A 144,179-nucleotide genomic window follows, 5' to 3' on the forward strand; every position below is an offset into this window, starting at 1 on the left:
CCAGTCCCTGGGCAGAGAAAATCACCAACCCGGCCGGGAATCGAACACGGGACTCCGACTGAAAGCTGTTTTCAGTGGCAAAGGTTTTCCTACACGGTATTATGCATGGTAATGGGTTGTGTTTTTGATGTTTCCATATTTTTTAGCACCTCTCGCGCAGTCTAACTGCAAATACAATTCCTCTGGGGTCCAGAGTGAATCATTCCCTTCCTAGAACTGACTTGTCGGTTGCCCGGCTGGAGGCGTTGAAAGCAGCCATTGGCTGGCAGTGTACTCTCAGCCTTCTCCCTTTACTCGGCTTGCATGCAATACAGCAAACATCTCCGTGTTACCACCTTGGTCGTTGTGGCGCAAGTAGCGTGCAATAGACCCGCATTCGACGACCGTTAGAATCAACAATATAAACAAAGTAAACATTGTGTTTTGTTGTCGTTTCTCTGTCTACAGGGTGGCCACAAAGTCTGGGTACTTAGGGAATTATAACAAACTGTAATAAATATTCTGTGTTCTATGAATATTAATAAATGTTAATAAATAGATACATAATAATAATAAAATAAATTCTAATAATTCTAATAAATTTTGTGTTTTCCAGATTGAATGATGGCTCTGTTTAAGGAAGAACGAGTGGAATGGTCGTAACACAGAATTGAGGAAATTCGACACCATCATCGTCCACCTACTTGTTTTACTGGCGCTGGGAGATCAATCACCAAGTTTAAATAAACAGGCAGTGTGTTGGACAAACCCCATTCTGGACGACCAAACACTTCAAACGAAACGAAAGAGGCTGTCTTGGCCAAGGTTTATGCTAGCCCAAAGAAATAGCTTCGCCGGACGTCCACGGAGTTGGGTGTTCCGAGTTCAACCATCAACAAACTCCTGGCAGACTATTTTAATAGTATTAACCCCACACGGCTTTTGAAAAGAAATGTAACACATCAAATGGTTAACTGCTATTTTCTCACAGAAACGCATGTTTTTCCTTCTAGAATCACAGCTTTCTCACTTTCCAGGTGGAGGGCCCTTCGAATCAACCTTTCACAATCACAGCTTTGCAAGGAATTTCGATTTACCGCCTGGACAGTCTACGCTCGATTTGTCATAAGTATTTATCCCTCATCTCTTATGTTTCCTATTGACATGAATTGTGGCTCATCTAAGGTTTCTTTTAGAAGCAATTTAATTTCATTATGATGCATCCTGTGCAATAGTTCTGTGAGTTACCATGAGGTTTCTCTTTCTGGACCTCCCTTAATACTATGTCATTACACAATTAGTATTATTTGAATGTAGCGACTATTAGAAACTGAGCACTAGCTCTGTTAGATTAGAGAAGAGATTCCGCGACCTTTTGAAAGAACTATCCCGGCATTATTCACCCAAACTGACTAACAGGATGAAAAGAAAGCCCAAAGCTGTGGTGAGGCAGGGGATTTAATGATGCTGTAGAGTATACGTGCAGTAACTTGACTACTGCGCCATTTTGCTTGCTCTTTGGATAGGATTCCACGGTTGTAACTGCCACTACCCCAAAAAAAGAATATCGTGAATCTGAAAATATTATAACGTGTATATGAAATTTTATATTCCGGCGCAAAAGTTGCTGGTAGACTTCAGGCAGGGAACTGAAAATATCGACTTAGAAGCAAAGTGAACTATAACTCACTGGCAATGTATGTAACTTATAAGAATACTGTGTGTCAAAAAATCCAAAACAGTAAAAATATTATCTGTAACTTGCCAGATTTGAGGTACAGTATTTGCTTCATGAAATCGTCCTTCAGGACAGCGTTAATAGTTCACGTGTCTTGGGTATGACTTCAGTCATTGCTTGTTTCGCAGCTTCTATTCTCAGGAATATTAACATCACCTTCAGCAACTAATGTGGAGAAATTACTCTCCTCATACAAGTTTTTTTCTGTATTATACTACGAGTTACGAGAGTCAAAAAATAATTATACATTTCTAAATCTATCTTAAAATAATTACACCAGTCATCGAGTTCGCCCTGCAACTCTACATCTACATCCATACTCCGCAAGCCACCTGACGGTGTGTGGCGGAGGGTACTTTGAGACCTCTATCGGTTCTCCCTTCTATTCCAGTCTCGTATTGTTCGTGGAAAGAAAGATTGTCGGCATGCCTCTGTGTGGGCTCTAATCTCTCTGATTTTATCCTCATGGACTCTTCGCGAGATATACGTAGGAGGGAGCAATATACTGCTTGACTCCTCGGTGAACGTATGTTCTCGAAACTTCAACAGAAGCCCGTACCGAGCTACTCAGCGTCTCTCCTGCAGAGTCTTCCACTGGAGTTTCTCTGTCATCTCCGTAACGCTTTCGCGATTACTAAATGATCTTGTAACGAAGCGCGCTGCTCTCCGTTGGATCTTGTCTATCTCTTCTATCAAACCTATCTGGTACGGATCCCACATTGGTGAGCAATATTCAAGCAGTGGGCGAACGAGTGTACTGTAACCTACTTCCTTTGTTTTCGGATTGCATTTCCTTAGGTTTCTTTCAATGAATCTCAGTCTGTCATCTGCTTTACCGACGATCAACATTATATGATCATTCCATTTTAAATCACTTCTAATGCCTACTCCCAGATAATTTATGGAATTAACTGCTTCCAGTTGCTGACCTGCTATATTGTAGCTAAATAATAAAGGATCTTTCTTTCTTTGTATTCGCAGCTCATTACACTTGTCTACATTGAGATTCAATTGCCATTCCCTACACCATGCGTCAATTCTTTGCAGATCCTCCTGCATTTCAGTACAATTTTCCATTGTTACAACCTCTCGATATACCACAGCATCGTCCGCAAAAAGCCTCAGTGCACTTCCGATGTTATCCACAAGGTCATTTACGTATATTGTGAATAGCAACGGTCCTGCGACACTCCACTGCGGCACACCTGAAATCACTCTTACTTCGGAAGACTTCTCTCCATTGAGAATGACATGCTGCGTTCTGTTATCTAGGAACTCTTCAATCCAATCACACAAGTGGTCTGATAGTCCGCATGCGCTTACTTTGTTCATTAAAAGACTGTGGGGAACTGTATCGAACGCCTTGCAAAAGTCAAGAAACACGGCATCTACCTGGGAACCCGTGTCTATGGCCCTCTGAGTCTCGTGGACGAATAACGCGAGCTGGGTTTCACACAGTCGTCTTTTTCGAAACCCATGCTGATTCCTACATAGTAGATTTCTAGTCTCCAGAAAAGTCATTATACGTGTTCCAGAATTCTACAACTGATCGACGTTAGAGATATAGGTCTATAGTTCTGCACATCTGCTCGATGTCCCTTCTTGGAAACGGGGATGACCTGTGCCCTTTTCCAATCCTCTGGAACGCTACGCTCTTCTAGAGACCTACGGTGCACCGCTGCAAGAAGGGGGCCAAGTTCCTTCGCGTACTCTGTGTAAAATCGAACTGGTATCCCATCAGGTCCAGCGGCCTTTCCTCTTGTGAGCGATTTTAATTGTTTTTCTATCCCTCTGTCGTCTATTTCGATATCTACCATTTTTTCATCTGTGCGACAATCTAGAGAAGGAACTACAGTGCAGTCTTCCTCTGTGAAACAGCTTTGGAAAAAGACATTTAGTATTTCGGCCTTTAGTCTGTCATCCTCTGTTTCAGTATTATTTTGGTCACAGAGTGTCTGGACATTTTGTTTTGATCCACCTACCGCTTTGACATAAGACCAAAATTTCTTAGGATTTTCTGCCAAGTCAGCACATAGAACTTTACTTTCGAATTCACTGAACGCCTCCCGCGTAGCCCTCCTCACACTACATTTCTCTACGCGTAATTTTTGTTTGTCTACAAGGCTTTGGCTATGTTTATGTTTGCTGTGAAGTTCCCTTTGCTGCTTCCGCAGCAGCTTCCTAACTCGGTTTTGTTGTACCACTGTGGCTCTTTTCCATCTCTTACGATCTTGATTGGCACACACTAATCTAATGCATGTTGTACGATGGTTTTGAAATTAGTCCACTGATCCTCAACACTATCTGTACTTGAGACAAAACTTTTGTGTTGAGCCGTGAAGTACGCTGAAATCTGCTTTTTGTCACTTTTGCTAAACAGAAAAATCTTCCTACCTTTTTTAATATTTATATTTACGGCTGAAATCATCGATGCAGTAACCGCTTTATGATCGCTGATTCCCTGTTCTGCGTTAACTGTTTAAAATAGTTCGGGTCTGTTAGTCACCAGAATGTCTAATATGTTATCGCCACGAGTCGGTTCTCTGTTTAACTGCTCAATGTAGTTTTCAGATAATGCACTTTAAAAATTTTAGCTGGTTTCTTTGTGATGTAAACTGATGTGCGAAAGCTGCCTTTGCTTTAAGCAGCGACTGTGTAGACTATTTTGATCTCTTATTCTGTGTCTGGTATTTTGCTCGCCATTTCTCTTTTGCAACACAAGTTGTGAACAAAGGCCGTAATAGAACTTCCTCCATTTCTGCATAAATTAAACAAACTTCGAGGTTGCTCTACGACAGTTAGTCTCTTGCCACTGAAGTTTCTTTTCCTTACCAACAGATGGCGGGTGAGCAGTCGGTTGTAACTTCGTGATGGGTGAACATATCACATCTGCAACGATCTTTAGCAGGCATAGATATTTGTGCAGATATTTGCACAGACAGATCGTTGCGTATGGACGGGCCTTAAGGCTGGTTCCCACTAGAGAGCGACATGAGATGCATGGCAGCAGTGTAAGTCGTTCCCACAGTGACGCGGCTATCAGCGAAATTGGCATTCCTACCTGGAAGCGGCAGACACTAGCAATAGCCAATGCCAGGTCGCCATTGAGGTGTGGATGGGGACCTACTGAAATGCGCCGTGCATTTGATTAACTATACTACGAATCTATATGAAAAAAATATGACGTTGGTTGAAGACATACCAATTTTTTTTGTTTTTTTGATATTTATTTTTTGACTTATTTCATCATTCATGTATTCTTATTTCACCCTCAACATATTTGGTGAATTACCATTCACAATTGTTCCCTATCTCATTATGTAGTTGACGACATTTAGAAAACCAGCTGCTTCAGAACAAATATTTCCGATGACTCTCATAACAGTTTTTTGTGTTGCAATTTGCAGTAACTTTACGCAATTTACTGTAATAATAGTACATTGCCTCTTATGAGATAGGCATTTACATATAATAGAAAATGCCTGACAGTTGATCCTCAGTATTTGCTATATTAGTATCATGTATTTTAACCACTCTGCAAGTGTTAGTTACTAAAACAATCAATGAAGTAGTATCACGACACTCAACTACATCACTAAACAGCCATTAAAATTATCATAGTCAAGATAGACATAAGCACCTACCACAGTAGTATACGGTTACATGTGTACCAACACCACAGATGATGAACAGATCGGAAGAATGTGCGATGAGATGAAGAAAATTACAATGACGGAAAAAAATCGTAACACCAAAAATTATTAATGTAGAGCAATGAAATTTCGGGAATACATTCGTCTAGATAACACATTTAAGTGATTAACATTGCAAGATCACAGGTTAATGTAAGCATGAGATAGTCGTAAGCAGCTTCAAATGTGAAACGCTGGTACATTAATAACAACTGCAACCACCAGAATGTTAAATGCGAGCATGCAAACGTGCGTGCATCGTGTTGTACAGGTGCCGGATGTCAGTTTGTGGGATGGAATTTCATACCTGTTGCACTTGGTCAGTCAATAGAAGAACGGTTAATGCTGTTTGTGCATGACGCTGGAGTTGTCGTCCGATGATGTCCCATATACTCTGTTCATGAATGGCAGCACAACAGGTCGAACCACCAGACTAACGTACAAATCTGCAGTCATGGTGTGTGGGATAATCACGAGAGTGCTCGTGCTGTCATACGAAATTGAACCCCAGACCTTAATTCAGGTGTAGGTCCAGTGTGCCTAGCACACACACAGGTTGCTTGCAAGCCCTCAACTGTCCTCCTCCTAACCAGCACATGGCCATCACTGGCACCAAAGCAGAACCAGCTTTCATCAGAAAAAACAACAGACATCCAACCTACCCTCCACTGAGCTTTCGCTTGACCCCACTGACGTCGCAAATGGCGATGGTTTGGGGTCAGTGGAATACACTCTACAGAGCGTTTGGCTCGGAGCTCTCCTCGAGGTAACTGATTTGTAACAGTTCGTTTGATCACTGTGGTGTCAACTAATGCTCAAATTGCTGCTGCGGATGTAGTATGATGCACCTGAGCCATACGCCAAACTCGATAGTCTTCCCTTTCGGGAGTGCCATGTGGTCGTGCAGAGCCCGGTCTTCTTGTGACCATTCATTCCAGTGACCACCGCTGCCAGAAATAATGTACAGTGGCTGCATTCATGCCAAGTCTTTCTTCAGTATCGCCGAAGGAACATCCACCTGCTCATGGACCTATTACACGACCTGGTTCAAACTCCGTGAGGAGTTGATAATGGCGTCTTTGTCGTCTTAAAAGCATTCTCGACTAACGCTCACCATTTTGGCAACCGAATGTCGAATCGTCCTCTGTATCATAACAGCTAAATGGTGCCTCTGCAGCTAATTATTATGACTGGCCGTACGTAACTACTTGAAAGACTGAGCTCAGTGAGAATGTTGATCTACTATGATGTATTGTCCTCCAGAGTTTATGGCTATTGAAACCGATGCACAGAATATTATACTTGGTACTTTATTCCAAGGTGTCTCGCAGAAAGATGCGACAAGGGATGTACAGTCTTTCGGTAAAAGAAACTGACTTATCTGAAACTGTTTGTCCTGCTTGTAACGACTATTTTAGCGATGTTTGAACGGATAATTGACAAGCCAGTGTTATTATGTGTATTTATACAGCATTCTAAAGATTGGAGATAAGCAAAATGTTTTATAGCAAAATGAAATAATTAATATTTGTAGATACTTAGCAATTGCATCTAATGACATACCAATATATTGGTTTTGATTTAAGCTCTGTAGGTCTATATAGAATATCGTACATGTTAACATGTTCCATGTCACTGTACTTCTCATTTCACAAGGTACTGAATGCCATTTAAAAGTACATCAATACACTGAAAAACTGTAATTACTTCCATACCTCGCTGGATAAAAAAGCTGGTGTATTTATCACGTGACAAAATACATGACGCCGTACAAGGTATCATTAACATTAAAACACGTTTCGATATTTTGAACCGTCTAAGAAATATGCCGATAGTTACGACCACATGATTCCGACGAGCAACGATGGAATTAGTCCTACCGCATACTACGTTCGCACGGCCTCTCTGCAACATATAACTCAATACTCAAGAATAGTGACATATCTTGTTCTCCTCTCAACATTAAATTCATTGTCATTATGTTAGTTACATTTCACATGCAATAATGTATTACCTAAAATGAACCACATGCAAAGTTTACGCAACGCACTTTTACTTCGTCAGTTTCTTAAAATTTCGCGTAATGGTTTACTTACAAGGAACCCCTTGAGTGCGAGGTCGACAGGAAAAATATTAGCTGCTAATGACTCAGCAGGTGCATCAGGAGGGCGACAGAAAATAAGTGTCCGGGAGGTGCAGAGATCAACTTCATATTATTACACTTCACAAAATGGATATCGTCGACATTTAAGAAATGTTTAAAACAGCATTGTACCATTGTTTTGAGTTACTCATCAATTATGCAGTTCAAAATGGTTCAAATGGCTCTGAGCACTATGGGACTAAACTTCTGAGGTCATCAGTCCCTATAACGTAGAACTACTTAAACCTAACTAATCCAAGGACATCACACACATCCATGCCCGAGGCAGGATTCGAACCTGCGACCGTAGCGGTCGGGCGGTTCCAGTCTGTAGCGCCTAGAACCGCTCGGCCATCCCGGCCGGCACTAAGCAGTTCAGCTATGCTCCACAGCCTCACGCTATGATCACCATTGGATACTACCAGTCCCGCCCCCTGTTGCCATTAGCAGCCAACATTGTGGTTGCATGATAGACAATATGAGGGGCGCCGAATGGCATAAACATTATTGGCCTTTTGCAACCTCGCACTCAAGGTTTTCCTTGTTAATATCTATACAGCAAGTAACAAATAACAAAAGAACATTCAGTCCTTTATCGACCAAAGATACCAGGCCGTAAGATATGGTAGAATCAACTTTTTTACCAATTTTTTTTTTTTTTTTGATAAGTATTTAATAGTGGCCAGCACGTTCGTGCAATCATTTCGGTGACAGTTTGTGAAGCTAGAGGGTCTCCATCTGACGTCAGGCTTGGCACGTTCTGTGACTAACGGCACGGACTTTAGGCACAGCTCCCGCCAAAACAGTAGTTTGAAATGTTCAAACTGTGATGTGGAGCCTGCCACGATGCAATGCTGATGGCGTTTCTATGGTAACCCTACCACGGCCACGGACTTTCTGGCTGTCAGGAACCAGTCTTAAGAAGATGGTCAATACTTCGCATTCTGCACATCGCTCGAGGACTCAAATCGACGGTTTTCACAGTCTGGCGGCTGAGCATGATTCCGCACAGTCGAGAGAGTGCGAAATTCTGTGCTCTGTGCTCCATGTTCTGGCACATCATGCTGTTTGTTCCCAAGTACAGAGGTGAGCTCCCTGCCTTTAAAAAATCATTTCAGCCTCTCTGATATACGAAAAGTGAAAGTCCACACAAGAGAAAAGATTTTTGCTGCATCCTATGATGGAACAAAGAAGTACTAAAGGATGGTTTGTCACACTGTATTCCATATTGCGTAGTGACGAAGGCAAATTTTATAATTATTTTTCTTTGTCTATTCGTTCTTTTGATGGATACAAATTTGAAGATACCCTGCATGTTCCCAGTTTCAAAGATGTGGAAGGAACTGCACCTGTCAGTAATTTAGGTAATACTGTATGACATAAGTTTGTGGAATATGTTCTAGGTACAGGACCGCTGCCCTGGCAGGACTCAAAAATTCGTTCAACGAAAGCCAACTGTCTCAAAAACAGAAATTTTCAGTTGTGTAAAAGTATTTTATATAATTACCCATTTTTCTGTGCAGAAATTAAACTTTTGAAGTTCACTAATTCCTTAATTGTAATTCCGAATTTCTTACACAAAACAAATAAATAATTAAAAAACAAAGAAAATATGAGTTTACTTACTACACTTCTTCTGATCTGCCTCATTCAAACATTTTTGGCGACTGGTTCGTGAGCATATGGGGCAATCTTGAAAAATTTACCAGTTTTCTAAATAGTATAGCCCAAAAAATAAAAGTTGAAAGCCCATGTAATGCTTATCATCTTTTAACAAAACTTTTGGGGACAATTCAATGAATTAAACACAGATTTTGGTCTCACGCCTTTTTCTGATTTGTATTTTCTGTTAAAAGTGAAGTGAAACATGTTAATTACTTCGTTACAGCATAAGTACACATACCTCGAAATAAAAACAAAGTAGAAACTTGATGTTACTTCTTTACAGTATTTTGTTTAAAGCAGACTTCTAAAAAGATGTTGCTGTCATGAATTACGGTTCCAAAAATGTTAGTAATGATTATCAAAAATTTCAATAAATAACTCGTAGTTTTTCTTTAAGGAAGTCTTTAACTTTCATATTTAAGTCATTAGACTAGCTAAGTATGTTTTCAGAGAGAATAAAAATTCTCAGCCAACTATCTTTAATCGTTTTTAACGAGTGAGTACGAGAACATAAAAAATAGTGAGTTACCGGGAAATTCAAGTTAAAGTTGTTTCCCTACCAACCCTCCATAACAGTAATGCATCCCAGGTCCATATTCATCTTGTTTCTGTTGTTGTTCCCACTCCATTTTCTTTTTCAGCCTACTTCTTATTCTTACTTCTTTTATGGCTTCCAGCACCGATTTTCCTGCTTCAAAGAGTCTCTTGCAGTCAACAGCAACCAAAGTTCTTCGCATATTTGGTCCATCAGTTCCATAATCTTAAATGCTGACACTGCATCATTACTGAAACATAGCAGAGCATCCAACACACCTATTTTCGAAGTATTTATCCTACCAGAAAAGTTTTTGATATCCATTCCCCTATATAACTTATAAAAATCTCATTTTTGTTTTGAGTCTTACCGTTTGATTACTTCTCTAATAATCTTATGTAACTAAGACATTAGATACTAAAAAGTCATATAAAACAAACAAGTGGGAACAAAATTCTGTTTTAAGAGTGCTGTCTGCATGATATGAGGGTGTTGTCATATGTGGAGACACTTTTAAATTCCTCTAATTTTGGGACTTCCTTTGGTACATTTTCCTCAAAGTAATTTTTTCTTGTTCAGAAAACTAAAGAGAATTTTTTCAGAAAAAATTAAAAAATCAATTTTTTGGCTCTTATTTATATACTAATCCCCTTAAAGCCAAGTACTTTACAGAGTGAACATTAATCAAAGTGACAAGCTGCAGGGACAAATGCCTAACTAGAAATGGAGGAAGAAAGGTCCTATGAGCATGTGTCTGGAAATGGACAGTGTGCGTGCAATTACAACAAATCATCCCAAAACACAATACAGAGCTGCATCAGTCTGTAGCTCGTGGTCTAATGGCTAGCGTTGCTGCCTCTGGATCTCAGGGTGCCAGGTTCGATTCTTGACTGGGTCGGGTATTTTCTCCGCCTGGCGACTGGGTGTTTGTGTTGCCCTCATCATAGTTCAGGGAGTGGTGAGACTGAAAATGTAGATACTGGAACTTGTACAGGCACTGATGATCACGATGTTGAGCACTCCACAAACCAACATCATCATCATCATCATCATAACTGCATCACATCCTCACCATAACAGATGTTCAAAGTGGCCTCCATGGGATTGCAGGTGATAGGTATAGTAGTGGTTGTCATGGAGGATACATATAAGTGTACTTTGGCTAATACCATGTTGACTGAGTGAGGTGGAGCAGTGGTTAGCACACTGGACACACATTCAGAAGGACGATGGTTCAATCCAGCGTCTGGCCATCCTGATTTAAGTTTTCCGTGATTTCCCTAAATTAATTCAGGCAAATACTGGGATGGTTCCTTTGACAGGGCACGGCCGACTTCCTTTCCAATCCTTCCCTAATCCGATGAGAATGATGCCCTCACTGTTTGGTCTCTTCCCCCACATCAACCCCAGCACCATGTTGACGGGTCACTTGCCTGGAGCTTGTACTAGGTTTCCTCTCAATATCATGTAGAACCAGGTCCTCCAAATCTGGTGTATGCGTGGTTTACCACCACTCCACATGTTCATCTGTCTGAAAGGACACACGATCACCCAAATGCTCAAAAGGGCTTGAAATGTTATGTGATGGGGTTGGTGTCTGTGAGGGCACTTATTTTGGTATCACCGTGCTGCCTCTCAACTGTTTCCATCTGCTTGGCTGTACACAAACACCATCTCAGCTTGTTCCTGACATGAATACTGGACCATTCTGCTGCTTATAGTATGATGCATCAAACACAGAGCTTACAACACACAAGGAACATACGGCACATGGTCAGTGTATCTGTAACTCATCAGTGCCATCTACCATGGCAGCAGTATTACCAGACATATTTATAGGACCTTTTTTCTTCATTTCCAGTCAGGAATCTGACCCTGCACTTTGTTGGTTTTATTAATGTTCACCCTGTATTTGTACTGATCTCTTGTTGTGCCTTCTAACGTATTTCTTCTTCCTTATGGTCTTCATATGATGCAGCCCATACGAGCATTCTTCTCTCAACTTCACTAGTTAAAATGTTAATATTGAGCTTACTAGACATTGTAGAAAATTTTCAAAGTGCTCTGCTGAAGAGTCTTATTACCACCCTACTGAAATGCTCTTGTTGAAATTAAGTTTTTCTGCTTTGTGTACATGCAGTATTAACTGGATTGTTTGTGTAGTCAGTTATTTCTGTGTATTTAACTGACCCAAATAGTCTGTGGCATGGAAGGGCTATGTGGAAGGCTCCATCACATGCAGAGCATATGTGCAATTCTGAAATGCCCCATAAGAATACATGACTGCCAACCACACATAGAGTGCAGACCATCTGCTTAAGTGTTTAACATGCCTACAACGTCTTTTTGTCAAGCTGTGCCACAATTTTCTTTTCTCTATGATTCAGTTCAGAACCATGGGAACTGACAAAGGCGCGTGTGTGTGTGTGTGTGGGGTGGGGGGGGGGGGGGAGGGTGAAACCATGCAGAGTGGCCCACAGTTAGAGGTGCCATGTTATGGATTGCGCATCCCCTCCCACCGGGGGTTCGAGTCCTCCCTTGGGCACGGGTGTGTGTATTGTTCTTTGCATAAGTTAGTTTAATTTGGATTGAGTAGTATGTAAGTCTAGGGACCAATGACCTCAGCAGTTTGGTCCCTTAGTATTTCACACACATTTGAACATTTTTTGGGAGGGTGAATGGACAACCATAAAATCTCTGGGATATAATAAGTTTCTTGAGTCATCAATAAAATTTGGTTCTTGTAGCACAACACAACACAAAACTGACAAACTCATTTGTATCAAAAACAAAAATTTTAGAGTTTTGTTGATGTTCATCTTATAAACCATTTCAAGACACTATCAATCCAATTCACCTGTTTTTGCCAGTCTTTTGCACCACTGACAGTTTGCAGTATTATTCATGGAACTCAAAGTTTCCATAGACCAGGCATGTTGACTAAGGCAAACACAATAAACATCTTGTACAACAAATTCTTTTATTGTATCTACAATCCATGGATCACATAAGTTTGCATGAATTCAATAAAAAAAACTGCTTGAACCTTGCATTCTTGTTACTGAGCATTACTTCATTTTTGAGATTTCTCTTTGGTTTCCTTCACTGCTTGTTCCATGCACAAACTGAATAATATGTGGATACATTAGGGTCATGTCTCACGCCATTCTCTATTACTGCCTCCCATCATGTCCTTAGACTCTTGTAAATGTGGTCTGTTTTTTGTTCAACTTATGGATAGCTTTCACTCCTTGAATTTTATCCTGTCAAATTCTTAATTCCAGTCAACATTATCCAAAGCATTATCTAAGTCTATCAATGTGGATTTCAGCAACTGATGATGTGCTAATATTCACACTTTGACGGAATGGAAATAAACTTGTCTTGGTCAGTAATATCATTTTTATTAACATCTCACCATTATGTGCTTCAGGAGATTGGCATAGTCAGATCTCTAGTATAAACATATGACATAACACAATAAACGAAATTTGAAGAGACATATTTCAACAATGCAGAAAAGCTGACAACTGCACCCATTAGAAACCATATACGGTCCTATGTCACCTACTACTACATACAGGCAGACCATCAGTGCCAAAACTGACACAAGCAGTACAACATGACACAAAGTAAATAGCTTTGTCAAAAAGTGCATTTTTAACAGTATGCTTATGGCACAAAGCTAAAATGTTGTATAACAATGCTTATTGAGTTTCAAAATGAATAATGGAAAATCTCATATAGAGATGTGAAACAAATACTAACAAAGAGATAGAGGGGCTGGCCAGTACTTACCTCAGCTCAGTACAGCCGATAGATACACACAAAACAAAACCGAAAATTTATGTTCCTAGCTTTCGGAACAAATGTTCCTTCATCAGGGAGGAGAGAGGGGAAAGAAAGGGAAGAAGGGAAATGAGATTCAGTTACTCACAACCCAGGTTATGAAGCAACAGGGAAAGGAAAATAGGGAGGGTAGCAAGGATGGAGGCATGGTTGTCAGAGGGAAGCCAAAGATATTCTACTGTAAGTACTGTGCCAGCTTCAAACCAAAGAGGATGCATACAGAAGTAAAGAGGTATATAGTATAAAGATAAACACAACTATGCAGGATGAAAAGATGCGTGAATGGCTAAGAGGAAAGGGAAAGAGGAGAAGACTGAAGAGTAAATGGGAGTGAGGTTGTTTAATGTAGGTTCAGTCCAGGGGGATGGCGGGATGAAAGGATGTGTTGGAGCGCAAGTTCCCATCTCCGCAGTTCAGAGGGTCTGGTGTTGGGTGGGAGAAGCCAAATGGCACATACGGTGTAGTAGGTTCCTAGGTCCCTAGAATTATGCTGCAGGGCATGCTCCGCTACTGGGTATTGGGCATCTCCTAGGCGGACAGTTCGTCTGTGTCCGTTCATGCGCTCAGCCAGTTTAGTTGTTGTCATGCCGATGTAAAAGGCTGTGCAGTGCAGGCATGTCAGTTGATAAATGACATGTGTAGTTTCACATGTGGCCCTGCCTTGAATTGTGTACGTTTTACCAGTAGCGGGGCTGGAGTAAGTGGTTGTGGGGGGATGCATGGGGCAGGTTTTGCAGCGGGGTCGGTTACAGGGGTAGGAACCGCTGGGTAGAGAGTTTCAGTTATTCAACTGTACAGTGTGAGTCACCTAAAACTTGCACCACAAATAGTGCACAGTTTTCACAGGGTGGCTTTGTAGACAGGGGCTTGTATTGTTAGGCAATCAACAGATTGTAATAATACCTGGAAAGTGTGCTTTTGTGCAAACATACACTTGTTAAGTGGAACAAAGCTTGTTGACATCAACAAACTATAAGTAGGGTAAATTAGAATTTCTGTGGTGTTTGTTGCAGGATTCTAGTGTGAGCCATTTATGGGATATCATATTTTGAAATGTTTCCAAACTGACATTTGTTTCAGCCATTCAACCTGTGTAGTTTACTGGGTATAATGTTGTTATGTTTGCCTACAGTGTCCTTCTGTGTTCCTTGAGTGCATTGCAACTTGCTAGTCAGTTAGTTTGTGGGTGGCCTAGCAGTAGGTTGTGAGTGGATGATGGCATTTACCAATGCAGAAAAAGCCGACATGCTCATAGTGCATAGAGAGTGTAGGGAGAATGCAGTTCATTCTTGCTTGATGTATACAGCAAGCTATCCCAATCGACATCAACCATCTTGGCAATTATTTACCAACCTCTTCACCCAGTTGTGTGAAACTGGTAGCATAGCACCTAGACAACATAACAGAAGGAAACAAGTGATGAAAGAAGAGGGGGAACTTAATGTTCTTGCTGTTGCTGTAGTTGGTCCACACATTAGCTCTCATGCAATTGCACAATATAGTGGCATTTGTTCAGGCAAGTGTCCTATGTATTGTCCATCAACATAGGTTCCATCCCTATCACATCTCTTTTCATCAAGAGTTACATGTAAACAATTATGAGAATGAATTTTGTTAACTTCTGTACATGGGCATTAGGGGCGGATATTTTATATGTATCATGTATGTTGTTTAGTGATGAAGCCAAATTTACCAATTATGGTTAGATAACCACCAAAACATGCACAATTGATCTCCTAAAAATCCCGTTTGGCTTTGTCAGGTGGAATGTCAACATCCATGGAGCATAAACCTGTGGTGTGGGATAGTGAACCATAATCTCATTGGCCCATTTTTCATAGCAGAACACTGAATGTGCACAAATAACACAGCCTCCTAACAGATCATCTTCCATGGATGCTAGAAGACATTTCACTGCAGACTAAGAGAACCTGTGGTACCAACATGATTGCTGCGCAGCCCACGGTGCATGAAGTAGTACAGCATGTCTTCACAAATTGTTTCCAAATCATTGAACTGGATGCAAAGGACTTGCACCTTGGCTAGCTAATTCTCTGTATTTGATGCCTGTAGACTTTGTTTTGTGAGGAAAGCTGAATGGTGCTGTCTACAAGGACATATCAGCTACACACGATGATGTGCAATGACATATTACTGCAGCCTACTCAGGCATCTCCACTGAAATGCTACCACATGTGCAGCATTTGTTCCATACCAGACTGGAAGCATGTATTGCCACTGCTGGTGGTCATTTTGAACACAACTTGTGATGGTCAGTTGCCTCGTTACTGGTCAGAATCCACATAACTAGAGTAGGCTCTTGTGTGTGCTACTATGGATATTGTGCAAATGTCAATGTGGGAACATTTCAGAATATGATATCTCATAAATGAGTCACACTAGAACCCTACAACAAACACCACTGACATTCTAATTTACACTACTTTTGGTTTTCTATTGTGAATAGGCATTGTTCCATTTAAAAAAGTGTATGTTTGCACAAAATATACACTTTATAAGTATTATTACAACATGTTTATTGGTTAACAATATGAGCCTCTGACTAGCAATCCACTCTGTGAAAACCACACATCAATAGCACTTTCCAATTCTTCAATATTTGTGGTGCAAGTTCTAGGTGATGCACAGTTTATGTTAATAACACTATTTAAAAACTGTTACGATAAAAGAAATACAGGGTAATAAAGCCTCAGCTGTTACATTCCAATCTACTACTTTTTAAACATATGAAGTAACACAGCATTAGAATCAGTGTTACATGGCACAACAAAATTACAAATAGTTTTGTATATGAAAATTGTAAAAGGACATCAGTATATAACAGTCAAAAATAATAAAAGAGTAGAATATAAAGTTTTAAAAATATTGGAAGGAAGGTATGAAGTACATTTTATTACTATATAAAGAACCATAAAAATTTATGGTTGGTAACACCATATATCACAATGTCAAATGCATCATTCACTATATTAATGACAAAAAATATCAACCATCATTCACTTCAAATTCATTAAATAATAGAATGTGACCTCTGTATTATAAATAGTACATAATAACAATCAACAGCCGGCTGGTGTGGCCGTGCGGTTCTAGACGCTTCAGTCTGGAACCGTGTGACCGCTACGGTCACAGGTTCGAATCCTGCCTCAGGCATGGATGTGTGTGATGTCCCTAGGTTAGTTAGGTTTAGGTAGTTCTAAGTTCTAGGGGACTGATGACCACAGATGTTAAGTCTCATAGTGCTCAGAGCCATTTGAACCACTTTTTGAACAATCAACAACAAAAACTTTTTGTTTAGAACAAATATAATAATACACAAAAGTCAAATTTTATATATTATTGTCTTTATATAATCTCTGTATAAGGAACTACTTGTAATTTTGTTGTGTCGTGTAACACTGCTTTGAAGTTGTGTCACATCCTAAGTTTAAAATCTAGCAGCTTGGAATGTGGCAGCTGTAGCTTTCTTACAATGTGCTTCTTTCAGTACAAAAAAATTTATTATTTAATTAAGAAAAATTTTATATACTGTATATGACAGTTAAATAATTCAAGTTTCAATAAGCTTTACCATATAACGGCTTAGCCTGTCATCACAAGCGCATTGTCACAAATGCTATCAACTGGCAAAATTGTTTACTTTGTGCTTTCTGTACTGCTTGTATCAGCTTGGGTGCTGAAGGTCTGATGGTAGGTAGCAGGATGCAACATAAGACTATACACGGCTTTTGACAATGTATAACGATGGGATGTTCATAAAAATTATGTTGCTGACCGTGATTAACATATTTCTATTCAGTGTTACAGATGGTTCATGTCAAAAGTGATAAAATATCACACATTGATAGCACTTGTTCTCCATGATATTAGGGTTACTACATTTAGAGGAGAAATGACAACCTGTAGAAGCATCCATTACCATTATTACCACACCTATGTCACTCACCAATAATGACCAGATAGACTGTGTCAGTGTTCCAGGGTTAAAATTATATATTATTATAATACAACAATACATTTGTGTACGTATGTATAAGAATAAAATAAAAAATCAGCATAAGTATAGCATAAAACTTAATGATATGTAGAGTGAGAATTTTTTAACAAGTATATGTTCACTTGATTTCATACATTGTTTATGCAGTCCAGTTTACTGTTTCACTGTCAAAGACTCATTTAAACTTTACAGTGGTTTTGGTATACATTGTGCACCACCTTTGCTTGAAATTTCATCGATTCTAAGGACTGCATTTCAGCTTTTATGTGGTTGATCATTTTAATAAGCACTGTCGGAAAACTGTCCTGTGTCGGAGAGTCGACAGCTTTGCATGTCTATGGTTTCCTTATTGAACGCTTCCCACTCAGTCTGGCCAAATGGTACAGCAACCATAAAAAGATTTTTCTTGAATAAAGCTCTCTTGGTTGTGGAAATACTATGTTAATGATGCATTTTGACTTACAAAGGCAAAACACACCAGTGAAGCAATATTTTCACAACAAAGACTTGTTTTGTTCAAAGATTTTCCTTATTGCGCATGTTATAATTCTGGATAGCACTACTGTTGCTGAATGCTTCATGATTTTCCTTCACATATATGAGACAGGTGAAGGCATATTGACTGGAAATTGCCATAACTCCTACACATGTGAAGATGGGTTTGCAATGGTACATGTTTTGTGTTTGATGTTATGACCCTTATTGCATTTTTTGGGTGTAACAGTACCTTCTTGCAGGCTGTAGAGTGACCTCATCATAACAGGCCATAGCTGATATGGCTGTGAAACAGTGAATAATGTACCATTAGCTGATACCGATCAGTTATCACATGCTCCAGTTTTCTCACTAGGTATATGATTCATGATAGTTTGTCACATTCATGTGCAGTGTGTTCTTTCCAAGTGAGTTTGCTGCCAACATGAATCCCAGGAGTTTCTCAGCCCCTTCACAGTTTAGGTGTCCTTTGCCAAAGAGGCTACAAACTAATCACTGTTTTTTTCAGTGACTCTTATTTTGTTTATAACAAATCTTTCCTTGAAACTTCCTGGCAGATTAAAATTGTGTGCCAGACCAAGGCCCAAACTCAGGACCTTGCCTTCCACAGGCAAGTGCTCTACCATCTGAACTACCCAAGCATGACTCACAACCTGTCCTCACGGCTTTACTTCTGCCAGTATCTTGCCTTCCAAACTTCACAGAAGCTCTCCTGCGAACCTTGCAGAACTAGAACTCCTGGAAGAAAGGATATTGCAAAGACATGGCTTAGACACAGCGTGGGGGATATTTTAAGAATGAGATTTTCACTATGCAGCAGAGTGTGTGCTGATATGAAACTTCCTAGCACATGAAAACTGTGTGCCATACCAAGACTTGAGCTCAGGACCTTTGCCTTTGGCGGGTAAGAGTTCTGACATCTGAGCTAACCAAGCACAACTCATGCCCCACGCTCACAGCCTCATATCAGTGCACACTCTGCTGCAGTATGAAAATCTCATTCTGGAAATCTTTCCTTTGTCACATCAAACAAAGCATCTGCGTCTTCTTGAGCCTTACTGGCATTTACGCCTTTTGAATACAGAGTTGTGCCACCTAAAAACTACAAGATCTGTACATGGGAGATTACATTGTTTCCAAAAACTAGGAACAGGAGGGTTCCCACTACCAATCCTTGTGACCCACCATATTCCAACTTCCATTCACATGATAGTGCTCCCTGGACCGATACAATCTGCCTTCTGTTGTCCAAATAAGAACTAAGGATTGCCAGATCAGTGTCTACAACTCCATATTGAGTGAACTTGTTTAGGAGGACTCATCACGAATGCAGTCAGACGCCCTCCTAAGACCACAGGTGTAAGTGATAAACATTCTTTTTCCTCATAACTATGCTTTATCCTGGTAACTAGATCTAGTACAACTGTTGTAGATTTGCTTTTTGGAAACTACGCTGTGTATTGTGCAGAGTTCATTAATTTCAAAGTAAGTTGAGATTTGGCCTTTAATTGTGGTCTCAATTACTTTAGCAAAGATTGGGGTTATTGAGATTAGTGCAAAGCTTGCTACCATGCCTGGGTCACCCTTTTCACAGAGTGTCTGTGCAGGTTTCAGATGTCTTGGAATACGCCAGCAGAGAAAGTTATTAATTACCTTAGTTAATGGTTCAGCAACTTCATAGATAATTTTCTTGAGGACATTAATGGGCATCCCACATATATCCTGACTATTAGAAGGCTTATACAGTTTTGCAATCTTTATTATTTCATTTCTTTTGTAATTACCTCCAGTTCATATGGTGCACCTTTTGTCACACCTTACAGTAGCTGCAGTGTCTATATTCAGATCTGGGATTAAACTTACAGTGTCTCTCACAATGTCAATAAAATAACTGTTAAAGTTACTTGGACTAAAGAAGCTTAAGTGAGAGCTGGGTTTCTTCCTGTGTTCATCGATCAGGTCTATTACTGCCTTGCATGGGTGTTCAGCTTATTCACCAAAGCTGTCACTGCTTTTCTTTTTGACTTCTTTTACATCCTCTCTAAAAAATCTTTTTGCCTGAAAATATTTACTGTTTAACATTTCCTTTATACTGAGATCTGCTGCAGTTTTGAAGTGATCTTGTACTAGAAGTATAATGCATTTTAATTTTTTCAGTTCACTAGTATACCATGTTTTTCCTTTCACTGCATTTTGGCTGTGTTGTGACATGCTTGCAGCACATTTTTTTGTTTTCTGTGGATGGATATAGTCAAATTTGGCTTTGATTGCCTGGAAGAATTCTCTAAAAGCATCAGTTGCTGCCATTTCCTGTAGTCTATGCTGATACTCTATTGCAGGTACTCCTATCTGGAAAACATGTAAGTTCTCTTATTTATGACCCTTTTTGTGAATAAAAATTGGAAAGCCAGAGACACTCATTGATTATTAGCTCTTTTATTATAAAGTTCCATAACTATGCTCTGTGGTCAGAAATCATTGGATCAACTACACACATCTCATAGTCCCAAGGATCTAGATTTGTGATCACAATGCCAAGGTAGGCATTACCTCTTTTAGATGGTTTGCTACAGATAGTCCATAACTGTCTGCTAAGTTCATAAATTCTCTCTCCATAGTGCTCACTTTACTGAGATGTACATTGAAATTACCACAGAATGCATTCTGTTTATTTCAAGTGCATTAAGTAGCACAGAAAAGATTCCATTTGCTTGAGCAAATTTTCGAAGTTGCCATTTGTTGCATCGTTTACTAATACAACAATCGTATTAAGATCTAATAACTACACCCCACACTAAATCCGAGTTCATAGAGAAGCTTCTGAAGACCATTTCTTTAACACTCAGTCTTCTGTAGTTACATACAGATATACTGCCAAGGAATCAGTTGTTATGTACCATGTACTCATCAAATTTAGGTATTCAATACATTTGTGGTACTCAACTTCTTGTGCTGATAACCAGTATTCACAAAGACCCAGCACATCTGGCTTCAATTCTTCTATGACCAGAAGAAAGAGAGATATGACATGTATGAAAATTAAAGAGTAAAGAGGTAAATGAATATGAAATGGGAGATATGATACTATGAGAATCATTTGTGAGAGCACTGAACAAAACAAAACAAAACAAATGGAGAATCTGACTTTTCACAGAACTACTGAGATCCTTGAGAGAGCGAGACATCACAAAACTATTCCACCTGGTATGCAAGGTAGAACAGAAAGGGGAAATATCTGCGGACCTCCCAAAAATGGAATAATTCTAGTTCCAGAAAAGGCATGTGATGATAGGTGTCAATATCACTGAACAATCAGTTTAACAAGTAATGGCTGCAAAATACTGACACATGTTATTTACAGAAGAATGGAAAAACTTGTAGAAGTTGACCTTGGGAAAGATCAGTTTGGGTTCTCGAAAAATCTAGAAACACACTATGTCTTACCTTAGGAAAACAAACACAGTTACATTTATAGCATAGGAACACATAATGCCTTATCTTTAAAAAAAGAGAAGCTTACATCTATAGCATTTGTAGATTTCAAGAAAGCTTTTAACAGTGTTGACTGTAACTCAGTCTTTGAAGTTAAAAGAGTTGAAGTATATGAAAGACAAGCAATAGTTGATAAGGGAGTGAGGCAGAGTTGTATCCTACCCTTGATGTTATTTTGTCTGTACATCAAGCAAGATGTGAAAAGCTTTGAAGACTGCCGATGACACTCTAATTGTGTCAGAGTTGGCTAAGGACTTCGAAGAGCAGGTGAAAGGAACAGATAGCATCCTGAAGAGAGGTTACAAGATGAATAACAAGTCTAACAAGGACAATGGAATGTAGTCTAAGAAAATCAAGTGTTGCTTATACAGTCATAGTAGGAACATAGGCACTAAAATCAATCAGTGAGTTTTGCTAATTGACAGCAAAGTAATTGCCAATGGTCATAGTAGGAAGGATATAAAATGTAGACTGGCAGCAGCATGAAAAGCATTTCTGAAAAAGTGCAATTTGTTAATATAAATTTAAGTGCAAGGAAATCTTTTCCAGATGAATTTTTAGGGAGCAGAGCCCTATACAGAAGTGAAACATGGACAATGAACAGTTCAGCCAAGAAGAGAATAGAAGCTCTTGAAATGTGGTGCTACAGAAGAATGCTGGGGATTAGATGGATCAGTCAAATAATTCATGAAGATATACTGCATTGAAACTGGGAAAAAAGAAATTTGTGGCATAACTTGAGTAAAACAAAGGATCAGTTTATAGGACACACTCTGAAGTATCAAGGTATCATCAGTTTGGTAATGGAAGGAAGTGTGGAGATTACACACCGTAGAGGCAGACCAGGGCTTGACTACAGTAAGAGGGTTCCAAAGGATGTAGGTTGCAGTAGTTATGCAGAGATAAGAAGATTCCACAGACAGATAAACATGGAGATCTGCATCAAACCATCCTTCAAATTGAAACCCACAACAAGAACAACAACAACAACACTTTCTTGCAGTCATAAGGTATTTTTCCTGTACTATACTTCTTGCATAACAGGTGGAGGAGTTGTCTACTATTGATTGTAATAATTCTGAAGGTGTGTCACCTTCTCCATGTGCCTTGTTTCACAGTAAGCTTTTCAGCAATCTGTCAAATTCTTCTCTCAGTACTGTATTATCCATCTCATCTTCATCCACTTCATCTTCCGTGATATTTATTTCAAAATCCTTCACTTTATATATTCTCTCTACCTTGTAGCTCATCCTTTTCTGCTTCATTCTAGCTTGTAATATGAGGTCTTGATGTTCATACAGCTGCTTCTATTATCTCCAAAGGTTTATTTAATCTGCATATGTGGCACATCTAGCTTTTCCATGGCCATGCAGGCTTCAACATTTTTGTCTCTCTCTTCTGGCCATTTCTGCTTCACCATATTGCTTCTTCTGTGACTTTCACTTCTAATATCAGACATTGCTACCCACTTTGATGAGTAAGAGCTGTTCATAGGTAATACATGATTCTTTGGAGGTCAAATTGTTGTGATGATAATTCCTTAACTCATAATGTTCAAATCTAGGTGCAACAAGACTGTTACATTCTAACAATGTCAATGTGGAGTAAGTCTTCTACAGTATAATTTTTAAATATACACAATGGCACACACAGCTGCTCTCTGGTAATTTCTTCAGATCCCATAACACCAAACTGCTATTCCTCAAATATGATATGGGTAGGTTTGGAATTTTCTCCACTGAATTCAGAGCTCCTATTTCAATTAATTGTTGGTTTCCAAGTGGACAATTTCATCTCTACACAAATGACAAAGTACATTATTTACTATATATGGCTGATAGTTCACATTTAATGTCATATGACTACTGTGTAGCACACTAAAATAATTATTTCACAAAAATCTATCAGGTAATTCACCTGCAATTATTTAATTAGTTCCATTTTCCACATAATCATATTCACAATGAAATTTGTGCTATGGAGTACATCAGTTGAACAAATCTACTTGTGAGTATCTCTCATGACATTCCAACAATAGTCTGCAAGCACAGATGAGTTCCATTTGCCCTGGTATCTTCTTTCTATTGCTCATATGTCTTGATGGAAACTCACTCTGTGCTCATCACTCACAGTGGTACAACTGCTTGGTAAGAAGTTAATGGGTTAGTCCAAAAGGTGGATCTTGAGCTACATACGACAACCTATCTTTTGCTATGTCCTCTGGAGTTCATTAACAGCTACATTGTTATTTTCAACTCTTAGATTTCCCAACAAATTCTGAACAACATTTTTGAAGGCTTCCCAAGCTGTTTTCTCTTTTCCTTCAATGACCCTTCTAAATGTTCCATCCTTAAACAGTTCTCAAATTTGCAGTCCAACAAAGATTCCCTCTTTGATCTTTGCATCACTGATGTTACATATGCAGAAGTGGGGCAGTAACTGAGTCCAGAAAGTGCAGAGAGGTCTTTTAAAACATTTATTATTTACCTACACAATTTCAAAAATTGAAAACGTAATAAAATTTAAGCATTCCTTTGAACCACCAATCAAATCTTTATCACCACTGTTAAGAATTTACATATACAATACATAACTTGCATTAATCTCATAATCTTTTCGAGTCAGCTGAATCCACTGTCACACTACAATCAACACAAGTGGGTGCCTTAATTATATACAATGTAATGGTCCACATACACTGCTGTAATCAGGACCACACAAGTAATACTCTTGATATCACAAGAGCCTGACCACAGAAACATTCAGTAACAACTCCTTTTGCTCATAGTGCTGGCACTTTCCCCATCTTAAAACAACAAAATTAAAAATTTTTCAATTAAGAATTATTGTCTAACAGTATAAAGGTAAATTCTAGCTACTAAGCCATGTACCAGTGAATTAACCTATAATCTAAAACCTAAGCTATAGTGGCAGTTACAACGTTCACCAAATAACACAATCTCAAGGAGAAGTGGTAGTGGCTTGATTTTAGCTTCCAGACATTGCTCTCAATAGTCACTTGCAGCTCAGTAACAAGCAGTTGGATAAAAAATCCAGTAAAAGATCAGGTGAACTCACTCAGCTTCAGTACAAACAATTACAGGCTGGTGTGATCTTATTATATCCAAATGCTTGCATGCACATACATTGAACACCAGCAACACAGCCACAGTAATACCATGTGCTAGCCCCAACAAATTAGCATAATACAAGAATGTACAGAGATTAAGCCTGTTGCCTGAAAGCACTTACAATATTGACACACCTCGTTAATGACATCCTGATGCACAGCACAAATTAAGTGTAGTGGCTCTGCATCAATTAGAATATACAAATCATCTACAAAGGCCAGGGAAGGTATGATAAACAGTAATAAGGTTCACCAACAACTTCATACATATCATTACTACTGCATGACCAGCTACACACCTCAATTATGCAGTATCAGCATATTACATCATTAGCATCAGTACATCCATCGACCAAACCATTATCAGATTTCAACTATATAAAATGTCCCCAACACACAGTGCACACCATCCATCAGGCAACTCCTTACAGTGCCCTTTTAACAGTCCATCATTATGTCATACCAATAGCTGCTGTTAGCCACACATGTCTTCCTGACAGCTCAGTCCAACTGACTTCATACCTGCCTGTCTCTCATCTCGCCACTGCTTCCCAATGGCGCTCATATAGGGCCAACTTGTACACTGTGAAGATGTGCCAATCCCCTGACACAAGCAAAGGTGTGCCTACTTATGGCAACCCCTCTTCCCCCTCCACAAAACTGGAAGTCAGGGTCTGCACCTCTGAAGAGGAACTGCCCCTGTATTGACTATTTATGGCTTTAGACACCAGCTTTTCCTAGGAGAGATGACCTCTAAACATTTTCTTTCTCTTTGACTCATCAAACAATAACAGGATGATAGGTGTTAAAATTCCTATGATTTCCCTAGATCTGGTGTACTTCATAAATGATTTCTTCCCTGCTATGGTAAATATAAGGGTCATTCAATAATTAAAGAGACAAATTAGTCTGGGGAAAAATGTGTTTATTTCTACAAAACAATACATTTTCTACTTTTCAACATAGTCCCCTTGAACATTTATGTGCTTGTTCCAACGGGCTACAAGCTTTTTTATTCCAGCTGCAAAGAACTCTTTATCTTGATGTTTGAACCAATTTCCCACAAACTTTTTCATGTCCCCATTGTCCTGGAACCTCTTCACACGTAATACCTCCTTCAGTGCACCAAACAAATGGAAATCACTAGGTGCTAAATCAGGACAGTAAGGGGGATAAGGCAGTACTTCCTAGCCCATTTTGTTGATAATTTCACAGGGTAGTTGAGCAATAAGAGGACGTGCGTTGTCTTGCTGGAGAATCGTAACTCTCCTCTGAGATCAATGATGTCTCTCTCTCATGGCTGGCTCCACCTTGTTTAAAAGAAAATCTGAATAGTATTGGCTGTTCATTGTACGCTGCTCTTTGAGGTAATCACAAAAAACTGGACCTTCAGCATCCTGAAACACCATCAACATGACTTTTGCTGCTGATGCTTGGGTTTTGAATTTTTTATTGATAGGTGAGTTGGTGTGCTTCCATTCCATGCTTTGTGTCTTTTTAGTTCTGGCTCATAATAGCGAACACAAGTTTCATCACATGTTAAAATTTTGTTGAGGGAGTGCTCACCTTCTCTTTCATAATGTTCCTTTAGCTCTGTGCACACTCTCAACCTTGTATTCTTGTGTAGACCCATCTCACACATGTTTTGCAGTACTTCAACTTGTTACAGATAATGTTATGAACTGTACCAGTACTAACTTGAACCTTATCAACTATCATTTGCACAGTCACATGCAGTTGGCATGAATAATGTCATCAATTTGACTTTCAAGTGAGGGAGTTGAAACTGTAACTGGTTGGCCAGAACAGTGTTCGTCAGTCACTGAGTAGTGACCATTTCTGAATTGCTCTATCCACTTGTAAAAATTTCCATAATTCATGCAGCCTTCACCATAAACTTTAGATATTCTACAGTATATATTCACTGGTTTCTCACCTTCAGGAAGTAAAACAGAACTTTGTTCAACTACTGTGGACGTTTCAAGTGGACTTGACATCTTGATATGTATTTTTGAGATTATAAATAAAAGAATGTTGATACATTATCTTGTCAGAGCTCGTCCCAGTGATGCCAACTTAAAGCCATAAAAGTACCAAACTTGCCCTACTAATACCTTTCTCCCCAGACCAATTTGTCTCTTTAATTATCGAATAACCCTCATAATAAAGCAGAGTGCAAATTCCTATTCACTCTATCAACATAAGATAACTTGGTACAATACAGGGTGGTAATACTATAATGGATACCAAGGTCAGTACAAAATTTCTTGAACCCCTTTGATGTGAAACTTGTGGCATTGTCCATTACTAATGTTTTGGTCAGTCCACTCACTACTACTAAGCTTTTAAGAGCATACATGGCAGAGCTAGTCATGGCAGTCCTTGCAGGGCACAGCTATATGAAATGGGAAAATGTGTCTACACACACATTCTCCTCCACAAATTTGGGCAAAGGTCCCTGCCGAATACCCTTTCAGCTGCTTTAGATGCTAAATGCTAATAGATCAACCGTGGTATTCTGAATTGGCTTGCTTTCAGCACGTCTTACACCCACCAATTCTATCCCAAATGTTGACATCCCTATCATGCCATATAAACTTCTCACATATTTTATTCCTAGTTTTAAATAACCCCAGGTGTCCACCTACCAGACAATCATGGTAATATTAATATATCCTTATTATTATTCTGATACTCCTTGACACCTTTCAATAATTCAGAAGTGTCAGAAAACTTAGTTTAATACTTCAAGTATGTAGTTTTTCTGTTGCCCCCTGACTGCTTAAAACTGTCTACTGAATGTAACACTGATAATGTTGTCACTCCCCATAATGTTAACCATTTCAAAATTAAATGCCAGTATCTGCACCACCCATCTGGCTATGTGCCCTATCTTCTTTGGTTTTCCCAATCCCCCAACTCAAAAACCTGTTGTTTGTTTCTAACCAAAAATGTGTGTGTTCCATATATGTTCCTTTCCCAGACAAGAATGACATCTAACACTTCAACTTCATAAGCTGCATATTTACTTTCTGGGTCACTATGTGCACTCAAAGTGTAACGTATAGGTTGTCTTCCTCCCCCTACCTCCTGTAAAAACACTTCTCCAAAAACCTGCATTGAGGCATTTGTCTGTAGTATTAATTGGGTAATTCTATTATGAGCCCAGTAGTGAGCTCTTGTTTTAGGGCAGTAAAGGCCTCTTTTTGTAGCTCTCTTCATTCAAACTTTCAGCTCATTTTATGTAGTTCAATGATGAGGACTGCTTTTTGAGAAAATCTAAAAATGAACCTACAAAAAGTTTGCTGTTTCATCGAATCAAGCTACTGCTTTCACACTAGTCTGTAGAGGTAGCTAAACAATAGATTGTACTCTGCGAGGCATAATAGTCACTTCTTATGGTGTTGCCACTGACTCTGTGCCTGCCCTTTCCTCCTCTTGGCACTGCCTCTCGATAGCACTTCTATCAGGTAAGCCAGCACACCACTAAGATGTGTCAATCCCCAGACACAAGGAAAGATATGCCAATTTATAGCACATTGGTATGTGGGAATTTTGTCTTTAAATTTTATTATTTTTTTAGTTATCATATGGATATACATACACAATTCACAGACATATTCACACAATAAAGTACATAAAGAGTATACAAGAATTCTGGTCTCAACTGACCAACAGTAATGTTGAGAGACTCTATACACTCCAGTGTTGTTGGCAGGCATTCATTATATCCATCCAGTCTCCACCAAAACATCTCTTGGGATATTCCTTTACAATGTGGTCAGTGATCTGATCTGTAGCCTCACATTCACACAATGGGGAGTCTGAGAGTCCACATCTGTGTGTGAAGGACTTAGTTCTTCCTTGTCCGCATCAGATTCTGTTCAGTGGACACAAGGTTCTTCTAGGTAGCTGCAAGCCTGTTACACATGTGTGGTCTTCGAGGCCATGACAAAATATGCTGGTGCTTTCATTTCTTTCTTTTTCCACCATATCTCCTTCCACACAAGTCCGCCCCATTAGCTGAACGGTCAGCGCTTTGAATTGCCACACACGGGGGGCCCAGGGTCGATACCCAGCTGAGGTGAGAGATTTTCTCCCCTCAGGGACTGGGTGTTGTGCTGTACTCATCTTCATTTCATACCCATTGTCGACGCGCAAGTTGCCCAATGTGGCGTCACACTCAATAAGACTTGCACTTGGCGGCTGAACTTCCCGCCTGGGAACTCCTGGTCACTGATGCTGTATGCTCATTTCCATTTCCTTCCACACCTCTTCAGTCTTGAGTGGCTGAATCTAACATATGTACAGAATGGTTGGTTTCCTTGTGATGAGATACTTGCTGAGTGGACAAAGCACAGTTCCCTGGATATGTAGCCTTTGGAAAAACTTTAAGCTATTAATCTTTTCCTATTTATGGGTCACTGCTTCTTGTTGTCTTCAACATTTGACAGCTTCTCCTTCTTGATTCATCACTTTCACTAAATTCTTTGTAAGTCTTCTACTTATGTGTAAAGGTGGCAACCATATTTTATCATGGGAAACTAAGAGAGTTCTGTGTATTCTGTTTCCCACACTCCATCATTTTCCTTTCAGACTATGACTGTCACAACTGTTCCATTTGCAAAGGAAGCAGCAAGACCTGATATAATCTAACTGCATTCTGAATGTTATAGCAATAACCTTTAGATTGTCACATATCTGCTATTTATTGACTTAATAATTGAATTTTTCAAGAAGCAATTTTATATTTTCATGGCTTTCCTTCATATGTACCACAACACCCACAGGAACAGATGGCAATGCATTTCCATTGTGAACTAAAATGATTTTAAAGCTTAACTTAAAGGAGTTAATGAAAACTCTCAAGTCTTTAGGATTATGCACCATTCCCAAAAATATCACCAGACCATTTAAACCATTGCATGCAACAAGACTGTTTTCCGTTTCAACAAATGGCATTAAGTCTTTCCCTATGTCTATATAGACACTTCCATATTTTTTTCCAGGACGTATCATTGCTGAAGCCTAGAGTGAAGAAGTTTGATTTAGTTTTTGGTAACTCCAGATCACTAATTAAATCATTAAGTCCTTCTTGAGAAATTTTGTGTGACCTACAGAGTGAAACTGATTCTGTTGTATAATCTGTATATTACTGTAAAAACTCAGACTATTGTTTGCATTCATGCTCCATGTCTACATCTGCAGAATATCAGCAGTGGGTACAAACTAACCATTCATGGCCAGTAAACAAAACAACAGCTTCAAAGAAGTGCAACGAAATCATAACAAAAGGTTTTCAGTCATGTGTGGAATCACAGCAGTGGGTACAAACTAACTATTCATGTTTAGTAAACAAAACAACAGTTTAAAAAAATGTGAAGTGGGAAAGATACAACAAGAAAAGCACATAAATACATCAAAGAAGTTGCAATTGTTTGATGAGTTTGCAGATATAGAAATTTTCTCAGACAGTCATGGACGAAATCTTTCGAAATATTTCGCTATGACCTTAATGTGAAAGCATGCAGACACGTTAAACCTGGGTCACCTATCCTCATCAGTCCCCAGGTATCATATAGGATACTTCCAGGTATTATTTTTTTCTGGGCCCCGTACGCAGTGGAATCTTTTTTGGCCTGTGGTATCATACACGATAGACACTGCACTTGCCGCAGCTTGCTTGTTCGTGCTTCTGCCAAGCGCCACTAGGTGACAGCACAGATTGTAAAATACAGATTCTGCAACTGCACAGCATGTCTCTGTGAAATAAAGGTAAAGACATAAATTTTCTCAATTACATGTGCTTTCACATGCTTTAATAACTTAGGAAAGCTCTACAGACAATATTCATTCAATAGTCAACTATAAATTAATGTTATACAGGATTTATAAAAGTTAATGTTTTGGGTATCATATACTATACCCTGGGACTCAATGCCGATTTTGTTCACATCAGTGGAAGTGAGGTTATATTTGTTTTCCATTTGATTCTCAGGCTTGACTGATGAAGAGATCACTGAGTTGGTCAACAGAATTGATCCAGATGTGTCTCACGTAGAGTTTGATGATTCTGATGATGAAGATGATGCTTTGATACAAAGAAATCAAAGTGACGAAAGTTCATCAGATGAAGAAACTGTACCTCTTCCTAATATTCGAGAAAGAAGCGAGTTTTGGAGGCATACAGAAGTGTAACAATAAGTTTGTTATTAAAGAAATTACACTCTCTTACTAGATGGTGTACTTAAAAAACTAATTTCCCTTTTTTTTAGTTTTCAGGTGCTTAGCACTTCCAAAAACCTCCAATCCAACATTGCTTCCAGCACAACAGTAGCCACAGATGAACTCAAGAAACCATTTGAATACTTTTGCAAATACTTTCATGGTTCATTTTTTGAGGATATGTCTCAATTCACAAATTATAGGCATGTCAGTAAAACAGGAAAATCACTAAATTGTACTGTAGAAGAAATGCACAAGTTTTGGGAAGTGAGTATTGTTGCAGTATGTGTTGTACCACATCTAAGAATGTGCTGGGAGAGGAAAAGTAGGTACCCACTAGTTGCAGACAATGTTTCAAGAGATAGATTTTACCTATTGTGGAACAATATAAAATTAGTTGACGACAATGCTGTTAGTGAACAGCAAAAGCAATACCACTTTTGGAAAATAAAACCAATATTGGAGACTGTTAGACAGGTATATTTAGAAAACCATCGGTCAACGGAAATATCTTTCGATGAGCAGATGATTCTGTTTCATGGACAAGTGAAAATGAAGCAGTATTTAATGGGAAAACCTAACCCAGAAGGTTAGAAGAATTTTGTCATGGCAAACCGTAATGGCATATCCCTTGATTTCTGTATGTATGAAGGAAAAGGGAAACAAATTCAGTCTGAAAAAGTGCCCCCTCCAGAGAAGTTAGATGTAGAAGGCAGAGTCGTGTTGAAACTTAGTGATACATTGACAGTAAAGCCATCAATTTATGTTGATAGATATTTTACTTCTGTTCCCCTCCTCAACAAGTTACTGTGAGACAGGAACATTACTGCCATTGGCACAATAATGCTGAGTCACATCCCCAGAAGTATACGGTTTGAGGAAGATGCAACAATTAGAAAAACAAGAGGCAGCCATGATCAGGTGGTAAGGAATGATGGGAACCTAGCAATTATCAAATGGTTTGACAACCGAGCGATTTATTTGGCTTCAACAGAGTCAGGTGTTGAGCCAATTGTAAAATGCACTCGATGGTCTAAAAAAGAGAAAAAGTACATTGAAGTTCCTCGCCCATGTGTAGTAAAGGCATACAATACTTACATGGGAGGCGTTGACCTGTCACATAGGATGGTGGGAAAGTATGGCATGAGAGCCCGAACCCACAAATGGACCATCAGAGTGATTCATTACTTTATTGATTTTGCAATTGCTGCTGCATGGTTGGAATACAGAATGGTATTGCAAAGAAACCTACAGTGCCATACTATCAGTTCAAGCTTGATATTGCAGAAAATTTGATATATTTTCACCAACGGTCAAGTTTACTGATCGAACCTGTGGAGCAAGAACTAGACTCCAAAGATGAAGATTATTTGCAATATAGGAAAAGACCAAGACGACCCATTCCACTACCACCAATGGAAAAAAGAAAAGCATCTTCATCTGCCTGAAATGATGAACCATGTTTAGAAGAACAGGTCAAAATGCTGGGCAGAAGGCTGTAGAGGTCTCACTTCTGTATGATGTGAGCAGTGCAAAGTGTTCCTTTGCTTCACTGCTGACAGGAACTGTTTTAACAAATTCCACAAAAAATAAAATAAATTTAGTATAAGTGTTGTTAATTTACATTTGATGCTTGTGATAATACCAAAAGAGGAACAATAATTTGACACCTTTTGCTATGGTAATTTTGTTTATATATTTTTAATTGTTTACATCATATAGTTACAAATTTTGATGCCCAATTTCTGTTTTCACCTATCATAGTGTCTACAGAAAATGTGAACAATATGTGTAATATTTCTGACTGGAATTTTTTTGGAATAAACCAAAATAAAACTGTGTAGTTGTGTGTATAAATGCCCTGCTTGAGTCCCAAGGTATCATATGTGATACTATCTATAAAAACTTGTCAATGGTTAAAAATTTTTTTGAGTGTCATTCATTGTTAACTAGCATTAACAGATTGCAGTTAACATAAATTTAGCTCACTTGGAATTTTAATATGTGCTCGGGACTGAAGAGGCTATGAAGGAAGTTACAAAAACATAGGATCAGTAATAACAGAGAAGAAAAATAGAAGCATCATGTTGATTGCTGGCGCAAACAATGTTCACAGAAACAAACTAGCAACCACAACCTACAACCTAAAGCAAGCCTTACATCTCACAAGAGAGGGGATCATCGTCATTAGTGGAATACCTCACAGATATGATTTAATGCCCACCTCATGTGTAAATCTTGAAATCAGAAAGGCAAACAGACAGTTCCATAAGATCTGCAAAATGAACCAAAATGCACATTTTTCTCAGTATGGACCTTCTCCAAAGGAGTCACCATACAAAATATAGAATTCATTTAAGCTTAAGTGGCAAATTCTACTAGGTAAAAAAATTCTTCATATGTTAGAAAAACTCAGTCAACAAGAAAATGGTATCGCCATCCCAGTGATATTCTCAGGAGCAAAAGAGCAGCCTTCAACATCAAATAACTGCCAATACAAATGCGATGATACTGCAAATACTACTCTACCAGATGCACAAACACATACAAAAATAATGCAAGCAACTGGACAACCCATAAGAAAGAAAACAACAGAAACTACAACAAAAACAGTTAAGCAGCCATTAGCTTCTCCAGCATATTAAGAGACTCCCACGGCAAGAAAAACAGTCAAGCAGAAATCAGTTTTTCCACCAGCAATAAACAAGAAGACACCAACAGCAACCAAATCAGTCAACCCACCATCAGTCTCACCAACAGCAATAAACAAGAGGACACCTACAGCAGAGAAAAAGGTGGTCAACAGAACTTTTGTTCCTCCTCCAAGATTCAATAATTTTTATGGACAGGACTGAAGTGGAAAAAGCCACCACCCAGTCAGCTGGAGCAAGTAATGTAGAACCAAAAATTTCTCAACAGTGTTCAATACTTTCTGACTCTTACAATCAGCAAATTTACTTCCACAATGTACAAGGACTCAGAAACAAAGTGAGTGAAATAGAAATTTTAATAAATAGCAACAGTGAATTATCAAATATCCAAATACTATGTATTACTGAGCACTTTATGAGCTGTTCTGAAATTGAATGTGTTATGATACCACAGTTCAAACTGATAAATCATTTCTCAAGAAAAAAATTCAGGGGTGGAGGGAGCTGTACAACTGTAAAAACCAATACCATCGCTCTACCACTGGCCATATGCAACTCCCACAGCACTGAAAAAGACATAGAATTATTGGGTATAGCACTCACTGAACATTGTATTTACTTAATATCAGTATATAGATCACCCTAAGGCAACCTAAGCTGTTTCTATAAGAACTTGGCCTTAGTATTAGAAAAACTAACAAAATGAAAATCCTACAGAATTGTAATCTTTGGCGATTTTAACATACATTACCTAGTAGAAGATAGCGACCATGTAAACTTCAAAAACTTTGTGAATCTCTACAATCTGGAACTAAATGTTAAATCCCCAACGAGAATAACCAACCACAGTGAATCTTGTCTTGACCAAGTAGCTACTGACACAGAATGCACAGCATGCTCAGTAAAGCTAGGATTCTCTGACCACAATGCCCTCAATTATACAGATACCAGTAAGCAAGCACTCTCAAAAAAAGTTTACAACACAACCTAGAAATTTCTGTCAAAGCAATATGCACACCTTTCTGTCCCACATGCAAACAGAAAGCTGGCAGGATATATATCAGTCTCAAAATGTAGATGACCAATTTGAGACTTTTCAAAAATACTTTTAGTTATTATTTCTACTACCACTTCCCCTTGAAAACAAAAAATATCTCCAATAACAGTAAATCCCCCAAGTGGATAACTCCAGGTATTATCACCTCAGCAAAAAGAAAAAGAGAACTCTTCAACCTCAGCAAGACTGAGTTCGGCAATACTGAAGAATTTAAGAATTACTTTACCAAATATAAAAAATCTTTAGAAATGTTGTTAATGTAGCCAAAAACTGCAAAATGATAACCTCCTCAAATTATCAGCTAACAAAACTAAATGCACGTGAAAAATCATTAATACACACAGTGGTAGAAATTAGAGTGCTGCAACGCTCCATGTTTGACCGGTCACGGCTTGCCTGTTGACTGGGGGAACGAGCCGCTCGTGTCCGGCCCCACACGACTCGGCTCGGTCACGTACTCGCCCCATGTCTGATGTCCGGATTCCAGACACGTGGATAACCGAGCATGACCGGTCACCGCCGACGTCTCACCTCGCCTCACCCCGGCTCGCTGCGCTGTACTTTACTGTACAAATCCAACGCCTCTCTCTCTCTCTCTCTCTTTTAAGACAAAAGTAACGTTTCCAAGAATGGGTACGTGACACAGCTAAATTCATAAAGCATTTGGAAAGTAAAATGATATTTCAATACAATCGCGGATAGAAGACGAGTGTCATTTCCAAACAGAAGATCTATTTTTCCTTTCATTAACAGGAAACATTGAATAAGTGCTGTCCCTGTAATCTAAAAGACAACCATCTTCACAAAGAAAGCATACAAAGAACATTCAATATTTACAGACGTAACTTGTCATACTTTTCACTTGTCTGCAACAGAAACAAAATTATAGTTATTGTTGATCAGTAAATAACTAACGCGTCCCGGATTTAACTGGCTGACATCTGCCACGTTAACTTCTCCATAATGCGCACCTAGATGTATTAATTCTTTGCCTAGTTCTCTGAAACCTTCACTGGAATCAGCATTAAAAGGTCTCACATCGTTAGCACAGATTGCAACACACTTTGCTGTAATACTATTTTTTATTACTGCCGGTATCCCTGAAGGAGCTGTACCTTTGTGAGGTTTCTTGCAACTATGTTTCTTTAAATGAGTGGTTTCCGACTGGAAACACACTAATGTTGAGCAGTTTATGCACGATACGTACCCAGTAGACGCACTGTTTTCGTCTACAACTAACAGAAATGTACTCCATACTTGGCTTTTTAGACCTTCCCTTTCTTCAATGTGTAAACATTGGTTTCAATCTCACGTCTTAACTGCACTGGCTTCCTCGCGCTGCATGATTGCAGAGAGAGAGAGAGAGAGAGAAGAGAGAGAGAGAGAGAGAGAGAGAGAGAGAGACCACAAATGAGAAGCCCGTACTGGCTGCAGTCTCACACGGATAATGAAACGTATAAAGTGTTTAAAGTTATGTGCTACGTATTCGGTCACGGCTTCTATGCTCGGTCACTAGAACTAGTGCGGGCAGCCTATCCAGTTAGGGTGTGCTCGCCCCATCTCATATTTTGTGCTCGCTTACTCGGTCATGCAGGACTCTAGTAGAAATCAACAGCTGACAAGTAATATGAACCTAAAAATAAATGGGAAATCAATCACAAACGAAAAAGAAATAGCAGATGAATTTAACTCATATTTTATTAAAAATGTTGAAAGTCTCACAGACCACCTTAAAAATAATTATCTCCCAAACTTAGAATAAAACAACTGCACCAACACGCTGTTCTTATTACCAATAACAGAGGCAGAAATAAAAAAAATTATTCATACAAAAATTAAGAAAAACTCCTCTGCAGGACAAGATCGGATCCCCTGCTTTCTTCTCCATAACTGCAGCAACCTCATAAGTAAACCACTGTCCCACATAATAAACTCTTCATTCCTCAATGACATATTTCCTAATAAACTCAAGACCGCAAAATCATACCTATTCATAAAAAAGGAAGTAAAGATGATATCAACAATTACAGGCCAATAGCAGTACTCTATTCAGCAAAATATTTCAATATACTATGGCAGAGACTAAATTCATTTCTGAAAAAAAGAAAAGCCTTATCACCTGCTCAGTTTGGTTTTCAAGGAGGAAAAATCACAAGTGATGCAATACAGCAACTCCTAGATTACACCTTAACACTAGTAGACAAGAAGCTTCCAGCCGTAGGCATTTTTCTTGACGTAACAAAGGCATTTGATATGGTTAACTACAATAAACTGCTCCAGAAAATTTACTCCTATGGAATAAGGGGCACTGGTCATGACTGGTTTAAAAGCTACCTCAAAGACAGTAACCAATATGTCCAAACGAATGTAACCAATTGACAAGGAATTGCTGATACTGTACAGTCATCTACCCAAACCACAGAACATGGGGTTCCCCAAGGCTCAGTATTGCAGTATTAGGAGCCTTATTATTCTTACTTTATATAAATGGCCTCCCCTTAAATTTACACAATAACAGATCCTTCCTCTTTGCTGATGATACCACAATTATGATATCTGACTCAAATGAACATCTTCAAGATGCAATAAACAGGAGCAGAGCACAACTAAACTCATGGCTTAATTCAAACAGACTACTCCTAAAAATAAAAAAGACAGCTGGTATTAATTTCCACACAGTTCAAAATAAAAACCCACCAGTACCAAATATATCACTGAGTGATGATAAAATCAACTTCGTAAAGGAAATAAAATTTTTGGGGGTTACCACAACTGACACACTTACATGGAAAAATCATATTGATAAAACCTTCACCAAATTGAGTAAAGTATGTTTCATGATTTGACAAATAAGGAATATTTTTAATACCAGTACCCTCACATCAATGTTCTATGCTCTTATCTGCTCTATATTAAGCTATGGAATTACCTTTAGGGCCACAGTGCAGAAGCAGTGAGGCTGTTTAAACTAAAAAAAAGTAGTTAGAATAATATTATTCACACAGCAGAAAGAATCTTGTAAACCACTGTTCCAGAATCTGAACATATTACCCCTCCCATGTCAGCACATACTGGACCTACTATGTTTCACCAAGAAAAATATTAGCAACTTAGATATAAACTCAAACTGGCACCAACATGATACAAGGTCAAAGAACTCTCTACGAGTAATTACCCATTCAACAAAACTATACTGTAAAGGAGTCAAATATATGGGAATAAAGCTGTACAATCATCTCCCAATAGTAGTGAAGAGATTACACAAGTGAAGGATCTTAAAGTAAAACTACAGTCACTCCTAATTAAACACTGCCTCTACAGCATACAGAAATTCCTCGAAAACAACCTGCTATAATGAACTGCTCAACAAAAACATCAGATAATGGATCCCAAACTATTGAACTTATGTAACATAACTAAGTGTAAGTTTGGTTGGTATAAATGCTAAATTCTGGTGCAGAATAAATATAAGACCTAAGTACATTACACATGTGATATAAATATGTAATCATTTTATAAATCCATAGACATGTACCTCTTCTTATAAATGACCTGTCCTATATCATGATGTGCATTTCTGTACAATGTATGATTCAGAGGATCAAAATAAATAAATACATAAATAAATAAATGATTCTATGACAAAATGTTCCAGAGGGATAAGAGTAGCCAGACCTTCTCCATCTGATACTGGTCATGTAGCTGACGTTGAAGTTGTATATGTGATCGTCCACTTTTTCTTTCTCAAGATTCCATGTTTATGAGGAGGCATCATATAAAAATAACAGTCACTGACATGATTTGAAGATCCTCACCACATCATCAGAATGGTGAGTGACATTGTTTAACCAACAACACATGAATTACAAAAATATTTGGTGCTCAGGGTTTATTCTCATCAATTTCACAGTCACAATAATGGCATTATAGAAGAAGCTGTTGATACAAAATCCATAACTAAGGTACATCAATTGATAGAATTAAGAAGAAAATGAACACAACATGGCAATGACAATATAAATTGTGACTATTTAGCATCAGTTGAATGTTGTATGTGTGGTGATATTGTATTAGACTATGTTCAGCAACACACAGATGTTATCATACATTATGTTTCGCTTCACTGGAACTAGAAAACATATCTTGTGATTGAGAAAAATACCACGCCGGTCGCGAGACAGCAGTGCAAAAATGTGGTGATGGTTTGGAAGTCAACATGACAGACGTGTTGCAACAGGACCTTGCAGGAATTACAGCATAATCTGAAAAGTTGAATCACATGGTACAATGTTTATCAGAAACTTGTAAAGAAACAGATTGTGAAATATATATCCACTGCAGTACAGGTAACACAAACTATTTAAACCAGAAAAGTTTACGAAATGAGAGTGTTTTAACATACAAAAACAAAGTAAATTGCTTAAACAAAGACAGTGAAATTCTCAGGATAGCAAATCGTGATATAGTGAACGATGGAATACCTGATTTTCCCCGTCAGGATTGTACAAAAGGACAATTAAGTCTATCTAGATGTGATGTAAACAAAAACTTTGCGCAGGTGAAATGATATGAGAAGTGTATTCAAGATGAAAACAATCATCTCAAACCACCATTTGGACATGAAAACATGGTAATAGAAATAAAATAATGCAAAACATTGTGGGGAATAAAACAAGAGAAGTTGTTTTATATTCAGACAGTAATGGAAGAGGGGAAGCAGAAAAAATACGATATCAGAATGGACTCAGAGCTACAGGTTTCATCAAACCAGGTGCCTGTATGAAAGAAATTTTAAAAGACTGTAATTATAGTAATCACACATGGCAAAATCAGTGCATAGTAATATTCAGTGGTGCAAATGATATCTATAAAAATGAGCTAAGAGAAGCTACTCGAACACTAAAGACAGTGCTAAACAGAATAAAAAATCAAGATGTTATTGTTATAGGGTTAACTCACAGGCATGATCTACCAGAATGGTAGTGTGTAAATAAAGAGATCCAGAAAGCCAACAGCATCTACCAAAAAACCTGCAGATCCATGGACAAAGTTTTCTTTCTTCATACAACTGATTTGGAAAGAATGTGCTTCACAAAACATGGAATGCACTTAAACAAGAAAGGCAAGTCCTGTTTACGTGAAAATCTTGAGGAGTTTGGACATAAACAGTGAAATACATGACCCAATTCCACTGGAGGCAGCAGAACATCCAGACAGAAGACATTTCACTCAAACATTCAAACAGCAACTGGCCATTGAAGATATTGAGAATTTAGAGGCCACAGAAGAAACAGTTGCAAATGGACTAGCTTTGATAACATTGGCAGAAGAGGAATCAGTGTCAGCATCAACAGCTGCTACAACAGCAGTAAAAACAAGGAATGCAAAACCAGTAGCAACAGAAGATCCAGGATGCAGTGAAGTGAACATAAGAACCACAGTAGTGATGGGAGCAGTGTCATTACCACAAACAGGTCAGGAAGCAACAGCTACAGCAGCAGCAGCAGTAGAAGATCTATCATGAAGCAGTGTGAACAAAAGAAGATCAGAATGTTCAGTCAATAAGAAACAAAGTGCAACAGTTAAAAATTGAACTAGAAGCCATAGATAGCTTGATAGTCTGCATTACTGAACACTGGTGTAAAGGATCTGAAATTGAATACATAGTTTTACCTTCTTATGAATTAGCATGTTATTACAGCAGAACATTAAATAGGGGTGGGGGCTCATGTATTTATGTGAAAAAAGGACTACAGTTCATAGGAGTGATATGATTTCTTTGAGTGAAGAAAAACATTTTGAACTTTCAAATCTCCTATTGGCGATGTCGAAACCTTTTTCACTAAATTAATACAAGTGTTGGACAAAATATGTAATCCTAAAGTACATATTATCATTTGTGGAGATTTAAATATCAATATGCCGAAAATGGGTGAAGTCAGCACCAGGTTCTTGACTATCTTGTACAGTTATGGTATCTCACAACGGGTAACAAATGCCACAAGAATAACCAAACACTCATCTTCAATAATTGACCATATCCTAACAGATATTAACCATAAATTCTGTGAAGTAACTGTTAAAAACTGTGGGATATCAGACCACTTTGGTCAAAGTGCAAAACTTAAAATATCTACAAAGTTACAAGCAAAAGTGCTTAGCTACAGAAGGGTTTTTTCTAAATCGAAAAGGTGTGAATTTGCAACACAGATGACTGGCCAGACATGCTCAGAAGTATATTCAGGAACACATGTAACTGAAAAATTCAACAAATTCATGAATATATTAAGTTAAAATTTGAGGAAACATTTCCGAAAGTCGTACTTTCTGCTGGGGGATCTAGTAGGAAGACTTGGGTAACAAAAGGTATCAGAAAATCCTCTGAAACACTCAAATATCTGAGATCTATCAAAATTAATAAGAGTGACCCAGCCTTCTTACAGTTTTTTCTCAGGTACAAGAGGACATACAGAAAACTGTTGCAGGAAGCAAAGAGAACCCAAAATGAAAAGACCATACAGAACTCAAACAATAAAAGCAGAGCCATTTGGAATATAGTAAAACAAGAAACTGGTAACTCAAAATCAAAGCAGATGGACATAATAATTAGAAATAAAGGTAGTTTAATAGATAATCCTAAGGGCCTGGCAAACTTTATAAACAACTACTTTAGTAATATAGCAATAAAACCGCAAGAAAAGCTTCCTAAAACACAACACACAATGGCAAAGAACCATGTATCTCACACAATGCTACTGCTACCCACCAATGGAGATGAAATCAGTAGCATTTTACACAAATTTAAATCATCCACAGGTTTGGATGAAGTTCTAATGTGTATACTAAAATACTGCATTAGCAGCATAAAAGAATTCTTAGTAGACATTATAAATGAGTCATTCTCATCAGGTTGCTTCCCTAATTATCTAACGCACGCAAAAATTCTTCCCATACACAAAAAAGGTGAGACAGAAAATATAGAGAATTACAGACCAGTTTCATTGCTGTCTTCTTTTTCAAAAATAATGGAAACTATTATGAAAAACAGACTTATGGACTACTTAAATAAATACCAACTCCTATGCAAAGAACAGTTTGGTTTCAGGACTGTTAAGGGAACAGAAGCAGCTATAGAAAAATTTACAAGAGTAGTTCTAGAAGCCCTAGATAAAGGAGAACAAGTAACAGGCATTTTCCTAGATCTCAGCAAAGCATTTGATACAGTTGACCATGAAATACTACTAGGTAAACTTGAAGCACTAGGAATCACGGGGGTTGTAAATAAATGGTTTAGATCTTACCTTGCAGACAGAGTACAGAGGGTGGAGGTATCTCAAATTTCAAGTAGCTTAAATTATTTAGTGAAACATCTTTCAGATGAAGAATATTTGAACACTGGAGTACCTCGAGGGGTGTGTTATGCCCAGTACTATTTCTTATTTATATTAATGACTTCCCACAGTGGCTAACACAAGGAGAAACAGTGTTGTTTGCTGATGACAGCAATATAATAATTACAGACAGGACACCAGAAATGTTAAATGTAAAAGCTGAAAAGGCACTTATGGAAGTTCACAACTGGTCAAATAACAACAAAGTAACCCTTAATGTGAGGAACACTAATAACATAATCTTCCATATAAAAAAGAAAAAAAAAACCGAATATGACTAAACTTAAAGTTTAAAATGAAACTGTAGAGTGTGTAGCCAGCACAAAATTTTTGGGTATGTATGTTGATCAACAATTAAAATGGGATGAACATATTAGGATGCTTGGGAAAAAAATTAGCACAGCACGCTATGCCTTACAAATATTAGTCACTGTGTGCAATAGTTCATGCCAGAGAATGACATACTTTGCACACATACATTCTATAATAAGTTACGGCATAACATTCTGGGGTGCTAATGTCCAAAATGTGAAATATGTTCAGATTGCAAAAACGAGCTATCAGAATAATGAGCAAGAGTCACAAAAGAGCACACTGCAGTGGGCTATTTAAAAAGTGGGGTATTCTGACAATCCCAAGTGAATATATCTTGCAAACTACAGCTTTTATTTACAAAAATATTGAGCATTACGTAGCAAACAGCTGCATACATGATCACCAAACCAGAAACAGTAATTGCTTGTAGCTAGACAGAATGAATAAAATTAAAACCCAAATCACTATGTTTTACCAACATGTCAAGATATACAATAAATTGCCAAAAGAAAGCAAAAGCATAAAGGAACTCTGTAAATTTAAAGCATTCCTTAAAGAATATTTATTAAAAAATAGTTTTTACTCGATTAGAGAATTCATGCAGCATAAAATTGGCATAAATAATAAGGTTAATCAATTATAAAGTGGACATTCTAGATTGTAATTTACCCATACAAGTATTAGAGGAGTTTTGTGATATATTTCTTTTGATTGAAGCAGGTTCTTCTGCATTATGTAATTCAATGATAAATTGTGTGTGTAATACACACACACACACACACACACACACACACACACACACAGATATATATATATATATATATATATATATATATATAGGGTGTTACAAAAAGGTATGGCCAAACTTCCAGGAAACATTCCTCACACACAATGGAAGAAAATATGTTATGTGGACATGTGTCCCGAAACGCTTACTTTCCATGTTAGAACTCATTTTATTACTTCTCTTCAAATCACATTAACCATGGAATGGAAACACACAGCAACAGAACGTACCAGCCTGACTTCAAACACTTTGTTACAGGAAATGTTCAAAATGTCCTCCGTTAGCAAGGATACATGCATCCACCCTCCGTCGAATGGAATCCCTGATGCGCTGATGCAGCCCTGGAGAATGGCGTATTGTATCACAGCCATCCACAATACGAGCACGCAGAGTCTACATTTGGTACCGGGGTTGCGTAGACAAGAGCTTTCAAATGCCCCTGTAAATGAAAGTCAAGAGGGTTGAGGTCAGGAGAGCATGGAGGCCATGGAATTGGTCCGCCTCTACCAATCCATCGGTCACCGAATCTGTTGTTGAGAAGCGTACGAACATTTCGACTGAAATGTGCAAGGACTCCATCATGTATGAACCACATGTTGTGTCGTACTTGTACAGGCACATGTTCTAGCAGCACAGGTAGAGTATCCCGTATGAAATCATGATAACATGCTCCATTGAGCGTAGGTGGACGAAACTAAAATGAGCTCTAACATGGAAATTAAGCGTTTCCGGACACATGTCCACATAACATCTTTTCTTTATTTGTGTGTGAGGAATGTTTCCTGAAAGTTTGGCCCTACCTTTTTGTAACACCCTGTGTGTGTGTATATATGTGTGTGTGTGTGTGTGTGTGTGTGTGTGTGTGTGTGTGTATGTATGTTTATATTTGTGTTTGTTTGTGTGTCTATCAACCTGCCGGCGCTTTCGTTTGGTAAGTCACATCATCTTTGTTTTTATATATATCTAAAAACAAAGATGATGTGACTTACCAAACGAAAGTGCTGGCAGGTTGATAGACACACAAACAAACACAAACATACACACAAAATTCAAGCTTTTGCAACCAACGGTTGCTTCATCAGCAAAGAGGGAAGGAGAGGGAAAGACAAAAGGATGTGGGTTTTAAGGGAGAGGGTAAGGAGTCATTCCAATCCCAGGAGCGGAAAGACTTACCTTATGGGGAAAAAAGGACAGGTATACACTCGCACACACACACACACATATCCATCCGCACATACACAGTCACAAGCAGACATTTGTAAACGCAAAGAGTTTGGGCAGAGATGTCAGTCGAGGCGGAAGTACAGAAGCAAAGATGTTGTTGAAAGACAGGTGAGGTATGAGCGGCGGCAACTTGAAATTAGCAGAGGTTGAGGCCTGGTGGATAACGAGAAGAGAGGATATACTGAAGGACAAGTTCCCATCTTCGGAGTTCTGACAGGTTGGTGTTAGTGGGAAGTATCCAGAGAACCCGGACGGTGTAACACTGTGCCAAGATGTGCTGGCCATGCACCAAGGCATGTTTAGCCACAGGGTGATCCTCATTACCAACAAACACTGTCTGCCTGTGTCCATTCATGCGAATGGGCAGTTTGTTGCTGGTCATTCCCACATAGAAAGCTTCACAGTGTAGGCAGGTCAGTTGGTAAATCACGTGGGTGCTTTCACACGTGGCTCTGCCTTTGATCGTGTACACCTTCCGGGTTACAGGACTGGAGTAGGTGGTGGTGGGAGGGTGCATGGGACAGATTTTACACCGGGGGCGGTTACAAGGGTAGGAGCCAGAGGGTAGGGAAGGTGGTTTGGGGATTTCATAGGGATGAACTAAGAGGTTACGAAGGTTAGGTGGACGGCGGAAAGACACTCTTGGTGGAGTGGGGAGGATTTCATGAAGGATGGATCTCATTTCAGGGCAGGATTTGAGGAAGTCGTATCCCTGCTGGAGAGCCACATTCAGAGTCTGATCCAGTCCTGGAAAGTATCCTGTCACAAGTGGGGCACTTTTGGGGTTCTTCTGTGGGAGGTTCTGGGTTTGAGGGGATGAGGAAGTGGCTCTGGTTATTTGCTTCTGTACCAGGTCGGGAGGGTAGTTGCGGGATGTGAAAGCTGTTTTCAGGTTGTTGGCGTAATGGTTCAGGGATTCCAGACTGGAGCAGATTCGTTTGCCACAAAGACCTAGGCTGTAGGGAAGGGACCGTTTGATGTGGAATCTGTGGCAGCTGTCATAATGGAGGTACTGTTGCTTGTTGGTGGGTTTGATGTGGACGGACATGTGAAGCTGGCCATTGGACAGATGGAGGTCAACATCAAGGAAAGTGGCATGGGATTTGGAGTAGGACCAGGTGAATCTGATGGAACCAAAGGAGTTGAGGTTGGAGAGGAAATTCTGGAGTTCTTCTTCACTGTGAGTCCAGATCATGAAGATGTCATCAATAAATCTGTACCAAACTTTGGGTTGGCAGGCTTGGGTAACCAAGAAGGCTTCCTCTAAGCGACCCATGAATAGGTTGGCGTACGAGGGAGCCATCCTGGTACCCATGGCTGTTCCCTTTAATTGTTGGTATGTCTGGCCTTCGAAAGTGAAGTAGTTGTGGGTCAGGATGAAGCTGGCTAAGGTAATGAGGAAAGAGGTTTTAGGTAGGGTGGCAGGTGATCGGCGTGAAAGGAAGTGCTCCATCACAGCGAGGCCCCCCTCTCATATCTTGCTGTACTGAAAAAATATGCTGGAAACTAATGCTGTTAAGGACAGTGCCAAATGAGTTAGACTGGACATAAATGAATTTTAAAAGAGACAGTGTCCATTCCTTCCAATCTCACTATGTAAGTGTAGACCAGATGTGGTTTACATTCAAAGAAATAGTACTGATGGGAATTGAACGATACATACCAAGTAATTTAATAAGAGGTGCTACTGATCTCCCTCCCCCCCTTCCCCCCCCCCCTCCCCTCTCCACAAGGTACACAAAACATATCAGATCACTACTGCAGAGACAATGAAAAAAAGCGTGCCAAATTTTAAAAAATGCAAGATATGCAAGACCAGTGAAATTTCACTTAAGTTCAAAATTTAGTGTGAACTTCAATGTGAGTGTTTTTAATAGTTCCCACAGCAAAACTCTTTCTCAGAATTTGGTAGAAAACCCAAAGAGATTGTGGTTGTATGTAAAGTACACCAGTGGCAAGACGCAATGAATACCATCACTGTGCAATAATAACTGTGATGCTATTGATGACAGAGCCACTAAAGCAAAGTTACCAAACACAGTTTTCTGAAATTTCTTCACAAAAGAAGATGAAGTATATATGCCAGGATGTGAATGAAAAACATCTGCCAGGATGAGTAACTAAGAAGTAGATATCCACAGTGTAGCAAAGCAGCTGAAAACACTTAAGAAAAGCAAGGCTTCCAGTTCATATTGTATACCAGTCAGGTTCTTTTCAGAGTGTGCTGATCCAATATCTCCATACATAACAATTATATACAACTGCTCACACACAGAAAGATTCATAGCCAAAGACTGGAAAGTCACATGAATACCCAAGAAAGGAAACAGGAGTAATGTGCTGGCCCGTACTACTAACACCAATTTGCACTAGGATTTTGTACAATTTACTGCATTCAAATATTATGAATTACCTCAAAGAAAACAAATTATTGACAAATAGTCAGCATGGATTCAGAAAATATCATTCTTGTGACACACATTTGCTCTTTATTCTCATGAAATAATTAGTGCTTTTGACAGGGGACATCAAATTGATTCCATATTTTTAGATTTCAAGTAGGCTTTTGACAACATTCCTCAAACACAACTTCTAATTAAATTGTGTGCCTATGAAGTATTGTCTCAGTTGTGTTAGTGGTTGCACGATTTCCTCTCAGAAAGGTTACAGTTTGTATAACTGACGGAAAGTATTGAGTACAACAGAAGTAACTTCTGGCATTCCTCAAGGAAGTATTATAGGCCCTCAGTTGTTCCTGATCTGCATAAAATATTTAGGAGACTATCTGAGCAGTCCTCTTAAATTGTTTGCAGATGTTAAGTCATCAGATGATCAAATCAAATTGCAAAATGATTTAGACAAGCTATATGTATGCTTGCAAATGTGGCAGCTGCTCTAAATCATAAAAAGTGTGAAGCCATCCACATGAGCAGTAAAAAAAATCTCCTATATCTCAGTTACATGATAAATCACTCAAATTTAAAGGCTGTAAACCCAACTGAAGACTTAGGAATTATAATTATGAATAACATAAATTGGAAAACTCAGACAGATAATGTTGTGGGAAAAGCAAACCAAAGACTTTGGTTTATTGGCAGGACACTTAGAAAATGTAACAGGTCTACTAAAGAGACTACTTACTGTGCTTCCCTGCTCCTTCTGGAGTAGTGCTGTGTGGTGTGGAATCCACATCATATAGTACTGACAGAGGACACTAAAAAGGTGCAAAGAATTGTAACTCGTTTTGTATTATCAAGAAATAGGGGAGAGAGGGATGCATGAATTTTGGTAGCAGTCATTAAAACAAATGTGGTTTTTGTGTTGTAGGACCTTCTCATGAAATTTTAATCGCTAACTTTCACCTCAGGGAGCAAAAATATTTTGTTGGTGCCCACCTACATAACACTTTCAGGTTGTGTATCAGCTAGCTCATTTCAGATTGTTAAAATAGAAAATATTAGTCTGTTTCATACTCTTTACAGACATATGTGTTGTGCATATTATATTGGGCCATAGAATTTCACTTTAACTGTCACATACATGTGACCTGAGTATTTTCTCTTCTGAGACTCTAAAATCATGATCTGACATAGACAAATTTGCTGCATGATCTCCGGGTGCATGATGCCACTTTTGGTGGTGGTGTGTCTATTTAAAGAAAAGCATAAAAACATGATGTGATTTCTAAAACTGCATAATGCTTTGAAATTTAGCTAGGTTAGATTATACTATTTTGCAACGACACTAAGACTTTACCACTGTTTTGCTTATGAAAAGTGTTTAACGTTTGTAATTCACCAAAGTACACACACACACGTGCACACACACACACACACACACACACACACACACACACACACACACACACACACAGTTGTGTCAGGCAAGTTGGTAAGAGGAGAAAGGAAGTGGGGAGAGGGAGGAAAGAATGGCTGGCGGTTAGAAGGGAGAGGTAGCAAGATATAAGGATAGGAATATAATTCTGTTGAGTTGGTCTTGGGCAGGAAGTTGTGTGCAGCATAGGATGAAGCAGAGGAATGGATTGGGGGAGAGAGGTAGAACAGAGGAAGGGGAGACTTTGTGAAACATAGCAAGTTTAAATGTCATCCAGTTGATATGTCTTACGCTCCCAAGAATAACTAAAATTCTACATTAATTCATTCTATATCTAATACAGTTGCATATGTATTGATGATCTGCACATCTATATTAAAAACTGGTATTTATGTACAGCTCAGTTACACTTACATTTCAGCTGCTTATATTTACCTTCCAGATTACAGTGATACAAGTGGCTTTAGTGGAAGCCTGAATAATTAAAGATAACAGCTAACTGATGTTATGACATCATATAATGGTAAAAAATTGTAAGCAAAGGAGGTACTTTTACCAATAATTCACAAAAAGACATTACTGACTTTCTCAGAACACAATTGGAATAATCTGAAATTCATTGACTTACAAAATAATTGATACCAAAAGTTAGGATCCTCAAAATTTCAATCACCTATTTTGCTTTAATGACTGCAAGATTATGAACTTTGACAATATAATTTTATTGTTATACTTTTTCTGTATCAGACAACACATCTCAATAATTAATTCAGTCAGTAACTGAGATTTTGAATCATTTAGGATCATAAAATAATTATTTCAATATTGGTACCATACTCATAAATAGGGAATTTCAGATGATGCATAATAATAACGTTCCATGTACTTTTGTGAATTACTAACCTGAAACATTATTCATAAACAAAACAATGTTAAAGTCTTAGAGTCTATGCAAATAAGTAAAATCTAACCTCACTGAATTTCAAAGGATTATTTAGGTTCATAATTCACATCATGTTCTGATGCTTGTGTATAAATAGTCACCCATCACCCAAAATTGGGTGTCTGCACTAAGAGATCATACATATAACTTCTCTATGTCAAATCATGTTAGAGTTTCAGAACAGAAAGTACTCAGGTTACATCTCCATGTTGGTTAAAGTGAAATTCTATGTCAAAGTATAATATGTGCAACACATATATCTGTAAGTATTATGAAATGGAGTAATATTTTGTGTCTTAAAAATCTGAAACAAGCCAGTTGATATGCAACATGAAGTATTAATGATCTACAAACAATGTTCACATGACAGTGCTGTTAATGCTGGTGGTAATACTGCAAAGTATTTTGTGTGTACTGTTACTTTCATCTGTCTGTCAGTGTACATTACAACCATTACAATGACTGCCTGATTCTTCTTCCATTTAACTGCAAATGAAGTGATGTGTGTCCCTTTATCTGTACGAGCTGTGAATTGTAAATCTGATACTGGCCATCAACTACATTATAGAGCAAATAAAGTGGGATGAAGTGTAAGTACCCCAGTATCATTTGTAGCTTTACGTATGGGCTTGCCCTTGGGGAGAGAAGCTCTAAACATATTCTTTCTCCCTGGGGCATCAAATAATAACAGGGTTAAAAGTATTAAAATACATTCAATTTCCTATGGTCCAGGGTTTCTCAGTAACAATTTCTTTCATGCTGTTAGGCTATTAAAACAGAGTGCATATTTCTATTTACTCTTTCCCCTAAAATTGATCGGGATAGTATGGGGCAGTTGTGCTATGATGGATACCAAGGTTAAGATTAAAGTTCTTAAAGCCCTTCAATGTGAAACACATAGAATTTTCCATTACTAAAGTTTTGGTCAAACATCTCATTCCTATTATATTTTTAAGAATGGCACTGGCAGAATTGCTCATGGCTGTCCTTCTAGGAAACAACTCTACAAAATGGGAAAATGCATCTACACACATGAGGATATAGCAGTTCCCCTCCTTAGATCCGGGCAATGGTCCTACAAGTCAGCATAAAGCTTGCTAAATACCCTTTCAGCTAGTTTAGACACTGGCAGACTGAACTTCGTATCCTGAGTTAGCTTGATTTCAGCACGTCTTGTTTACACCAATTCCATTCTGAATGTCAGCAACTATATTACACAATATAAACTTCTCACATATTTTATTCCTAGTTTTAAATACCCCCAGTTGTCCACTTACTGGACATCCATTGTCATTATTCTGATACTTCTTGATAAATTTAAATAACTCGGATGTGTCCATCAGAATTAGGTTAATACTTCAAGTAGGTAATTTTTATGCTTCTCTCAGCCAGCTTAAAATCACCTACTGAAAACACTGATAACGTTGTCATTTCCCCTAATGTTAACCACTTCCAAATGAAATGCCAGTATCCTCACCACCCATCTGGCTATGTGCCCTGTCTTCCTTGGTTTTCCCAAGGTCCAGTTCAACACCTAGTTGCCTTTTTCCAACCAGAACTGCATGTACTCCAAATAGCATTTGAACCTTTCCAAGCCAAGCAGGACAGCTAACACTTACACTCAATAACTAAATACTTCTTTTCCATGTCATTAAGTCCTCCTGAAATGTAAGGTACAGGTTGTCGTCCTTCCTCTCCCTCCTGTAACAACACAGCTCCTATGCCCTGCATTGAGGCATCTGCCTATACTATAAATTGTCTATCAAAATCAGGTAACGCTACTATGGGGGCAGTACTGAGCACTTGTTTTAGGGCAGTAAAGGACCCATCTTGCACCTCTCTCCACTCAAACTTTCTGTTCTTTTTCGTAAATCATTGAGAGGGGTTGCTTTTTGAGCAGGTCTCAGACTGAACCTACCAAAAAAATTCCCAATTCTTGTGGATCAAGTTATTGTTTTCACATTAGTCTGAGGAGGTAGTTCTACAATAGGCTGCTCTCTGCTAGGCATAATAGTCAGTTCTTGTGGTGCTACCACATGGCCACTGACTTCATGTGCATTCATCTCTCCTTCTGCCCCCATCTCCCAATGGCACTCATGTCAGGGCAGCCAGTACACTGCAAAGATGAGGCACTCCCTAGATGCAAGCAAAGATGTACCAACTTATGGCACACTGAGATGTGAGAATTTTGTCTTAAAACTTTATTATTTTTTATTTATCATATGGATATCCATATACAATTCGCAGAAATTTTTACAAAATTAAGTGCAAAAGGAATATACCAGAGCTCTGGTCTCAACTGACCAAACAGAATATTGTCAAGAGAGTTTATCCATTCCAATGTTGTTGGAGAGGTGTTGATGATATCCATTGAGTCTCCACTAATATATCTCGTAGGGCATTTCTGTTTGGTCAGTGGTCTGCTCTGAAGCTTCACATTCACACAGTGGGGAGTCTGAGAGTTCCCATTTATGCATGAAAGACTTAATCCTTCCCAATCTTCTCAGAGTTGCAAGTCTGATATATGTGTGAGGTGTTTGAGGCTATGATGAAAGATGCTGCTCTCTCTCTCTCTCTCTCTCTCTCTCTTTCCTCCATGTCTCCTTCCAGAAATCTTCAGCCTTGAGTGATTGGGTTTAACATGCCATACAGAATAGTTTCCATGACTGGAAATGTATGCTGAATGAACTGAGCACAATTTCCTGGACAGGTATCCTTTGGAAAAACTCTCAGTTTTTAATCTTTTCCAATTCATAGGTCACTACCTCTCCTTGTCTTAACTACTTGAAAGCTGCTTCTTCTTGATTTAGTGCTTTCACTAAATTCTTGATAAGTCCTATATTTACGTTTAAAGTTGGCAACAAGATTTTATCATGGGAAACTAAAGGAGTGTTCTGTATATTCTGTTTTCCCCACTCCATCATTTTATTTTCAGGGCCAGATTTTTTGTATGTAGTGTGATTTCCTGTCACCAGCTACCCCACTTGCAAAGGGGGCACCAGGACTTAGTATATCTTAACTACATTCTGAGTACAATAGCAATAATCTATACAAAGAAGAACCTACAAGATGTGAAACATAGAGAAAATGTACATTGTTACAATACAAGAAGCATCAAACAGATATACACGCCTTACCACAGATTATCAAAATCAATAAGTAGCTATGAAGTCACAGGGCACAAACTATTTAATAAGCTACCACATGCTATACAGGATCTTCCTGAACATACATTCAAAGAAAGACTGCATGAATGGTTAATTGCCCACCTGTTCTATGACATCAATGAATCCTCCAATTGTAAAATGCAGTAATCCAATAGATGACTCACTGTACATTTATTGAATATAATAGAGGGAAACATTCCACGTGAGAAAAATATATCTAAAAACAAAGATGATGAGACTTACCAAACAAAAGCGCTGGCAGGTCAATAGACACACAAACAAACACAAACATACACATAAAATTCAAGCTTTCACAACAAACAGTTGCTTCATCAGGAAAGAGAGAAGGAGTATGTGTATGTGCGGATGGATATGTGTGTGTGTGCGAGTGTAGACCTGTCCTTTTTTCCCCCTAAGGTAAGTCTTTCCACTCCCGGGATTGGAATGACTCCTTACCCTCTCCCTTAAAACCCACATCCTCGTCTTTCCCTCTCCTTCCCTCTTTCCTGACGAAGCAACTGTTTGTTGTGAAAGCTTGAATTTTATGTGTATGTTTGTGTTTGTTCGTGTGTCTATCGACCTGCCAGCGCTTTTGTTTGGTAAGTCTCATCATCTTTGTTTCTAGATATACTGTACATTTATTGTAATATTAGCTAAAATATTTCAGTAGTTAATACTTTAGCACAACGTATTGTAAATTGTATCTTCATTTGACGTTGTCAATTGCTATAGTGGCCTAAAGACAATAAAATCTATATTATTATTATTATTATTTCTTTCTATTCTTAGACGTTATGTCTGGTCAAAAATGGACAGTGACGCGGACCTTGATCAAGCATGACTTCCTTTTAACTGTACGGTACATGTTATATTGCATTTAGGAACTTTCGGGTCATTGAACATGTATCAATAATTACAGATTTATGTAGTTGTATATATATGTTTGGATGTAGCTGTATTGCTTTGATGTACTGGTGGATACTGTGAGGTATGACTCCTGTAGTTGATAGTATAATTGGTATAATGTCGACTTTATCCTGATGCCACATTTCCTTGACTTCCTCAGCCAGTTGGATGTATTTTTCAATTTTTTCTCCTGTTTTCTTCTGTATATTTGTTGTGTTGGGTATGGATATTTCAATTAGTTGTGTTAATTTCTTCTTTTTAATGGTGAGTATGATGTCAGGTTTGTTATGTGGTGCTGTTTTATCTGTTATAATCATTCTGTTCCAGTATAATTTGTATTCATCATTCTCCAGTACATTTTGTGGTGTGTACTTGTATGTGGGAACGTGTTGTTTTATTAGTTTATGTTTTATGGCAAGTTGTTGATGTATTATTTTTGCTGCATTGTCATGTCTTCTGGGGTATTCTGTATTTGCTAGTATTGTACATCCGCTTGTGATGTGATCTACCGTTTCTATTTGTTGTTTGCAAAGTCTGCATTTATCTGTTGTGGTATTGGGATCTTTAATAATATGCTTGCTGTAACATCTGGTGTTTATTGTTTGATCATGTATTGTAATCATGAATCCTTCCGTCTCACTGTATATATTGCCTTTTCTTAGCCATGTGTTGGATGCGTCTTGATCTATGTGTGGCTGTCTTAGATGATACGGGTGCTTGCCATGTAGTGTTTTCTTTTTCCAATTTACTTTCTTTGTATCTGTTGATGTTATGTGATCTAAAGGGTTGTAGAAGTGGTTATGAAATTGCAATGGTGTAGCTGATGTACACTCCTGGAAATTGAAATAAGAACACCGTGAATTCATTGTCCCAGGAAGGGGAAACTTTATTGACACATTCCTAGGGGCAGATACATCACATGATCACACTGACAGAACCACAGGCACATAGACACAGGCAACAGAGCATGCACAATGTCAGCACTAGTACAGTGTATATCCACCTTTCGCAGCAATGCAGGCTGCTATTCTCCCATGGAGACGATCGTAGAGATGCTGGATGTAGTCCTGTGGAACGGCTTGCCATGCCATTTCCACCTGGCGCCTCAGTTGGACCAGTGTTCGTGCTGGACGTGCAGACCGCGTGAGACGACGCTTCATCCAGTCCCAAACATGCTCAATGGGGGACAGATCTGGAGATCTTGCTGGCCAGGGTAGTTGACTTACACCTTCTAGAGCACGTTGGGTGGCACGGGATACATGCGGACGTGCATTGTCCTGTTGGAACAGCAAGTTCCCTTGCCGGTCTAGGAATGGTAGAACGATGGGTTCGATGACGGCTTGGATGTACCGTGCACTATTCAGTGTCCCCTCGACGATCACCAGTGGTGTACGGCCAGTGTAGGAGATCGCTCCCCACACCATGATGCCAGGTGTTGGCCCTGTGTGCCTCGGTCGTATGCAGTCCTGATTGTGGCGCTCACCTGCACGGCGCCAAACACGCATACGACCATCATTGGCACCAAGGCAGAAGCGACTCTCATCGCTGAAGACGACACGTCTCCATTCATCCCTCCATTCACGCCTGTCGCGACACCACTGGAGGCGGGCTGCACGATGTTGGGGCGTGAGCGGAAGACGGCCTAACGGTGTGCGGGACCGTAGCCCAGCTTCATGGAGACGGTTGCGAATGGTCCTCGCCGATACCCCAGGAGCAACAGTGTCCCTAATTTGCTGGGAAGTGGCGGTGCGGTCCCCTACGGCACTGCGTAGGATCCTACGGTCTTGGCGTGCATCCGTGCGTCGCTGCGGTCCCGTCCCAGGTCGACGGGCACGTGCACCTTCCGCCGACCACTGGCGACAACATCGATGTACTGTGGAGACCTCACGCCCCTCGTGTTGAGCAATTCGGCGGTACGTCCACCCGGCCTCCCGCATGCCCACTATACGCCCTCGCTCAAAGTCCGTCAACTGCACATACGGTTCACGTCCACGCTGTCGCGGGATGCTACCAGTGTTAAAGACTGCGATGGAGCTCCGTATGCCACGGCAAACTGGCTGACACTGACGGCGGCGGTGCACAAATGCTGCGCAGCTAGCGCCATTCGACGGCCAACACCGCGGTTCCTGGTGTGTCCGCTGTGCCGTGCGTGTGATCATTGCTTGTACAGCCCTCTCGCAGTGTCCGGAGCAAGTATGGTGGGTCTGACACACCGGTGTCAATGTGTTCTTTTTTCCATTTCCAGGAGTGTATTTTTAACTATTCAGGCTTCCATTAAAGCCACTTGCATCATTGCAATGGGGAAAGTAAATGTAAGCTGCTGAAGTGTAAGTGTAACTGAGCCTTGACATAAATACCAGTTTTAAATATTACTGTACAGCTTACCTACATATGTGTAACTACATTAGATATAGAATGAATAATAAAATGTTTTAGTTATTCTTGGGAGCAGAAGACATAACAAGTGTGTGATGTTTAAACTTGCTACATTTCACAAACTCTCCCCTCCCTCTGTTCTACCTTTCTCTCCCAATCTACTCCTCTGTTTCATCCTGCACCGCACACAACTTCCTGTGCCATAGCCAGAGCCATATTCCTGTCCTTGTATCTTGCTACCTCGCCCTTCTAAACCTCAGCCATCCTTCTCTCCACTCTACCCACCTCCCTCCTCCTCTCATGAACTCCACCTGACTCAACCACTTACTCCGGTCAGGCAGTACCCCCAGAAATGTAGTTTACTTGGACATGTAGCTTTGTGTGTGTGGTGGAGGGGGGGGGGGGCGGGGGGGGGGGGGGGGGGGCATGCAAGTACATTTTGTATGAATTATTGCCCAAGAAGGACAATGTCCAAAAGCAAAGTAATGTTTACACCCTTGTTAATGTACCTTTCATTCAACCACTCAGCATCTCAAGTATATGGCAAGCTGCTGCCCAGAGTCCTTCGACTGTTTGTATTTCACACAAAACTTTACATTATCAACAATTTACTGTGGTTTGCTCAGCAAGAGCAGCTGACAGCAATAAACTTCCAAATTCAGCTGCATCTTTACTTTTATTTGTAATTATTATTATGATGTTGATACATGAATTACTTGAATCAAGTATCAGTTTTCTCATTCACTTTGCAGTTTCTGTAAAGGAGAGAGAATGGCTGAGCCATTCACATGTCTTCTAAATCTACATGTCAGATCATGATACCTATGACATCACTGTGCTAGACTGATCCTAAAGCAGCATTCTGCAGGTGTAATGGCCACGACACGTCAGGATTTACAGGGAACCCATTGAGCGCCAGGTGTAAGTTCAGTCTTTCATAAGACCCATTTGAAACTATTGTGTTAACAATTATAACAGGAAGAATATTAGCTGCTAATGACTCACTCACAAGGTTGATAGAAAATGAGTGTCTGCAAGGTGGAGAGATCAACCTTTTATGGGTTCAAAACAAACCATTAGCTTGTACCATCAACACCAAATGAAAAATGGTGCACCACAGTGACCACAAAGGTTTGGACCATCAAGATCAAAGGTGACCTCTGTGGAATTTATAAGCTGTGCAGGACATTCAGCTAAGTACCTACTCATAAGGAATGTATATAGGATTACATTGTGTAGCAGGGTGATGAGAACTAGTGGAATGTGATGACATGCAAGCAAATGTTAAACAGTCTGTCACAGAGATAATCATGAAACTGGCTATCCTTTAGGCTTCAGATAGTGCAGTTTTCCATTTATAGGCACGGAAAAAATGAACATCCAGAGGCTGAATTTGTCCAATGGCACCAGGTGATGTCAACTGCAATGTCACACACTTTTCATGAAGGATAGTTTGCTCTAAAGGAGTATGATTTTTATACACAGACCAGGAATCAAGCAAAAGCAAGTGACCAGCTATTGGCCAAAAGCATTGCTCGTACCATAGTTGTAGTTCTCTGATGCCCATTTCCCCACCCATGCTTGCTATGACATAAATATTCCCTACTGCCCCTGCAAGATCATTCACTTGAGAAGGAATCACATAGGTCACAGCACCTCCAACTCCCTGCAGCACAATAAATATTTTTCCAGCAAATTTACCATCAACATTGACAGTCGGCATCGTTGTACTTGAATGAGTTAAAGTATTGTTTTAAATTTTGTTATCTTATGTTTTCCAATTCCATAGTGCTGTTTGAAGTTATGCAACCATCTATTTCTTCCCTATATCATGTGCAATCTGATGAGCATAGTGTTGTTGATCACTGTCATGCACATCCTGTAATTTCTGTCAAGTGTCTCAGAAGTATGCAGACACCAGTTTTTGTAACAAGTGTGCCTTGTCCTCCCCTCAATATTCATAGTTTTTCTTATGTACTACATGGTCATATAGCTGTGGACTTATTCAAAATCTGTTCATAATTGTTTTCTTACTAGGTTCCAGATGATCTTCCATGTACATAATTACATTTACTACCTGCTCCCTGAACAATGATTATCCTTTACTATGTTTCACTGGAGATGTGATTTGTGACTCTCTGTCAAACAAGGATTATGAACTACATGGCTTGACACCTGTTTCAATATCGCTTTCACTTGTTAAGCATGTATCATAATCATTGTACCCCTCACATACACTGACCACACAATCAAGTGTTTATGACACCACACACTCCACTGTCTCATCTTGCAGAAACAATAAATTTCATCTACCAATTCTCTCTCACTCTGCAAAATTCCTTGTGTTTCTTTGTGATGAAGTGTCAACTTCATCAACTGTTGTTGTAGATATAATGCAATGTTTGCTTTATTTGTCACTGTCATTGCTCTGCTTTGTACCTGTATCAACACCACTAACAATGTAGCACTGTTGTGAGTTACTTGTCGACTAAGCAGCTTAACTACACTCCTTATCCTCATGTTATGTTCACCATTGGATGACTGCAGTCCCATCTCCTGATGCCATTAGCAGGTGATATTGTGATCGCATGACAGACAATATATGGGACATTGAATGTCATAAATACCATTGGTCTTTTGTGACATGACACTCAAGGGGTTCCTTGATATTGACTTAACATACTAACAAATATGAAGTTTTAACATGAGTTCAATTCTGTGGATTATGAAGCATGTGTCAAACATAAACATAGTGGACAAAATTAAATGGAAAACTGAAAACCTGCTCAAAGAGAGCCAGTTATAATTTTCTTGGCTTATTACCTGGCATTCATGTGAGCTACCTGGTTGGATTTGTCTGAGAGGTATTACTTCAATCCTTTAACTATTCTTGTAAATTTATCACAGGCAAAGAGCTATGCTATATGATAACTCTGACTGGATTGAGTAGCAGTAATAGCAACATGACTCCCTTGATTCCAATTAGACGCACATAAGAATTGGAATTCCTTTTACTGGTGTGTAAAGAAATCTACAGAAGTATTATGTGTGGCTCAGACAATTAACTACTGTAATATTTATTGGTTTGAAATATTCACTTCAAAATATGTATTACAGGCATCTAGCATAATAATTTGTCACTACCGCATTTCGTCGTGCAGAAAAGGAAATCTATTTTGTTTTGAGTTATTTTTGCTGAAATAAAACTGGAATTAATAACTAGAAAAGTACTCACAGCAGGAAAAATATTGGAGCCGCAATATTTTTTGGGAACCTACCAAATAGACAACGTATTTATTCAGGATCAAACTAAGGCCAGCTGCTCATCGAGTTAATGCCTCACTATGTGTCAGTGAGCTTCATAAATTTAACAGTCCAGCAATGTGTGGTTTCTGCACTTGCAAGATATTTTAGCATGCTGTTTTATATACCACACTTTCAAGCTGACCAAGAATGGGTCAAAACTTGTTTGGATGTGATGTGATTACATCAGTCAAATAAATACTTTAAAAATAACTTTTTAGTCACATATGATGCTTTTCTGAGATTTTCTTCCAAAGAAGCAACATTCATTTAAACCATAACTCATTGCTTATTGAGAGCACCCATAAAATGTACCCAAGTATGACCATAAGCCAGTGAAATGTGGATTAAGTTCTTTTACAAGTATCTGGTTCAGCCAGGGATATCAGCTGGCACAAATGATTGCCTGTGGTAAATCTACAAGTACAGTCTATGAACTGAAGTAACTGTTCACAGTTTCAGCCAAGCAACACAAATGAACATCCGCTATGTGACTGAAGGCATTGTGAACAATTATTTTTGAGCAGGTGTTGGAATATTTATTTCCTTTTGACCAATACATCTGTGTGTATAAGAAGTGTTTTCTATCTCAAGGGGTGGTACTTCTTTTTGACCAGTTATTAATGTATTAGGTCACTAAGTCTTCACAGATGTTTATATGATTACACCAGCAGAGTGATGCTTTGAGATCCATCTCGTGCAGACATTAAGAAAGTCAATTAGTTAGTCAATTAATGTGGATATTCATAGTGAATATTGTCTGTGAAAGCAGAAGTAGGTGGCAGGTTTACTCAATCTTCTTGTATTTCACCTATCAGAACACAGATAATTAACTTTTCAGATAAACTTTTACACTGTAAAATATTGTGTGCATTTTTTGTGAACAGGAGCTCCTTCCATTTCTCCAGACTCAAAAATGGATGCAGCTCTTTGCTAGTCCCCTTCAGTGTTGACAGGGTGACACTGTCCTATTCTTTTAATACGTAGTAAAGATGTAATATGGGAATACTGAGCCGACTATAATTCCCCGACATGAACATGCCAAACACAGTACTACATAATTAGATGAGGTACTGTAATAGCTCAGCTGCACATAACTGAGCCATCATATTTTAGTAAAAAATCCATTAACCATGTAGGCTGTCCAAAAAATTATGAAAACCATTTGATCCAATCAGTTGCAATGTTTGTTATCTTTGATCTCTAACCATTCCAAAACTGGACGAGGAAATTATTACCAGAAGCAAATCACTCATGTATCATCTATATCATACTAGTTTCCGTTTTTCAAACAGTTAATACATTATTGAATTTGTTAGAACTTCAAGTTTAACACATATATTTAGGAACAACACAACAACACATATAAGTCACAGAGTCAGCTGACATGTGTACTCGTTCACATTCGAATAAGCACTGTCTCTTAGTCTAGCGGCTGCTGCTCGGCTGGCCGCTTAGGTGGCGCAGCTGCTGCATGGCTGGCAGACAGCGCCGCATGTAGAGCACGCGCGTAATTGCGCAGCGGCACTTTGAACGATCGGCGAGTCACAAAGTCACAACACTTTTCCCTCCTTCGAAATTGTTGCACTGGTCTTGATGGAGGTGTCCTGGAGATGGCTAACGTCCATAGGCGTCGTTTGACTTGCCGTAAAGTCTCGAGGAGGCGGCTTCCCGTACGGACAGAAGTGTCCCCGATGATAACGGGTCGAGATGACAGGAGACGTAGGGGTCGAATCTGCTGGGGCCCCATGCACCAATCTGCCCATTGTGGCAAGGCCAGTTGATATGACAGGAGACATGGACGATGTGTCGGCGTCCATTGGAGGAGGAGGCGAGTAGATTCGCTCAGACAGAGGATGGTCCTCCGGTTCCTGCATGGGCACGTCTCCTGGTGGCGTCCGTTCTGGTGCTGGCATCACAATGACGGTGAGAGGGCTGCGTTGTGAGTATTGAGAGATGCCAAGATCCTGAGCATCAGGTAGAGCCAAAGGTGGTGTGGCGGCATTCGGAACAGGCGTTGCTGGCACCCGAGGCTGAAGCTGGTCCGAATGACGCACTGCAACTCCCGTGTCCGTCTGGATTTCATACAGGCGTCTGCCACGGTGTCTTAAGATGCGGCCCGGGCTCCATTTTGGCCGCCTGCCATATCCCCGTACCCAGACGAGGTTGTCGGCGGTGAACCGGCCAAGTGAAGGCACTTGCGGCCGTGAGGCGGGAGGCCGCAGAAGATGAAGTAGCGTGCGGCGCTGTCGGTCATGTAAGAGTTCAGCCGGGCTATGGTCATCCATGGGGGTGAAACGGTAAGACGCCAGAAACTGGAGAAGCGCCTCATCAGTAGCAGAAGAAGTCAGAAGTTTCCGCATCTGACCCTTAAATGTGCGGACGTGTCGTTCAGCCTCATCGTTGGATTGTGGATGGAACGGCGGGCCGTGACATGTGCAACGCCATGACAAGCACAAAAATCCGCAAATTCGGAAGAGGCAAATTGCGGACCATTATCAGTAACAAGAGTAGAGGGGAGGCCTTCCAAAGAAAAAATGCGGGCGAGAGCACTGGTGGTTGCCGCGGTGGTAGGTGACGTGCAACGTACAATGAAAGGAAACTTAGAGTAGGCGTCAATTACGAGGAGCCAATAAGTACCTAAAAAGGGTCCCGCAAAGTCAGCATGAATGCGCTCCCAGGGCTTCTCAGGCGAAGGCCACGGTGACAAAGATGACTTCGGGGCAGTGGCCTGTGACGCACAAGGGCCGCAGGCAGCGACCATGTGTGCTATTTCAGAGTCGATGCCAGGCCAGTACAGATGATGGCGCGCCAGAGATTTTGTGCGAGACACACCCCAATGTCCTTGGTGAAGGAGGCGCAAGACCGAAGCACGCAAAGACGCAGGTACCACAACACGCGGCGAAGCATTGACAGTGGAGAGGAGGATAACACCATCCCTAGCCGTGAGGCGGTAGCGCAAAGTGTAGTAGTTCCGCAACGGATCAGAGGTCTTAGCGGACGGGCGATCTGGCCAACCCTTCTGAATACAGCGTAAAACCCGGGAGAGGGTAGGGTCAGAACCCGTAGCAGTCGCCAGCCTGTCCCCAGTGATGGGGAACCCGTCCACAACCCACTGTTCGGCAACATCCAGGTGGAAACACAAAAGTTCGTCCCTATCGAATGCCTGATCAGGACCCATGGGAAGGCGAGACAGAGCATCAGCATTCGCATGTTGAGCCGTTGGCTGGAAATGAATCTCATAATTGAAACGGGACAAGTAAAGAGCCCAACGCTGGAGGCGGTGTGCAGCCTTGTCGAGAAGTGACGTTGATGGATGAAACAAGGAAACAAGTGGTTTGTGATCCGTAACAAGATGAAATTTTGAGCCATAGAGAAAAACACCAAACTTACGAAGAGCATAAATGATGGCCAAAGCTTCTTTCTCAATTTGAGAATACTTTTGTTGGGCATCCGTGAGCGTTTTGGAGGCATAAGCAATGGGTTGTTCCGAACCATCAGAAAAACGGTGTGCAAGGACTGCCCCAACCCCGTATTGAGAGGCGTCTGTGGCAAGAACAAGATGTAGGCCAGGTCGATAAGTAGCCAGGCATGGGGCCTGTTTCAGCATAGTCTTCAATTTCTGGAAAGCCGCGTCACATGACGCGGACCAGTGAAAAGGCACGTTTTTATGCAACAGGCGATGCAACGGCTGAGCCACCGACGCCGCAGACGGTAAAAACTTGTGATAGTATGCTATTTTCCCCAAGTAGGCCTGCAGTTCCTTAACAGATGTAGGGCGAGGAAGGGCATCGATCGCAGCGACAGTTTGTTGAAGCAGACGAATACCATCCCAAGAGAGTTGAAACCCCAAGTACGTGATAGAGGCCTGAAAAAATTGTGATTTCTGAAGATTACACTTAAGACCGGCAGTCTGTACGACATTAAAAAGTGTGTGGAGATTTTGAAGATGTTCTTCAGTGGTGGAGCCAGTGACAACAATGTCGTCCATGTAATTGATACACCCAGGGACAGGGAGCAATAATTGGTCCAAGAATTGCTGAAAGAGAGCAGAGGCGCTAGCAACCCCGAATGGCAAGCGTTGGTATTGATAGGTCAATTTTGGAAAAATACTGTCCTCCAGCGAGTTTAGTGAACTGTTCTTCAGGACGGGGCATAGGGTAAGTGTCGATGAGGCATTGAGCATTTACAGTGGCTTTGAAATCGCCACAGAGACGAATATCACCATTGGGCTTAGCAACTACAACGACAGGAGATGACCACTCACTGGAAGTGACAGGAAGCAAGACCCCTGACGTAGTGAGACGATCCAACTCCCGCTTTACCCGATCACGAAGGGCCACAGGAATGGGCCGAGCCCGAAAAAACTTAGGCCGAGCAGTGGGTTTGAGCGTGATATGAGCTTCAAAGTCGTTTGCATGGCCTAACCCAGGAGAAAAAAGGGACGAAAATGTCGTCGACAGGGAATCCAGTTGAGCATAAGGAATAGCGTCGGAGACAATTTTGACAGAATCATCTATGGAGAACCCAAAAACGCGAAAGGCATCGAAACCAAAAAGATTTTCTGCATTGCTCTGGTCGACCACAAATATGAGAACAGTGCGAACGACGGATTTGTAAGATACCTCAGCATTAAACTGACCCAAGAGAGAAATCTTCTGTTTATCGTACGTCCGTAATTGCCGAGTGACAGGGAACAGGAGTGGAGAACCCAGCTGAAGATACGTCTGAGAATTAATTATAGTGGCAGCAGAACCGGTATCCACTTGCATGCAAACATCTCGACCAAGGATTTGGACAGTGAGGAATAACTTCCCTGAAAGGGAAGAAGTGCAATTGACAGACAACACAGAATCAGAATCAGCGTCATGTTCATGAACATCATGTATGCGGTCGGATTTACAAACGGAAGACACATGACCTTTCTTTTTGCAATTGTGACACACAGCCCAACATTGGGGACAATCCTCGAGTGAATGTTTCGTCAAACACCGCGGACATGAAGGAAGTTGCCGGGGATTTTGCTGCAGTTTCTTAGAGGGTTGTTTACGGCTAGGCCGAGGCTGCGCGTGGGAGCACACTGCGGCCACGTCAGCCGGCGGGGACGCGCCGCACACGTCGTCAACAGCGCGCAGAGGTTGTATTTCCCCGACATCACCCAACGCTTCTATTTGCGCCCCAGCTGCGCGAGAAATTTCAAAAGACTGCGCAATGGAGAGAACTTCATCCAGAGTCGGATTCGCCAACTGAAGGGCACGTTGCCGAACTTCTTTGTCGGGCGCCGACCGGATAATAGCATCCCGTTCCATGGAATCGGCATAGGATTCTTTGTGAACGTCAGTAACAAATTGACATTTTCGACTGAGGCCGTGAAGTTCAGCAGCCCAAGCGCGATACGATTGATGTGGCTGTTTTTGACAACGATAAAAGGCAACACGAGAGGCTACCACATGCATTTGCTTTTGAAAATAGATAGACAGAAGTGAGCACATTTCAGCAAAGGACAAAGACGCAGGATCCTTCAAAGGAGCCAATTGCGACAACAACCGATACATTTGAGGTGAAATCCAGGAAAGGAACAGAGACTTACATGGTTATTCGTCCGTGACATGAAATGCCAAGAAGTGTTGGCGAAGACGTTTTTCATAATCAGACCAGTCTTCTGCCGTCTCGTCGTAAGGAGGAAAAGGAGGTACAGCCAACGACGAGAAACGCCCCGCATTTGACGCCGCGACGAAATCGCGGATCGCCGCTGTGAGAAGCGTTTTGCTGTTCACGGAGATTTTGCAAGAGTTGCTCGACAGTAGCCATGGAACCCTGTGAGTCAACGGTGAAAAGAAAAAATCCCATCCTCGTCGCCAATTGTTAGAACTTCAAGTTTAACACATATATTTAGGAACGACACAACAACACATATAAGTCACAGAGTCAGTTGACATGTGTACTCGTTCGCATTCGAATAAGCACTGTCTCTTAAGGCCGGTTCCCACTAGGGCTGCCGCGCGTCAAAACCACGCGTCAGCGGCGTGGTTGCCATGGAAATGGCGTCAGCGGCACGGCGCGGCGGGCTCTGCGTCGCGGTTTGACCATGTCGAACCGCTTCCGCTGCCGCGCTCCAGGTGCGCGCCGCCAATCACAGAATGCGCTGAGCGTGAGGTCAGGTACGGAACCTCGGGCCATGCGAACTTTCGCCGGACCGCTGGCGCGGATGCCGCGGCAGCTATGAAATACTTATCATCCGATTCCAAGGAAACTATTCGGTATAAAAATTTGATTCTTGGGCATGTTACAGCCTGATATCTTCTCTCGATAAAGAACCGAATTTCTTTTCGTTATTCGTGGTGGTTACATGCTGTATCACATTTACGTAAACCTTTACACAAAATTTTAATGAGTGTGCAGAGGTAAAAACGCATTGCGTGGACTTTGCGTACAGTTCATTTGAGGTAATACATTATTGCGTATGAAATTTAGTCAACATATCGAAATTGTTTTTAAAGCTGAGAGCAGATCGATCGCTATCACCGTTGTCGAGATATTGAATGATATGTCGGCAGACGGACTGTGCCGTGACCGTGCACAGGTCGCTCGCGACGCGACTGGTACTTCGTCCTGCTCGTCGTAAACCATGTGGTTGTATCAACCGCAAATTTCGTAAACGTTTCAAGAAATCGAAACGTGTTTTTTTGCAAACAATAACTTGTGAAAAGTCATATATTTCGTCGCATGATAAATATCCTAAATCTGTTTATCTACCGAGATATGAAAGTAAGTACAGTTTTTCAGAAGGGATAGAGGAATTTTTTTAAACGGCATTTAATAGCATGTCGAATGAGAAGTTAAACCAAAACTAATTTGCTGGTATGTCATACAATGTAATTTACTAAATACACTCCGGACACTGCGAGAGGGCTGTACAAGCAATGATCACACGCACGGCACAGCGGACACACCAGGAACCGCGGTGTTGGCCGTCGAATGGCGCTAGCTGCGCAGCATTTGTGCACCGCCGCCGTCAGTGTCAGCCAGTTTGCCGTGGCATACGGAGCTCCATCGCAGTCTTTAACACTGGTAGCATGCCGCGACAGTGTGGACGTGAACCATATGTGCAGTTGACGGACTTTGAGTGAGGGCGTATAGTGGGCATGCGGGAGGCCGGGTGGACGTACCGCTGAATTGCTCAACACGTGGGGCGTGAGGTCTCCACAGTACATCGATGTTGTCGCCAGTGGTTGGCGGAAGGTGCACATGCCCGTCGACCTGGGACCGGACCGCAGCGACACACGGATGCACGCCAAGACCGTAGGATCCTACGCAGTGCCGTAGGGGACCGCACCGCCACTTCCCAGCAAATTAGGGACACTGTTGCTCCTGGGGTATCGGCGAGGACCATTCGCAACCGTCTCCATGAAGCTGGGCTACGGTCCCGCACACCGTTAGGCCATTTTCCGCTCACGCCCCAACATCGTGCAGCCCGCCTCCAGTGGTGTCGCGACAGGCGTGAATGGAGGGACGAATGGAGACGTGTCGTCTTCAGCGATGAGAGTCGCTTCTGCCTTGGTGCCAATGATGGTCGTATGCGTGTTTGGCGCCGTGCAGGTGAGCGCCACAATCAGGACTGCATACGACCGAGACACACAGAGCCAACACCCGGCATCATGGTGTGGGGAGCGATCTCCTACATTGGCCGTACACCACTGGTGATCGTCGAGGGGACACTGAATAGTGCACGGACATCCAAACTGTCATCGAACCCATTGTTCTACCATTCCTAGACCGGCAAGGGACTTGCTGTTCCAACAGGACAATGCACGTCCGCATGTATCCCGTGCCACCCAACGTGCTCTAGAAGGTGTAAGTCAACTACCCTGGCCAGCAAGATCTCCGGATCTGTCCCCCATTGAGCATGTTTGGGACTGGATGAAACGTCGTCTCACGCGGTCTGCACGTCCAGTACGAACGCTGGTCCAACTGAGGCGCCAGGTGGAAATGGCATGGCAAGCCGTTCCACAGGACTACATCCAGCATCTCTACAATCGTCTCCATGGGAGAATAGCAGCCTGCATTGCTGCGAAAGGTGGATATACACTGTACTAGTGCCGACATTGTGCATGCTCTGTTGCCTGTGTCTATGTGCCTGTGGTTCTGTCAGTGTGATCATGTGATGTATCTGACCCCAGGAATGTGTCAATAAAGTTTCCCCTTCCTGGGACAATGAATTCACGGTGTTCTTATTTCAATTTCCAGGAGTGTATGTAGAGCTATTGATTATTTCCTTTCTTTTTTCTTTATCCAGTGTACTTTACTGATTCAAGACGCGTTTCACCTTTTACTTTAAGGCATCCTCAGTGGAATCTAGAATGATTCAGTTTTGTTTTGATATGTGATACTTGCAGATTATAAAACAGTTCACATCTTTTTTTACGTGAATGACTGATTACTTGCAGAGAATCGAGTTTTTGGCGGACATATACGTTTCCCCTCACCTGGTCACATGCTGGAGGTTGAACTAAAACTTAGATTATAGAACATAAGCACATTTTCATGTTCACTCTTTTTTCTTCTGTCACTAGCAGTAGACGTTTTACCGAAAACTCTGATTTGAAGTCGTAACTACAGTGTGTTCACCTCATGTCCCTTCCTGTCTGGTTTGTTTATGTACATGTTGCCAAACTGCAGAATTATATGCTGAAAACTAATGTTTGTTTATTTTTGTTCTCCTTATATCTGTATGTGTGTGTGTGTGGCTAGCCAGTGATAGTTATAGAAAGTTGAAAGTGAATCCAGTAGTTGTCAGACAGTGGTTGAAAGATTTGGTGTTCAGCTGATTTCTGTTTTGGTTTAAATGTTTTGTGGAGGAGTGCATAAAAGAGTAAATTCACTGCTTACATTAATAGATAAAATAGTAGAATAGTATTTCAACAGATGATTATTGTCAGAATAGTATCACCCAACCCCTTCGTCCTCACTCTTTGACGCCCCATAATACGTCCTGTCAACTAACCCCTATTGTTGTCAAAGTTGTGCCGTAATTTCCTCTTCCTCCTCTATTTAATTCCGTACCTCTTCTTTAGTCACACGATCCTCGTATCTAATGTTCAGCATTCTTATGAATCACCACGTTTTGAAAGCGTCCATTGTCTTCTTGACAGAACTGTTCATCGTCCATGTTTCACTTACATACTTCCACACAAATACCTTTGTAAAATAGTATCCAACCATTAGAATTTATATTCGGAGTGAACAAATTTTCTTTTTCAGAACGCTTTTCTTGCTATTGACAGCCTTCAGTCAGGTTTGCGTCTGCACCAGGAAATGCCTTACAATTTAAAATCTGGTTTCCAAAACTGTTCCAAATATATATTATTCTTTCGTGATTTTTAAGCAAGGTGCTGGCGATGATTACATTATGCTCTGTGAGAAATTCTATCAGGTGGCTTCCACTTTCATCCCTTCCACCTAGCCTTTGTGTTCTTACTGTTTTCGTGTACCTGCTACTGTATCACATTTTAAATTTTTGTCTCGCTTAACTATCTGAATAATCTCTTTTGTCGTACATTGTTTCAATGTGTTAGGAGATAGTGAACAATCGTGAACGGTAGTCATGAAATCTGTTTATGGTGAAATGAGAAAACATGAATAATGAAATATGTGAAAGAGTACATTGTACAGAAAATGAAAAATTGGTATGTCTTCACCCAACTTCGTCTTTCCTTCATGTAGGTGTAAGATAAAGTTAATCAAACGCACCGCGCGTTTCAGTGGGTCCTGCCCCGTACCTCAGTGGCTGTCCGTCATTGGCTACCGCTAACGTCTGCCGCTTCCAGATGGGAACGCCAATTCCGCGAGCCGCCGCGTCAACGCGGAAAACGCTTGCTGTTGCCGTTGCCGCACGCCGCGCTCTAGTGGGAACTGGCCTTTAGTCTAGCGGCCGCTGCTCGGCTGGCCGCTTAGGTGGCGCAGCTGCTGCATTGCTGGCAGACAGCGCCGCACGTAGAGCACGCGCGCAATTGCGCGGCGGCACTTTGAACAATCGGCGAGTCACAAAGTCACAACAGAATTCATATATTTATTGTAGGTAATTGCACTTTCAGTGAAAACCAGAGAAAATATCAGAAATAAGATACATATATTTCACTAGGAGATATATTTCTGGATCATTAATAAGGATTTACCATATACTGTTTGTTTTGTCTGACACACATGATCATGGGGCTTCCTGAGGAAAGCAACTTGTGCAACATAGATATAAATGCAAGTTGTTAGTTAAGAGAGCTCTTTCACTTTTAAGACACCCTGTACTTACATTACCAGATACTGTGTGTTTTGTGCTCAGAGTTCTGCAGTGTGGGCCATATACATCACGTGACATTGAAACAACATAGGTATGATCTTTAATTGGTGTGCTAATGGAGTATGCTGGGAAAAACAACAGTAGTTCCATTTTCTGGCACCAGTGGTGTAAGCAGTCAGAATGTGAAATGTTTATTGTTTAGACATCAGTATGTTGCTTGTCATTCGGCAGTGTGTGTTAATTGCTTCTGTAAGATGACTGTTGGTATAAAGGATTAAGAAGGTTCAAGGTTTTCATTTGAAACACAGTGGCTGTTGAGAAGAAAGACCATGCACTGCTGGTAGTGTTGTTTTATCAGAAGGCAACAATAGCAGTGCTGCATTGTGGGAATATTTCCAACAGAAACAGCTTGAAAGAGGCTCCATATGAATAAATGGGCTAAAGAATATGATCCAGGAATTTCAAGAAATATGTGTGCTAGATGGTATAGCAGGGGCAGGGAGGTGCCCTATTCCCATGGCAGTTGGTGGTGAAGTTGCTGTAATGATAACCAACCATGCAGCACATACCTCAAATTCTGCATCCAGTGCTGAAGCTGTTACAGGATTTCTCTCTCCCCTGGTCAACCATTCACAAGATTTTGCAGCACATTTTACATTGGCATCCCTACAAGATTCAGAATGTGCAAAAAATGCAACCCCAAGATAAGCTACAATGTATGACTTTGCCCTTCATTTTTTGGCACACATAGAAATGGATGGCTTGTGGCTAGGAAATATTCTTTAGATGGATGAAGCACATTTTACTCTGCATGGTGCCATGAATGCACAGAACTGTCGTATGTCGGGCCGTGCTTGCCATTTGTTGTGCGTGCACATCAACTGCACTCAGTCTATGCAACTGTGTGTTGTGATTTCACAAGTTCCTCAATTCTTGGTCCATTTTTCTTCAAGAAGATGACACCTCATTGGCCAGTTAGGTGCACCGCTACATTTGAAAAAGACCTCCTTGTGCAACATGTAAGTCCTGCTTTTCGAGAACACAATCAGTTGTCAAGGCAAGAAATTTTTGGAAGTTCATCTCAATCATGAAGAGCAGAGTCAGTATCCATAATGCACTAGTGAGATCCTTAAAGAGCATGTGTAATGGCATAATATACAACATTGTCAGAAACAGTATGAAAAACTTGTAAGAATGCTGCATAGTTGGTTGCACTGAGAAATAATTGATAAGAAAAATATTCAATATGTTGTACTGTTGACAAGTTAATTAGCAATGAAGTAAGCCAATCAGACCATTGCGCGCATAGATTCAAACAGCCCGCCAGATGCAATTAGTGTCAGTTGTTCTCATATTATTGACAATAGCACATGAGACTGCTCAGCCTCTGACTGGGGTTTGATCCAATTCTTGTATCACTCTCTTGTTCAGTTTTAGGAAACTAAGGAAAGAATACATTTGGTGACACTGTATCTGGTGGGCCACTTGATTTTACATGCTCAATGGCATGATTGGCTAACTTCAATGCTAATTGACTTGCAATGTATTAATTTTTTTATTAACAGCTGCTTCTCAGCACAGCCTATTCTGCAACAGACTTACTCGTACAAGCTTGTCAAACTGTTTCTGACCACACTGCACACAACCATCACTTCAATACTACAGAATTCACTTGCCAATATCTGTAAATTTCCTGATCCTTAGTGCCTGAAATTGGCACAAATCACTTATTGGCCAGGAAACTATGAGTCTAGTGGGTATAAATACCTAACTTCTGAACACCAAATCAAGTATTAGTGAGAAACATAGATGTTTCTGCCTTGATACTGTGATGATATTTTCTTCTTCAGTAAGCTTATCACATGTAATAAGATGAGGATTCACCAATTTCTTGTTGAAAACAAGCAAAATTAATGCAGCATTTTCACAGTGGATCTCTGAGCAAGGCAAATTAAAGCAAAAACTGATGAACATGGTATTCCAGTGCAGAAAAGGTACTCTGCCCTTTGACTTCTTTAACTGAAGAGGAGTGCTGACTGTCACTAAGAAACACTGCATCAGTCATAATGCACCATTCAGAATGAGAGGTATGAGATACTCACTGCAGGTGTTGTGCTGATAATGTTCACCAACTTGTGGATCAATGCATAATACATCTGCACTATTTTTTATTTGACCATCAATCCCACAGTCTGATCTTGCTTCCCCTAATTTCCATCTCTTTTTTTTATACCTGAAGGGACTCCCGTCTCTCCAGTACTTTCATAGCAATGAAAATGTGTGGACTACTGTGATACAATGGTTCCAAACCATGTCATGAGGCTTCTGTATGACCATAATAGAATATTGGATTCAGTATTATGACAAATGTCTGAAACCTAGTAGTGAATATGTTGAAAAATAGTTCACTGATTGCTGGACATGTTCTAGATGCTGGACATGTTGCTATGTAACAGGTATTTTTCTGGTTATAGATCTGTGGTTCTGGATAAACTCTATAACAGCATTGGGATTCTAAACATGCAAATGACTAGTATAGTAAAGTACAGGCATTAACAAGTAAGCAGCATTTCACAAAGTTTCAAGATAATATATATGTATCTATACAATGCAAATATACTTCTTATAAGGATCATAGTATTGATGCTGTTACATATAAAAATGTTTCACAGTAACACATGTAAATCTTTTCATACTCAAAGCTAAGATGTAACACTTAGAGTGGCTTTAGTGAACATAATGTTTAAAAAAATCATAAAATTAGTAAATATAGAAAGATGACATGCTACCCCAAATACATCCAGAATGAATAAATACATCGAGATGTGGTTTTTTCCATGTTATAGTAGACAATATGATGAATATCCTGACATTCACAAGTAGTTTTACCATTTATAGTCACTGAATTATGAGACTGACTTTATTTTATTGTAACGGAACTATATTCTTTTTTATGGAAATTGAAAGAAATTTATAAGATAACTTCAACTACATAACATGTATGGGACTTGATCACATTGTACCAAGATAACAGTGGTGCAAACCACTGTCCTAACATCAGGAGAAGAGGTTCGACAAATGTCTGCCCTATTATACCAAATGTAAGTAAGTATGTAACTCAGTTACAGTTCATGCGTTTATTATCAAGGATATCATACAAAGTGCTCAAAATGTTGATCTTGAGCATTGCTACATGCTATCAAGTGATTCTGGAGAAACAACATCGCATGTTGAATTTCATCTGGAGTTAATGGCAGAGAGACCATTCTTATGGGGCATTTCAAACCTTCAGAGGTCATCAGCATTTCTTAATTTTCACCACAGATGAAAGTATAAAAGTGGTAAGTTCTGTGAGTGTGCAGACCATTTTGTGTTTCCTGAACTGCTGTTCCAACACTCTCCAAACGTTCTCTTCAGAGGGTTTGTCATTAGTCATACATGGAATGGAAAGGACATTTGTCGTCGTGGTATGACACTGATTGCCCTATGTCCAGTGGGATTTATTAATTCGTTTATTTATTTATTCAGCATCAATGTTACAGTACAAATAATTTTGTACTTATTGTGCATAGTAATTAAAAATATAGAATATACAAAATGAAACTGCCTACAACAAAACCAGTTAATTTACAATCTCTGTGCATGAGAATGGTGTACAATAAGTTGTTTCCCAGTAATAGTTACATACATAATAAACAGTAATACAGAAATCCGCAGCCAATGACCCGTTCATGTGCAGGTGGTTAACACCATGACATCAGCAACTATGACTGAAATGGGCACACGACCATTGGCACTGATCACAGTGGCAGAGTGTTGCATGGCCTGATGAATCTTGATACCTTCTCCATCATGTCAGTGGACCGATGGGAGGGAACAAATCCATCATCTTCCAGGTGAACAGCTCCTTGACACCTGTACTGTGGGACAGAGACAAGCTGATCGTGACTCCATTATGCTCTGGGAAACATTCATGTGGCCACACATGAGTCCAGTGGAGCTTGTGGAAGACACTACGACGGCCAAGGAGTAACTGGTTGCAGACCATGTACACCCCTTCATGACAGTCATGTTTCCTGATAGCAGTGGCATTTTTCATCAAGATAATGCACTATGTCACAAGGCCAGAAGTGTGATTGAGTGGTTCAAGGAACACAGTGGTGAATTCCTATTGATATGCTGCCCCTCCAGTTTGTCAGATCTGAACCCGATCAAACGTACCTGGGATGTGACTGAACGTGGCATCAGAGCTCGTCGTCCCCACCCCTCTCAACAGAATTTACTAGAATTAGTGACTTGTGTGTGAAGATATGGTACAGTGACCTGTTTGAGGCCTCACTGCTTCCATGCCACGACACGTCACTGCTGATATCTGTGCCAAGGGTAGATATACTGCCTATTAGGTACATGGTCATAATGTTCTGGTTGATCAGTGTATATCATCCTTTCAATTTTCAATGTATTGAGGCAGTTCACTGTAAAACTTAATACACATATGGCTTACATGCTTTTGAGTTTGTGCTCTTTTTATTTGTTCTATGTGTAAATCATTCCTGATCCTTGTTTTATAGTTGTGTAAGATTACTTAGGTTTACTTTTGTTAAGAGCACACAAATAATATGTAAAGTGATGGCAGAGTAAGTATTTCTAATTTCCTGAAAAGAGGTCTGCAGTCAGTGTGTGGGTAATTATTCAAACAACCCTTTACGTAAGATAAGAACTTCTTTTAAATTAGATTTGGAGCTATTCCAGAATGGTATTCCATGCCATTGTGACGCATTCTAAAGCACAAATATTTGCTATAACTTTCAGTGCAAAGCAGGCTGAGTTAAGTACTTGTGTAAGCAATCTTATGTGGTGTTTCCAATCGATAGCTTCATCCATATGCTTTCCCAATAGTTTTGAAAACTGCATTCTCTTTATTAGCCTGTCATTCAATTCTAGATTAATATCTTCATGCTGAATTATTTTACCAAACAGTGTGTAATTTGTTTTCTTTGAAGTCAGTGTAAGTTTATTTACACTAACTAAGCCTCAATACTTTTTAGGATTTTATCAGGAGTGGAATGTAATGAGATTTTAAAATCGCTCACCAACAGCCTTGTGTCATCTGCATTTAATACAATTTTTGTTGTATCATATTGTAACTGTAAATATTCACATATATGAGAAAGAGTAGTGGCCTTAAGATGCTGCACTGAGGTACTCCTAAAAGAATTTCTTTTGCTTTTGAAACTAAGTTTATTTTTTATTTGAATTAACACTGGTCAGCTTTACAATATGAGATCTGTTTTTGAGAAATGGCATAAACCACATTTTATGTCTTCCTTTAATAGTTGTTGCTTGTCGCTTACCAAGGAGGGTATCATGGCAGACTTTATCAAAGGCTTTAGACTGACCTGAACAGATTCCTAATACACTCTTTTCTCCAAGTTTTCAATTATTTTTTGGGTGTAGTCATGACTGCAGTTTCAGTGCTACATTTTGCACAAAAATCGTGTTGATTACAATTCCGAAGTTCGTTTTTCTTTAGGTAACTAGTGACTCTCAATTTCATCAGTTTCTCTAATATTCTGAAGAAAGCAGAAAGAAGTGATTGGAGTGGCAGTTTTCCATTTCATGTCTGTCTCCATTTTTAAATAGTGGTCTCACTTTTGAAACCTTTAGCCACTGAGGAAACACACCCTCACTAAAGGTTAAATTTGCAATATGTGCTAAAGGTTTTGGAATCTGCACTGCAGTCTTTATTATGATTGAAATTGGTATTTCATCTGCACCTGCTGCCATTTTTGGTTTTAAGCTCTTGGACACCCTAATTACTTCGTTTTCATTTGTTGAAAGAATGTTCACGCCACAGGCAATCCTTGGAGCCTGTATTATTATCTGTTTCGTGAAGTTTAAGTTTAGTGAATGTGGTACATTTAAAAAATAGTTATTAATGTAGTTTGCCATTTCCTTCTTTTCTGCATTATATTTTTCACTGTTTTTGATGGTCAATTCTTTCTCTTCTCAATTGATACTAGTTCCATTTCTTAGTATTTTCCATATAATTTTTGATCTGTTTTCTGAGTTACTGATTAGATTTTTGTAAATACAGCAGTTTTGCCTTTGTTATTGCCTTTCAGTACATTTTTCTGTATGTTTTCACATAGTCCACAAATTGTGGATCTGTGCAAATTTTGATTTTTTTTTATTATCTACGGTTTATGTATTTTTTGTTCTGAAGTCTTGGACTTCATTGATTTCTTCAGGAAACATGTTTCAAATTGTGACATGAATATAGGAGAGACGATACGTGCATTAATTGCACATGGTTCTGATAGCGCATCTGCCTGGCATTAATGAGTTAGATAGTCGAAAAAATGAGTGTAGTTTTTTTTTCAGAAAAAATTCTTTTACATGTGTAATGTGAAGCTGTTTTGGCACAGGCATTGGTTGAATTGTAAGTCCAGGAGCATTGTGCATAAACCAAATCCAGTGGTAATTACCTCCACTTCATTGGAATCTAAGTTAGTGAATACATTATCTCTGAGAGTCTATGATGTCTGTGTTATTTGAATAGGTTCTATAATGTGTGGTAACATGTTAAACTCTGTAAAATAATCAGAAAATGATTTTAACTATATTACTGTACATAAGATTTGTGTTAAAATATCTTCCAGTAACTGCGGCAGCAGCATATCTTTGAAACTTGTGATACTTGAGTGTATTTAAGTAAGTGAAGATGAGATGAGACAAATGTCACTATGAGAAGAATTTGACAGGGCACTGAAACACCAAATTCCATGCAAGACCTACGGAGTAGATGACATTCCACAGAATTACTGATGTCCTTGGGAGAACCAGCCCTCACAAAACTATTTCACCCACTATGCAAGGTATATGAAACAGGTGGAATACCATGAGACATTAATAAGAATATACTAATTCTAATTACAAGGAAGGCAGGAGGTGATGAGTGTGAACATTACTGAATGATCAGATTCATAAGTCATATTTGTAAAATACTGACACAAATTGTTTACAGAAGAATTGAAAAATTGGCATAGGCTGCCCTGACAGAAGATCAATTTGGGTTCCACAAAAATGCAGGAACACATGAGGCAATTCTGACACTACTACTTATCTTGGAAGATAGGTTGAAGAAAGATAAACCTTTCTCTATACCATCCGTAATTTCGCTGAAGCCTTTTGAAAATGTTGACTGGAATACTGTTTGAAGTTCATAAGGAGGCAAGGATAAAACTTCCAGAAGAAAGTTATCTGAAACTTGTCAAGAAACCAGGCTGCAGTTACAAGATTTGGATGACATAAAAGAGAAGCAGAAGTTGAGAAGGAAATGGGACTGTCTACAACATTATTCAAATTGTACATCAAGCAACATGTACAGGAATCCAAGAAAACAATTGGATACAGAATTAAAATTTGGGGAAAGGAAATTAAAACTCTGAGTTTTGCCAGTGGCAATGTAATTCTGTCAGAGACACCAAAAGATGTAGAAGACCAGCTGAGCAGAAAGGGTAGTGCCTTGAAAAATTGTTATAATATGAAAATCAGCAATGCAAAACAAGGGTAATGGAATGTTGTTGGATTAAATTAGGCAATACTGAGGGAATTACATTAGGAACTGAGGCACTAAAAGTAATAGAATAGTTTGAGGGGCACCCATATGATAGTTTGCATGGGGAGGGGGGGGGGCAAGACAGGGATGTATGGAATATTTTTAATGTTTTACTCATAAAAAGTTCCAGTTCCAAACCCATTAAAAGCCTGTGGTGTAATACCAATTTCTAAATCATTTTCTTAAAGGTAAACATCTGACTACAACATATTTTTTTCCTTTCCCTGAGAGCTGGGCGACGGGGAGGGGGGCAGGGGAAAGGAGTAGGGTGAAGATCTATGAACCCCCTTGCCTCAGGTACAGGCACCCTCGATGATTTATACTGTTTGTTCACAAAGCAACTGATGATTTCATGAAGGGCCCCCGTGAGAACCCAACTAATGTCTGAAGTAGTGCTGGAGGGAACTGATACCATGAATCCTCCAGGGCTGTCCATCAGTCCATAAGACTACAAACGGGTGGAGATATCTTCTGAACAGTACGTTGCAAGGCATCCCAGATATGCTCAATAATGTTTATGTCTGGGAAGTTTGGTGGCCAGCAGAAGTGTTTACACTCAGAGGGGTCTTTCTGGAACCACTCTGTAGCAATACTGGACATGTGGGGAGTCACTAGAATTGCCCAAATCTATTGGAATGCACAATGGACTTGAATGGATACTGGTGATCAGACAGGATGCTTATGTACATATCACCTGGCAGAGTCATATCTAGATGTATCAGGGGTCCCATATCACTCCAACTGCACACACCTCACTCCATTACAGATCCTCCATCAGCTTGAAATTCCGCTGCTGACTTGCACGGTCCATGGATTCATGAGGTTGTCTCCATACCTGCACACGTCCATCCACTCGATACAATTTGAAATGAGACCCGTCCAACCAGGCAACATGTTTCCAGTCATCAACAGCCCAATGTCGGTGTTCATGTGCCCAGGCAAGGCATAAAGCTTTGTGTCATGGTGTCATCAAAGGTACACGAGAGGGCCTTTGGCTCCAAAGGCCCTTATCGATGATGTTTCGTTCAATGGTTAGCACACTGATACTTGTTGATGACCCAACATTGAAATCTGCAGCAATTCATGGTAGTGTTACACTTCTGGCACATTGAATGGTTCTCTTTAGTTATCATTGGTTCCATTCTTGCAAGATCTTTTTCGTGCCACAGCAATGTCAGAGATTTGATGTTTTACCAGATTCCTGATATTCACAGTACACTTGTGAAATGGTCATACGGGAAAATCCCCACTTCATTGCTACCTCCTATATGCTGTGTTGTATTACTCATGCGCTAACAATAACACCACATTCAAATTCACTTAAAATGTTGATAACCTGCCATTTTAGCAGCAGTAACCATTATAACAACTGCGCCAAACATTTGCTGTCTTACATGGGCGTGGCTGACCACAGCGCCGTATTCTACCTGTTTGCAAATCTCCATATCTGAATACGAATGCCTATACCAGTTTCTTTGGTGCTTCAGTGTATATTTAAATGTCAAGAGTGCAATAGGGGTGATTAACAGCATAGACAAGGAGAGAACAGAAGATTTTAGAATGTGGTGCTACAGGAGAATGTTTAAGATTAGAAGGGTAAATTGGATGATTTATGAAGAACTATCGTATCAGACTGCAGAAAAAATCAATTTATCAGACAGTAAGATTAAGAGAATTTACTGGTTGGTGGGGCACATCATGAGGTATCAAAAATTGTCAGTTTGGTCTGAGGGAGGTGTGAGTGATAAAAATTGTGAAGACCAAGACTTGACTACAGTAATCAAGTTCAAATGGATGTTAGTTGCAGTATTTGTGTAGAGCTGAAGAGGTTTACACAGGATATACTAGCATGGACAACTGCATCAAACAAATTTTTGGACTGAAGACCATAACAAAAATGAAAATCTAATTAAAAGATACATCATAATATGTTTTGAAAATTGCACCTTCTCAGTTAAAGAAAGTATAGTCACATTTACATCAGCATTTATTATATAGCTCCCATCAATAGTTTTACATATCACATTGTACTCTTCTGTTTTAGCCAGACAAAAGTGCAAAACAATAACTTGTCATGGGGCACAATATGAAACATTTGAAATCTTAAGTTTTTGATATGTCCATTGAATTATTCTTGCCATGACAATGTCATTCCAGGCATTATTTTGGATAGAGGGATGAGTAGTCATATTACTATATTTTTTTATTTATTTTTGTGTTCTATAGATCCTTGATGTGAGTGTATCGCTAGGATGTAGAATGAGTCACATTGTTACAATAATAACCGCATCCAAATTGTCATGAGGCTTACAAACTAAATCATATATAAATAGTAATACTGCAGTGCTGCATAGTCAGTTCTTATACAAATGCTTAAAATTAAACACATTGTACTAATTGTTTCACACTGTCAAAAAATTCCTCTAAAGAATAGAAAGAGCTATTCAAAAGATGAAGTTTCAGCTGCTTTTTGAATTTAGTCATATCCCCAGTGACTGACTTAACATGAAATGGAAGTTTATCGTCTACTTTTATGCTTGAATAATGTACTACTTTCTGTATTATGCTGAGATTTTTTTATATCTTTGTGAAGATCATGCTCACTTCTTTTATCATGATCATGATAATCATTGTTTGTTTTGTAAATTGTATTATTATTGTTCACAAAGCACATTAATGAAACAATGTACTGAGATGGCATGGTGAGGATTTCGAGCTGTTTAAATAAGTTTCTGCAAGAGCACTTGGGGTGCACCCTAGCCATAATACTGATGACTGTTTTCTGTGCAATAAAGACTTAGTTTGCTCATGACTGGTTACCCCAAAATATGATGCCACATGTCATTAGTGAATGGAAATATCCTAGGTATGCATCTTTAATTGTTTCCAAGTCACAAACAGATGAAATTCAGTGAATGGCAAATGCTGCTGAATTCAGTCTTTTACATAGGTCGTTAAAGTGAACTGGCCAGTTTAGATTGTTGTTTATGTGTAATCCCAGGAATCTGGAAGACTCAACTCTCAATATTTCTTTGTCACTACATTTTATTTCAATATTTTCCTATTTTTTCTTGCTGTTTGAAACTGAATGAATTGAGTCTTGTTAACACTGAGTGACAGACCATTTGAAGTGAACCAATCTGGAGCTCCTTTGAATACAGTGGTCACAATGTTCTCTAGAGTGCAGTAGGGTTGTTTTGTACATCATAATGGTTGTTTCATCAGTAAACATGGTGAAGTGTGCTTTTTGTGTCATACAGCATGGCAGAACACTAATAAAGATAAGGAAAAGTAAGGGACCAAGCACCGAGCCCTGTAGCACTCCACATTTTACTGTGCTCCAGTCAGAGCAGGCAGGTGACATTGCAGTATTACTCAATATTACCTTCTGCCTTCTAGAAGGCTGCCTCAGTGCTCAACCTTTGTAAGTAGAGCTTCATGATCTACACAATTGAATGCTTTAGACAGATCACAGAAGATTTCAACTGGCGACATTTTATTGTTTATGGATTCAAGGAATTGGTTGACAAATGAGAAAATGGTGTGTTCAGTTGAAGTACCCTTTTGAAATCCAAACTAATTTTTATCAAGGATTGTATTTTTATTAAGATGATCCATGATTCTCTTGAACATTAGTTTCTATAGGTTGTTAGAGAGACTTGTTAACAATATAATCAGCCAGTATTTGGAAACATCAGCTTAACCACCCTTTTTGAACAGTGGTTTCACAACTGCATATTTGAGTCTATTAGGGAGAGTACCTTGATTTATGGACTCATTAAATGTGTGCAGAGAACTTCAAGAATAAATTTTCTGCAGTGCTTCAGTACTTTGACAGATATATTATCCCCACTCTTGGAATTTTTATTTTTCATTTGCCTCATTACCTTCTCAACCTCTTCGGTTGTAATGTAGGGTACATGTATCTGACTAATTTTGTTCTGCACTGCTTTTGATACAAGATTCATGGCTTCAACTCTGGACCCTTTACAACCAATTTGATCTGCTACTGTCAAAAAATGGTCGTTGAAGGTATTGGCAACTATATCAACTTCATCTACTAATCTTCCGCTATGAAACACTTCGATACTGTCTTTATCTTCTGTAATTTTTCCCGTCTCCTTTTTGACCACTTTCCAAATAGTTTTTATTTTATTATTTGAATTATTCACTTCAGATTTAATAAACATGCTCTTGGATTTTTAATTACAATCTTTAGGATGCTACAGTATAATTTGTAGTGCTTCCTATCCTGAGGTTTGTTAGAATTTCTGAGTGAGACATCCAACAGGGTGTTTTGATTCCATTAGTGATCCATTGTCTCCTTTAACCACCCAGACTGGTGTTTTCTGAAATTCTACTGGGAAATACAGTTTCAAAAATTGTAATGAATTCATTCAGGAATATGTTAAATTTATCATTGACATCTTTAGCCTGGTATACTGTGTCCCATTCCAACTGCTGCAAATGTCTACTGAAGGCTTCCAGATTCTCACTATTGATTAGTCTAAAAGCTCTATTGATAAAACTATTCTTGTAAGCTGGGCTTACATCATGCATTTGTAACAACTGCCCATCATGTTCGGAAAGGTCATTTAAGATTTGTGTTAACATATGTCATCAATTCAGTTGTTGTCTACAAAAATATTATGCAGTTCTTAGTCACCCTTGTGGGAAAATCAACAACTACCCCCCCTTCCCCCCGATAAAAAGAGCTCATTACATTCTCAAAATCTGTTCTATCATTATTATAGGTAAGGAAATTTACATTAAAACAGCCAAGCATGTTTGTTTCTTTGTTTTTTAAGAACAGACAACTTAAAAGTAATTCTATTTGCTTGAGGAACATACGAAGCTTTCCCAAGGGTGCTCTGTGAACAGTAATCACTTAAATAGGCAGAGTATTAACGTGGAATTCAATGCAATGAGCCTCAAAATGTTGATGAACACAATAATATTTTACATCTACAGACTTGCACACTATTTATTTTTAACATACATTATTACTTCACCTTTATCCACTGTATTTCTAGTATAATAAGCTGCTAGGCTGTTATTAGATAGTGGCCAAGTGGTTCTAGGCACTACAGTCTGGAACAGCGCGACCACTACGGTCGCAGGTTCGAATCCTGCCTTGGGCATGGATGTGTGTGATGTCCTTAGGTTAGTTAAGTTTAAGTAGTTCTAAGTTCTAGGGGACTGATGACCACAGCAGTTAAGTCCCATAGTGCTCAGAGCCATTTGAAACATTTTTTTTTTTTTGTCATTACATAGTTGCACCATTTCAATCCTTTTCGGCAAATGATGTTCAGCAAAACATAATTTATGGGCATTGCTCATTGCATCAGTGCTCAAATGGCTCTCAGCACTATGGGACTTAACATCTGAGGTCATCAGTCCCATAGAACTTAGAACTACTTAAACCTAACTAAACTAAGGACATCACACACATCCATGCCCGAGGCAGGATTTGAACCTGCAACCGGATCCAGACGGAAGCACCTAGAACCGCTCGGCCACACCAGCTACCCAATGCATCAGTGTCATTAATGCAAATATATGCCAGAAAAATGGGCAGAAAGACAACACTCAGCTGCAGTTTATGCCAATACTCAGCAGTCAAATATACTGTATAAAGAATATGTGTTATATCAATTTCAGACATTGAATAACTCCCTCAGATTGTGTAGCTCAGTGTGTGTCAATGTATTAAAGAAATTTTGGGATCCCACTAAGTAGGAGCAGGGAATATACAACAAAAAATTTATTATTCTTATTCAAAATCCTTTGTGCCTCTTTTGAGTTGCCTAACAAAGCTTTAACTCCTCAACACATTCAACTAAAACAATGCATGAGTTCACTCATGATTACATACAAAGTGTTCCAACATTAGTCTATTAACTCACGTGTTAAAAGTAAAGGAATTTCAATGCAACTCTTTTTAGATTTAATAAATTGCTGTCTCTTTGCACGAGACAAAATTAAAATTGCATGCCATTCATTCATTCATGTCCTGTATATCGCATGAAGGTATACCCTTAGAGTCATGGATTAAATCACGGTGTGCATTAACAAAAGATAAGCAGTCACAGAAACGGTTTCTGTACATTGTATTAAAAATGAACTATCACTGTACTAGAATCCCCCAGGCTGTGGCTAAGCCATGTCTCCGCAATATCCTTTCTTTCAGGAGTGCTAGTTCTGCAAGGTTCGCAGGAGAGCTTCTGTAAAGTTTGGAAGGTAGGAGACGAGGTACTGGCAGAAGTAAAGCTGTGAGTACCGGACGTGAGTCGTGCTTCGGTAGCTCAGTTGGTAGAGCACTTGCCTGCGAAAGGCAAAGGTCCCGAGTTCGAGTCTCGGTCGGGCACACATTTTTAATCTGCCAGGAAGTTTCATATCACTGTACTGCTTGATGCTATTCATACTTATGCCACCTAAATTTAATCAAGTAAATTAGAAGGAAAACTGCTACTTCCAAAGTAGATACTGTCTCTTCAGTTACATTAAAAAGCTGCTTTTATCTCCTACTGTTCATTTCATTCAGTCATATCATTTTTGCCCTTAAAGACTGTGTTTGAACTCAAATATCTCATGATGACACAATTTTCACTTCTTTCCTTTCTTCCTTTTCTCTTCCCAAAATCTCTTCATCCTTTGACTATGCTCTTGTTCCGTCCATAATGCTCCCATCTTCCTCTTCTCATTTACCATTAATTTTGCGTTCCTAATTTTGTTTTGAATTTCTTTCTGTCTTTTATCATTTGTTTGTTGATCCCAGCTGCCTTATGTCTTCCTCTATTTCATGATACCAATTTGTTTTAAGGCTTGAACGTTTTACTACATCAAAGATTCTCTTTGTAAGTCTGGTGTTGTCCATTCTCTGCAAGTGTCCGTAGATTTTCCTGAGAATTTAGCGTTTTATTTTTTCTGTGTCTATAATTCCTGACTCTCCAATTGTGGTCGTTTCTGACGCATATAGTGCTTCCGGTTATAGAACTGTTTTGTAGTGTTTAATTTTGGCCTCTCTTGATATGCTTTTCTTATTATAATGTGACCATGTGAGTTCGTATGCATTCTGGAGTCTTTCTGTTCGTTCTATGTTGGATGCCTTGTTTGATCCTCCTATTTGTATGTATTCCCCTAAATATTTAAATTTTTCGACTCTTTTTACGGATCCATACATCATTTCCATGATGAGTACATTGTTGGTTTGTCGTTCCATGTATTGAGTCTTCTCATACGATATCTGGAGACCTGTTTTCGCAGCTATTTCATGTAGGTGTTCCAGTGCTTCCTTTGCCTCCTGTGTGTTATTACTAAGTATGGCTATGTCATCAGCAAATGTCAGACATTTTATGATTGTTCTTGTTTCACGTGTTCTTCCTAGCTGTATTCCTTTAACTTGTTCTTCCCATTGTTTGACAATTTTGTCTAAGACTATGTCAAACAGGATTGGTGGAAGCCCATCTCCATGTCGGACACCTCTGTGTACCTGGAAGGGTTCCGAAATTTCTCTCATGAACTTAATCTTCAAGGTGGTGTCTGTGAGCATCTGTTGTATAATTGCCCTGGTTTTCCTATCGATGCCACATTCTTCCAGTATGTCAAAGAGCGTTTGTCGGTCTATGGAGTTGTATGCTTTTCTAAAGTCAACAGAGGTAACTATAGTGTTTCTTGTCTGTCTGACTTTCAAAAGTGTTCTCAAGTTCCAGATCTGTTGTATGCCTGATCTCCGTCTTCTGAAGCCTGCCTGGTAATCCCCTATTTGCAGATCTGCTTGTGGCACTAGTCTGTTTAATAACACCTTTGAGAGAATTTTGTGTGTGACTGGTACTAGAGAAATAACTCTGTAATTATTTGGATCTGACTTATCACCCTTTTTGTGTAAGAGATGGATCAAAGCACATTTCCATTCCTCTGGCAACTTCTCTGTGACCCAAATTTCTGTTTAGTTTAATATTTCTTTGATAACACTGGTTCTTTCAAAAATAACAGTTACCTACATGTTTAAATACTGATTATGTTTACAGTACATTATTACTTATCGTGTACCTTTACAACAAACGCTACTTGCTGTATAGCTGATAGAACTTTTAAATCCTTGAATCTAGGTATTATGATATTTTCTGGAAAGAATGACTCATGAGGTATGGTACCGCAAGTTTTTGATTTTTCTTACGAACTGTTTGTGATTCCGAATTTCTTGCTTCATCATATTAGAAGGGAGCTTGTTGAATACCGTAACCTATACACCAGATTATGCAGCTACAGTCTGAACCTTAGACAAGTGATTGTAGTCTCCCTGAGAGTAATTTTGTGTCATGTGTGATCACAAATCACATACGAAACTGATTTTAAATATTAGTACCGGTAAAACAAATCAGTTAGGGGTCAGTGTCCTAGGGAGTGAGTGCAAATATTCTAAGATCCTTCTACGGCTTCCGCAATATGAATGATTACGGTATCTACATTACAACAAGGAATGAAAATATCAAAGATAAGCCAACAATGATGATAGTATACATCGCGAGTTTGTTACCTGCGCAAATATAAACGTAAATTGTGCAAAAAATTGTGATATGCAAGAAATTCCTTGTTTAATTTGATATTAAGATAGATCTGTGTAATATTGTCACTTAACCCTTAATCACAGTCGTGAGTACTTCTCACGGAACTACAGTTGTGCGGTCCCGTAGACCGCGTTCAGAAGGCGGGAAAAACACGTAAAAATCACCAATTTAGCGCTACTTTTTGAAATTAATACTACATATTTATTCTTCAATTTTACATAAATATTAACATATGCACAAAATATTGTTTCGGTGCTGTGAAAAAGACTTATTCATATTGCACTCTAAATTCTCATTGAAATTTACAGTGATGGACAAATATCGAAATATCTAAGTGTAGTTTGTTACTTGAAACTTGGCTGTTGCAGGTTAATGTTGATCAAGTACCATCAGTGTTAAATTTAACGAGTATTCTTGACAGCAAATTAAACAGAAAAAATCAGCACTACTGAAAGTCGCCACATTTCGCACCACCTTACACGCGCTGCGGACACACCTTACAAGAGCATTCCAAACAAATTGGGGCTTTGCACTTGCGACACAAATAATTTGTCTTTCTCTTCTTTTTTGGTGGAGAAATGCGACATGTCTTCCTTCCATCCCTAGGTAGTTTGTCCTCCTTTTCCAGCTCTTCATGGAGGTGTACTTCAGTTCCTAGAACTCGACCGATAGAAAATCTCAATTCTCGTGGGAGGCGTTTATTCATTATCCTCTCGCGCAGTAAAGGTTCGATCAGTTCTTTCGCTAGGGCTTTCATGAAGTTCATCCTGGAAAGTACTGTTCTTTCCTTGAATGAATGACTGATGAATAATATATGCATTGACAACACTCATGTCACGAATACGGAAAAACACGGCCATGGTCTAGCGTTGTGTGCGGCGACTTGAACAATATTTTGCACACTTTCCGTCTACAGCATCAACACCACCCTTTGTGTTATTATAGTGGGCTGTTATTACAGGTTTTTTACTTTCCACGTCATCTTCTATGGAGTGATGCAGTGTTGATATAAGAATTACTACTCTTCCTTTCTTAGGCACATGCGAAATGAGCGTGGTTTGTTTGGTAAATCCATACAGCGTTGTTCCAACTTCAGGTCTATGGGAAGGCAAGAAAGATGCCGGAATTTCCTTTCGGTTCTTCCACATTGTTCCCACTGTGGTCAAACCATTTTTCCGTAGCACCTCTGCAAGTTCGATTGACACATACCAGTTATCAGCAGTAATGTTTCGGTTAGTATATGCTATTGGCTTGCACAATCTGAGGACAGTCTGAGTGGGAACGGCGTATTTCTTCTCGTCTGGGGAAAGTCCTGCTCCATCAGTACCTTTGCCATAGTAGAGATAGGTGTTGAAGATGTAGTTCGTCCTGGAGTCGGCAAGGCATTGAAGCTTCATACCGTACTTCGCCGGTTTAGATAGAATACACATTTTGAATTTAGAGTGTCCTCTGAAACTGATTAGCATTTCATCAACTGTAGCATTAGCCCTAAGAATATAGGATCGCTGCGAATTTTCGTTGAATTTATGTAGAATGTTTGTTATAGCAGCTGCTGGATCAGAAACCGTACGTAACTCCCTGTCATCAGGGTTGTCAAATCTCAGGCAGTTGAGAATTACAGCAAATCTTGCTGATGACATAGTGATACGGAAAATATCACGGCCAGTCCCATCAGTACAAAAGAGAGAACGTATGTCTTCGTTATTTGATTTCAATACTGCAGTGTATATAAGAAGGCCGATGAAACTCTTCATTTCATTTCATACATTGTAAGGTCTGACTTCTGTTCTCTCTGTATTCGTGTATTTTCCACGAATTTTTTCAAGTTTCTCATTTGTTCATGTGAGTATTTCGTTCAGCATATCATCACGGAAAATTTAGCTCCAAGCAGTCAGTGGGTCGATTTGTGATTGTCCTCTGAGTTCGTGTCGAAGTGCTGGTATCTTCAATATATTATGAGCTGGAATTCTGACATGCCTGTTTGGTTCTATTGCCGACCATTTGAACCTGTTTCTGCCATAGAAGTAGTTGCTAGCACGTTCTTCATCTTCATCGCTATCTGATTCTCCTTCAGACCTTTCCTCGTCACTTACACTCTTGTCATACACACTGGATTCCGAATCATGTTCACTATGTATAAAATCATCATCCTCCACATCAGAAAAGTCAAAATCGGATATGTCGCTCCCCACTTCATCGATAATTCTTGAAAGTTTTTCTTCAAAATTTGGATCTTCTGTTCTCACAAACGAAGGATCAGGGTTACCTGACATAGTTCCAAAGTTATTGTCACCTACAGATGCAAAGAACAAAACAACCACAACGAAAAGGAAAAATGTTCAGTCAGTCACTGACACACTAGTAGTCGTGCGGTCCCGTGGACGTCGTTTCAACGAAACAAAAGCAAACACAGCAATTGCAACAATGACTGCCGTGGTAACAAGCAGCAGACTGAGAATAAGGAAGCTACTGGGCCGCCCAGCTCTTCAAGGTCAATAGCGTTCCTAGAAACAGAGGTGTAAAAAGTAGCGCGGTCCTAGGGACCGCACGACTGTTGTTAAGGGTTAAAAGCGTCGGAAAAAGGCATATAGAAACAGTTAACTAGCGATACGTAAATGAACTCATTCAAGGAACACGCGAGATGGCGATCAGTGATATGCACAAACAGGCCTATAGGTCTATTATAGTCCTCCACGCTGAACGAAAGGTTTATACTTGTTTTTTAAATAAAACATTATTTACAAAACAAGTATTTATGTACCTGCTGCGGAGGATGGCCACGGAAACAAACTTAGTGAACAAAATGTAGTGTTGAAATCGACAACTAAGTAACAAATTTAACGTACTTTATGATAAGATATGACTGTCGTGCAACATAATTACAAAAGTCGCTGAAGGAAAGAAGGTGGAAACAGAAAAGTGTCTAACAAACATCGCGTGTTCAGCATCAACATCATTTGACGAATGTTCATTTGCAGACCTACGACGAAAGAATCTGGCACTGAGCTGTGCTACTGCATGAAGAGTGCTTAAAAGCATCATGTATGTTGCCTGTAAAACTGTTTACCATCAAAATGTGTAAATATCAGTACCGACTCTAAACAAAAAGCCTGGGTCTGTGTGTAGTGTGTACAAGAAGACTCAGGTAAAATACTTCCCGATGCCGACAGCAAAGATAATCTTATTTCTGTACTTTTTAGAAGAAATAAAATTCTTAGAACTAAAATACAACGAACTGGTACGTAAGAAACAAGAAAACATGATAAATAATAAATATGATGAAATCTTGAAGCAGAAAGCACAACATAAACGCACAAGTCCAGCAGCCCACGTAATCTGCTAGAAAATATCGAAAATCCTAACAAATTACTTAGTTTACAGATGTCAAAAATCAGTATTGATAAATCGAAGGATATTATCATTTTGAAAGAATCAAAAACTGTTAATGACAGCGTCAAAAATGTGGTGAAATTATCTAAAAGAACTGTTACTAAACGAAAGTGTAAAAAATGATAGAAAGAGTGCTATGGTTGGTCGCAACATTAAATGTTCATAGAGTATTTTACTAATGCTTAATAGCCAAGGTCGTGACTGTGCTTCAATTTTAAATGAGGTTATACAATCACAGTTCGGTGCAACAGCTGGGGACGACGCCCTTCAAGCGACCATGGGCTGGACAACTTCTCGATCATAAGGAAGCAAGAAATTGATAATTGACTATAAATATCATAAGTAATAATTTTTGTACGGTATCCTACCTGTAAATTCTAAAACATATCAAAATTTAGTTTTGATGTTAAGACAAAAATAAAAATAAAATCTTCGACTTTTCTTTCTTATTTGCGTGCTATTTAAACATGTAATGAATTTTTAAATGAGCGTTTACAAGCAATATAATAAGCTCAATTTAAAGTTCGCAAAGGGAATATTATATACTAATCGTCAGCGATTTCGTTCAGATTTATGATACAATATATGCAGGGCTTGGCCACAAATGTGTGACGGAAGTGGGAGCTCCAGATGCCCAGACGTTTAGAAAAAATGACTTTTATGTTCTCTTAGTTTCCAGGCAGCCGTTGGTGCTGCGGAGAGTATAAAAGGGTAATCCTAGGGCCGTGGGATCGAGTCCCTTTCTAGACACATTTTTCTATTTAATGTTGCTTACACTGCAAATAAACCGAAATAATGCTCATTATATTGTATTTATTAATATCTTAATAAAAGGCATGAAAAGGAAAGGTAAAGAAAAATCTGGAGTTACAATTAAATTTCTATAAATGGATTGTAAGGTGTAAATGAGAACCTCAAACATAAAATTAGATTATCTTATTATTTTACACTTATGATTAATATATACTGGGGGACATTCATCATAAAAACAGAGGAACTTATGGCTCATTTCCAGCTGCCGAGGGCTGCTCGAAAGTCAGAATGAAATCAACGGAAGTTCTGTACGCTTTACCTACATTACAATCCCTTCTTGGAAAACGGTTTGCAGAGTCCACGTCGATGCTGTAACTACAATCCTTTCTTGGAAATTATTTGTATTCCTTTTTTGCCTTTCTTTTTATGTATTTTATAAAGATATTAATAAATGCAGTGTATTGAGCATTATTTCGGTTTATTTGCAGTGTAAGTACGTAAAAATTTTAAAAAACTTGAACCACGTGGGCCGCTGCGCCAACCGCTGGCTAAACACGAAGTTAACATAAATGGCTCACGTCTCGCCCGACCAAAATTGTTTTATTTTTCCCTCAACACTTGGCAATCTGGAGCTGCCACTACTCTCACTTGCATTTCTGACCAAGCCTTGCTTGTACCACAAATCTGGACAAAATCTTTGATGAGGAGGAGGCATCGTCCTTGTGTCAGATAAAACAGATATAAAAAAATCTTGAAGAAAACATCCAACAGTAACATAGTCAGTGTTTTGTATTTTTGAGTGCAAATTCTGTGTTGCTCTTTGCTACTTTCTGTAGTCCTTCCCTATCCCCCACTCTCCTTCAGAAAATTCAATAATTCACCACAACCTCCAGAAAAGTTTCCTTTTCACTAAGGCCATAGACATCAGATTTCTTTTTTCTGACCACTGGATCTTCATCACACTGGAGAGGCTTTCAGCAAATGAGTTACTGGTAGAATTGAAAAAATATACGTCTAAGAAATTTGGAATGGGAGAAGTCAATCGTGGTCTGCTGATTAAAGAAATGTACCCAAATCTGGTCTTGTGTTTTACTTTCATCAAGTCCCGTATATCCATTTTGGATATCACATGATTCGTTATGGTATACACTGGTAACTGATCTTCATCCAGTCTGAAATTCAATTCGTTGGTAACCTTTAAAACATACTGCCATTTCAGATGAAAATACTCTTGTTATTGCAAGCAGATTGAACACATTGTTCTCACAAAAAGAATATTTTTCGGGGGAAAAGTCACTGCAAAGTGACAAGAAACATTGTGCGTCGTTTCCACCTTTTCATGAACTTTATTTCCTAAGAATTTATCTAGTTTCCTGCTCTTTATCTCGCATTTAAGATTCCTTATTATTCTGCCCAACTCGACAGAAATAACTGAACTGTTTACCAGTTTTCTAACAGTAGTTTCAAATAGGGGCAAAATATGCTGCAGAAAACGTAGATAGTATTTAAGAAGTGAATGTTTATTCAGCATCATACCTCCTATTTCCTCCCACCATGGACCTTGCCGTTAATGGGGAGGCTTGCGTGCTTCAACGATACAGATAGCCGTACCGTAGGTGTAACCACAACGGAGGGGTATCTGCTGAGAGGCCAGACAACCGTGTGGTTCCTGAAGAGGGGCAGCAGCCTTTTCAGTAGTTGCAGGGGCAACAGTCTGGATGATTGACTGATCAGGCCTTGTAACACTAACCAAAACGGCCTTGCTGTGCTGGTACTGCGAACGGCTGAAAGCAAGGGGAAACTACAGCCGTAATTTTTCGCGAGGGCATGCAGCTTTACTGTATGGTTAAATGATGATGGCATCCTCTTGGGTAAAATATTCCGGAGGTAAAATAGTCCCCCATTCGGATCTCCGGGCGGGGACTACTCAAGAGGACGTCGTTATCAGGTGAAATAAAACTGGCATTCTACGGATCGGAGCGTGGAATGTCAGATCCCTTAATCGGGCAGGTAGGTTAGAAAATTTAAAAAGGGAAATGGATAGGTTAAAGTTAGATATAGTGGGAATAGGGGTAATGCAGGAGTAGGTTTAATAATGAATAAAAAAATAGGAGTGCGGGTAAGCTACTACAAACAGCATAGTGAACACATTATAGTGGCCAAGATAGACACGAAGCCCATGCCTACTACAGTAGTACAAGTTTATATGCTAACTAGCTCTGCAGATGACGAAGAAATTGAAGAAATGTATGATGAGATAAAAGAAATTATCCAGGTAGTGAAGGGAGACGAAAATTTAATAGTCATGGGTGACTGGAATTCGACAGTAGGAAAAGGGAGAGAAGGAAACATAGTAGGTGAATATGGCTTGGGGCTAAGAAATGAAAGAGGAAGACGTCTGGTACAATTTTGCACAGAGCATAACTTAATCATAGCTAACACTTTGTTCAAGAATCATAAAAGAAGGTTGTATACATGGAAGAATCCTGGAGACACTAAAAGGTATCAGATAAATTATATAATGGTAAGACAGAGATTTAGGAACCCGGTTTTAAATTGTAGGACATTTCCAGGGGCAGATGTGGACTCTGACCACAATCTATTGGTTATGAACTGTAGATTAAAACTGAAGAAATTGCAAAAAGGTGGGAATTTAAGGACATGGGACCTGGATAAACTGACTAAACCAGAGGTTGTACAGAGTTTCAGGGACAGCATAAGGGAACAATTGACAGGAATGGGGGAAAGAAATACAGTAGAAGAAGAATGGGTAGCTCTGAGGGATGAAGTAGTAAAGGTAGCAGAGGATCAAGGAGGTAAAAAGACGAGGGCTGGTAGAAATTCTTGGGTAACAGAAGAAATATTGAATTTAATTGATGAAAGGAGAAAATATAAAAATGCAGTAAATGAAGCAGGCAAAAAGGAATACAAACGTCTCAAAAATGAGATTGACAGGAAGTGCAAAATGGCTAAGCAGGCATGGCTAGAGGACAAATGTAAGGATGTAGAGGCTTATCTCACTAGGGGTAAGATAGATGCAGGCTACAGGAAAATTAAAGAGACCTTTGGAGAAAAGAGAGCCACTTGTATGAATATCAAGAGCTCAGATGGAAACCCAGTTCTAAGCAAAGAGGGGAAAGCGGAAAGGTGGAAGGAGTATATAGAGGGTCTATACAAGGGCGATGTACTTGAGGACAATATTATGGAAATGGAAGAGGATTTAGATGAAGATGAATTAGGAGATACGATACTGCGTGAAGAGTTTGACAGAGCACTGAAAGACCTGAGTCGAAACAAGGCCCCGGGATTAGACAACATTCCATTGGAACTACTGACGGCCTTGGGAAAGCCAGTTCTGACGAAACTCTACCATCTGCTGAGCAAGATGTATGAGACAGGCGAAATACCCTCAGACTTCAAGAAGAATATAATAATTCCAATTCCAAAGAAAGCAGGTGTTGACAGATGTGAAAATTACCGAACTATCAGTTTAATAAGCCACAACTGCAAAATACTAACGCGAATTATTTACAGACGAATGGAAAAACTGGTAGAAGCCGACCTCGGGGAAGATCAGTTTGGATTCCGTAGAAATGTTGGAACACGTGAGGCAATACTGACCTTACGACTTATCTTAGAAGAAAGATTAAGGAAAGGCAAACCTACGTTTCTAGCATTTATAGTCTTAGAGAAAGCTTTTGACGATGTTGACTGGAATACTCTCTTTCAAATTCTAAAGGTGGCAGGGGTAAAATACAGGGAGCGAAAGGCTATATACAATTTGTACAGAAACCAGATGGCAGTTATAAGAGTCGAGGGGCATGAAAGGGAAACAGTGGTTGGGAAGGGAGTGAGACAGGGTTGTAGCCTCTCTCCGATGTTATTCAATCTGTATATTGAGCAAGCAGTAAAGGAAACAAAAGAGAAATTCGGAGTAGGTATTAAAATCCATGGAGAAGAAATAAAAACTTTGAGGTTCGCCGATGACATTGTAATTCTGTCAGAGACAGCAAAGGACTTGGAAGAGCAGTTGAACGGAATGGACAGTGTCTTGAAAGGATATAACATGAACATCAACAAAAGTAAAACGAGGATAATGGAATGTAGTCGAATTAAGTCGGGTGATGCTGCGGGAATTAGATTAGGAAATGAGACGCTTAAAGTAGTAAAGAAGTTTTGCTATTTGGGGAGCAAAATAACTGATTATGGTCGAAGTAGAGATATATAAAATGTAGACTGGCAATGGCAAGGAAAGCGTTTTTGAAGAAGGAAATTTGTTAAGATCGAGTATAGATTTAAGTGTCAGGAAGTCGTTTCTGAAAGTATTTGTATGGAGTGTAGCCCTGTATGGAAGTGAAACATGGACAATAAATAGTTTGGACATGAAGAGAATAGAAGCTTTCGAAATGTGGTGCTACAGAAGAATGTTGAAGATTAGATGGGTAGATCACGTAACTAATGAGGAGGTGTTGAATAGGATTGGGGAGAAGAGAAGTTTGTGGCACAACTTGACTAGAAGAAGGGATCGGTTGGTAGGACATGTCCTGAGGCATCAAGGGATCACAAATTTAGCATTGGAGGGCAGCATGGAGGGTAAAAATCGTAGAGGGAGACCAAGAGATGAATACACTAAACAGATTCAGAAGGATGTAGGTTGCAGTAGGTACTGGGAGATGAAGGAGGTTGCACAGGATAGATTAGCATGGAGAGCTGCATCAAACCAGTCTCAGGACTGAAGACAACAACAACAACAACAACAACAACAACAACAACCTCCTATTTGATGTCACAAACTATTAAATCAATATTGAATAATCTTCACCGTCCTTTGGAATAAAATATGACTTGATGGCAGGCCAGCAGTACAATTCTGTTAATTCCAGGAAACAGCGAGAGTCATCTTGTATGCAGGTGTCGTAATATTTCCTTAAACACTATCTTCTTAAACTCAGAAAATTCTCTCAGTGACTGAACATTTGATGCAGAGGAATTAAATTCACGGTAGATTTTGAGAATTAATGCCTCTACATAATAATGAAATGTTTTAAGACCATGTTTTACATTTTTATTTACATGGCAATTCCAATTAGTTCTCAAAATGGCTGGATATTCGTTTCTCAGTAAGACAAAAACCGAACTTTTTTTTTATTTTTCATAATTCACAGGTGCATTGTCAGCACTGTATGCACTCACTTAGTTGGTCCAGATTAAATCCATTATATTATGTAATGTTCTTTATTGCACTGAAAATGTCTTTCGGGGTTTCTTTGGAGTCTTCATAAAAATCTAGCAATCTTTGACATATCCTGTGGTTATCATCGAAGTACTGAACTGTAACAGAGAAAGTATTTATATTTCCTTGGTTTGAAGTTTGAGAGGATGACTACCGGTACATCTTGACTGACTCGGCCAAGAATATTTTCTGAGATAGTCATTGCCCTAGTTCTTAGACAAGAAACATTAGATACAAAATCACTGTCTGAAAACAAGGAATGATGCAATTTCGTTTGGTAATTCAGTGTTTTATAGGTAAGACAGTGTTTTACAGTGTGACGAACAGACGCAACTCTAGTATGTATCATGACATCATCTTCAGACGTATCGGTATATTTCTCCACAAAGAAATTTGTAACTGTTTTATTTGTACGACACTGCTGTTGCACCAGAATGTAGTTTTGTGTCTTCTGATTGTCCACTACAGCTATTCTTCCTTTCAACTTTATCGAACACGTGGCGGTGAAATCCCACACTTTGCTGTAAAGTCCTTTTCTGTCATCAACCATGAGGTCCGCCCCAGTAGCTGAGTGGTCAGCGTGACGGATTGCCGTCCTCCGGGCCCGGGTTCGATTCCCGGCTGGGTCGGAGATTTTCTCCGCTCAGGGACTGGGTGTTGTGTTGTGTTCATCATCATTTCATCCCCATCCGGCGTGCAGGTCGCCCAATGTGGCGCCGAATGTAATAAGACCTGCGCCAAGGCGGCCGGACCTGCCCCGCGAGGGGCCTCCCGGCCAATGACGCCAAACGCTCATCATCATCATCAACCATGAGGAAAAATCTTAGGTTTTAGAACCAGTCTTTGTTGAAAGCCGTATATCTTTTAACTTTCATCTTCGTAACAGACGGACTTGGCGAACTGTCTTCATCATTAAAGGAAGGACAAAATATATTTTTCGAACGCCGATCCTTTCTAATTCCAAAATGCTCAAACGGGACGTGAAACGTGCTGGCAACTTAACTGCCCAATAATCCCTAAGTTAACAGGCAAACGTGTACTTTGAATCATTCTTTCTATTTGTTCGCATGATTCGCAAAATAGGCACAAGGCGCGATAAAAGTGTAAAAGACGTAGCTCAGCAACATTTGAACTGTGGGTGATCTCTTCGGTGGCTGAAGGAGACACCATTAGCGTTTACACTTCGGCTACTTTCAGTATTAATTTCGTGTGCCATTATATTCTGATGGAACCAGTTCCTAACCAAAAGAAATCACTGTGCAAAAAGAGCCATTAGAATAATGATGCAGGTACCTGTTGCGAAGGATAGGGAGCCTTACCACACACTATATTGACTTTTGTCTGTAATGACTTTTCTTTCTTCAAAGACAACAGCGAATTTCACAACAACACAAGAACCGAAAACAGTCTACATCCTGAACTAAAATGTGGTTCGAAAATAAGTTTATTACTCCAGCATTAAGCTTCTTAATGCACTCCCACCACAAATTACATGTTTTCATAAACAACTAAAGAAATTCAAACAAATTCTCGAAGAGTACTTAATAGAGAACTCTTTTTATACAGTTGCTGAATTTGTGAGACAAAGTTAATATCACTGCTAAACTTACAATTATTTTAGAGTTAGATGTGATTAATTTTATGGCAGGATATGTGATGCACCAGTTAGCAATGAGAGTAAATTTCGATGTCTATATCACATTTTTCAACATTCTTGTCACTGCTCATCTTACAATTGTTTTGGAACTGGTTTTCATTAATTTTGTGTCAACAATTTTATTTTAATCGTGATTTCGCTCGTTCACTCAAGAACAGTGTACTTTGTTGGAGATAAGTGAATTCGAAATGGGCAGATTGTTGGCGATTGTCTCGTGGGTGCTTCTGTAACCAAGGGATCGAACTCGAATGTTTCTGGAGGAATCATGTCGAATATTTACACCGCATCCAAGGAAATCAGGAAAAAACTACCCGCTTATAAAAGTTACCGAAGAACTGAATGTCGCACACGTGAACCATGTCAGCACCAAAACTATATAAAGGGAGCTTTATAAGCAGAAACTGCTGGGCGAACTGGAATTACAATATTACTTATCTTTGATGCAGATACTCACAACAGGAAAACGTTGTGCCGAAAACATAAAACCTGAGCTATGGAGCGTGGTCGAATGACTCTTGATTCACACCGTTTCCAACCTCTGGCTCAGTTTACGTCCCAAGAATGAAATATGGCGGGGGTTCGATGATGATTTAGTACCCATATCGTGGCATCCCATGGGCCCGATGGTTATTCTACAAGGTCACATTGCTGCCGAAGATTAAGTGACCATTTTGGCTCATCAGGTCCACCTCAAGGTACAATGTTTCTTCCCCAATGGTGATGATGCTGTGGTCCAAGACGACAGGGCCCCTGTTCACACAGCTGTGTACTGTCCAGGACTAGTTTTGTGCGCACGTGGATGAATTTTTTGCATCTCCCCTAGCCACCACAGTCACCAGATCTAAATATTATTGAACCTTTGTGGTCTGCTTTGGAAATAAGGGGGTGTGTGATAACTATACACCTCCATCATTGTTACCTGAACTTGCCACTATTTTCCAGGAAGAAAGGAATAAGATCGCTTGAACACCACACGGGAGCTGTATTTATCCATTCCAAGGAAATAGGAAAATGATTTCAATTCCAGTGGGATTAGTACGTCGTAACAGGCATGACAATGTGTTGTGTCTTTGGTGTTTTCATATTTTTTGTACAGTCTGGAAACGCGCGGCCGCTACGGTCACAGGTTCGAATCCTGCCTCGGGCGTGGATGTGTGTGATATCCTTAGGTTAGTTAGGTTTAAGCAGTTCTAAGTTCTAGGAGACTAATGACTTCAGAAGTTAAGTCCCATAGTACTAAGAGCGATTTGAACCAGCCATATTTTTTTGTCCACCACCTGTATGTGGCTGTAGTGTATTCCTAGATTCTTCTCTTGAAAATTTTGTAAGTAGGCTTTCGCAGTATAATTGATGTCTTTATTCAACCATCTACTAATTCAGTAGTCTTTTTTTCATGTACATTCAGTATCCTCTGTTAATCTTATCTGGTATGGGTTGCACACACCTGAACATTATTCTAGTGTTTTGTAAACAGTCTGCTCTGTAGGCTCAATGCAATTTCCCAGTATCCTACCAATGAACCAACGTCTACCACCTGCTTTACCTACAATGGAGCTTTTGTAATCGTCCTGTCCCACATCTCCACAAATTGTCACACCAAGGTATTTGTATGAACTGACTGATTCCAGTTGACTTATTGATATTATAGTCAGAGAATGTTACTTTTCAGTGTTCTGTGAAGTGTGTAATTTTACATTTTCATACATTTAAAGCATGTTGCCAATCTTTGCATCAGTTTGAAATACTACCAAAGCCTGTCTGGATAATTGTGCTGCTTTACAGCACTTCATTATAGATAACAGCATCATTTGCAAAACTCCTGAGGTTACTATTAATGATGTATCACGTCATTAATACACAACGTGAACACCTCTGTTCCCAATACACATCTATGGGGCACAACTGAGATTTCTTGAACTTCTGCTGCTGACTCTTCGTCCAAGATTACACACATACATCCTCCCTACCAATAAATCCTCAATCCAATCATGTATTTTGTTTTACATGTCATGTGATCATATCTTCAATAATAAATGCTGGTGTGGTATTGAGCGAAATGCTTTGTTGAAGTCAAGAAATACTGTATCTACCCATTTGCTTTGATTCATGGCTTCCAGCATGTCATGTGAGAGAAGTATGAGTTGGGGTTCACATGACCAATGCTGCGTCTCCACCAGAAGTTGTACACACAGTGATAAATTTCAGAGGGAGCCATAAACAGGCAGTCTCACTGCGGCACCACACAGCTTATCATCAGTCACCTCCTGGATGGCGCACATGTCACGAACAAGTTCATGCTTCCTCTGCAAGCTACTCAAATAGTGCATTCATTTACCAATGGTTAAGTCTGTCACCAGACAGAGTGCTGAAACCCGGAACTATTTGATGAATCCGCCAGATAGATTGCACTTGCACTTGCTCTACGCAGAACACAAGCTGTAAGCTACCACATGCAGACAATTGACCAATTAGTATTCAGTTCCCGTTCCAACTGCCTTCACTTATTACCAGTTCCAGTGGTCTGACAGTTAATGCTGAACGTCCAATATTAGTTAAAATGATACTGTAGTTGAAGTGTTTATCTACGGAGAGACTGGAAAAACTGTCTTTAGCTGCAATTCAAACTGAACTTCAATCAGATTACTTAGCAATTACCTACTGCGTTAAGTTAGATCAGGCTATGAACTTTTAAAACCGATGCTTCTCTCCAAGCAACAGCTAAGTTAATTTTGATGAGTTGCGTGCATTCAGGGGAAACAACTGGAGCACTGCTTCCATTACAATAACAGTAACAATGTATTTTGTAATTATAATCACACACTTATTCAACAATGTCTAGACAAACAGTTACATTTCTTCGAAATACATAGAGTTAATACGCTCATTACGAAACACTGCTGATACAGCATGGCGAGTAGAATCGAAGCAATATACACTCCTGGAAATTGAAATAAGAACACCGTGAATTCATTGTCCCAGGAAGGGGAAACTTTATTGACACATTCCTGGGGTCAGATACATCACATGATCACACTGACAGAACCACAGGCACATAGACACAGGCAACAGAGCATGCACAATGTCGGCACTAGTACAGTGTATATCCACCTTTCGCAGCAATGCAGGCTGCTATTCTCCCATGGAGAAGATCGTAGAGATGCTGGATGTAGTCCTATGGAACGGCTTGCCATGCCATTTCCACCGGGCGCCTCAGTTGGACCAGCATTCGTGCTGGACGTGCAGACCGCGTGAGACGACGCTTCATCCAGTCCCAAACATGCTCAATGGGGGACAGATCCGGAGATCTTGCTGGCCAGGGTAGTTGACTTACACCTTCTAGAGCACGTTGGGCGGCACGGGATACATGCGGACGTGCATTGTCCTGTTGGAACAGCAAGTTCCCTTGCCGGTCTAGGACGGGTTCGATGACGGTTTGGATGTACCGTGCACTATTCAGTGTGCCCTCGACGATCACCAGTGGTGTACGGCCAGTGTAGGAGATCGCTCCCCACACCATGATGCCGGGTGTTGGCCCTGTGTGCCTCGGTCGTATGCAGTCCTGATTGTGGCGCTCACCTGCACGGCGCCAAACACGCATACGACCATCATTGGCACCAAGGCAGAAGCGACTCTCATCGCTGAAGACGACACGTCTCCATTCGTCCCTCCATTCACGCCTGTCGCGACACCACTGGAGGCGGGCTGCACGATGTTGGGGCGTGAGCGGAAGACGGCCTAACGGTGTGCGGGACCGTAGCCCAGCTTCATGGAGACGGTTGCGAATGGTCCTCGCCGATACCCCAGGAGCAACAGTGTCCCTAATTTGCTGGGAAGTGGCGGTGCGGTCCCCTACGGCACTGCGTAGGATCCTACGGTCTTGGCGTGCATCCGTGCGTCGCTGCGGTCCGGTCCCAGGTCGACGGGCACGTGCACCTTCCGCCGACCACTGGCGACAACATCGATGTACTGTGGAGACCTCACGCCCCACGTGTTGAGCAATTCGGCGGTACGTCCACCCGGCCTCCCGCATGCCCACTATACGCCCTCGCTCAAAGTCCGTCAACTGCACATACGGTTCACGTCCACGCTGTCGCGGCATGCTACCAGTGTTAAAGACTGCGATGGAGCTCCGTATGCCATGGCAAACAGGCTGACACTGACAGCGGCGGTGCACAAATGCTGCGCAGCTAGCGCCATTCGACGGCCAACACCGCGGTTCCTGGTGTGTCCGCTGTGCCGTGCGTGTGAACATTGCTTGTACAGCCCTCTCGCAGTGTCCGGAGCAAGTATGGTGGGTCTGACACACCGGTGTCAATGTGTTCTTTTTTCCATTTCCAGGAGTGTATGTGTAGCCTACAAGGGGTCCGCACCTACTCATCATCACCGGCTCTGTTCAAATCATGTTATATGCAGCGCTTGGCCAGAAATGAATATGACATAAGTAGGAACTTCTGATGGCCAAATGTCTAGCGGAAAAAAAAGCATTTTTGGTGCGAGGTATGAGCCATTTATGTTAGCTTAGTTTCCAGGCGGCGGTTTGCGAAGCGATAAGAGTGCAGCACGGTAATCCGAGAATCGTAGGAACGAGTCCCTACGCAGAAACTGTTTTATTTATTTTTCATTTTTAGTTTACTTACACTGCAAAGGAAAATTTGGAGCTGCTAATATTGGTTGGTTGGTTGTTTGGGGAAGGAGACCAGACAGCGAGGTCATCGGTCTCATCGGATTAGGGAAGGACGGGGAAGGAAGTCGGCCGTGCCCTTTGAAAGGAACCATCCCGGCATTTGCCTGGAGCGATTTAGGGAAATCACGGAAAACCTAAATCAGGATGGCCGGACGCGGGATTGAACCGTCGTCCTCCCGAATGCGAGTCCAGTGTCTAACCAAGCTGCAAATAAATTTCGAGGAAGGGACTGTAAGGCGTATGGCTGGTTCAAATGGCTCCGAGCACTATGGGACTTGCCTTCTAAGGTCATCAGTCCCCTAGAACTTAGAACTACTTAAACCTAACTAACCTAAGGACATCACACACATCCATGCCCGAGGCAGGATTCGAACCTGCGACTGTAGCGGTCGCGCGGCTCCAGACTGAAGCGCCTAGAACCGCTCGGTCACGCCGTCCGGCTAAGGCGTATGGGCGAACTCCATATGTAAAATGAGAAACCTTTATTATTTTACAGTTAATGATTTACACATGCTGAAGTAATATTCATCATAAAATAGTGGAAGCAGTCATTTTGTTGGCCGCATTTTTACAATTACACGGTTGTTCTGTATTTTATACATAAAAGCAAACCCAAGTTATATTCGTAAATGGTTGTCACAGTTTTGGCAGCGAATGACCCATAACGCATCATTTCGTCACATATTGGCGAGGATGGTTGGTGATGTACAACAGAATGCATTTTAATGCAGTCTTCTCGGGATGTCATTTCATTTTCCTCTCCATAAGAGCAGTTTAGAAGCTTTTTGGTCAAATTCTTTAGCTGGCGATAAAATTGGACGTCGCAGAGTTGCACTAGCAGAGTGCATTAGGGGAAAGGGGTGGGGAGGATCACTTTAACACTGCACTATGTCAATCATTCTTCACCTTGAAAAATCATTTAACTGTGCATTTGTTTGTCCTGCTGATGACTCAGATGACAGAAGAAATTTATTCTCCAGCATATAGGTTCTCATCATTTCAAATACAATATATTGAGCATTCATTATCTCTGTTTATCTGCGATGTGACTAACGTAAAAATTGAAAATAAAAAAAGGTTCCGCATAAGGTCTCGATCTCACGCCCCTAGGAGTTCCGTTGTGTTCACTTTCTGCCGCACCATCTGCTGCCTGGAATCAATCCTAATGTAAATAGCTTATGCCTCGCCCGACCCACGAGAAAAGTATTACTTTTTTTCTAAATGCTTGAGCATCTAGAGCAACCACCACTTTCATTTCTGGTCAAGTCCTGCATATTGCGTAAGTTTGGACGAAATCGGTAATGGCGAATGGACGCGGTCTCCTTGTTAGCTGAGCAGCGCGAGAGTTGCGCACCCATCTCAGTTGGTCATGGGTAGAGATGGGCAAACTGAAACACGTAACTGTTTCGAAACAAATGAAACAGTACAATGTAATGTTTCGATACGCTGTTTCGAAACAGTGAAACAGTTTGTGTTTTGTTATCTAATAAACCTACACATTTTATCATCTTGACTGTCTACTGTATAAGTATGTCCTTAAACACAAATGAGGTGCGAGAGCGCTAATCATATCGCAGAAAGTATGAAGTTATCACTTAGGCGTCTTGGCAGTTTCGTATTTCTGCAGCAAATGCGCTGCTTTTGTGTCGTGTGACTTTCATACTTTTCAATTGGCTGAGGACAGCCATAGCTGAAGACAGAAGAGCCACCACGGACGGAACTGGAGGTGGGAGCAAACTGCAGAAACAACGGATATGCTACTGGGATTCCCACATTCCGTTAGTATGGGTAATATACCCATCCTGCTAATTTCCATGCACACAAAGGGAATCATTGAGGATGATAGACACAGTGACTATAGAGTCACAAATAACGCCAAATAATTCGAATAAATAACAAAATATAACAGAAAAAAATTTTGTCTTTCAAGGTGTTTCGAACCGTTACTATAAATTCACCATGCTGCCAAGTCCTTCCCGTTCACCATTACACTATCAGTGATATGTCAAACAGATTGCTTGCAATTATACCTACATCAAATTTATGTATATGTCTAGCAACTGTCACTCTCCGCCTTTTTTTTATTAAAAATTTTGTAGGCTTACTTACGTTTCTTAATATGATTACTGTACATGAACAGAGAAGCGGATGTTATCAAAAAGTGTAATTTAACTGAATGATTTTCACATATTTATTATTTTGAATGTGAATAGTATGCGTTGTTTTATTGCTTGGTTAGTGTTTATAAAGCAGATGTTACGCCATTTCGGAATATGACAGTCAGCTAGAAACGACGCTTTATTTTCGGATATCTTAAGCTTCATGCTATTGCTTGTCAAAAAGATTTCGACACTCTTGAAAGTGTTTCATGAAGTGGTATGTTAAATGTGTTTCAGTACCTGTGCCGAGCCCGAATCTCGTCCGACACACAGGGGAATGAAACATCACTGTTTCGATACAATTAGTCCGTTCTAAGCACTGGTGGACTGAAACAGCCTTATTTTGAAACAATGATACAGTTTTTGTGTCTGGCTCGATACCGAATCTGGTCCAGTTATCCGAGACAGGGGTGGAATGAAACACCACTGTTTAGAAACAGTGAACCGTAGCCGTTCCGAAACACTGAAACAGTTCCACGTATCGATACACTGTATCGAAACATAGAAACAGTGGCCAAGTCTAGTCATGGGCCATTTGCGTGCTTTTCTGCCACAACGGATGCTTGCTTCGGGAGGGCATAAAAAATAACACGGTAATGGAGTGTATCAGTGATAATATGGTATTGCTTTGCTCAGTTTACTGGTCCGCCGAATATGTATGAAAGTGTGTGTAGTATCTAGTAACGTAATGTAGAGCTGTGTCTACAAAATGGTTCAAATGGCTCTGAGCACTATGGGACTTAACATCTATGGTCATCAGTCCCCTAGAACTTACAACTACTTAAACCTAACTAACCTAAGGACAGCACACAACACCCAGCCATCACGAGGCAGAGAAAATCCCTGACCCCGCCGGGAATCGAACCCGGGAACCCGGGCGTGGGAAGCGAGAACGCTACCGCACGACCACGAGATGCGGGCCTGTGTCTACATGTCACAATACATGTAGACAGAGATTTTCCCAAGCCGTTTTCTGCACATTCTTTCTCAGAAAAAAAGGAGGCAATTAAAATGGACGGTCCACACCAGAACTAACGATCTTGGTTCAAAATACCAGTAAATTTGCTAAACATTTTCGGTGTAACTTGTTTACCAAATGTGACTGGTTAGCCGGTGGCGGTGACCTAAACATAGTGTTCTGCTGGTATCGTCTGTTGTTTCGAACGCATAGGAATGCTAGTGGGACCAAAACTGGGTACATGCATTTGCAAAATTTAATGAAGTCGATTAAAGAGAACGGGCTGTCTGTTAACCAACTACGACCGTCTGTACCTACAGATGCTTTTGAAGAAAATGGAACATATATATTGCGCTTAATGACCAGCTTAAAAATGAAATATCTCTGTACAATTAAACGTAAGGCGGGACAGGGATATCCTTAACAGTCTTATTAATGCACTTAGTTTTCTGGGAAAAAACGAGTAGGCCTTTCGACTTCTATGAAGCAACAAAATCTGTTAATCAGGGAAATTATGTGGAATTGTTGAAGTACATTTCACAGTATCATCTTTTGGCAGAGCACATAGGAACATTTGCTACGTTTAAAGCAGTTTCTAGTCAAACTTCAAAGGTACGACCGTTTTACCGGGTGTAAAGCGAGAAATTATGGATGTTCTTTTACTAGTCGTCCTGGTTGGCTAAACTTAAGATGCGGCAAATGAAACACAGTTTTCTATTGTGCGCCATTATGTATATGAAGAATAGATAAAGAAAAGGTTGTTGCCTGTGATGTTAGTAATTTTCACTGTTATGCCTATGTGTTAAGCCTCGTTTAATCTCTCAAGCACCATCCGGCTACAGCGACCAACAGATACCAGTTAACCGTCAATTTATTACAGCAATTTATCAAACAAACCGGTTTTGTAGGTGTCAATTCTCAGAAAAAAATAAATTTGTTGGAACTTGATCTGCTTAATACACTTTGCTTCACCATTCACGAAGGAACGAAACAGTTTCATACCGGTTTTCCAACGGAAACGTTGCAAACACTGTTGCAAATTTGCAAAGCACGCACCATTTCCTTTGCGTTACAGGACAAGGTCAGACAGGAACTTGACTGCCATGTACAGAATGGTATTATAGAATCAATATTGGGCAACACACCAATCATGATCGTACAGAAACTGAATGGCACATTATGGATTGTAGAGACTTCAACGCGAAAGTAAATGCTCACTCTATTATTCATTCTTATCCAATTCCGAAACCAGAAGAACTGATTTCCAAATTAGCTCTGGCGGTGTCAACTTTTCGAACCAGTTCTCAAGGAACCCTCCTTCAGAATACGTTTGGGCAACGACACACACTCCGTTTGATATATACTGATGCAATAGATTACCATTTCGAATTACCAGATCGCCAAGTTTGTTCTAGTGATACTTTGAGCAGTTGATTTGGAAAGCTTTGAATGTTGTGAACCAGTGCTTGATTTGTAATGGTATACGCCGCTACACAGTACCAGTACCTCTAACGAAAAAGATCGTTACAATAACATTTTAAGACGTCTAAATTTCAAAGAAACACACCCCAGATCACAGTGCCGGAACCTCTTTTTTACGAATCAAGTACTGCTGTGAATTATATATCACATCTGTATGCCTAAGTCTTAAAAAATGTAAATGTAATCTGTCTTCAAAATTTTGCAAGCAACAAATTAAAAATGTAATAAAGACAAGTAGGTATTCTTATAGCACAAACCACAATACTTTAGGACTCATCCTGTCTCCTCAAAGTATCAGGTTGACATCCAGTATGCAGAAGCAAATAAAAACCTTCTGGTTCCCAAAGACCTCAAAACATCAACACAGGAAGTTCATCCCACATGCAGCCTCCATAAGCAATCTGCTTCACAAATTATTATGCAAAGGCACAAAATAGAATTGGAACAGTGAATGCCAATGCACACATTTGAAGAGCTAAAGCAAAGTTAGCTCAATGCTATGTGTCTGCAACTATTTCATGCATCTGCCAAACAGACCACAGTAACACATTCATATGTTGGGTGCAAGATTTAAGCATCTGCGTGCTGACACTCGTTGAGTTATCATTTAGTTTCAGTTGCACTTGCCTTCACTTATCTGCTGTTGCCAACCAGTTCCAGTCATTGGACGGTTAACACTAAGTGTCAAAGATTACTCAAAGTAATAGTCAAAGTGCTTATCTATCAACACACAGAATTTATAAATAGTATTTGACTGCAGCTAAAACTGAATTCAATTAGCTTACTGAGTAATCACCTAGTGTGTTAGGTTAGATTAGGCTAAGAGCCTTTACATCAGTGTGACACCTTCTCTGCAAACAAAAGCTGAGTATATTTTGACATAATAGCATTAACATTATTTTAATAAATGTTTTTCTTTTATCTCATGTGTTGCTGAAGTTATTCTGTTTTAGATATATTGCTTGGTGATGTGACTGTGGCAAGCATCCTAGGAGGCCACTTTTCTATAGCCATGGAACTCTGTGACTGGAAGTTTGCTTCCTGCTAACTTCATGTTCGGTGCCTAAATTATTGGTGAATAACTGCTACTGGATATGGAATAGTCCATTCTGTTCAAGATACTAAAATATCTTTGAGATCACAATATTTTCTAAGAACAAAACATATACATCTGGGCTTCTTGATTAGTTTCTCTGTGTGTTAATTTGATTTAAATTTTTTATTGAATTGGTCAGCAATGAATTTTACAAAAGGTGTATCACTTAGTGCATGTCAATTAATGTCTACTTCTGCTACTGCCTGGTCATATTTTATGATTTCCAATCAAATAATATGAGCATTTAAAAGATTAAGACTGGAATTGTTTGCTGTGAACCACTTACAGGGCTGATCAGCTTTCATTGAGCTGCATCTATTAAGGTTTGGTATGGACCTTTGGTTAGAATCCTATACTTGTTTCATCAGTAAACATTATAGTTTTGAACCACCCTTGAAATTCATTGTAGGATCATATAGTTAAATATCTAAGTAGGTCATGTAGTAAACCATGCAAGACTCCACATATTACATTACTCCATTCTGAGCTTGAATTAATGACTTTAAAGTTTACCAAGTAGTATTTTATAATCCCACACACTCAAAATGTTTGGCAAGATCACAAAATAAACAACATAATTTTTCTTGTGAGATCTTGCAGTACTTTCTCCATGGAAAATCCTGTACAAAAGCTAAATCAAGAGGCAGTTAACAAGTTCTGCTCAGTTAAATAAGTCAGTGTTGTATCATAGGCCATTTTCTGAAACATTCTTCGAATTACTGGTAGCAGTGAAATAGATCTCTAGTTTTTTAGATGTGTGGTACATCAACAAATTTATGTCTGTCATGAAACACACCTTGAGTCATTGTTTCATTACAAATATAGCTGAATATTTTAATATTTTGCTAAAAACCATTACAACCAACATGACTACTACTTTTTAGTGAGCTGATTAATTTTGTAGTCTACATAGGGATTTTATACATCTGCAAATTCATTTGAATCTTTATTTGAACTTTTAATTGTGTTCTATAATTACTCATTAATTCAATTTGTTTTTCTGTGTAACTGTAAATTATATGTATAATGTATATGTCATGGATCTAATAAAATACAGGTTCTGATTCATTCAATGTCTGTGTGTCAGTGCACACTAACAGATCAAGAGTTATGTATCTAAAATAAATAAATGGTATCCTTTACAGACAGAGTCTGAAAAGGTTTCTTCTGAATGTGATTGTAGATGCTGACTGATTGCACATCCCTGAAATCACAAGGAAACTTCAATTTACCCATGTTAACTCACTGGTTCATACAGAGTGTTCCATAAAAGCTATAATGAAGGGGAGCCTTCACACGACTTGGAACCTTACCAAGATCTGACAGTATTTGTACAACTTTTTTCAGAGTGTACTTCATTACAGATAACTGCCTGCAAAAGTCTAAGATTATGATTAATGTTGTCTTCCACATAATTAATAAACAACATGGACAGATTCCAATACACTTTTTGGAGCAAGCCAGAAAGTACTTGTACATCTGTTAATGACTCTCCATGCAAAATAACAGACTGCTTCCTCTCCACCAAGATGATATTAATCCAGTCACAAATTTAATTTGATACTTCATATGATAATACTTTCATTAATAAGTATATGTATGGTATTCAGTAAAATACTTTTCGAAGCCAAGAAAAACTATACTTAACTTTGATCCATGGATTTCAGGAAGTCACATAAGAAAAGAGGTCATCCTGTATAAGATACCTTGATACATTTGAACCCAGCATGTGTTCTAAGATTCTACAACAGATGAATGGCAATGATACTGGATGGTAGCTTTGGTGACTACTTATGCTACCTTTCTTGTAGGTGGATGTGATATGTTTCTCTTTTAGAGAACTTACTCAGTTGGAAATTCTGGTAATACCTTAAAAGGATTCAGTTGAGCCCCGTGACATTGTTCAGTTTTGGTAGTTTCTCAACACCACTGATACCAATATCCATTTCCCGCATCTTTCCTGTGGTGCAAAAATTAGACCAATGTTTTGAATGGAATATCTCAAATCAATGTTAAGCGTTTCTACTTTTCCTTTGCTACCCACAGTTTCACTTACTGTGTTATCCACGAGTTCTTGGATACTAACTTTAATGCCACTGCTTGCCCTTCCAGATGACAGGAATAACTCTGGTTTCTGTGAGAGTTCTTTTGACAAGAATCTGCTTGTCCTTACTCTTGTTGTTATACTCCCATCATCCAATTATCTACATTCAAGGATTGAAGATTTCTGTTAGCCATGTGATTAGTTGTGTATTAATTGTAAATTCTGTATGACAAGTAGCACCATTTTTTGTAAGCAGGCCTATATTGTTACATACATAATTGTTTCCTTTGATAAATGTAATGTAGTCAAATAAGCATTGAGCTAGCAGTATGAGATTAACAGCAGGGATTTAATACAACTGAATAAACAGCATATTTGTGAAAGTTTCTGATTATCAGCTAATTTTCCTCCTCATGAACCATGGACCTTGCAGTTGGTGGGGAGGCTTGCGTGCCTCAATAATACAGATAGCTGTACTGTAGGTGCAACCACAACGGAGAGGTATCTGATGAGAGGCCAGACAAATGTGTGGTTCCTGAAGAGGGGCAGCAGCATTTTCAGTATTTAAAGGGACAATAGTCTGGATGATTGACTGAACTAGCCTTGTAACATAAACTAAAATGACTTTGCAGTGCTGGTACTGCAAATGGCTGAAAGCAAAAGGGGAAAGTACAGCCATAATTTTACACAAGGGCATGCAGCTCTACTGTATGGTTAAATGATGATGGCATCCTCTTGGGTAAAATCTGGGTGGGTACTACTCAGGTGGATGTCATTATCAGGAGAAACAAAACTGGTGTTCTACAGATCGGAGCATGGAATATCAGATCCCTTAATCAGGGAGGTAGGCTAGAAAATTTAAAAAGGAAAATGGATAAGTTAAAGCTAGATACAGTACGAATTAGCGAAGTTTGAGGGCAGGAGGAACAGCACTTCTGGTTGGGTGAATACAGGGTTGTAAATATAAAGTCAAATAGGGGTATTGCAGGAGTACGTTTAATAATGAAAAAAAAAAAAAAATAGGAATGTGGATAAATGACTAGGACCAGCATTGTGAATGCATTGTTGTAGCCAATACAGACACAAAGTCCACACCCACCACAGTAGAATAAATTTATCTACACCTACATATATATACTCCGCTAGCCACCACACGGTGTGTGGAGGAGGGCACAATTCACGCCAAAGTCATATTTCCCCTGCTCCGTTCCACTCGTAGATCGTGCGAGGGAAAAACAACTGTCTGAACGCCTAAGTATGAGCTCTAATTTCCCTTATCTTTGAATGGCGATCATTGCTTAATTTGATAGTTGGTGGTAATAATATATGCTCTACATTCTCGGTGAAGATCAGGTTTCAAAAGTTAGTGAGCAGCCCCTTTCGTTTAGTGTGTCGTCTATCTGCAAGAGTGTCCCACTTTAAACTTTCTACGAGATTTCTAATGCTCTCTTGATGGCTAAATGTACCAGTCACAAATCTTGCCACTCTTCTTTGGACCTTCTCAATCTCTTGAATCAGACCCAACTGGTAAGGGTCCCACACAGACGAACAATACTCTATGACTGCACTTCCATAGACTGGTCATTTACATGCCCACTAGCTCTGCAGCTGATGAAGAGATTGCAGAAATGTATGATGAGATAAAAGAAATTGTCCAAATAGTTAAGGAAGACAAAAATTTAATAGTAATGGGGCACTAGAATTGATAGTAGGAAAATGAAGAGAAGGAATAGTCATAGGTGAACATCAACTGGGGGAAACCTGTGAGGACAGGGCACGAGTCGTGCTTGGGTAGCTCAGATGGTAGAGCACTTGCACGCAAAAGGCAAAGGTCCCGGAGTTCGAGTCTCTGTCTGGCACACAGTTTTAATTTGCCGGTAAGTTTCGTATCAGTGCACACTCCACTGCAGAGTGAAAATCTCATTCTGGAAACATCCCCCAGGCTGTGACTAAGCTATGTCTCCACAATATCCTTTCTTCCAGGAGTGCTAGTTCTGCAAGGTTCGCAGGAAAGCTTCTGTGAAGTTTGGAAAGTAGGAGACAAGGTACTGGTGGAAGTAAAGCTGTGAGAACGGGGCGTGAGTCGTGCTTGGGTAGCTCAGATGGTAGAGCACTTGCCCACGAAAGGCAAAGATCCTGAGTTCGAGTCTTGGTCCAGCACACAGTTTTAATCTGCCAGAAAGTTTGATCATATAATGATTAGACAGAGATTTAGGAAATGTGAGCAGATGTGGACTCTGACCCCAATTTATTGGTTATGAGCTGAGGAATAAAACTGAAGAAACTGCAAAAAGGTAGGAATTTAAGGAGATGTGACCTGCATAAACTGAAGAACTAGATATTGTAGCAAAATTAGGGAGCAACTGATAAGAACAGAGGAAAGGAACACAGTACAAGAAGAATGGCTGACTTTGAGAGATGAAATACTGACGGCAGCAGTGGATCAAGTAGGTAAAAAGAAGAGGGTTAGTAGGAATCCTTCGGTAACACAAGAGATATTGAATTTAATTGATGAAAGAAGAAAATATAAGAAGAAGGCAAAAAGGAATACAAACATCTCAAGAAAGAGATCAACAGGAAGTGCAAAATGGCCAAGCAGGGATGGCTACAGGACAAATTTAAGGATGTACAAGCATGTATCACTAGGGGTAAGATGGATACAGCCTACAGGACAAGTAAGGAGACCCCTGGAGAAAAGAGAACCACTTGTATGAATAGCAGGAACTCAGGTGAGAAACCAGTTCTAAACAAAGAAGGGCAGGCAGAAAGATGGACTGAGTATATAGAGGGTCTACACAAGGGTGATGTACTTGAGGGCAATACTACTGAAATGGAAGAGAACATAGAAGAAAATGAAATGGGAGATATGATACAGTATGAAGAGTTTGACAGAGCACTGAAAGATGGAAGTCGAAACAAGGCTCTGGAAATAGATAACATTCTGTTAGAACTACTGATAGCCTTGGGAGAGCCAGCCATGACAAAACTCTCCCATCTGGTGAGTAAGATGTGTGTGACAGGTAAAATACCCTCAGAATTCAAGAAGAATATAATAATACCACCTCCAAAGAAAGCAAGTGCTGACAGGTGTGAAAATTACTGAACTATCCCTTCAATAAGTCACTGATGCAAAATACTAACAAGAATTCTTTTCAAACGAATGGAAAAACTGGTAGATGCCTACCTTGGGGAAGATCAGTTTGGATTTCAAAGAAATGTAGGAACACACAATACAAGACTAACCCTACGACTTCTCATTGCACATACGTTAAGGAAAGGCAAACCAATGTTTGCAGCATTTGTAGACTTAGAGAAAGCTTTTGACAATGTTGACTGAAATACTCTTTTTCAAATTCTACAGGTAAAATACCAGAAGCAAAAGGCTATTTACAACTTGTACTGAAAGCAAATGTCAGTTATGAGGGGCATGAAAGGGAAGCAGTGGTTGAGAAGAAAGTGAGACAGGGTTGTAGCCTATCCACAGTGTTATTCAATCTGTACAGTGAGCAAACAGTAAAGAGAATAAAAGAAAAATCTGTAGTAGGAACTAAGTTCAGGGGGAAGAAACATAAATTTTGAGATTTGCTGATAACACTGTAATTCTGTCAGAGACAGCGAAGGACTTGGAAGAGCAGCTGTACGAAATGGACAATGTCTTGAAAAGAGGGTATAAGATGAACATCAACAAAAGCAAAATGAATATAATGAAATGTAGTTGAATTAAATCAGGCGATGCTGAAGGAATTAGATTAGGGAATGAGACACTTAAAGCAGTAGATGAGTTTTGTTATTTGGGCAGCAAAATAACTGATGGTGGCTGAAGTAGAGAAGACATAAAATGTACTCTAGTGATGGCAAGAAAAGTGTTTCTGCCAAAGAGAAATTTGTTAAAGCAAGTATAGTTTCAAGTACCAGGAAGTCTTTTCTGAAAGTATTTTTATGGAGTGTGGCCATGAATGGAAGTGAAACATGGACAATAAACAGTTTAGACAAGAAGAGAATAGAAGCTTTTGAAATATGGTGCTACAGAAAAATGATGAAGATTAGATGGGTCAATCATGTAACTAATGAGGAGGTACTGAACAGAACTAGGCAGAAGAGGAATTTGTGGCACAAATTGACTAGAAGAATGGACTGGTTGGTAGGACACATTCTGAGGCATCAAGAGATCGCCAACCCAAGAACTTTAACATTTTTTCTACTCTGTATATGTACCAACAATTGTAAACACAATACTTCTCAATCAGTTATAAAATGCTTTCTGTTTTTTGGGGTTATAATAATTTTGTATTGAAACTATTAATTTTCCAAATGCTCTACTTTTACTCTAATAAATATTTTGACGATCAGTTTAGAAATTAGTTCCTATAAGAAATTAAGTTTATAGTTAACTTCTGAGTTGAGCTATTTATTTCACTATTGCATTGCTAAAGTGACAATGTATTTCCCTGGATCAAAAACATGTTTGCTGCTTCACCTAACATTACACCAACAGGGAATCCAAATGACAATCTTCTTTGTAATATGAAATATTCTGAACACTATAAAACCATTTTCCTTTCACAAACTGCCATTATTTGCAAGTGCAACAAAAACCTAATAACCAAGATGTATTTGTTTAACCAAGATGTATTTGTTTAAGTGTGCCTGTGGTTGAAATACCACAATAGCAGTGTTGTCTACTATGCAATAAGAAATTTAAAAAATATGTTGATGCTCTCGATGGAAACTGAATATGAACCTAAAATACTATCTGAATAGGGACGTAAGACAAATGTTAGCTGTGTAAAAAATTGTTCTATGGAAGTCTAACTGAAGAAGAATGGCAGGTGTTTAATATCTGACTCATCATGAGATCATTTTCCTTATCCAGTTTAAACAAAATTAAAACTAAATTTGGATGGCATGAGGGGAATTTGTATCACACTCCTGCTGAAGCCAACTCCATTCTCAAATCCAGGTGATTGTTAAACCAGGAACACTGCAGAAAAACAAAATCTGTGACACGATTTGTAAGTGACACCTGAAACTGCATAATGTACCAGTACTGGAAGTCAGATACTTTCATTTCATTTCATTGGCGGTGCACTATCAATTGCTCTACAACAATACGACACACGGACAGAAACAGTTAAGGCTTGAAACACATTCATCCACCTCCTACCCACAGATCTATTTCAGCTGACACTTCGAACATGATGGCAGAACACCGCAGAACCATAACTATCAAATACATACCGGCAATTTAAGGTGAAGCACAATCCATCACTGTAATATACAGGGTGTTACAAAAAGGTATGGCCAAACTTTCAGGAAACATCCCTCACACACAAATAAAGAAAATATGCTATGTGGACATGTGTCCGGAAATGCTTAATTTCCATGTTAGAGCTCATTTTAGTTTCGTCAGTATGTACTGTACTTCCTCGATTCACTGCCACATTGTAAATTTTCACAATCAACATGTGTGGGCTGACGAGAATCTGCTCACAATTGTGCAATCACCCCATCAACACAGATCTTCTGTGAACGTTTGGGCAGGCATTGTTGGTGATTTCTTGATTGGGCCCCATGTTCTTCCACCTACGCTCAATGGAGCATGTTATCATGATTTCATACGGGATACTCTACCTGTGCTGCTAGAACATGTGCCTTTACAAGTACGACATAACATGTGGTTCATGCACGATGGAGCTCCTGCACATTTCAGTCGAAGTGTTCGTACGATTCTCACCAACAGATTCGGTGACCGATGGATTAGTAGAGGCGGACCAATTCCATGGCCTCCACACTCTCCTGACCTCAACCCTCTTCACTTTCATTTATGGGGGCATTTGAAAGCTCTTGTCTACGCAACCCCGGTACCAAATGTAGAGACTCTTTGTGCTCGTATTGTGGATGGCTGTGATACAATACGCCATTCTCCAGGGCTGTATCAGCACATCAGGGATTCCATGCGACGGAAGGTGGATGCACGTATCCTCGCTAACGGAGGACATTTCCTGTACCAAAGTGTTTGAAGTCACGCTGGTACATTCTGTTGCTGTGTGTTTCCATTTCATGATTAATGTGATTTGAAGAGAAGTAATAAAATGGGATCTAACATGGAAAGGAAGCGTTTCCGGACACATGTCCACATAACATATTTTCTTTCTTTGTGTGTGAGGAATGTTTCCTGAAGGTTTGGCTGTACCTTTTTGTAACACCCTGTAGAGCATCAGAAAACAAGATCTTGAGGTATTTATAGTATGGTGATCATATTATTTTGTATTGGCCTGTAAATCAATTCTATGAAGGATTAATTCTCACTAGTATCATGAAATGAATACTCCAAATAATTTACAGTTACTTAATATTTCAGAAAACAAAATTTAATTCACACACACTTCATTTCTTATCAATCCAAGACTGATGAAAATTAAAATTGGAGCTTAAAAGTGAAAAACCAATCAAGTTAAACTAAACCGTTTTGTTTTTGCAGATGACCTGGCAATGCTATCTTGGGACATTCAAACAGCACAAAAGATAATAGAAACTGTTAAAGAAACAAAAGAAAGAGTAGGGCTTCAAATATCATTCTGGGAAGGGAAAAAATAATAATAAACAAATGCATGTCTAGAAACAACCTGGCACCCACCGTTCAAAACACTAAATACAGGAAAAATCAAAGTTTCTCAGTTCAAATACTTAGGTGAAAAGAGTCAGGCAAGCAGCCTGGAAAGGACTGGTTATTTAATTGTTTATCATGATATGGAAATAGCTTTCAGGCTACAAAATATGTTTATAACAAATAATGTATATCTAAATACACAAAACTAAAACACTAACACACTCATCAAAGTGGGAGGTTGGGATTAAGCACTAATTTTGAACACAAAGGGACACATTAAAGAAATCCAAATGAGAGAATGAAAAGTAAAATTTTTAAGTCCACATTTTACTTAAAAAGAAACATGTGGACTAAGAGCAAATATAGAAATTGGAAAGTATACCAACACTTATTCTGATATGAAAAACTGCAGGCTAAAATTTTATGAGCATTTTAAAATAACAGAACCAACGAAATAAACTAGATAGGTTGTGGAAATCTACAAAACTCATAATAAAGCGTGAAATTTAACAATAAAATGGACTGATTCTGTCAAAGAAGACATGAAAGAAGCAGGAGTAACACAACTAGAAGTATCAGGCAGAATATTTATGAGTGGGAAGTTGTCTAGGCAGGGAAACCAAAGAAGACCAACAGCTTGATCTCACAAGCAGAAAGGAGCCCATTCTGAGAGAAAGTAAAGGATACCTAAAACAGAACTCTGTAAATGCCCTTTTTCTACACTTCTTGAACCAGCAGGTCCATACATAAATAATATAATTAATAGTACCAATATGTACCTAGAAACCATACAATTGTTGTCAGTAAAGAACATTACAATTAAATGTTTAATACAATTACACATTACAACTAAACGTTTAATACAATTACACATTACAGCTAAATGTTTAATACAATTACACATTGCAACTAAATGTTTAATACAATGAATACCCTCCTTCCTACACAAATATTTAAAATGCTAAGTAAATACTTATTCAAATTTGACCAAAAAATGAGTAAAGTATGTGAGTTTTTAGCATGCATAAAACACTTAAGACACTTTAAGATTCTTGGAAAAATTTAGCTATTAGACCAAACATTCTGAATAGAAGAACACTACGGTACATTTAAAAAGTGTTTCTTTTTTTCAACAAATCATAAAAATAATGGAACTACAGCTTTCAGTGGTACAACAGAGGCAGTTATCCTGCAGCAGCAGAGCATAATTTGCGTCAGGCCTAGTGGTAACGGTTGCAACGTAGGCAGCGGACGAGGTGGGTGCAGGTGGTGTCACTTCTCTGTTGGCGTGTATCCAATTTTAATTTAGGATTGGCTTCAGTTGGTCATTGTGGGTCAGCTCTATTTGCAGGTGGTGCACTAGGCAAGAGGTGATGGGTGCCAGGAGGGCAGCCACAATTTATGGGCCGTGGGGTACCCGTGGTAGCTTTTGAGGTAGGTGCACGGGAAGGGTTAATTGTAGGTGTCCAGGCAGGGATAGGGCCATTTGTTAAATTCTGTGAATGCGAAGTAGATGAGTGATAACGAATCACTCCACACTGCAGCCTCAGCAGCATATGTGCTGCTACCACTTCTGCACGTGACCTCCCAAAGAGTGGATTGTTACAACACTGCAATAGAAATCTCTATGTTAAACCACAAAGAAGTTTTATTTTGAGGAGAATAAAACTATAAAACTAGTGGCTTTAGCTGTGTAACATTTTTTACAAGTACCAGCAAGTTTCACACTGCTAATGAGAAGATTTACGGCTAAAAGTTTTTGAACATGCTCTGAAATTTATTTGATTTCTCTTGCCTTTTGCCTTTCATTAATTTCTGCAGGATATGCATGTTCCGGCTTCCCAATGTTCTGGGTTGTCTGTTGTGCTGGTCCATGATACTTGTGGCATGAACAGCACTGCAATAGAAAAGTCTATGTTAAGGTACAAGGAAACATTGTTTCAAAGAGAATCAAATTACACACATGAAAAACAGTTTTGCATCACCTCAGTTTCAAGAGTTCTGGAACAGAAAACTGGAATAGAGATCAACATAAACATAATTTCCACCCTTTTTACTGCTCATGAAAACCACACATTGCATGTTGTACCACAATACAGTGAGACCTTCAGAGGTGGTGGTCCAGATTGCTGTACACACCGGTACCTCTAATACCCAGTAGCATGTCCTCTTGCACTGATGCAATCATGTATTCTTTGTGGCATACTATCCAAAAGTTCATCAAGGTACTGTTGTTTCAGACTGTCCCACTCCTCAACATCGTTTCAACATGGATCCCTCAGAGTGGTTGGTGGGTCACATCATCCATAAACAGCCCTTTCCAATCTATCCCTGGTATGTTCAATAGGGTTAATGTCTGGAGAACATGCTGACCACTCTAGTCAGCAATGTCATAATCCTGAAGGAAGTCATTCACAAGATGTGTATGATGGGGGTGTGAATTGTTCATGAAGGCAAATGCCTTGCCACTCACCAATATGCTGCCGATATGGCTGCACTATTGGTCAGAGGATGGCATTCACATATATACAGCTGTTACGGCTCCTTCCATGACCACTAGCGGCATACGTTGGCCCCACATAATACCACAGCAAAACACCAGGGAACCTCCACCTTGCTGCACTCACTGGACAGTGTGTCTAAGGCATTCAGCCTGACCAGGTTGCCTCCAAACACGCCTCCGACGATTGTGTGATTGAAGGCATATGTGACACTCATCGGCAAAGAGAACGTGATGCCAGTCCTGAGTGGTCCATTTGGCATGTTGTTGGGCCCATCTGTACCACACTGCCTGATGTCGTGGTTGCAAAGGTGGACCAGACCGCACCATGGACATTGGGAGTGAAGTTGCGCATCATGCAGCCTATTACACACAGAGTCGTAAAACGATGTCCTGTGGCAGCTCAAAGAGCATTATTCAACATGGTGGCCTTGCTGTCAGGGTTCCTCTGAGCCACAATCTGTAGGTAGCAGTCATCCACTGCAGTAGTAGCCCTTGGGCAGCCTGAGCAAGGCATGTCATTGACAGTTCCCATCTCTCTGTATCTCCTCCATGTCAGAACAACATCGCTTTGGTTTACTCCGAGATGCCTGGACACTTCCCTTGTTGAGAGCCCTTCCTGGCACAAAGTAACACTGCAGATGCGGTCAAACCGCAGTCTCAACCATCTAGGCATTGTTGAACTACAGACACCACAAGCTATGTACCTACTTACTGGTGCAAAGAGTGGAAATGATCGGCTGTCGGACCCGCTCCATCTAATAGGTACTGTTAATGCATGGTAGTTTACATCTTTGGGTAGGTTTAGTGACATCTCTGAACAGTCAAAGGGACTGTGTCTGTGATACAATAACCACAGCCAGTGTGAATCGTCAGGAGTTCTGGGAACTGAGGTGATGCAGAACTTTTTTTGATGTGTGTATTAACCTAGTGGCCTGAATTGTATTACATCTTTTTACAAGTACCAGAAAGTTTCACACCGCTAATGAAAATATTTGCAAACAGTCACTACATAGATTATGAAATCTGATTTCTCTTGTTCAGCTTAGTGTACTCCACATCCATCTTCAGAGGACACACATATATCCAAGTGAATAATTTCTACTTATATGACTTTCTTCTACTATTGTATACTGTCATGAACATGTCAAAAAGTTGAAATAGTGTGCTGGACCGAGATTCAAAACCGACGTCCTATTGCTCGTGTAGAGCACACTGCCAACTAAGCTCTAAATTGCCCCTTGCAGGGACATGAACTTTATAAAAGCAAGGTGATTCTGCTTCCGTGTTGTTGGAAAAACATATGTGCGACAAAGACTCAGAGAGGTTAAATGTCCATACAGCCTGGATGTCAGTGGAATGAAAGGGAATGTCACTAACGTCTTGTTGCTAGCTCAGCAGCAAATGTCAAAAGTGAGGTTATGATATGCTGTCCAGCTTACAAATAGTCGCAATGTACATATATTCCGAGATGATGTAGATGGATAAATCATCACCGAGTTTACTAGAGGAGATACCAGTTATGGTACAGTTAACTAATGGAAAAGAAAAATCTTATCATATTGCCTTGAGAAATGTAGTATGGTAAATCTACAGCACTGCTGAGTGTTGTGACTTTGTGACTCGCCGATTGTTCAAAGTGCCGCCGCGCAATTACGCGCGTGCTCTACGTGCGGCGCTGTCTGCCAGCCATGCAGCAGCTGCGCCACCTAAGCGGCCGCTAGACTAAGAGACAGTGCTTATTCGAATGCGAAAGAGTACACATGTCAACTGACTCTGTGACTTATATGTGTTGTTGTGTCGTTCCTAAATATATGTGTTAAACTTGAAGTTCTAACAATTGGCGACGAGGTAGTGGATTTTTCCTTTTCACCGTTGACTCACAGGGTTCCATGGCTACTGTCGAGCAACTCTTGCAAAATCTCCTTGAACAGCAAACGCTTCTCACAGCGGCGATTCGCGATTTCGTCGCGGCGTCAAATGCGGGGCGTTTCTCGTCGTTGGCTGTACCTCCTTTTCCTCCTTACGACGAGACGGCGGAAGACTGGTCTGATTATGAAAAACGTCTTCGCCAACACTTCTTGGCATTTCATGTCACGGACGAACAACCATGTAAGTCTCTGTTCCTTTCCTGGATTTCACCTCAAATGTATCGGTTGTTGTCGCAATTGGCTCCTTTGAAGGATCCTGCGTCTTTGTCCTTTGCTGAAATGTGCTCACTTCTGTCTGTCTATTTTCAAAAGCAAACGCATGTGGTAGCCTCTCGTGTTGCCTTTTATCGTTGTCAAAAACAACCAAATCAATCCTATCGCGCTTGGGCTGCTGAACTTCACGGCCTCAGTCGAAAGTGTCAATTTGTTACTGACGTTCACAAAGAATCCTATGCCGATTCCATGGTACGGGATGCTATTATCCGGTCGGCGCCCGACAAAGAAGTTCGGCAACGTGCCCTTCAGTTGGCGAATCCGACTCTGGATGAAGTTCTCTCCATTGCGCAGTCTTTTGAAATTTCTCGCGCAGCTGGGGCGCAAATAGAAGCGTGGGGTGATGTCGGGGAAATACAACCTCTGCGCGCTGTTGACGACGCGTGGGGCGCGTCCCCGCCGGCCGACATGGCCGCAGTGCGCTCCCACGCGCAGCCTCGGCCTAGCCGTAAACAACCCTCTAAGAAACTGCAGCAAAATCCCCGGCAACTTCCTTTATGTCCGCGGTGTTTTACGAAACATTCACGCGAGGATTGTCCCCAACGTTGGGCTGTGTGTCACAATTGCAAAAAGAAAGGTCATGTGTCTTCCGTTTGTAAATCCGACCGCATACATGATGTTCATGAACATGACGCTGATTCTGATTCTGTGTTGTCTGTCAATTGCACTTCTTCCCTTTCAGCGAAGTTATTCCTCACTGTCCAAATCCTTGGTCGAGATGTTCGCATGCAAGTGGATACCGATTCTGCTGCCACTATAATTAATTCTCAGACGTATCTTCAGCTGGGTTCTCCACTCCTGTCCCCTGTCACTCGGCAATTACGGATGTACAATAAACAGAAGATTTCTCTCTTGGGACAGTTTAATGCTGAGGTATCTTACAAATCCGTCGTTCGCACTGTGCCCATATTTGTGGTCGACCAGAGCAACGCAGAAAATCTTTTTGGTTTCGATGCCTTTCGCGTTTTTGGGTTCTCCATAGATGATTCTGTCAATATTGTCTCTGACGCTATTCCTTATGCTCATCTGGATTCTTTGTCGACGACATTTTCGTCCCTTTTTTCTCCTGGGTTAGGCCGTGCAAACGACTTTGAAGCTCATATCACGCTCAAACCCACTGCTCGGCCTAAGTTTTTTCGGGCTCGGCCCATTCCTGTGGCCTTTCGTGATCGGGTAAAGCGGGAGTTGGATCGTCTCACTGCGTCAGGGGTCTTGCTTCCTGTCACTTCCAGTGAGTGGTCCTCTCCTGTCGTTGTAGTTGCTAAGCCCAATGGTGATATTCGTCTCTGTGGCGATTTCAAAGCCACTGTGAATGCTCAATGCCTCATCGACACTTACCCTATGCCCCGTCCTGAAGAACTGTTCACTAAACTCGCTGGAGGACAGTATTTTTCCAAAATTGACCTGTCAGAAGCTTATCATCAACTTCCTCTCGACGCTGCTTCCCGGCAGTTTCTGGTCCTTAACACGCCTTTCGGCCTCTATCAATACCAACGCTTGCCATTCGGGGTTGCTAGCGCCCCTGCTCTCTTTCAGCGATTCTTGGACCAATTATTGCTCCCCGTCCCTGGGTGTATCAATTACATGGACGACATTGTTGTCACTGGCTCCAACACTGAAGAACATCTTCAAAATCTCCGCACACTTTTTAATGTCTTACAGACTGCCGGTCTTAAGTGTAATCTTCAGAAATCACAATTTTTTCAGGCCTCTATCACGTACTTGGGGTTTCAACTCTCTCGGGATGGTATTCGCCCGCTTCAACAAACTGTCGCTGCGATCGATGCCCTTCCTCGCCCTACATCTGTTAAGGAACTGCAGGCCTTATTGGGGAAAATAGCATACTATCAGAAGTTTTTACCGTCTGCGGCGTCGGTGGCTCAGCCGTTGCATCGCCTGTTGCATAAAAACGTGCCTTTTCACTGGTCCGCGTCATGTGACGCGGCTTTCCAGAAATTGAAGACTATGCTGAAACAAGTCCCGTGCCTGGCTACTTATCGACCTGGCCAACATCTTGTTCTTGCCACAGACGCCTCTCAATACGGGGTTGGGGCAGTCCTTGCACACCGTTTTTCTGACGGTTCGGAACAACCCATTGCTTATGCCTCCAAAACGCTCACGGATGTCCAAGAAAAGTATTCTCAAATTGAGAAAGAAGCTTTGGCCATCATTTATGCTCTTCGTAAGTTTGGTGTTTTTCTCTATGGCTCAAAATTTCATCTTGTTACGGATCACAAACCACTTGTTTCCTTGTTTCATCCATCAACGTCACTTCCCGACAAGGCTGCACACCGCCTCCAGCGTTGGGCTCTTTACTTGTCCCGTTTCAATTATGAGATTCATCTCCGGCCAACGGCTCAACATGCGAATGCTGATGCTCTGTCTCGCCTTCCCATGGGTCCTGATCAGGCATTCGATAGGGACGAACTTTTGTGTTTCCACCTGGATGTTGCCGAGCAGTGGGTTGTGGACGGGTTCCCCATCACTGGGGACAGGCTGGCGGCTGCTACGGGTTCTGACCCTACCCTCTCCCGGGTTTTACGCTGTATTCAGAAGGGTTGGCCAGATCGCCCGTCCGCTAAGACCTCTGATCCGTTGCGGAACTACTACACTTTGCGCTACCGCCTCACGGCTAGGGATGGTGTTATCCTCCTCTCCACTGACAATGCTTCGCCGCGTGTTGTGGTACCTGTGTCTTTGCGTGCTTCGGTCTTGCGCCTCCTTCACCAAGGACATTGGGGTGTGTCTCGCACAAAATCTCTGGCGCGCCGTCATCTGTACTAGCCTGGCATCGACTCTGAAATAGCACACATGGTCGCTGCCTGCGGCCCTTGTGCGTCACAGGCCACTGCCCCGAAGTCATCTTTGTCACCGTGGCCTTCGCCTGAGAAGCCCTGGGAGCGCATTCATGCTGACTTTGTGAGACCCTTTTTAGGTACTTATTGGCTCCTCGTAATTGACGCCTACTCTAACTGCCTCCCCTCTACTCTTGTTACTGATAATGGTCCGCAATTTGCTTCTTCCGAATTTGCGGATTTTTGTGCTCGTCACGGCGTTACGCATGTCACGGCCCCGCCGTTCCATCCACAATCCAACGGTCAGGCTGAACGACTGGTCCGCACATTTAAGGCTCAGGTGCGGAAACTTCTGACTTCTTCTGCTACTGATGAGGCGCTTCTCCAGTTTCTGGCGTCTTACCGTTTCACCCCCATGGGCGACCACAGCCCGGCTGAGCTCTTACATGGCCGACAGCCCCGCACGCTACTTCATCTTCTGCGGCCTCCCGCCTCACGGCCGCGGGTGCCATCACTCGGCCGGTTCGCCGCCGCCGACCTCGTCTGGGTACGGGGATATGGCAGGCGGCCAAAATGGAGCCCGGGCCGCATCTTAAGACACCGTGGCAGACGCCTGTATGAAATCCAGACGGACACGGGTGTTGCAGTGCGTCATTCGGACCAGCTTCTGCCTCGGGTGCCAGCAACGCCTGTTCCGAATGCCGCCACACCACCTTTGGCTCTACCTGATGCTCAGGATCTTGGCATCTCTCAATACTCACAACGCAGCCCTCTCACCGTCATCGCGATGCCAGCACCAGAACGGACGCCACCAGGAGACGTGCCCATGCAGGAACCGGAGGACCATCCTCTGTCTGAGCGAATCTACTCGCCTCCTCCTCCAATGGACGCCGACACATCGCCCATGTCTCCTGTCATATCAACTGGCCTTGCCACAATGGGCAGATTGGTGCATGGGGCCCCAGCAGATTCGACCCCTACGTCTCCTGTCATCTCGACCCGTTATCATCGGGGACACTTCCGTCCGTACGGGAAGCCGCCTCCTCGAGACTTTACGGCGAGTCAAACGACGCCGATGGACGTTAGCCATCTCCAGGACACCTCCATCAAGACCAGTGCAACAATTTCGAAGGGGGGAAAAGTGTTGTGACTTTGTGACTCGCCGATTGTTCAAAGTGCCGCCGCGCAATTACGCGCGTGCTCTACGTGCGGCGCTGTCTGCCAGCCATGCAGCAGCTGCGCCACCTAAGCGGCCAGCCGAGCAGCGGCCGCTAGACTAAGAGACAGTGCTTATTCGAATGCGAAAGAGTACACATGTCAACTGACTCTGTGACATATGTGTTGTTGTGTCGTTCCTAAATATATGTGTTAAACTTGAAGTTCTAACACTGAGCAGTAACAGATTAAAGAAAGTGCTGTTGAAGTACTTCAGAACATCAATATTTATTTGCCTGATTATATATAAACACGTCAAACAATATTCACGACGGAATACAGCGTCTTTTTACTTTATGTGTTGTGTTTTGTTTTCTTTGTAGGTACCAAATAACGCCAAAGAATTTTTTTTGCGCAATAGAACAACAAGTTTCACTCTCACAAAAAAATTTCATAACGAAAATTGTTTCATCAATTTATGTATTTATTTACGTACACTGTTGATTTTTTTTCCTGTGTACAGGCATTATAAAACCTCAAATATTTTTTGCTGTCCTATACTTTGCCCTTTTGTGGAAAAACATTTATACGAAAAACGCTCAGGTCCTCATATGACGTTCTCAATGTATCACGAACACAAAGTAAACAACAAAATGATTTGGATAACACAAAAGCAATCGATACACCACTTTAACAAGAAGGCGCATGCCGAGAGTAGGTTGGCAGATGACGCTAGTCTAGCGCAGCCAACATCAATTTCAATCTCTTCCCGAGAAATCCTGATGCTGACGCTCCACTCTGTTGACGGACTGTGTAAAATGCCACTACTTGAAATGTACTGTAAAACGTTCTGAGGCTCCATTCCGTGAAGTTCAGTGTGAATCGACGTTGAATCAAACTCTCCACAACATCCTTTGTCGGAGATATGCCTGTTTTAGGAGAGAGACTGCAGAACATGGAACGTAAATGGCAAGATGGGTATGGGAGTCCGTTCTAAAAGGTCGCTCGAAAAGTGCAAATGGATGCCCAGAGCCTGGAAAACGCAACGATAAAGGCTAGAGTTCCAGTTTCAGTTAGCACATTATCAAGCAATCCTGTGACAAAGAACTGTGTCAAAGTCAAGTAAATCTTTTATTCATTTAGTTAACGAAGTGAACTAATACTTCATGTGTTCTAGTTCGAGGAGCCTTCTCCCAGAGCAATCAAAGAACCCACAGTTATGGCTGTACAAAAATAGTTTCGTCTCGTCACAGCACTTCATATGCCATGTGGCAAATGCAGGTGTCACAGTTGCCGTCGACATCCGAGCCAACATCACCAGCACTATTAAGTGTTCTTACCAAGAAGCAGTGAAGAAAAAGTTGCTTAAAAGGAATTTGGTCTTCATTCAAGGGAGAATGAGTTGTCAGCAGTATGGAAATATTTTTTTGGCTATACACTGTGCACAATCTAACCACTATGTTGTGTAGCGATCTAAGTTCTAGCGAAAAAGTAATAATAAGTGGTAAGTTAACCACAAGGAGGACTGCGTTAGCCATCATGGGCTGGAAGCCGCCCATGTGGCGACAGGAGAATCTAAACGGACAGGCAAGAAGGTTGAGTAGTGAAGGCAGACGGCCGCAACAGAAAAGCGCACAGCGCAGCAACAGCCGCCGCAATGGGCGAGGCGATGTCATCACACCAGAACTGGTCTCATTTATGAAGGACATGACTAACTGCGAGTGAGATAGGTACTTATAACGCCGTATTCTGAGCAAGGGCAGATTCGTCGCTGACTCGTCATTTGGTTGTCTTCTCTATATCGCCGCCCAGTTGTACAGCACAACCACGACGCTGTGGCCGTGCTGAACCACAGGACGATGAAGCATCGCCAGCAGCAACCGTGGATTTGGGTTCGAACTGCAGCCACTGCCTTCAGCGTTATGTTCCTGGTGAGAATTAGTGCCCCAGCGCCGCTAGCCTGCCGTCGTGGCCTGCTGCCACCAGCACTGAGTTCCAACGCGGACTTGGTGCTACAGTGCCGCCGCCGTCTGACTCCTGGCAAGTGACTGCAGGTCAAATCCTGAGCGGAGCAGTCTCCACGCCCTACCAGTGTGAACACGTGCAAGCCAGAGAGGGCCGTCCAGAGAGGCCGGTACCATCGCCGAGTAGTTTGTATGGTGACTACTGCAGATATCATGGCCATAGCCTAGTAGGCTGCTGGCTGTCCATGGGCCTTCCATCAGCATCACTGAGCGCCGACATAGCCTTCTAGATGGACGCCGCCTACCATACGTGACCACCAACTATGGTCAACGAGAGGGTTGCTTCACTGAGCCATAAAGCAATATGTACCAAAGCTAACAAATGGTTCAAATGGCTCTCAGCACTATGGGACTTAATATCTGAGGTACTTAAACCTAACTAACCTATGGACATCATACACATCCATGTCCGCGGCAGGATTCGAACCTGCGACTGTAGCTATCGCGCGGTTCCGGACTGAAGCGTCAAGAACCGCTCGGCCACCGAGGCCGGCCCCAAAGCTAACAAAGACGTAGTTTGTTGTCAACAGTGTTTATGTTGGGCTACTTGAAGTAGCCACCACACACCGCGTTGCCCCCTTCAGAGCAGTGTCAGGGGTGCCGACGTCGCCGTAACATGCAGTAGAGGGGCAGACGGTGTTTCACAGCCCACAGTATAGTCGCTCGGAGTGAGTGAAACCCCCCCCCCCCAATTTTTTTCTTTTTGCTATTGTATGGTGACAGTATGGGATGGAAGTAGAGGGGTCGTAATTATGCAAAAGATCATTTTTTAAACCAGATAAACTGGTAATTTATCGCAACTTAAAGGGAATGTTAGAGATAAATGGTTAGTGCCTGTTCATTGTATGCAACGTAATTTGCTGGAGCGTTTTGCCCCTTGTACCGATTTAGTAGTGATAATTTGTTTCACTTTTAACAGTTTTGGACATACAGCTAGACAGTGTACAGCAAAGGCGGCCAAAAATTCGGACCGTCTGCCCTGCACTGGCACGAGTGCCATAGCGCTAAGCCTGGCAAGCTCGTATCCCCCACCACCACATGATGTCTGAGCGTGACTATAGGGAATATGCAAACGCGCCGCATCTAAATGGCAATGCAGTCACACTGCATAATATTTGACTTTATTATTTCATAATTCTCAACAACGCAGATAAAAACAGAAATTTTCAGTATTATTTTACTATTTTTCGAGGGCTCAATACACACAATTTTTATTTGGTGGAAATCGTCGGCATATTCGAAAAAGCATCCGTCACACACACACACACACACACACACACACACACACACACACACACACACACACACATATATATATATATATATATATATATATATATATGGTCTGCCCCGACTCCTCCTACCCTCTACTGCTGAACCCGTGAGTCTCTTGGGTAACCTTGCTTCTCCCATGCGTGTAACATGACCCCACCATCTCAGCCTGTTCGCCCTGACTGCTACATCTATAGAGTTCATTCCCAGTTTTTCTTTGATTTCCTCATTGTGGACACCCTCCTGCCATTGTTCCCATCTACTAGTACCTGCAATCACCCTAGCTACTTTCATATCTGTAACCTCAACCTTGTTGATAAGGTAACCTGAATCCACCCAGCTTTCTACAACAAAGTTGGTCGAAAGATTGAACGGTGCACAGATAACTTAGTCTTGGTACTGACTTCCTTCTTGCAGAAGAGAGTAGATCGTAGCTGAGCGCTCACTGCATTAGCTTTGCTACACCTCGCTTCCAGTTCTTTCACTATGTTGCCATCCTGTGAGAATATGCATCCTAAGTACTTGAAACCGTCCACCTATCCTAACTTTGTTCCTCCTATTTGGCACTCAATCCGTTTATATTTCTTTCCCACTGACATTACTTTCGTTTTGGAGATGCTAATCTTCATACCATAGTCCTTACATTTCTGATCTAGCTCTGAAATATTACTTTGCAAACTTTCAATCGAACCTGCCATCACAACTAAGTCATCCGCATATGCAAGACTGCTTATTTTGTGTTCACATATCTTAATCTCACCCAGCCAGTCTATTGTTTTCAACATATGATCCATAAATAATATGAACAACAGTGGAGACAGGTTGCAGCCTTGTCTTACCCCTGCAACTACTCTGAACCATGAACTCAATTTACCGTCAACTCTAACTGCTGCCTGACTATCCATGTAAAGACCTTTAATTGCTTGCAAAAGTTTGCCTCCTATTCCATAATCTCGTAGAACAGACAATAACTTCCTCCTAGGAACCCGGTCATATGCCTTTTCTAGATCTATAAAGCATAGATACAATTCCCTGTTCCACTCATAACACTTCTCCATTATTTGCCGTAAGCTAAAGATCTGGTCCTGACAACCTCTAAGAGGACTAAACCCACACTGATTTTCATCCAATTGGTCCTCAACTAATACTCGCACTTTCCTTTCAACAATACCTGAGAAGATTTTACCCACAACGCTGATTAAAGAGATACCTCTGTAGTTGTTACAATCTTTTCTGTTTCCATGTTTAAAGATTGGTGTGATTACTGCTTTTGTCCAGTCTGATGGAACCTGTCCCGACTCCCAGGCCATTTCAATTATCCTGTGTAGCCATTTAAGACCTGAAATTCCACTGTATTTGATGAGTTCCATATATTGTAGCACTTTTATAGTCTCATTATGGAGACGTGGAAACTCTACCTGAGGAAAGCAATGTGAACATCCTGGACAGTGTTTACGTTTGAGGAATTTGTCTTTAAAACTGGAATTATCTTACAGATCAGTCAGTTACATCTGCAGTTTCACACGGCCGCTTTCAACTGAAACGGTAAACGGCCTCTGAAACAGATGTACCATTGGCAGTGTCCTCAAAACGTACATGAAGCTATCCTAGTAATTCTTTCAAGGCCACAATGAATCCTTCAGATCTTGTGTTTCCTTTACCGTCCGTTCGCTTAGGGAACCGGACTGTGTTTGTCAGTGCGTGTCCCTTCTACAACGCAATTTTCTCTTTAAATACATCCACAACAAATCAGAAATAGGTTGTTTCCTTCCTTGCAATGTCCTCCTCTGGGCAGTCTGCAGTGAAATCCACTTAAAATGCGAGGTCTGCAATCCGTTTCGGGTGTTCTTATTTGCGTTCATGCACTCCTATTTCGTTCATAAATTCAACAACAGCGAGTTTTAAATCGAAAAATCGTTCCTGGCATGACCCTTAACTTGAGCAAGGTACTTTGTAGTAATATATAAAGTCTACATACTCTTCGTTCATTTCCATCGAAAATTGTCGCAACTGAAAACTGAGTAATGCGTGCGACTTCGGCAATTTTACTATTCGTGCCGGCAATTTCTTCACGTGCACCATGCGTGAAAATTTATCACAAAGTGCTTCTTGATGTATAGAACAATGAATCGTGTTAGTAGCTGTAATTTTTTGCTCTTTCATTGTCAACTAAATCTTTATTCGTTGTATTCTAATGTCGCTTCATAGCAAATATGCACTGACCATCACTTATGCAACTGCGTAATATATATTGAGAATTCTCAACCCTCTATTCTATCATTCCCATTCATTTTTAAGGGCCTGTAACGATTTATCGCTAGACTACCTTTTTTGCCAGTGGACCTGTGGAAGTCCTCAATACCACAAACAAATAGCGAAGGCTAAGCAGCACTGACACCACGATTTTGCTGAACTGAAGAGAGTTGTGCCGACCGCAACTGCCACAGCCCAATACAAAATGAAATGTCGTGCTGTACCGTGTACTTCCGAGAAGGACCAAGCAAAGCGCAGACGTGTCATGGCTTGGCCGACCTGCAGCCCGCACACTCTGCAAATGTGACGTTTGGCACACCGTGGCTGGCCCTGATGCAGACTCTGATTTAGACAGTTCAGGTGGCTCATGTTTAGACAAAGGAAGTATGTTAATTTTAGTAGTACTAGTGCCGAATTTTTATTTTCTGTGTTGTGAGAATTATTACTTTAAAATTAATAATGAGGAGGCAAATGCAAAAATGGAGACAAAGAGAGTAGTACGGAGTTGGCGTTACGAGGACACTTTTGATGATATCAAATTGATATGTAAATTAATTAAACTGACCAATAAATCACCCCCACCCCCGCCCCCATATGACGTCACGTGTTTTCCCAGCTGCACGTGTGCCCCAGGCCCCTCCTCCCCCACCCCAACCTACCCTATTGGCAGGAATTTCGAATTTTGGCGCGAATTTCGAATTTTCGTGGGAATGTCTTTGTCCCAGTGCTGTGCTGACGTCCCAACCCACCCTCCACCCGGAAATTGGTGGGAAATTAAAAATGGCGGTTCCCTTTCTGGGACTCGAAGCCTGGTTCTCTTGGACAGAAAGCCCTAGTGGAACCCTCTAACACAGTTAAACCACCAGAGGCGCTTGGAATTGACGGGAAATTACAAATGGCTGTGCCCTTTCTGGGACTCGTACCCTGATTCCACTCGATGAAAAGCGCAAGTGCACCCCCAACACATGGAAACTGTCCAGATGTGGGAGAGGGAGGTTAGGTTAGTGTACTTTATTTATTTTGGTCAGGAAACTGACGCAAATATCTATCCAAATTACATAATTAATCCGAAAGATCGGGCCTAATTAGACAACCATATGCATAGTGCTACAAAAGGATGGCACAAAAGCGCAATAAAACACAAAAACCGACGATACAATACAAGTGGTGTTATGCTGGGAAAAAAATTTCGCAATACCACTCTAAACTAGCTACAGACACACTCAGACTTTACCCTACACCTACAAGTTGGCAGGAAAAAGGCTGGGGTGTAAGGTACTATCTTTATTCTTTTTGGTGGGAAATACGTTCAACTGATGAGATACTGGTGTTGGACAGAGAGGAGTTTAAAAAGTGTATTACCAGTAAGCATACAGTATCTGTCGTTGTTTGACGTCAGAGTTTCCTACAGATGTTTGCTCAAAAACCATCCTACAGCCCAGGTAATAGTTTCCAATACACGATACCACAACTGGTGGAGAAAATAATGCGTCACAGTTCTCATTACACTTCGAAATTGTTGTGAAAAAAACCAGCACTTGTAATGAACAGGTCTTAATAGAACACTTGTAATGGGGAAAATCGTCGTCCTAAAAGACTGCACAGGAGGCGATAGTTGAACATGCCTTCTCCTCGATAGGCGTCCACAAACTGCCGAAAATCGAGGCCCCCTTCCTTCCTCCCTTCCTCCACCCACCTACCTACGGCGGGGACACATGCTCCTTCAAACGGCCAGCTGCTCCACCGACCGCCTCGCGAAGCGGCAGGCCGCTGTCTAACCTTTGCTGCCACCCTACGCGGTCGCTCGCCGCACTCGGCGTTCCACCATCTGGCCGCCGCCATAAGGCGGCGGTCCTAGACAACACAAAAGGGAAATTAAGTAGCGTAACCCCGCCCATCTGGAGAACGGTCCAGATCAGCACTCGGCTTTCCAACCATCTGGCCGTCCCCTTAAGGTGACGCTCCTACGCCAACACACTAGGAGATAAAAGGACGGCCACCTCAAGTGCAACTTGTTCATCTGATATACAGCGACAGAGTCCCCACAAGGCGCCCTCCAGACAGAGAGTGGTTGTGTCCGGCGACCACGACAGCAGACACGTACTCTCCTCCCCCTCGACCGCAGCAGCCCGCCGTTCGGCGATGGAGAACGATAGTATCTGATGTCATCGCATCTATAAACAAGCATCTATTAAAAAAAAAGAAAAAACACATTTGCGACCATAATAAATGTCCTCTTTCCACGAAAATACGTAAAAGTCCATTTTCTTTTAGTTTTATGAGCAAAATCGGTATAGTTTTTACGTTCGACTGCAGTCGCATCTCATTATTTTGTGACGCCCAGCGAAGTGTACCGCCACCGATCACAAATGATCGGCAGAGACATGCCCTCCCTGCAATAAAATCAGGAGAAAAAGACTTCAACTATTTTGATGCGAGAACTACCAACCACTGCAGAATGTCCTCGTTATTTCGAAACCGTCACCAGAGTAAAGAAAAAGCGAGAACTTAAACTCCAAAGAAAAAACATCTATATTAAGCAATTTCTTCCAGCTTGTGGAACAAATTACACGACGTGAGAGCGTCAAAAATGGCTCTGAGCACTATGCGACTTAACTTCTGAGGTCATCAGTCGCCTAGAACTTAGAACTAATTAAACCTAACTAACCTAAGGACATCACACACATCCATTCCCGAGGCAGGATTCGAACCTGCGACCGTAGCGGTCGCTCGGTTCCAGATTGTAGCGCCTAGAACCGCACGGCCACTCCGGCCGGCGTGAGAGCGTCTCTCGCGTTCAGTATCTGCAAATAAATTCTCATGCACGTGTGTATTACAATCATTTCAGACAATCTTTCACGCAACTGGCACACATGTTGGAAAAAAAAACACATTCATTTAACGTTTGACAACAAGAAGCTATAATTCAAGAGAACGTAGCTGTTTTGTACACATGACAGGTACCCTTCTACCAATGCGATGCTGTATCATACTAGCATTTACAAAACAAATCGTGACAGCCTATCTCACCCTGTGTAGGTGGGAGATTGAAATTTCGTTAAAAGATATCGCCGCAACGAAAAGAGAAAGAAAAGAAACGCTTGTCAAGAATCATTCCGTGGTGCCCTAGCCATCTCTTCCACCTGCCAGGCGCCACGTCATTGATATCTATTTGACAGGCTAATTAATGAAACTGATCATGAGAGTCACTTTGTATGGCGAGTAACCCCCCCTCCCCCTCTTTTTTTCCAACAGTCGGATAACACTAGCCAAGTAGGACAAATGGGAATCCATGGAGGGAACACGATGTTCTTTTTGAGGAACACTATTGAGAAATGACATCTGAAGCTTATCAAACAGGGATTCTACAACCCACAGCATACATCTCGCTTAAGGACTGCGCTATTAAAAAACACGATCATAATGCCTACACCATCACCCTGCATAAAAAGCGGTCTTCAGTCTACAGGCACACAACACGGTCGCTGATAGTGTTACGCTTTCAGGCAGAAATCCTGTCCACAATTTCGAATCAAGTCTATCCGTTCAACCACATATTTGCGTTGGATCCTGTAGAGATGTCTTTTACTGATCACAGCCATTGGTGAATCATATTCGTGCCACTCTCGTATCTCGAAACGAATCACTTTTTATCTGAACCTATCTGTTAAGGATCCTATACAACAAGAACTCCAGTGCTGTTTTTAGACAGTCCCTCTGAATCTTGTAACTGCGCCTAAGTCTCTGCCCCGCCCTCCCTGCAGCTTAGTCTAGGTGATAGTTCCAATTTAAGTCTGACCTGTACAGAAGTAAGAGAGCTCTATATCTAAGACCTTCTGAATCCTGTGGGGAAACAGGACGAGCTGAGTTAATGCGACAGGAGCGCGTTTTGACCACTCGATGGAAATGAGAACATGATGTCATAGTTCTGCCAACTGTGTACAGTGTGTAAGGCCAGCACCAAATGAAGCTTTCCCCTGCAACACGAAGTAGTGGAAGAGATAGTACGAGCCGTTACGGTGGTGTTTCTTGTTGGGAAAACTAGGAAGACTACACATCATACATGGCACAGAGAAAGGTCGAAGATTTTGCGACATCTCCGAACTACGTACAGGTAACCCGAAAGAGATCTGTCTCTCTCATGGTGCATTCATGTCTATCACCGAAACATATGTGGCGATCCTATTAAACATTGGTTCATTGGAGCCCTGCTTCGTGATCGAAGTCGCTTCCACAGACCGGTGTAAAGTTTCATCACCTGTACTGTAGGATGACCATATCCAACAGACTATCAATCACACGAGAGGGTTCCTGTATTGCTCCTTTATAAGTAGTTTAATACACTTTTTTCGGTTGTAACACACCCAATGAGTTTACACCGTCATACACTTTCGTCATACACTGTTTTTTCTACCATGACTTAAGAGACAAGTGTCACCTGCTGCTAAACTGACAGTAACATGTTTCAATCTTCTGGCTCTCACAGAAAACTGAACATCGCATGGCATAAGATGTACAGCTACCACACTACACGCTGGTAGAAATAAAACACAGACACGATGTTTCCCATTGACAAAAATGTGGAAGACATCGCAACATATGGAAACTGGAAGAGTTTACAGTATTGTAGAGCGCTTCCAAAAACTATTCGAAGGTGATTGCCTGTACAGTTTATCTCATCTTCCCATCATAGGGTAGCGGATGTCTCGGTGCTCCGTTTCGAAGAGCGTTGTTCCTTCATTTTGCAGTCATGTACATGATTACTGTTCCACTGTTGACAATCGCCGGAAGGTGCTGTTCACAACACGCGTGAGGTAGCACAAATAAAAAGAGGTACCATTTTCGTATTGGTGAAAAAAAATAAAAAGAGACGTGTAGGGTATCGCAACATATAGAAATAGGAAGAGAGTGTAGCAATGAGGAACGCTTCCAAACAACTGTATTAAGGTGATGACCTCTGCACTTAAAACTCAAGTCACACAGCGACAAGTAGCAGATATCAAGCTTCCCTCCATCTCAACGGAGTGGTGTCAGTCAATCATCATGTGCTAATCAACAGTGTACCAAGTGGACGATCGGGATTGGAAAGACGCCACTGATATGGAGCGATGTACCGTAGTACACACCGCAGTTGATGGCGAGATCAATTTTAGCAATTTTACCCTGAAGTCGGAGAAATCAATATCAACCGCATTCTGCAACCTGTGTAGAAACAGAGTGAGCTGAGTTAATGCTACAGGAGCGTCGTTTGACGACCCGGTGGAAGTGGGAACATGTTTTCGTAGCTCTGCCACTCGTGTACGATGTGTAAGGTCAGCGTCAAATGAAGCCTGACAGTACGAACAGTTACGGTGGTGTTTCTTGCTGGGAAAATCAGGAAGACTCAACAAGAAGATCCGCGTCCCTCAGGATCCTTTCACATCTATCATCCAAACATTCTATCATCGTTATTCTGTACCATCCAGCAGAGAAACATTATGAACTATAAAAGTTCCGTTAATTTCATCCAATACATTTTTACTACATCTCTCTCTTCTGATACAGCGAAAACGAATACCATCTACGTGTCTGCATCGAGCATACGCGGCGATCCTATTAAGTACACAGGTATTTATCCATTAGAGCAGGTGGCCGGTGCTCGACGTCGCTTGCACAGACCGATGTAAAGTTTCATCGCCTGTACTGTACGAGAACCTTCTCCCACATATTATCAGTCGCAGGAGTGGGACCCTGTTTCGTTGTTTGATACACCACTTTTCTGCTGTAACACGCTTTGTACACTGCCATACATTTTTTCTCCACCACGACTTCGACGTCTGTGTCAGATTCGAAACTGACATTTGCACGTTTGGACCACTGACTCCCCCAGGAAACTAGACATCACACAGTGTAAATCACATTATGTGGTAATCAATGCAATACTGGTACTATCCCAATGTAATAAATATATTTCCAGTGCATGACATACATTCTCCTTGCAGGTTTCTCTAAGATAAACTATAGTGATAAACCGTAATATGAAAAATTACTTCCTTAAAACATCGATTCCTTGGGATACACGTACAATATAGCTTTCCAGAGACGTATAGCTCCCAACTATTCACATCCGATGACGGTTCAGATATTATACTATGCTCACATCAGTCCTATATAAAATGATCTTTAGTAACGGAGAATGCCTCTTACAAGGAAAGAGACAAAGGCATAGCAGCGGTATTTGAAATGTGAAATTACACGTCATGCCACCACTAACTCCATAAACTGAACATATGTCAAGCAGATATATACATGGGGATCGTAGTACCTCACTAACACCTGTCGCTAACTTAGAATCACTATGGTTACGAAACTGAAGACTCGATTTTATGCCCAAGATGCGGCAGGGGGATGGAATGCCTTGCATAAATCTTCATTCGTCTAGAGAAATCGTATGCTGTTAACGATCGCAAGTAGACAGTGCTCTTAGTCATACACAAAACACGCAGTTATATGCGAGTCGAACGCAGTTTATGTCACACAACTGATGCATCTCGACAAAACAACGGAAAAAATGGTCAAATGGGCTACAGCGACATGTCCCTCTCTCCCTAGAATGCATGATCAGTCTACCATTAAATCCCATCTAGTTACAACTCCATCTCTCTCTATCACCCCATCCACACTCTGTCATCCTTTAACGCATATGCAAGTAAGTTTGGATGCAGATGGTTCTCTTTTTTCCAGGAAACCATCAAAGACAGAACTAAACTCGCGCATGTCACTATTACCTCAATAGACATACAGTAGAATGTTGCCTCGACGAAAAATAAAAGATTGTATCCACGGTTCACGCTCGTTCCGTGTTCCAAAATTGCTTGTAAAAGTAGAAACACTGCCTCTCTCTTTTATTTCAACCATCCTGTGTGTTGTGGGAGCGGCGTAGTTTCCACCATGTCATGTCTAGCTTGCTGTGAGAGCCAATGGGTCAAAACATGTAACGTCAGTTTAGCACCTGACACAGATCTCAAAGGCATGGTAGAAAATCGAAATGTATGGCTGTGTACACAACTGTAGTCATACAATGCTTCGATGTGTTACAGCAAAAAGCAATGTATCAACCTGCTTATGAAACAATAACACAAGAATCCTCTCTTGTGACTGATAGTCGATATGATCTTCCTCCAGTACAGTCAGCAAAACTGTACACAGGCCTGTGGCAGCGACTTCGATCTTTGGTCGCCTGATCCAGTGGACCAATACAAGTACATTTCATGGGATCTCCCTGTATGGTCAATGTCAATAAATAGGCGGTATTTGTTTCCTATTATATTGGAAGAGAGAGACGTGGTTAAATCTTATTGAGTTCTGTACCAGAAATCCAGTAATATTAGAGAAGTTTTTGCAGTTCATAGTTTAACTCTGTTGGATGTTACAAAAATAACAAGGGGATGGGGAGAGAGAGAGAGAGACTGTGCTGGCAACAAAGACAGACACATTATAGTTATATTTCTAGGGTGGTAATCATAGGAACACGAAAAGGAGACTAGGTCATCTACAAAGTGATATTTATAGATCGTCATTCGACATCGATGAATTGCAGGTGTTAAACTTCTGAATTTCTTTGTGCAGCTAGCATATACTCTGCATGGTTGTGAATTTCCTACAGTACGTTAGTGTTATTTTTCTCGTTATGATTGCTCTTTGCCTGCCAGCCTTCTACCTAATGGAACAGTGCTGTCGGAACGTGATGTGATTTTGAAAGAATTAGCAGGAGTCTGTAACTTGGCGCGGGACATCTCTTATTCGTTGAAATCAGGTGAATTCAAATGCTGTATATCGAAGATCGGAAGAATCGTGAGAACACGCGGGTAATAGATGCTCTGATGAAATGAGAGTTGAGAGGTGAGCTCTGTACCCTTTCTTCTAAGTATTGTGGGCAAACAATTACAACCTCTCACATACATCTCCCACAGTGAACGCAATGAGAAAATTAGGGGTTAATATGAAGGTTTCTACAGAGACACCATCAGCAGCACAAGCTCCGCCTTTTGGAGCCAACATCCTTCCTTGAGTTGTATGTGCCTATAAATGGGTGGACTGACATATTACTAGGTAGACTAGTTTTACATTTGCATCTATATGCTTACTTTGCAAACCATCGTATGGTGAATGACAGAGGGTACCCTGTACCACTACTAGTCATTCACTTTCCTACTCCTCTCGCAAATAGAGCGAGGGAGAAAGACTACCTATATGCCTCCCTATGAACATTAAATTCTCCATTTTATCTTGGAGGTCCTTATGCGAAATGTACATTGATGACAGTAGAATCTTTCTGCACCTAGTCCTATGGTTCAAATGGCTCTGAGCACTATGGGACTCAACATCTGAGGTCATTAGTCCCCTAGAACATAGAACTACTTAAACCTAACTAATCTAAGGACATCACACACATCCATGCCCGAGGCAGGATTCGAACCTGCGACCGTAGCGGTCGCGCCGTTCCAGACTGCAGCGCATAGAACCGCTCGGCCACCCCGGCCGACTCTGCAGGTAGCTTCAAATGTCGGTTCTCAATAGCGTTCCTCGGTAAGATCATCATCTTCCCTCCAGGAATTTCCATTTGGGTTCTCAAAGTATCTGCCTGCTAATCTGGTGGGAGCCAATAGGAACGCTTCTATATAGCTGTATTCTGAGGGAAACCAAGCTCTGCAGACTCTTACATGTTTGAGATGTGGCGGTCAGTGAACAGGCATTTTGTTATTGCTCAGAAGAATATTGTTCAATATCCTGGTATTTACTCCAGCGACATTTAAGTACTGAGTCCTTCTGAGAAGGATAGGACAAACTTTGCAAGTCTGGAATCAAAAAGAGCTGTCCGGCATGGTGCGCGGAGGGTTGTTGGCAGGGAGGAGTACTGCTCTGAAGTGCGACTAGGTGACAGCTGTTCGTCCACATAAAATCCGCTGGCAGAGGCGTTTCGAGGGTGGAAAAGAAAGTGAAACATACGTCGGTCTCAGCAGCATTAGTTCAGAGCAGAATTCTAAGTGACTTACTTCTACCAGAATGACAACACAACAGAGAGACAAAACGGAACTATACTCCGTTCATCGTAAGAATAAACCTGAAGTGAACAAATATAAACGCGATGATTAGTCAGCAGCCGTAGCTTTCGTACACTGGTGTTCTTCCGCTCTTGGAAGTAGGCCCAAATTATGTATCAGACATTTAATTACTATGTCAATGTAAATGAAACTTTACGACATTCAGATGTATTAACAACCACTAACGGTTTTCGTAACCACACTTTTAACTACGTAATTTTTATTTAAAAAATAGTGTACAGTCACAGTCTCGGTAAGCGGTACTTGTGCTCTGATTGTCTCACTGTTCATATGTACCGCGAAACTGGATGACACTGGTTCCTGCTTCGTAGTGAAACACGCGCGCGGAACACCGTTAAAGGCTAGAAACAAGTTGTTCTTAATGTGTTTCACAACGTTACAAAGAAAATGAACTTTGATGTTTGTTCAGAAACAGTATATATATAAGGTGACACAATGGTGGGCAACTATGGGACTGATGACAAACTATAGAGGTGAGAGGTCAGTCCAGTTCGCTGAGTACACCATTGTCCATCATGAATACGTTCTTTAAGAAGCACCCTGACCGAAAATGGATTTGGAGGAGCACAAATTTCAGTGTTAAAAATGAGATAGATTTTATCCTGTCAAACATACGCAGATTGTAAAAGACGTATCAGTGCTACATCAGTTCAACACTGGCAGTGATCACCGTCTGGTGAGAGCACGGGTCGAACTCAATGTAAGAGATGAAAGGAATAAACTTAAGAAAGGAAAGAGAAGTGTAATCAACCTCAAAAACCTGGAAGAACATTCGTCGAACTTCCAAGAAGTCCTCCAAAGCAAGTTCCACGTAACTAAAGATGGAAATTTGGCGGAAATGACTTTCTAGTGCACAAGAAGTTGGTGGCCTGTGCCAAAAGAAAAACAACCAAATAAATTCCGTGCGAAAACTGAAAACCTTTTACAACCGAGGAGAGAAAAGAAAATCCAAAGCGATCGTGACATGGTAGCATATTCCGAACTACGTAAGGTAGTCCGAAGAGAAGTGAAAACTGACAAACAGAAAGTCAGTGAAGACACCTTACTAGCAAGCTTAGAGAACAAGACAAGTTTAAAGTCAGCCAAACGCAAACACCCAATTGATAAAAAGCAGATTACCATACTTGATGGAAATTACAGTGGAATCACTGAAAAGGAGGAGGTTTTGAAGTTCATCAGAGACTTTCATAGCAATTTGTATAGTAAACCAAGGGAAAATTTGAGTGTAAATTAAATGGTGCACCTACTGTTCCGATATAATCCCATCGGAAGTCACGTGTGCTCTAGATAGCATGAAGAAAGGAACAGTGCCGGATGACGATGATCTCAGTATTGACATCATGAAACTGGCAGGTAACAATAAATCAATTAGCAAAAATATTTACTTCCTGCCTGCACTATGCTTCAAATGGCTCTGAGCACTATGGGACTTAACATCTCAGGTCATATGTCCCCTAGAACTTAGAACTACTTAAACCTAACTAACATAAGGACATCACACACATCCATGCCCGAGGCAGGATTCGAACCTGCGACCGTAGCGGTCGCGCGGTTCCAGACTGAAGCGCCCAGAATCGCTCGGCCACCCGCGGCCGGCTGCTGAGCTGGGACGGTAAGAGAAATAGAATTAATGGAAGAAGGCTTACCAACTTGAGATCTGCTGATGATATTGCCTTACTGGCTAACGACTTTGTAGAGCTCCAAAACTTAGTTACAGATCTTGCATTGGAATGTCAGTTGGTGAGCTTGAACATGAACCTTTTCAAAACAAAACTAATCTCCAACAAATGGGTCCAAGCTGGAGATGTGAGTCAAGGACAGTCCATTAGAAGAGGTCAGTGAATATATCTACATTGGCCACATTATAAATACGAAGGGAGATGTAAGGCCAGAAATCAATCGGCGCATCAAGCTTAGCTGTCAAGCATTTGGGAGGAATTCAACAGTGTTCAGATAAAAAATGCCAGTACATATGAAGAAAACAGTATTTGATCAATGCATTCTTCCTGTGCTGACGTATGGTTGCGAGACATGGACAATGAACTCATTTACAAAAGGGAAACTTAGGAGAGCACAGAAAGCCATGGGAAGAGCAATGCTGGGCTATACAAGAAAGGATAGGAAAAAGGCAGATGACATCCGGTCTGTGGCGAAGGTTAAGAACATCTTAGAGACAGTAGGATCTTTGAAATGGCAGTGGGTTGGCCACGTCGCGAGAAGGAAAGACAGCAGATGGACGATGCTAGTACTGGAGTGGAGTCCGAGAGAACATCGGAGGCCTAGAGGAAGACCATCGGACAGATGGGACAAAGATATCAAGAAGATCGCTGGTAGCACCTGGCAGAGAACTGCCCAAGACCTTTTCACTTGTAGAGAACTGCTGAAAGCCTACCTGAATCACGACTCGTAGAGGCCACATCATTTAATGATTATAACCGAGCGGTCTGGCGGATGACTGTTTGAAACTCGTTGTAATCAACAATTTTTTTTGTTCCCTTTCAATACCTAAATCATTTGAATATGAAATTTATAAATATGTGGTAATTAACTCATGCTTAACCATCGTTTTTCAATAAAAACGCACGTCTTCTGGTTTTTAATTACATACCACTCCCAAAATTCTGGTTTTCATTGCAAATATACATTATTAATAGTCGATTTATGTTACAGATTTTCAGGTTACGAAAACATTACACAAATTTTTTGGAGAAAAATTAAAAACAAATACTCTTTTTTTTCAATACGTGGTAACACGGGAAACAATTTTCACGGTGTCGAACACAATGTACAAATGCTGTATTTTTACAGTTGTCACCTTACCACTGCTGTCTGAACCCAATAGAATTGATTTGGAGTCAAGGTAAGGGATTTGTCGCCAGAAATAACAAGACATTCAAGCTCCCCAACTTACCAGGAAAGTACTTGGACTCTAACAAACAGATCTGTATGAACGTTTGGTTACAGGACCATTATGTACCTCTGAATGTGCTGGTGGGTGTCATCCTTTTCAAACACCGTAACATCCACAACAAGACCAACCAAAACCCTGACCACATCTCCCTCACGCTGTGAGGCACCCAGCTCATCCCAACCCCCCCTGCCAAATACCTAGGCGTCTATCTAGACAAATACCTGAACCTGGGCAACCACGTAAAGGAGGCATTGAACACAGTCCGACAACGCCAATCCCTAATAAGGCGAATACAAGGCAAATCCATAGGCTGTAACGATAAGACAGCTATAAATACTTACAAAACGTTCGTCCGTCCACTATTCGAATATGCGGCAGCGCCCCTCGCCTGCATGTCCAGAACCCAAGCCGAAAGAATCTACCACACAGAGACGAATCTTACGCAGCATCCTTCGACTCTCCCCCCCCCCCCCCCCCCAGACAAGAGGTCTTTGAGGAAGCAAAACTAACACCTATTCAATCCAGACTAGCCAACCAGAGAGCCCGCTATGGGAAAACACTCACAGAACCCGACACAGAAACAAACCCACACACAAATACACCTACCCACCCAGAACAATCATAAACAACACCCTCCACACCTTCCCTGACACAATACACCAACACGAGCATGCAAGACAACTACACATACAGAACAACAACACTCCCCCCCCCACCACCACCAGGCGCTGAACCCCGACCGCCTACCTCCATAAACCCGCCCAAGTCGACTGTAACCAAAACAGACAAAACCCATTACGCATCATGTACAGTGGCTTGAGCGCAAGTCGTGTGAAGTTAGCACCCTTTTTTTCAGAAATGTATATTTTTTTCAGAGTTCTTGATAGATATGCAATAGTTCAAGAGTTCTTTGTACAAAATTTCAATAGTTCTGCAGAATTTAGCGAAGAAAACAACAATACTCGAAAAAAATTTCGTATCGAAAACATTCTTTGCCAATTTCCGCAGAATGTAAATAAGTACGACAGTTCTGAGCACAGTTCTGAGTAGAGCTCAAAGAGTTCTATCGACAATTCCAGTAACATTTTTTTGTGCAGCTAATAGTTTACGAGATAATTGCAATTTAAGGAGAAAATCTTTTCAATTACTGTGAAGTTGGCACCCTTTTTTTCAGAAATGTATATTTTTTTCAGAGTTCTTGATAGATATGAAATAGTTCTAGAGTTCTTTGTACAAAATTTCAATAGTTCTGCAGAATTTAGCGAAGAAAACAACAATACTCGAAAAAATTTTCGTATCGAAAACATTCTTTGCCAATTTCCACAAAATGTAAATAAGTACGACAGTTCTGAGCACAGTTCTGAATAGAGCTCCAAGAGTTCTATCGAAAATCCCAGTAACATTTTTTTGTGCAGCTAATAGTTTACGAGATAATTGCAATTTAAGGAGAAAATATTTTCACTTACTGTGAAGTTGGCACCCTTTTTTTCAGAAATGTATATTTTTTTCAGAGTTCTTGACTGATATGCCATAGTTCTAGAGTTCTTTGTACAAAATTTCAATAGTTCTGCAGAATTTAGCGAAGAAAACAACAATATTCGAAAACATTTTCGTATCGAAAACATTCATTGTCAATTTCGCAAAAATTAAACTCGTACAACAGTTCTGAGGACGGTTCTGAACAGAACCCCAAGAGCTCTATCGAAAATCCCAATAACATTTTTCTATGGCTATAATAGTTTATGAGATAAATTGATTTAATGTGGGACACACTTTCTCTACAGAAAATATAAATATATTCGTACAACAGTTCTGATGACAGTTCTGGACACAACGTGAAGAGTTCTACCGAAAATCCTGGTAGTATTTTTTTGTGCAGGTAATAGTTTAAGAGGAAATTGCAACATAATTAAGAACTCTATAAAAGCTCCCACTGTGAAGCTGGCACCCTTTTTTACAGAAATATATATTTTTTTCAGAGTTCTTGATAGATAAGCCATAGTTCTAGAGTTCTTTGTACAAAATTTCAATAGTTCTGCAGAATTTAGCGAAGAAAACAGCAGCACTCGTAAAAATTGTGGTATCGAAACGATTTTTTGTCGATTTTTGCAAAAAGTAAATTCGTACAACAGTTCTGAGGACAGTTCTCAACAGAGCCCCAATAGTTCTATCGAAAATACAAATAACATTTTTTTGTGCAGCTAATAGTTTGCGAGATAATTGCAATTTAAGGAGAAAGTCTTTTCACTTACTGTGAAGTTGGCACCCTTTTTTTCAGAAATGTATATTTTTTTCAGAGTTCTTGATAAATATGCCATAGTTCTACAGTTCTTTGTACAAAATTTCAATAGTTCTGCAGAATTTAGCGAAGAAAACCACAATGTATAACATAGCTGATTCAGGAGCCCTTTCCTTCTGGTACAATTCTTACTGTTGTCACAATAAAACACTTGTGCATAGATTCCAACCGTATTGATCATTACAAAAATATAACC

This window comes from Schistocerca cancellata, chromosome 4 (genome assembly GCF_023864275.1).
Source record: "Schistocerca cancellata isolate TAMUIC-IGC-003103 chromosome 4, iqSchCanc2.1, whole genome shotgun sequence".
In the NCBI taxonomy this organism is placed as follows: Eukaryota; Metazoa; Arthropoda; class Insecta; order Orthoptera; family Acrididae; genus Schistocerca; species Schistocerca cancellata.